The sequence below is a fragment of the Aquarana catesbeiana genome, linkage group LG06, assembly GCF_042186555.1.
Source record: "Aquarana catesbeiana isolate 2022-GZ linkage group LG06, ASM4218655v1, whole genome shotgun sequence".
In the NCBI taxonomy this organism is placed as follows: domain Eukaryota; kingdom Metazoa; phylum Chordata; class Amphibia; order Anura; family Ranidae; genus Aquarana; species Aquarana catesbeiana.
The window spans coordinates 235,635,690-235,779,868 of NC_133329.1; the positions used below are offsets into that span (position 1 = coordinate 235,635,690).

General features: G+C 43.5%; 1 protein-coding gene across 1 annotated transcript; it reads right to left on the reverse strand.

Moving 5' to 3' along the window:
- Positions 1-7,432: 7,432 nt before the first annotated feature.
- ZC3H15 (zinc finger CCCH-type containing 15) lies at positions 7,433-86,767 on the reverse strand. The gene is made up of 10 exons (XM_073633079.1): positions 86,583-86,767; positions 57,553-57,645; positions 57,293-57,392; positions 56,054-56,206; positions 55,882-55,973; positions 51,552-51,734; positions 30,297-30,443; positions 30,092-30,193; positions 14,186-14,312; positions 7,433-7,769 (listed from the first exon to the last, which is right to left on the reverse strand). The coding sequence occupies exons 1-10, from the start codon at positions 86,655-86,657 to the stop codon at positions 7,585-7,587; spliced, it is 1,257 nt and encodes a 418-aa protein (XP_073489180.1). The 5' UTR covers positions 86,658-86,767; the 3' UTR covers positions 7,433-7,584.
- Positions 86,768-144,179: the final 57,412 nt, after the last annotated feature.

The following is a 144,179-nucleotide window of genomic DNA, read 5'->3' on the forward strand; positions in this document are numbered from 1 at the left end:
TAGCTCCTTGTCTCTGCTATTGCCGAGTAGGCTTCCCCTGTGGGGTACTCACAAAACGGATGTGGAATGAGAGAGAGTGCGCGTGCAGGAAACCCAGCTATAACCGCTTGCCGACTGGATCACTTACACGTACAAGCAAGGTGGCTCTGATGTGCCAGATTAGGTACGCGATCCAGCACTTCCAGGTAGGAGCATGTGCCACCGGTGACTTGGCTGTGCTGTGATTATATATACAGTAGATGCCAGTCAATGCTTGATCGTCAGGAAGACACACAAGACAAAGCTCTGTCCTCTCAGCTGGGAAAGTAATGGATTTTCTTTCCATGCAATAGCAGGGAATAAAATCCATTACTTCCCTTAGTAAAAGCACCACTCACAGTACACCAAAACAATGGTTAAGTAAACATTTAACCCTTTGAGCACCCTAGAGCAGTGATGGCAAACCTTGGCACCCCAGATGTTTTGGAACCACATTTCCCATGATGCTCATGCACTCTGCAGTGTAGTTGAGCATTATGGGAAATGTAGTTCCAAAACATCTGGGGAGCCAAGGTTGGTCATCACTGCCCTAGAGATTTGTCCCTTTCCCAGCCAGTGGCACTAGTACAGTGAGTGCATATACATATAGAGTGTGAACATAAAAATTATATATATATATATATATATATATATATATATATATATATATATATATACACACATATATACACACACACACACACACACATATACACAAGCTTTTGCGCAAACCAGGAGGGTACTACTTAGCCACTCACCAAAAGGGTGTTGTCACCGTAACCTTAACGGCATACAAATTAACCCAGATGAGAGTCACTGGGGGAACGAAGAGGTTACTTTGGTGAGTATATATTGGCCAGAATTTATAAAGTAATTAGATTTGTTTAAATATTTTTTATTGGATATGTTTTATAGCAGAAAGTAGAAAATATATATAATTTTTTTTTTTTTTAAATGGTCAGTCTTTGTTTATAGCGCAAAAACTAAAAAAAAAAAAACCAGTCGTGATCAAATATCATAAGAAAGCTCTATTTGTGAGAAAAAAAGGACACACATTTCATTTATGTAGTGTTGCATGACCGCGCAATTGTCAGTTGTAGTAACGCACTGCCTGTTCGCAAATGAAAGGCCTGGTCATGAAAGGGGGGGGGGGTAAAACTTCCGGCGGTCAAGTGGATAACACAGGTGCTAGCAGCTAAACGATGTCCTATGTCTGTGTCTCTGAAAAAGCAGGTAGTACAGAGCACGCTTTGTGCGTTCTCTGTAAATCAAAGGCAGGTGGAAGGCATTTGCAACTACTTCAGCATCCAGCTGCAATGTTTCATGTGAAAAACCTTTCAAAATTTAAAAATGTAAAAGGTTACCTTCCACCAATGAATTAGAGAAATTCACAGCAGGATAACACATTAAAGTGATTGTTATTAAAAAACAAAAAAAAACAAAAACAAAAAAAAAAAAAAAACAACCTTTACAAACATTTTATACTTACCTGCTCTGTGCAAGGGTTTTGCAGAGCTACCCCAAGCCTCCTTTTCTGGGGTCCCTCGGCGGGGCTCCTGCTCTTCTAGAGTGCCTCCACGTATAGCCACTTTCCATGGGGGCACTGCTGCTATCAATCTGTCCAATGAGGACCTGAGACAGCAGCTGGGCTCGTCACACGATTTCACTCCCGATTTCAGAGACATCTGTGCAGGTTTCTGCACAGATGTCAATGTAAATCGCAAAAAGTAGTACAGAAACTACTTTGAAATCGATGCGGCGTTGCACAGATTAGGACGGGGCCATTGCCGACAATTGCTGCCGTTTTGACATGTCAAATTGCACCAATGTGAACCAGGACTAAAGGCTCGATTCACATCTATGCATGTTGCTTTTGAGCGTTTCTGCACTGCTTTACTACATACCTTTATGCAGCTTCTCCATTGTAGTCTATTGAACCAAAAAAAAAAAAAAGCACCGTTTTGCATTAAAAGAAAAAAGTCCTGCATTTCTTCAAAAAAGCATGAAAAAACGCATTGGTGAGAATGGAGAATTAGGAAAGAATCTAGGCCCTTCTTCAAACAATCTGAGCTGACCAGAACCAGCTCTTGAGGGAGACTATTCAACATTTTCACAGCTCTTACTTTACTGTGAAGAAGCCTTTCCGTATTTGGAGATAAAATCTCTTTTCCTCCAGACGTAAAGAGTCCCCCCTTATCCTCTGTGATGACCTTAAAGTGAATAACTCTAGACCAAGTTACTTGTGCTGTGTCATTTGGCCCCCTGTATGACCTGTAATACCTGGCTGATCCTGACAGTTTCTACACCCTCCCCTCTCTGTGCTCAATCCAATATATCAGGGCTGCTGAGCTCTGACACCAGTCAGCGTACGTGTCTCAGTCATCCACAGCCCTGCTCTGTGTCCCCCCCCCCCAACTGTCTGCTCCGTGTCCACGCTGCCCCCTCCTGTCCTGCTGCTCAAATTAGGGTTAACTTTACATTATCCTCTTTGTTGATTGATTAAATGTCCCTCTGTGACTGTGCATTATTAAAAATGCAGCTATATACCTTGTTTACTGAGTGCAGATCGGCAATCGCGTGACATGCCGCCTCTTCTCTCGCATGAAAGCTGCAGCGGGTGGGGCCGCCGCTCTCTTTCTGAAGGACGTCAATGGGGGATCCACAACCCTGCCTGCTGCATCTCTTGGGCCAAGAGAGGCGCCATGTCACATGATCGCCGTTGTGCGATCAGTAAACAAGGTATATAGCTCCATTCTTAACGCACAGTCATGGGGGACATTAGATTACTCAACAAAAAGGATAATGTAAAGTTAACCCTGTGGGTTAACACTTTAATACAAGAAAGGATTTGGCGTGTTTTGGAAACTGCAGCTTGGTATTTTTGCATGCTGCCATTAAGCTTATGATCTACCAGAACATCCAGATCCTTCTCCACCCACAATTCCTCCCATTGTACTCCCCCTAGTATGTATGATGCGTGCATATTTTTAGCCCCCAAGTGCATAACTTTACATTTATCAACATTAAACCTCATTTGTCACATAGTTGCCCAATTAAAAACAGTGCATTAAGGTTTGCTGGTGAGTTGGAGACATTCTGTAAGTGAAGAAACATCCCACATTTAATTCACAGTAACAGTTACAGGGAAACCCTGTCTTACCTTATCCACACTGAAGGTTCCCAGAGGGTACCAAACCTCACCCATGATAGTGGGCATACACCTGAAGGGGGCATCAGGGTCTGAATGCCATAGGAAGGGAACACAACCCTGGACCTGTATAGAACCCTGTGGCCACCCACTTTTTTTGCACCATATGCCAAAGTGAATGCCGAATACAGGATTCAGTGCACAAAGCAAACATTACAGGCCAGCCCCGCTAATGCGGGGTCCGGATACAGTTCCCAGAATGTACATCAAGGGCAATTGCTTCAGAGGCCGCTTGCAAATCTAGACAATAAGCAGTAAATATTGGAGTAGAAAACTTCTCCAGAGGGGAAGAGGCCCATAACCTTTGAACACTACCAAAACACTGGGGTCCTATGGAACGTTGGTGGGGTTAAATCAAGGTGCACTAGAGGGCATTCCCAGCAAAGCTTTTGCCAGTGTCCTAGGACGTGAAGGAGGTCGCATATAATCCGTGGTCTAACTGCAGAGCTTTTGTCCTTTGCTGTACAATTAAAGATATACAAGCAGGAGGCTGCTAAAATGAGACTTTTCATAAGATTGAGTACAGCAAATCAACATTGATACGCAATTACTGACATAATACAGGGTATGAAATTCATAATATATATATATATACCTGGACAAATCATTTACACAGAAAAAAGTATTACGTAAAAGTGGCTTAAGTAAATGATCAGACACTCAAAAAGCCAAAGCCGTAATGAAAACAAATACACTTCTAAGATAGACACAAACCCTGCCAGGAAAATGGACAAAGTATCATCCTTTAAAAGAATGCTCCTCCAGCTAATTGTGCTGAGGGGGTTGGATTACAGATGCACATCAGCGATTTGTGTAGCTTTTTTTTTTTTTTTGTTTTTAAAAAAAACAAAAACGACATTTTAGTCCAAAAATTACGTCCCATTATCCTCTGCACAGCCCCAGTTCTCTATTCTTGGCAGCATGCCAAAAAAACAGAGCCTCCAGAGGCCAATCTGCTGCCAGCCTAAAGATTTACTGCTGTTCCGGGGCTCTGGACTACAGCAAAATGGCAGCCTTCGGCAAGACACAGGAGCAATGCTGGAGAGTCTTGCTAAAGAACATCTTTTACCAGTTGTTATGGGTAAAGTTCCACTAAGTTGTAAAGCTCCGTTTGGCCTGGCTTACACGTAGCTTTCATGGATGTGGGAGGAGAGCAAGTTAGACGTTTACGGGGTTTATTTACTAAAGCTGGAGTGTGCAAAATCAGGCTCACTTCTGCATAGAAACCGGTCAGCTTCCAGGTTTTATTGCCAAAGCGTAATTGAACAAGCTGTTAGAAGTCGATTGGTTTCTATGCAGAAGTGAGCCTGATTTTGCACACTCCAGCTTTAGTAAATAAACCCCTACACATCTGCGGGTACTCTATGATAATGTGTTGATGGCTGGAAAGTGAAAAACATTAAAAGGCCAGACTAACAAATTCAGGAGAAGATTAAGAAGGAGAATTGTGGGCATTTGGGGAGAAAAAAAAACAAAAAAAAAAACAAACAAAACAAAAACACACCAACACACACACCAAACATCCATACTCTCACCTCTATGCTGCCACCTCTACGATGGATGTCATGTTTGACAGTGCCACCCATTCAGTTTTTTTCCGCATTTACAAAATAAAACTTTCTGGACTAATGTTGGATATGTGGGTGGCCAGTTAAAAAAAGACTTGTGTTTAGGTCCAGGAAAACAGGAGGACTTGTGTCAGACCTGGACAGACTCAAGTCTGTTTACATCTGGCCTCCTAAAAACGAACATGGAGCTCTCAGTCAACCACGCTATCAGATCTTTCCTGTTTGATCATTGCTGCAGGTTATAGCCTACAATGCCGATCACTGTTTTCTGACAGCAGGGGAGGTCTCCCCATTGTCAGAATACAATAGTTCAGTAGGGAAGAGATTCCCTTATCCACATCGAGTGTGTGGATGAGGGAAGAGAGTCAGTTTTTTTTGTTCAACCTACTGGTTAAAAAACAAAAAAACAAAAACCTGACTTATCTACCGGACTAACGCTAGTTAGGAGGAAAAATACTTTAGCTGACACAGTAGCATGCTTACTCTAGAAACAAAACAAATTTAGTGCAAGATTTACAGAGTCCAAATTTAATTTGCACTGCCACAAACATCATACAATCTCTTGATAAAAAAAAAAAATCATGTATGCAATTTTTCAAAAAATACTTGAACCAAGCATTTCTCTACTATTTAGGTAAAGAACAGTATGCTTCTATAATCGTGTTGCTTGAACATATTAGAACCCAGACATTGCATACAGGGACGGGCTTGTGGATTTGTAGCTCTGTAACAGACAAGCGCAAATTTATTTACAGGTATATGTTTGAAAGATCGTATAGGGAATTTATCAAATCTGGTGCAGACAAAATCTTGAGCAGCTGTGCATGGCGGCCCGTTCCTATCTTCAGCTTGTTCAGTTAAACTTTGAACATAAAAAACTGAAGCTGAATGGTTGCCATGCAAAGCTCCTCTAGTTTTGATAAACTGCCTTATTTTACTCATAATTAATACAAAAGCTACATTTTAGGACTGCACAGGAATTTTCCTGCATTGGTTGCCGGAACCTCTGAGTAGGTCCTCCTCTATCCTTGCATGTCAGCCTCAGACAATTTCCCTACATTTTCCTGGAGCAATGCCCAAATTTGTTTTTTGAGATCGGTGCTAAAAACTTCAATAATACAGAATGCCCCAAATGCCATGTAATCCTGCCCTGAAGGCCAAGTCCACCTGTTACAGAAAGAAAACCAATTCAGATTTGCTGGAGAACACATCAAAGGCCGATAGTTTAGAATGCGATGACGTACGACGGGACTGTAAAAGGAAGTTCAATAGCGAGTAGCCAATAGCTGCCCTTGCACTGTTTTTGGTCCGTCGGAATAGCATACAGACGAACTGTTTTCCCGACAGGAATTGATTCCATCGGAAAGATTTAAAACATGTTCTATTTCTAGGTCCATCAGAATTTTCGAAAGAAAAAGTCCGATGAAGCCCACACACGACCCTTTGTGAGTAGCCATTTGGCCGTTCCTTTTTTTATACATTTTATAAAGTTTTTTGGATACTGCACTTAGATTGGCACATTTTTATCTTACATTATCTGCCAGAGTTTTCGCTTCTACTCTATAGGGAGCTGCCGCTGGTGTTCAGTATCACTTTCATCTTGAACTTTCCATTATTTTGGGACTTCAGCCTTGCAGCGTATATACTAGACATTTATATCTCCTTTTGATATACACAAATATTACGGTTTTATACCGTTTTCCTGGACATTATTATTATTTCATACATATCTATATTTAGTTTGGTCTCTTCATGTTTGGCTGGTATTTGCGCCATTTCTCTCTTGTTGTAACTGTCTTACATATGTAACATGTATCAATGCAAAAGGTGGAGTTAGCCTTTAATGTTTATGGCTGTGCTGAGACAGGAGCAACACTCTCCACCGAATGTCCCATCAAACAAGACAAGACAACTGATGTGGCATGGATATGGAGGATCCCCTCTACTACTAGGTAGACATAATAATCTTTCAGGTTAAGGGTATCAATTGAGAAAATAACTAGAAATTACAATGGACAGTCTGGAATCAGGTCACACCATTTTTAAACAACTGAGAGCAAGGGATATCAGCAGATGTTACAGTGAACAGAGTGTCTTCTGACATTTTCATCATCAATGCAGAGCTCACGTAGGGCACAACTACTACTCGATTTAAGTTGCATGCCTTGTGTAATCTCCTGGTTCTGGTTGGTGAGAATGTTGGCGAGAGTACCAGACTGCCAGACCTGTAAAGCTGAATATTTATGTGTGCTTTTATTTCTATTTACCACTTAGCCATATAGTGCAAGAGCACAAGGTAGCAGACTCTCTCCATTCACCTAGACAATAACAAGTCAAGACATTTTTTTTGAAACCCTGTTCTGCCAGGTGAAGAGTTATCACCAGTTAGGACAGTTAGTGTATGGCCAAAACAAGTCTGTGTGCACATTTGTACTGCAACAGTAAAAATTAAGAGCATTTCCAGCCATTCAAAATTTCAACAGGCAATAGGTTCTTGCTGGATGCATTTACTAAATCATTACAAATCAACACAGAAATTTGCGTTATAGTAAAAGACATCACATACCACTACACCCAAAGAGATCTTTGTCATTCCTATAGAGAGTTTGATCAGTCTGCAAATCTCATGACAATACCATAAGATTTTTTATTAGTTTATTTTTCTTCTTGATGTGCACTTCAGAAGCAGTAAGGGAACAATTAAACGTTGTCGTTTAAAATAATAAAAAAATTTGAAGAGCTTGGCAGTCTGAATATCTCACTAGTGATGTAAAATGTGAACTGTGAGATTCATTCCTCAAGTGTGTTTAGCTGTTCCTCAAGTTCATCCAAATCTTCTCCAGTAAAAAGGTTTTCATCAACAGGCACATCATTGATCAAATTATCTTCTTGATCCTCGTCATCACTTTCTTCTTCAAAGTCGCTATGCTCACCATTTGTCATTTCTCCTCCTGATGCTTCACTTAACTTTATGTCTGAAGAGAAAATAGGTTGAGAGTAAACAGTTAGCAGACTTATTGAAACAGCAGCAGTGGTAAAATGTAATATGTCTTGCAATAAGCACTTCTACATGAATATGCAATTAGTAAACTGGTGAGTCTAATGATTATTTTTGGAAAAAGTGTAGAAGAGAGCAAAAAAGAAGGGTGTAGTCTACCTTTTGCAAAATTTTAATAAATGAACCTGCGTAATTACAAAAAAAGTTTGCATCGAAGCATGTAGAGCATTGGAACCGGATAAGTACATTGAAATCCATGAATCAGTCTGCCACATTGGCTTTCCATTCACAAATCCTATGAATGGATCTCTGTGGGGGGAGCCGCAACAAATTCAAAAGAAAAACAAACAAACAGATGCAGGGACAACAATCTCACAATTTAGGTAAGTGGGGAGCAATTTGAGAGAGGGGATTGGGGAATGTGAACATGTGTCAAGTCACACCCTACATATGGGTGTAACAAACATATATACAAAACATAGTAACAAAATTGAACAAAGCCTTTAAACCCAACAGTTTGCAGTGCCAGGATTACAAGGCTGGTAAACATGTGAGCCCGGAACCTTTCATTGAGTTATTGGTAAGTTGAGGGGGTTAATGTTAAAGTGATTGTAAAAAGTTTTTTTTTTTTTAAAAAACAAATATGTTATAATTGCCTCCTCTGTGCAGAAGATTTGCACAGAGCAGCTCCCATCCTCCTCTTCTGGGGTCCCCCACCGGTGTTCTATCTAGAAATGCCCCCCCGTCAAAAAATGCCTCCGATGGGTCTGCGCATATCAACAGATATGTTGATCAGCTGGCGTGACGTCAACACAGCGCATGCGCACATCGGAGGCATTATCTGACAGTATGCAAACAGCGGAGGGAAAATGTACTCGTCAGAATCTGCCTCGCTGTTGCGGAGCAGGTTTTGCCTGTATCAAACGCCGTGTTTTCTGTGTTGCACGGCGGGTTCAGTGTGATAAATGGCGTGTTTTTGCTGTGTCTAAGGGCAGGTTAAAACACACACAAACACACACACACACACACACACACACACACTAAACTCGGTCTTCCAGACACCTGCAACCCGCCACGCAATAGCGAGAAAGAATCTGACAATTACATTCTCCCTCGGCGCTTAGCAGATCATGGAATAGTGCCTTCTACGATCTGCGAATGCTTCTTCATGCCGTCACGACAGCTGATCGGGAAATCATGTGCATGCACAGCCCGGCGGAGGCATTTTTCGACGGAGGGCACTAATCGATACAAGACCTGCGCTCCTCCTTCATTGGGTGCCCCCCCAGAAAGTTGCTTTTCCTGGGGGCACCCGGGCGGGCACGCTCCCAAGTCCTGCTTCTGTGTCCATTAATGCGGGACTCGGCTCTGCCCCCCCGCTCCCATGTCACTGGATTTGATTGACAGCAGCGGGAGCCAATGGCTGCTATCAATCTGTCCGATGAGGACAGACAGCAGCTGGGAGCTGCTGGGCTCGTGCACATCGCTGGATCGGAAGGGCTCAGGTAAGAAAGAAGAGGGCTCTGGATGCAGCTGCAGCAAAGAGGGTTTTTTTTACCTTAATGCATAGAATGGGTGGGTGGGGGGGGGGTGGGGGAAACAAAGGCCGTGGCTGTGCTGCGATTAGAGACACCACAAGCCGATCAGCGGGTACTGGCCAGTGAGGAGAGACACAGAACAGAGCTCTGCCTATGTAACCAAGGCAAAGCTCTGTTCTGTCAGCAGGGATGTGTAGGATTTTCTTTCCCTGAAGCGCAGGGAATAAAATCCATTAGATCACTTAGTAAAAAAAGGCACACAAAGACATTGGTTAGGCACACATTTGACCCTTTGATCGCCCTAGATGCTTAACCACCACCCAGCCAGTGTCATTAGTACAGCGACTGTGCATATTTTTAGCACTGATCACTGTATTAGTGTCACCGGTTCCCACAAAGTGTCAGACTCTGTCACATTATCGCAGTCCTGCTACAAGTCGCTGATTGCTGCCATTACTAGTATAAAGAAGAAATAAATATTCCATTATATGTCCCAAAGCTTGTAGGCGCTATAACTTTTGCACAAACTAATCAGTAGACGCTTTATTGGGATTTTTACCAAAAATATGTCACATTGGCCTAAAATTTATGGAGAAATTAGATTTTTTTACATTTTTTATAGCAGCAAGTAAAAAAAATAGATTTTCAAAATTGTCAGTCTTTTTTTGTTTATAGTGCAAACATATACAAGGAACAGAAATATTTCATTTGGGTACAGTGTTGCATGGCTGTGCAATTGTCAGTTAAAGTAACCCAGGGTGTTCGCACTGCCATGGTCACGAAGGGGGGTAAATCTTCAAGAGGTTTTTATATATACATACACACATCATATACATACACACAAACACATAATGGTGTGGGATACTTCTTTTGGCACACTTTGAGCCCCTTAGTACCAAAATGAGCCTTGTTTAAAGGCCACGGCCTTTCCTGAGTATTGTTGGTGACCATGTCATCCCTGTATGACTACAGTGTACCCATCTTCTGATGGCTACTTCCAGCAGGATAATGCACCATGTCACAAAGCTCAAATCATCTCAAACTGTTTTTTAAACACTCCAATGGCCTCTACAGTCATCAGATCTCAATCCAAGATATCAATCCTTTGCGATGTGGTGGAACGGGAAATTTGCATCATGGATGTGCAGCCAACAAATCTACAGCAACTGCGTGATGTTATGTCAATATGGGCCAAACTCTGAGGAATGTTTCCAACACCTCACTGAACTTATGCTACGAAGAATTAAGGCAATTCTGAAGGCAAAAGGGGGTTCAACCTGGTACTAGCAAAGTGTACCTAATAAAGTGGCCAGTGAGTGCATGATAGATTTTACACACATGTTTATTTACTAAAGCCGGAGTGTGCAAAATTAGGCTCCAACCTCAGCATGTTCAATTAAGCTTTGGCAATAAAACCTGGAAGCCGATTGGTTTCTATGCAGAGCGGTTCCCACAAAGTGTCAGCCTGATTTTGCACTCGCCAGCTTTAGTAAATAAACCACACACACCCACCCACACACATTATACAAATTACTTTAGAACCCCCAAATATTATAGAAATCCTAGACTAGAGAATAAAGAAGCGATTGTTGCAATTTATGTTCGCACGGGAAAAAAAAAACAAAAAAACAAACACTTTAATAAAATTAACCGCTTGCCGACCAGCCGCCGCAGTTTTACTGCGGTAGAATAGCACGGCTGCGCGAATCGCCGTCATGTTACGTCGCTTCTTATTGTGGCCACTAGGGCGCGCACCACTGGAGGCGCACACACTGCTCGCCCCCGAGGCCGATGCGAGTGCCTGGCAATCGCGATGACCGCCGGGCTCCTGCGATCGTTTGTGACATGGCAAGAACCGGGATCTCTGTGTGTAAACACAGAGATCCTGGTTCTCCGAGGGGAGAAGAGACTGATCGTGTATTCATACAAAGTATGAACACCGATCTATCTCTTCCCCTAGCAAGTCCCATCCACCCCTTCAGTTAGAACACGTAGCAGGGAACACAGTTAAGCCCTTGATCACCCCCTAGTGTTAACCCCTTCACTGTCAGTGACATTTTTACAGTAATCAATCCATTTTTATAGCACCGATTGCTGTATAAATGCCAGTGGTCCCAAAAATGTCCGATGTGTCCGCCATAATATCGCAGTCACGATAAAAAAAAAAAAAAAAAAAAAAGAAAAAAAGAGAAGAAGAAAATATTATAAAAATGCTATAAATCCCCTATTTTGTAGACGCTATAACTTTTACGCAAACCAATCAAAATACGCTTATTGCGATTTTTTTTACCAAAAATATGTAGAAGAATACATATAGGCCTAAACTGAAAAAAAATTTGCTTTTTTCCTTTTTAAAAAAATGGGGATATTTATTATAGCAAAAATTACAAAACATTGTGTTTTTTCTAAATAGTCACCCTTTTTTAGTTTATAGCGCAAAAAATAAAAACCGCAGAGATGATCAAATACCACCAAAAGAAAGCTCTATTTCTGGGGAAAAAAAAAAAAAAAGGATGACATTTTTGTTTGGGTGCAACGTCGCACAACCACGCAACTGTCAGTTAAAGCGTCACAGTGCCGAATCGCAAAAAATGGCCCAGTCATTCAGCAGCCAAATCTTCCGGAGCTGAAGTGGTTAACCGGTTCAATACAGGGCATTTTCACCCCCTTCCTTCCCTGGCCAATTTTTAGTTTTCAGCGCTGTCGCACTTTAAACGACAATTGCGCGGTCGTGCAACGTTGTACCCCAAAAAAATTGATGTCCTTTTTTCCCCACAAATAGAGCTTTCTTTTGGTGGTATTTGATCGCCTCTGCGGTTTTTATTTTTTGCGCTATAAACAAAAGAAGAGCGACAATTTAAAAAAAAAAAACACAATATTGTTTACTTTTTGCTATAATAAATATCCCAATTTTTTTTTTAATAAACAAATTTTTTCCTCAGTTTCGGCCGATACGTATTCTACTACATATTTTTGGTAAAAAAAAAAAAAAAAAAAAAAAAAAATCGCAATAAGCGTATATTGATTGGTTTGCGCAAAAGTTATAGCGTCTACAAAATACGGGATAGATTTATGGCATTTTTTAAAAATATATATTTATTTATTTTTTTAGCGGCGATCGCGATTTTTATTTGTGACTGTGACATTATGGCGGACACATCGGACACTTTTGACACATTTTTGGGACCATTCACATTTATACAGCGATCAATGCTATAAAATTGCATTGATTACTGTGTAAATGTGACAGGCAGTGAAGGGGTTAACCACTAGGGGGCGGGGAGGGGTTAATATGTTTCCTAGGGAATGCTTCTAACTGTAGGGGGAGGGGATGTACAAGGGGAGGAGACCGATCAGTGTTCCTCTGTTCTGGGAACACAGATCGGTCTCCTCTCACCTGACAGGCTGTGGATCTGTGTGTTTACACACACAGATCCACGGTCCGGCTCGGTTAACGGGCAATCGCGTGTGCCCGGCGGACATCGCGGCCACCGGGCACACGCACCGGGTCCCGAGCAACGCGGCGGCGGGCGCGCGCCCCCTAGACGGCCGGGAATCCCAGGACTTCATATGACGTCCACCCAGGATGGGAGATCCCATACCAGGACGTCATATGACTATATGTGGGTAGGGAAGTGGTTAAATAATGTTTACCCCGATTTTTTTGTATAATGTGAAAGGTGATGTTACCCTGAGTAAATAGATACCCAACATGTCACACTCGTGGAATGGCGCCAAACAGTAATTTAAAAAAAAAAAAACATTTTTACAGGTTACCAGTTTAGGGGAGAAGATCTGGTGCTATTATTATTGCTCTCATTCGAATGTTTGCGGCAATAACTCACATGTGTGGTGCGAACGCAGTTTACATATGCGAATGCAACCTACGCATGCGTTCACTTCTGTGTGCGAGCACGAGGGGATGGGGTGCTTTAAAAAAAAAAAAAAAATTATAATATATATATATATATATATATATATATATATATATATATATATATATATATATATATATATATATATATATATATATATATATATATATATATTTTTTTTTTTTTTTACACTGTTCCTTTCATGGTTTTTTTTTTTTGGATATCACTTTTATTCCTATTACAAGAAATGTAAACATCCCTTGTAATAGAAATAAGACATGACATGTCCTCTTTATGCCCTGGAAAGCAGGAGATCAAAAAAAACAAAAAAAAAAAAAACAAAAAAAAAAAAAAAAAAACTCCTTTTCAGGAAAACACAAAAAAAAAAAAAACTGCCAGTGTTTACATCTGCCAGAGCCGGAAGGGACAACATGACATCGCTTCCAGCCTCCCAGGGTCATAGAGATGGCTAGGGACCATCCTGTCCACGGCAAGCTCTATGGTAGTCCAGCGCCGCTGGTGGATCGGTAACCTGGCTTCCCGATTGCACAGGAGAGCCTGGAAAGGCACCGGAGGCCAGGGATGTCCACTCCAGCTGCCTGTAAAAGCAAACCAGTGGCTGAATAGCCGCTAGAATGGCTTTTACTTTACAGGGAATCATCGGCTGAAAAGAAAGATATCTGAATAATGCCTGTAGCTGCAGGCATCATTCAGAAATTACCACTTCAACTGAAGGATGTCATTGGACCTCCTACGGACAGGAAGTGGTTAACATACAACATCCTACAAGTCCACAAGCTCTGGGATCAAGGGCACAGTTGGGAAAAAAAAGAGTAGATCTATAAATCTCTACATTAATCTTGGTGAGTGCATGTAAAAGGGAAAATGATAACTTATCATGGTTGGAGAAGGGACACTATGCAAACTCTGTAAATTAAGGACAGAACTGCTGAAACACAGAATGATTACCATTAACTTACCCTCTCTATCGGTTGACGTGATATATGTGCTGAAACGTTCACTGCTGGCTACGGTTATTCCAGTTTCGTCAACATCTTTTAGGACAAATCGACTGAGATCAATATCCTGAACATCTGAAGTGTCAGTCTTTAAAGAAACAAAAAAAAACACACTTGTGAAAAAGATCTTCCTGAAAATTTGGGTTTCACAGATAACATATTTATGAATAAAATGGTACCTTCAAAATGAGCAAACAATTACTGAAATGTTTCTGTAATTTTATAGAGTTCAGGCACTCTGGATAGACCTTATTTTAGGTGATAAAATTATTCCTCCAGAATAAAAAAATGGCAATAAAGGAGTCTACTGTGCACACAAATGCTACTGAGAGTGCTGCTTCATTCTTTTACATCAGCGGCTAAAAGAAAAACTGGTATATCTGGGCATGAAGTTGCATGCAAATCACACCATCTGACAGTAATGAACCAATCAGAACTCTGGAGCTCCAACTCCAGCAACTTGTTACTTATAAAGGAACCTTCTTTTACTCCGGTGGCAGAACAGGGCAGTGGGGGAACAAAAGGAAGGAAAGTTTATGAGGCTAGGGAGAGCCAACTTCAAGTGAACCAGGTACTATGACCCGTGTGGGTAAAGCAGATTCACCTTGAAGAGCGAAAAGGAAAATGCAAGGTATTTTGAACCATCCAGCAATTGTTTGTTAGTGCTGACATGTACATCCTCATTTCTTTTGGTTCTCCAGGTGAAAACCTTTAAACTCATCTTCCTATTAATTTGCTCACACAGCTATTATCTGAAGCAGCAAAACTCCTAGTGAAGCTCAGATTACCAATCAAGGTCAGCAATGGCAGCTCCCATATTTCTAACCTTACAGTTTCTTTTAAAGCTGTAGTTTTTGTTGCACTTGCACTACAGCTGCAATAGGGAAACTTATCTAAAGTGAATGAAGTATGTCCCATGTCCCGCAGGTCCTTAACCACTTCAATACTGAGCACTTTCACCCCCTTCCTTTCCAGACCAATTTTCAGCACTCTCGCACTTTCAATGACAATTGCGCGGTCATGCTACACTGTTTCTAAAATGAAATTGTTACCATTTTGTTCCCACAAATAGAGCTCTCTTTTGGTGGTATTTATTCACGACTCAGTTTTTTATTTTTTGCGATTTAAGTGAAAAAAAAAACGAAAAAAATTTTCTTCCATTTTAAAAGAATTCCAATAAAATCAAATTTTGTCATAAATGTAAGTCAAAATGTATTCTGCTACATGTCTTTTGTAAAAAAAAAAAATCCAGTTAAGTGTATAATAATTGGTTTGTGTGATCATGTACAGATGTACGCAGATGATCACGGACAGATGTGTGCAATGATCATTGGGACATGTGCTTTTACTGTTACATATATGTGGGGGACAGGTGTTTTTACTGTGTGGGGACAAGTGTTTTGGGGACGTGTTTTGGGGACATGTGTTTTTACATTGTGTGGGGACATTGGGCCGGTGATCAATGTGTAAAAAGCAGCTCATACTCACTGATCACCAGCTGGCTGCAGAGATCCGCTCTCCTCTCCTCACTGACAACTTCCGAGTGAGGAGAGGAGAGACGATCGCCTAGCAACCGGCTCTCTATATACATCACATGATGGCTGTGATTGGACAAAGCCGTCATGCGATTAGGAGGGCCAATCACAGAGCCCTCCTGCCGATCGGAGATGCGCCGTGTCCAGGTGACACGAGCGCACCGGGATGACGTCGCTGCACGGGCACGTGATCCCCCTCTTTCTGAGGGACGTTCCTGAACGTCCACTCAGAAGGAGGAAGCGCCCACCTGACCATATATGTACAGTGGCCGGGTGGGAAGTAGTTAAGAAATCTTCTCTCCACAGATTCCTAGTTCTCCTCACAGAGCCAAACATCCAGCACCTTAAGGGTTAAAAGCTTCGGGTCTAGCACTGTTATACATTGAAGATCCCCATGGACACCCACACCTTTCTGTCCTCTTCCCCGATGTATAAGAAGAATTTGGACTTACTTGTAAATTCTATATCTTGGAGCACAAAACAGGATGCTGGCAAAAACATGACAGGACACTGACTCTCTCTGGGTTACAGGCTTGCATCTTCAGGTAATAGGACACCTCCTCTAGAACTCTTCCCTACTATGCGAGTTTTGTGGCAAGCAATGCAGAGCAACCAAAGAATGAAAGAGAGTAGTCAGTGTCCTGTATTGTACTCCAAGATATGGAATACACGGGCAAGTCAAAATTCTGCTCATCTAAATCATACATTACAGAACACAGACCAGATTATTCATACACCATGGAAAGTCCCAAAGCAATGAATAAGAAGGGTAGGCAACAACGGGTCAAACAAAACTGTACCAACAGGCGCAATGACCACCAATAGTCAAAAGGCTCAACTTCAAAGGGCTGCTGCAAGAACCTTGCAGCCGAAACCTGCATCCACAGAGGATTGAACAATCACCGGACTGAACTTTGACCAGGTGGCAGCCTTACAAATCTAGGCTACAGAGGCTTGGTGCTAGAAAGCCCAGGAAACTCCCATTGAATGGGCATGTGAAAGTGCGGGAGGATCTTTGTCCTTGGGAATGTAAGCTCTAGGAGAACATATGTTTTATCCATCAAGCGATAGTAGATTTGGAAGCAGGGTGCCCCCTTGTAAGGTCCTGGAGATGGGATCTGGAATCCATCTTCCTGATCCAAGCTCTTTCTTTGAGGTAGAATCTAATGGCTTGGGCTATATCCAGGGCAACAAAGGCAGATTTCCTTTTGATACTTTGAAGCAGGAAATAAAAGGTGGTAGGAGCAATGAGAATTAGTCTGCTTCTACTTTGTGAGCAGACAAGGCTGAATTCTCACTGGGGGGAAAGGCATAGATTAGCCTGAAGTGAGACCAAGGAATTATTAGGGCATCAGAAGCCAGCGCTAGAGGATCTTTGGTCCTGGACACGAACAGGAAGTGGTTTAATCTGGAGGCTAGGATGGTTACATTCAGAAGCAGTGGTGGCTGAGGTGGTCTGCTTCCAGTTGTCCACTTCTGAGATTTGAACTGACGTGAGTTTCTGCCCATGAAATTATCTGGCTGAATGACCCTGGCCTCCCCTTGATGGTTGATATAGGCCACAGTTGTGACACTGTCTGACTGCATCCTGATTAGGCATCTTTGCAGAGGGGGAGTCCAGTGCTGCAAAGCCATACGTATTGCTCTGAGCTCCAGGATGTTGATGTGCAGCTTGGTTTCCACAGGTGACCATGTAGCCTGGACCATGAGGGACTGCAACACTCCTCCCCAGCATGAAAGGCTGGTGTCTTATCACTTTCAAGTAATAAGAATGGAAAGACTTCCCTTCTGTTAAAGCTGGGCTGGAGATTCAAGTTAAGGAATATCTTGCTTGGCTGGACAGGTGAATGAGTAGGTCGAGGGAAGGAGCCTGTTTGTTCCAGGTCGAGAAGATGTTGTGTTGGAGTGGTCTCAAATAAAATTGGGTGAATGATACAGCCTCGAAGGAGGCTTAAGTGTTTCAAAGGTTCTATATGCAGAATCCTTGAATGATGTAACATCCTCAATTGGTACAGAGGCATTTAAAGCGTTCGTTAACCCCCCAAAAAAGATCCTGTTCCATTAAAGCATGTTATACAGCACAGTGCTTGTGCTGTGTCTTTTGGACCCCCACATCACCTGAAATACCTGGCTGATCCTGCCTGGTTATACCCTCCCCTCTGCAAAATGACCACGATAATCATGGCTGCTGAGCCCTGACACAGTGGTCCAGTTCGCGTGATTGCATCATCCGCAGCCTGCTATCTGTCTCGTGCCCTTCTCCCACTTCCTCCCCTCTCTGCCTGTCTCTGCTCCCTCTGATATCCCTCTACTAGGCAACTTTGGATGGTCGCAAATCATGCCTTTAGTGATTTTAACATTAAAATCCTGATATTCTGTTGGAGGTTTTTTTTTCCCCCCGCCTACACTTATATGTAAAACTCTCCTTACCTGTTTTTATTGATGTAGCTATCCTGCTCCCATGTTCCTCCTGAGGAAGTAGACTTGTAGTCTAAGAAACGCATTGAGGATTTTAGATCTCCCCGTCTCAGTGATTTTTAGCATGAATGTTCAAGGATATTACAATTACTTGGCAGCTGCTATAAAGTAAAAATGGTTATATTATGGCACTTGTACCACTTTTTAATTTTTAAAATGGCATGATTTTCGATCCTAAAGGGTAAAACAAATCTTAATACCTAAGCCCAATTTTGCAACTTTGACATGTGCTCGGAAAACTGTAAATATCACAACGACTTTGTGCATCCAGATGGATTATACCTTGTTTTTTTCAGGACAATTTGGGCTTTCATTTGGTGGTAAATGTTAATGGATATCTTTTGATTTGTTTTTTTATTATTTTATCAAAAGGAAAACTGTCTCAAAATGAAATTTAAAAAAAAACTTTTTTTTTTTTTAACTGTATATTTCTTGCTACTACCATAACCTACCACCAAAGAACAACCAGGGGCCCGGTGAGATGGAGAATCAAGAACTACAATGTCAAAAGTTATTTTGCATGGCACAACGGAGTTTATCCACATAAGCAAGCATGTTGCGTGACGCTCCTGCTTCAGATGTAAAAGTGTGGGGAGAAAAAAAAATAAAAATATCTTCAGCAGCCTCTCTAATACAGTTTATACAGTGCATCCAGAAAGTATTCACAACGCTTCCATTTTTTTCCACATCTTGTTATGTTGCATAAAAAATTGATCAAATTCATTATTTTCCAAACATTTTAAATTCTACAAACAATACCCCCAAATGACGTGAAAGAAAAAAATCTACTTAAGAAAAAAAAAAAAAAAAATCACTAAGTATTCACAGCCTTTGTCATTACACTCAAAATTGAGCTCAGGTGCATCCTGTTTCCACTGATCATCCTTGAGATGTTTTTAAAACTTGGAGTCCACCTGTGATATATTCAGTTGATTGGACATGGGTTTGGAAAGGCACACATCTGTCTATATAAGTTCCCACAGTTAACAGTGCACAAAACAAGCCATGAAGTCCAAGCAATTGTCTGTAGACCTCCGAGACATTTGTATCAAGGCACAAACCTGGGGAATGGTATAGAAACATTTCTGCAGCATTGAAGGCCCCAATGGAAGAAGTTTGGAACCACCAGGACTCTTCCTAGAGCAGGCCATCCGGCCAAACTGAGTGTTTAGGGGAGAAGGGCTTTACTCAGGGAAGTGACCAAGAACTCGATGGTCACACTGAGAGCTCCAGAACAACCATCTCTGCAGCACTCCACTAATCAGGCCTGTATGGTAGAGTGGCCAGAGGAAAGTCACTCCTCAGTAAAAGGCACATGACAGCCCACCTTGGAGTTTGCCAAAAGGCACCTGAAGGACTCTGATCATGAGAAACAAAATTCTCTGGTCTGATTAAACAAAGATTGATCCCTTTGGCCTGAATGACAAGCGTCATGTCTGGAGGAAACCAGGCACTGCTCATCACCTGGCCAATACCATTCCTACAGTGAAGCATGGTGGTGGCAGCATCATGTTGTGAGGATGTTTTTCAGTGGCCGGAACTGAGACTAGTCAGGAACGAAAGATGAATGCAGCAATGTACAGAGACATCCTTGATGAAAACCTGCTCCAGAGCGCTATGGACCTCAGACTGCGGCAAAGGTTCATCTTCCAACAGGACAACAACTAGGCACACAGCCAAGATAACAAAGGAGTGGCTACGAGACAACTCTGTGAATGTCCTTGAGTGGCCCAGCCAGAGCCCAGATTTCACATATTTCTGAAAAGATCTGAAAATGGCTGTGCACCGACGCTCCCCATCTAACCTGATGAAGTTTGAGTGGTCCTGCAAAGAAGAATGGGGGAAAATGGCCAAAAATAGGTGTGCTAAGCTTGTAGCATCATACGGAAAAAGACTTGAGGCTGCAATTAGTGCCAAAGGTGCTTCAACAAAGTATTGAGCAAAGGCTGGGAATACTTATGTACATGTCATTTTTTTTTTCTTTTTTTTTCTTTTTAATACAATTTGCAGATTTCAAACAAACTCCTTTCACATTGTCATTATGGGGTATTGTTTATAGAATTTTAAAGAAAATAATGAATTTAATCCATTTTGGAATAGGGCTGTAACAATGTGGAAAAAGCGAAGCGCTGTGAATTCTGGATGCACTGCATATCCTCATTTCCTTCTGAGTCTGCATCTTCTAGGACGGGCATATCATTTACCGACTTAGACTGGGGAACTGGAACAGCCCTCCTAGAATGGTTTAGTAGTGGCGTCTTGTAGTCCTGGACAAGGCTACATGTACCAAGGCTGTTCGTTGTCCAACAAATTGTGACAAATGCAGAAAATTCTGCTTATGTCAGGAGACCACTTCTTGCATGCCTAAAATGCAGAAAAAAATAAATTAAAAAAAATTTGGTTCCTGGTCTGGTGCTAGGGAAGCATCACTAGGAGATTGAGAGTGAATGTTTGCCTGGGGTTTGCCATGGCTGCCATTCGCCTGGTTTCTGCCATAACATCGTGTGCAGATATTCCCCTATAGGGTACTCAGGTAGAAGGGTGAGGAATATAGGGTAATTGTGAGTATACAGCAACTCATCCTGCAACGAATCCTTGTGGCAAAAATGCGGGAGAAAGCACCCTTATAAGAGGCAGAAGTGGTGGTAAAGTTTGCGACCAGTGGTTTGATGCAACATCTGGTCATCTTCTTGGGATCAAGCTCCAAGTGGTGGAATATTACCCATCGAATTTACACTGTAAAAGAGAACACACATTCCAAAACAAAGCCCCAGTTTTTACAGTAACAGTAAAATGTCAGACACAGGGTGACCCGGTCTTTCCTGGACTGTATATAAACTCCAGGCTTCGCCCATCACATTGGGCATAACTGAGGGGGTCCTCAAGTTCCAATAGTAATGGACCTTGACCCTGGGACCTGTATAGCACCCTGTGGCTGACTACAAGTGCCATTGTGAGCAACCATGTAAGATCCAGTGGCCAAGGCAACATTACAGGCTGTCCCCAAGACATGGGGTCCAGGTGCAAAAGGTTTTTACAGGAGGTTGAGCCAATCCAGATTCAAAAAATAAATAAATAAATAAATAAATAAATAAATAAAAAAAAAAAAAAAAAAAAAAAAGGTAATAAACTAGTTAACCAAAGAATAATTTTTCGTTAACCACTTGCTGACCACCTAACGCAGACATACTGCGGCAGAATGGCATGGACAGGCAAAATCACGTACCTGGTACGTGATCTGCCTTCCGCGGGCTGGGGGCGCTCCGAGGCGGTCGGCTTCATTGGGAAAGCGATACAGGTGTTGTAATCTCTCCTCGACCCGGTTTTTTCGTTCCGGCGCCGAGGAGAGAAGACATCAAGTAAGTCTGCACAACACTACACTAACAGTAGAACACACTAGGCACACTTTTCACCCCCCACCCCCCGTCACAGTGACACCAATAGCAGTTTGTTTTTTTTTTGCATTGGTGTCAGTTTGTGACAGTTATAAGTGGTAGGGCAGTTAGGGTTAGCCCCCTTTAGGTCTAGGGTACCCGCCTAACCCCCCCTAATAAAGTTTTAACCCCTTGATCGCCCCAGTTGTCAGTGTCGTTAAGCGATCGTTTTTCTGATCGCTGTATTAGTGTCACAGGTGACGCTAGTTAGGGAGGTAAGTATATAGGTTCGCCGTCAGCGTTTTATAGCGACAGGGACCCCCCATATACTACCTAATAAAGGTTTTAACCCCCTGATTGCCCCCTAGTTAACCCTTTCACCAGTGATCACCGTATAAGTGTTACGGGTGACGCTGGTTAGTTTATTATAGTTTCAGGGCACCCAACGTTTATTACCTTATAAAGGTTTAACCCCCTAATCACCCGGCGGTGATATAAGTTAAGTTTTAGGGTCAGATAAGGTCTGCGTCGCCCCAGGGAGCGTCAGGTTAGCGCCAGTACCGCTAACACCCACGCACGTAGCATACACCTCCCTTAGTGTATAGTATCTGAACGGATCAATATCTAATCTGATCAGATCTATACTAGCGTCCCCAGCAGTTTAGTGTTCCCAAAAACGCAGTGTTAGCGGGATCAGCCCAGATACCCGCTAGCACCTGCCTTTTGCCCCTTGGCCCAGCCCAGCCCAGCCCACCCAAGTTCAGTATCGATTGATCACTGTCACTTACAAAACACTAAACACACATAACTGCAGCGTTCACAGAGTCAGGCCTGATCCCTGCGATCGCTAAGTTTTTGTTGGTAGCGATTTGATACAGTCGCTAACAGTCAGGAGCTTTTTTGCCTGCGAGTTTCACTAGTGTACCACTAAATTTAGAGCCCAAAATGGCAAATCGAAGGTACACTAGTGAAGAGGCCTACACGTTTCTGAGCATGACAGATAGTGAAGAGGAAGTCACTCATCTGTCAGATTCAGAATATGATCCTGTAGAGGACAGCAGCTCCATGACAGATAGCTCTGATGACGGAGTTGTGGTCCCTGCCAAGGTCAGGCGTACCAGACCCCAAACTTCTTCCTCTGTCCTTGATGTGCAAGAACCGCAGGTCCCTTGTATGGAGCAGAGAAGTACTAGCGCCGCTATTCCTTTTGGTGAACTGGCAAGCACTAGCGGCCTAGTACACCCTGGTCGTACATCCAGCACTGCAGTAACACTTGGTGACGTGGCGAGTCCCATAAGTGCAGTTCAAGCTGGCCAGGTGGCAAGCACAAGTAGTGTCCCACTGCCACCAAGAAGACGAACACAGGCCTGTCGTGCCCATAGTGCCCTTCCTGCTGCATTCGCCAATCCGAATTGGGAACCCACCACTTCTGCAGCACCCGTACTTTCCCCATTCACTGGCCAACACGGCATTCAGATGGAAACAGTTGATTTTACGTCACTGGATTTTTATTCGCTGTTTTTCACCGAAGATCTCTATAGATCTATTGTGGACCAAAGCAATTTGTACGCTGGTCAACACATCGCCACTATTCCCCAGTCCTCCCTTGCCAGAGATTGGAAACCAATTACGGTTTCCGAATTTAAGCTCTTTCTGGGCCTTTCCCTCAACGTGGGCATAAATAAAAAGTGAGTTGCGGTCATATTGGTCCACTGACCCAATTTACCATATGCCTGTGTTCTCTGCCTCCATGGCCAGGGCACAATACGAGCAGATTTTGCGGTTCATGCACTTCAACAACAATGAACTCTGTCGTCCTCGTGGAGACCCTGAATACGATCGGCTCTACAAAATTCGGCCCTCGTAAACCACTTCAACCAACGTTTTGCAGACTTGTTTACTCCCCATCAAGTTGTCTGCGTTGATGAGTCCCTGATTAAGTTTTCTGGCTGCTTGTCATTCAAACAGTACCTTCCCAGCAAGCGTGCCAGATACAGGGTCAAGATGTACAAGCTCTGTGACAGGGCCACAGGCTATACATGTAGTTTTATGGTTTACAAGGGCAAAGATAGTCACGTAGAGCCGACAAACTGCCCTGACTACATAGGAAGCGCTGGCAAGATTGTGTGGGACTTGGTGTCACCCTTATTCGGAAAGGGGTACCACTTGTACGTGGACAATTATTACAGGAGCGTGCCACTTTTTAGTCACCTTTTTGATCATCAGATTGGAGCATGTGGCACCGTGCGACCTAATCGCCGGGGCTTTCCCCAGCGGCTTGTAGATTCCCGTCTTAGGCTGGGGGAGAGAGCCTGCTTGCAGTGTAATAATCTGCTCGCTATGAAGTGGAGGGATAATAAGAATGTTTTCGTTCTTACCTCCCTTCATGCAGACACGACGGTCCAAATTACTACGGCGACTGATGTTGTGGAGAAGCCCCTCTGTGTCCACTAATATAACCAAAATATGGGAGGGGTGGACCTCAACGACCAGTTGTTGGCCCCGTACCTAGTTGCCCGTAAGGCCAGACGCTGGTACAAAAAGTGTCTGTATACTTATTTCAATTGGCTTTGCTGAATGCTCATGTGCTATACAGAGCTTCAGGACAGACTGGATCCTTCCTTAAATTCCAGGAAGAGATCGTCAGAGCCCTTCTGTTTCCAGACGGTGCTCCACCTCACCATCCCCAACCAATGCAGTAAGCCGGCTGCATGAGAGGCATTTTCTTTATGTCCTCCTGAGTACCCCTACCCAACGAGCCCCCCAAAAAAGATGTCGTGTCTGCAGCAAGCGCGGATCAAGACAATCCTGGTCTTTGCATTGGTGAATGTTTTGAACGCTACCATACACTAGTTGAGTATTAGCGTAGGGTACAGCATTGCACAGACTAGGACACACTTTCACAGGGTCTCCCAAGATGCCATCGCATTTTGAGAGACCCAAACCTGGCACCAGTTAAAGTTAAAGTTACAAAAAAAAAAAAAAATCCCAAAAATAGTTGTCATTTTATTGTTCTCTCTCTATTGTTCTGCTCTTTTTTACTGTATTCTATTCTGCAATGTTTTATTGTTATTATGTTTTTATCATGTTTGCTTTATAGGTATGCAATTTTTTTATACTTTACCGTTTACTGTGTTTTATTGTTAACCACTTTTTTGTTTTCAGGTACGCCATTCAGCTGCAGAGCGGATTTATTTATCTTGACAGCAACAGCGTTTGCTCCCACGATACATAAAGCCGTGACTCCAGCGCTGTCGGAGGCGATTTCACCACCAGTTACATACTTCAGCATATATGCTGAAGCGTGGGGGTAGCAGTGGGTGGAGGAGCGATTTGCTCCTACCTTTTGCGGGAGGATGCCCTCATGCTTCGGCATATATAAACGGTGCATGTATGCCCATCATTAGAAGTGGGTGGATGAAGGGAGATATTCTAATGGTGGGCATACCCACCGATCAATATCTTTTTCGTTCAGCCCACAGGCTGCATGAAAAAAAAAAAAGTTTACAATATACAGTGGGGATCGAAAGTTTGGGCACCCCAGGTAAAAATGTGTATTAATGTGCATAACGAAGCCAAGGAAAGATGGAAAAATCTCCAAATGGCATCAAATTACAGATTAGACATGTCATTATGTCAAAAAAAGTCAGATTTTATTTCCATCATTTACACTTTCAAAATTACAGAAAACAAAAAAATGGCGTCTGCAAAAGTTTGGGCACCCTGCAGAGTTAATATCTTGTACTGCCCCCTTTGGCAAGTATTACAGCTTTTAAACGCTTTTTGTAGCCAGCAAAGAGTCTTTCAATTCTTGTTTGAGGTATCTTTGCCCATTCTTCCTTACAAAAAAGTCTTCCAGTTCTTTAAGATTCCTGGGCTGTCTGTCACGCACTGCTCTTTTAAGGTCTATCCATAGATTTTCAATGATGTTGAGGTCAGGAGATTGTGAAGTTCATGGCAAAACCTTCAGTTTAAGCCTCTTGATGTAATCCCCCGTGGATTTTGAGGTGTGTTTAGGATCATTATCCATTTGTAGAAGCCATCCTCTCTTTAACTTCAGCTTTTTCACAGATGGCATCAAGTTACCATCCAAAACTTGCTGAAATTTTATTGAATCCATTTATCCTTTTACTCGTGAAATGTTCCCTGTGCCACTGGCTGAAATACAACTCCAAAGCATGATTGATCCACCCCCATGCTTAACAGCTGGACAGAGGTTCTTTTCATTAAATTCTGTGCCCTTTCTTCTCCAAACGTACCTTTGCTCATTCCGGCCAAAAAGTTCTATTTTAACCTCATCGGTCCACAGAACTTATTTCCAAAATGCCTCAGGCTTGTCTATATGTTCATTTGCAAAGTTCAAACACTGATTTTTGTGGTAAGGACGTAGAAGAGGTTTTCTTCTGATGACTCTTTCATGAAGACCATATTTGTACAAGTATCTATTTATAGTGGAATAGTGTACCACAACTCCAGTGTCTGACAGATCTTTCTGGAGGGATCGTGCAGTCAAACGTGGGTTTTGAATTGCTTTTCTCACAATCCTGCGAGCTGTTCTGTCTGATATTTTTCTTGGTCTTCCAGATCTTGCTTTAACTTCCACTGTTCCTGATGACTGCCTTTTCTTAATTACATTCCGAACAGAGGATATTGACATCTGAAAACGCTTTGCTATCTTCTTATAGCCTTCTCCAGCTTTGTGAGCGTCAACTATTTTCAGTTTTCTAGACAACTGCTTAGAAGAACCCATGGTGCTGATTGTTGGGGCAAGGTCAGATGAGTCTGGCCATTTAAAACCTTTGAGATTGACATCACCTGGTCTTCCCAGATGATGATTAAGAACAATCCATGATACTGGCAGGTCTCAGCTTTGCAAAGGGGGCAGTGCATGCTATAAATTCTGCAGGGTGCCCAAACTTTTGCAGACGCCATTTTTTTGTTTTCTGTAATTTTGAAAGTGTAAATAAAATCTAACTTTTTTCGACGTATTATAAGAATGTCTAATCTGTAATTTGATGCCATTTGGAGGTTTTTCCATCTTTCCTTGATTCGTTATGCACATTAATACACATTTTTACCTGGGGTGCCCAAACTTTCGATCCCCACGTACTGGTATGTTGCTGGACTTTGAGTAGTTATACCAGAATGATGCCTGCAGGTTTAGGTATCATCTTGGTATCATTCTTTTCAGCCAGCGGTCGGCTTTCATGTAAAAGCAATCCTAGTGGCCAATTAGCCTCTAGACTGCTTTTACAAGCAGTGGGAGGGAATGGCCTCCCCCCCACCGTCTTCCATGTTTTTCTCTGGCTCTCCTGTTCCAACAGGGAACCTGAGAATGCAGCCAGTGATTCAGCCAGCTGACCATAGAGCTGATCAGAGACCAGAATGGCTCCAAACATCTCTATGGCCAAAGAAACCGGAAGCTACGAGCATTTCATGACTTAGATTTCGCCGGATGTAAACAGCGCCATTGGGAAATTGGGAAAGCATTTTATCACACCGATCTTGGTGTGGTCAGATGCTTTGAGGGCAGAGGGGAGATCTAGGGTCTAATAGACCCCAATTTTTTCAAAAAAAAAGAGTACCTGTCACTATCTATTGCTATCATAGGGGATATTTACATTCCCTGAGATAACAATGAAAAAAAAAAAAAATTAAAAAAAAATTTAAAAAATGAAAGGAACAGTTTAAAATAAGATAAAAAAAAAAAAGCACCTGTCCCCCCTTGCTCTCACGCAAAGGCGAACGCAAGCGTCGGTCTGGCGTCAAATGTAAACAGCAATTGCACCATGCATGTGAGGTATCACCACGAAGGTCAGATAGAGGGCAGTAATTTTAGCAGTAGACCTGTAAATCTAAAGTGGTAACCTGTAAAGGCTTTTAAAAATGTATTTAGTTTGTCGCCACGGCACGTTTGTGTACAATTTTAAAGCATGTCATGTTTGGTATCCATGTAATCGGCCTAAGATCATCTTTTTTATTTCATCAAACATTTGGGCAATATAGTGTGTTTTAGTGCATTAAAATTTTAAAAATTGTGTTTTTTCCCCAAAAAATGCGTCTGAAAAATCGCTGCGCAAATACAGTGTGAAAAAAAAAAAAAAAAAAAAGAAACACCCACCATTTTAATCTGTAGGGCATTCGCTTTAAAAAAAATATATAATGTTTGGGAGTTCAAAGTAATTTTCTTGCAAAAAAAAAAAAATTTTTTCATGTAAACAAAAAGTGTCAGAAAGGGCTGTGTCTTCAAGTGGTTAGAAGAGTGGGTGATGTGTGACATAAGATTCTAAATGTTGTGCATAAAATGCCAGGACAGTTCAAACCCCCTCCCAAATGACCCCATTTTGGAAAGTAGACACCCCAAGCTATTTGCTGAGAGGCATGTCGAGTCCATGGAATATTTTATATTGTGACACAAGTTGCGGGAAAAAGACAATTTTTTTTTTCCCACAAAGTTGTCACTAAATGATATATTGCTCAAACATGCCATGGGAATATGTGAAATTACACCCCAAAATACATTCTGTTGCTTCTCCTGAGTATGGGGATACTACATGTGAGACTTTTTGGGAGCCTAGCAGCGTACGGGACCCCCAAAAACCAAGCACCGCCTTTAGGTTTTCTAAGGGCGTAAATTTTTTTATTTCACTCTTCATTGCCTATCACAGTTTCGGAGGCCATGGAATGCCCAGGTGGCACAAAACCCCACTCAAATTACCCTATTTTGGAAAGTAGATACCCCAAGCTATTTGCCGAGAGGTATAGTGAGTATTTTGCAGACCTCACTTTTTGTCACAAGGTTTTGAAAATTGGAAAAAAAAAAAATGTTGTCTTTCTTCATTTTCAAAAACAAATGAGAGCTGCACATTACTCAACATGACTCTCAGCAAATAGCTTGGGGTGTCCACTTTCTAAAATGGGGTCATTTGGGGGGGGGGGCTTGTGCTATCTTGGCATTTTATGGCCTTCGAAACTGTGATAGGTAGTGAGGAGTGAATCAAAATTTTTACGCTCTTAGAAATCCTGGAGGCGGTGATTGGTTTTCGGGGCGCCGTATGAAGCTAGGCTCCCAAGTCCCACACATGTGGTATCCCTGTACTCAGGAGAAGCAGCAGAATGTATTTGGGGTGCAATTCCACATATGCCCATGGCATGTTTTAGCAATATATCATTTAGTGACAACTTTTTGTAAATTTTTTTTTTTTGTCAATCACTTGGGACAAAAAAAAAAAAAAAAATTAATATTCAATGGGCTCAACATGCCTCTCAGCAATTGCCTTGGGGTGTCTACTTTCCAAAATGGTGTCATGGGGGGGGGGGTGGTACTGCCATTTTAGCACCTCAAGAAATCACATAGGCAGTCATAAACTAAAAGCTGTGTAAATTCCAGAAAATGTACCCTAGTTTGTAGACGCTATAACTTTTGCGCAAACCAATAAATATACGCTTAGACATTTTTTTTACCAAAGACATGTGGCCGAATACATTTTGGCCTAAATGTATGACTAAAATTAAGTTTATTGGATTTTTTTATAACAAAAAGTAGAAAATTTTCTTTCAAAATTTCGGTCTTTTTCCATTTATAGCGCAAAAAATAAAAAAACCGCAGAGGTGATCAAATAGCATCAAAAGAAAGCTCTATTTATGGGAAGAAAAGGACGCAAATTTCGTTTGGGTACAGCATTGCATGACCGCGCAATTAGCAGTTAAAGCGACGCAGTGCCAAATTGTAAAAAGTGCTCTGGTCAGGAAGGGGGTAAATCCTTCCGGGGCTGAAGTGGTTAAGGGAGAAGGAGGTCCATCCTTAAGACACTAGCAAAAAACTGAGGATGGAAGGAGTGTGGTAGGGTATAGGGAAGGCGCCAAGGGTAGCACGTTCTTGAAAGCTTTGTGAGTGTGCAGGTGCCCAATCACTTGATGGTACAAGCCTATAACCCAGGGTCTATAAATACTTGCCCAGTGTCCTGTACGATAAAGTCTATGCATTGTTTTCACAGAATGCAACACTTTCTCCGAATGGAGGAGAGGATTCTATAATAATCCTCCTCACCCTCATTCATAGAATGTGCAACATTCTTTGAAAACAATGCATGTTTCTTTTTAATGGAGGATGGAAAAGGGTGGGTACTCATGAGGACTCCTATGTACTGCAGTATTAGGCCAGAAGCTAATAAACCCTGCAGCATCGGACATTCAGCACTAAGAGAACTGAATGTAGAGAAGATTTCTACAGGAGCCACCAGACTGCAGGTTATGGCACATACTCCATTAGAGGAGTCGTGACTGCAGCTGTAGCACATATTAAAAAAAAAAAAAACAACACAAAAAAAAAAAAACAACACAAAAACAAAAACACACCCACCCAAATAACTACCACCAATCCCAATTAGAAGTTTTAAATCACTTCCTTTTACTCATGTGACTGTAAATAGTAATTCATCACATAATCTCATTGGATATTGTCAAAACAGAATAAATACCTCATCTTCATCCTGTTCTATTGTATACCGAGTGTCATCTGCTTCTTCATCATCATCGTCTACAAGCTCAGGTCGGAATTCAAATACTTCACGTCCACTGATCTGAAAAAAAATAAAAAATAAAATAAAATAAAATATGTATGTTATATAAATCCTTTTAAAAACACAAAACTAACAATTTAAATTATTTGAGTGGAGAGTATACCCCTAAGGATTTTCCAGCTTTAAAGTCTGCTTTTCTTCTTTCCATCTCTTCTTCAGCTTTAACTATTCGATCATTCCTTTTTCGTTTTTTCCACGCAAGAAAAGATTCTAAGGTGATCCTGGTAACATTTGGCCCAAGAGCTGCTCGCTAAACAGACAACAGAAAAGTAGTATAAAAGTCACTGTTGCAATGCTGATTAAAAAAAAAAACAAAACAAAAAAAAAAAAAGGATAAAAAAAAAAACAAAAAAAAAAAAAAAAAACTGTAAAATCATATTCATGTGAAAGTTTTGCAGTGCAAGTGGTCACTGCAGTGAGGGGTACAGAGGACACTACAGCAGGGGGTGGAGGGGACAGAGGACACTGCACTGGGAAGGGGGGGCGCAGAGGACAATACAGTGGGGGGGAGGGTGTGAAGGGGATGGGGAGGGGTGAAAGGAACAAAGGATATTGCATTGGTGGGGGTGCAAAGGACACGGAACATTGCTACATTGCTTTGAGGGGGCATAGTTACCCAAACCCCCCCCCATCTTTGATTTCTTCTGTTGTCCAGGTAGATCTCAACCTCCGAAAAGGTTGCCTACCACTGTTATAGACTGCAAAAAAATTAAAACAAAAAAAAAAAAAAACAAACACACACACACACACACACACACACACACACACACACACACACACACACACACACACACACACACACACACACACACACCCCTCCTTTTACTTTTTTAGTCTGGTAGCTGTGGTTATTAGATTCCCCTTTAGGTTAGCAGACTGGTTGTGGCTTTGTCTGCAAAAAAATTTTATCTACCCAAAATGGCTCCCCTTTGCTTTGTGGGTACTTGCTGTACGTCCTGCCTGTGGTGAGCTCAGGTGCACTCAGAGGCTGCAGGAGGTAGTCTGCTCCTTTTTCCCTGCCTTGGGTGTACCAAGATGGCATTCGATGACACTTCTGGTAGCGTGTAAAGATGGTGCCAAAACCGGAAGGGAGGCGGCGTGCTTCCAAAACGCCAGGTTACTTGTTGCAGACAGGCTTAAGCGGCAATGAGACTGGGTTTGTCGTTCAAATCAGCGGCGGCTAAACTGTTGGCGGCTGTGGTCTCCTCTCAGTACGTTACTGTTCACTTGGCAAAGGCTGCTGATTTATCAGCCCTGCAGACATGGGTTTGCTGCCACCTATGGATTGTGAGGATATCTCTGCAGATGGGAGGACCCGCTCAGACTGATCCAGCGGCTGCATCCACTTCCAACACTACCCTCAATGTATGTGCCTTGTGAGCATAAGGGCTGTATAGGTGGGAAGGAACTTGCCATATGTGCATTTACTTTGTTTTTTATTTCAGGTTGACAAACAAGTTAAAGAAAGTGTGGAAATTGTAGGACTAGGCTGCCTGATAGTTCTAAGAAACTGCTCTGTGATAATTGTACTCAGTTGTCACAGGTTCTAAGTCAGTAGCCTCTATGAAGGAGTTAATGCCTTCCATGAAAGAAGTGGTTTCCTTCTGTCAGTCATTTAGCACTTGACTGGCTGGATTTGGTCCCGGCACTTCCAAATCTATTGCAGTAGTTCGGGAACCTTTGCCGTCAGTTTCAGCTAAGTCCCCCCCCCTTTTAGGGTTAGAAACTGTTAGCTCACAGGCTGTCTCTGACCTGGGGCCGAAGCTGTGCTGCAGAAAGCCTGGGATGCATCAGCTTTCTTCTTGGGTCCAGCCCTGGCTTCTAGGTGTGTGGCTAGGGACCTGAATGTTTGGGTTCAGACGCTGGTTTGCTTTCCTCTGACACTCCAGTAAAGGAGGTTAGAGATTCCCTCCCCTTGGTCGCTAAATCTGTTGCATTTCTGGCTGATGTTGCAGCTGAAACAGTTAAATCAGTGGCCAGAACCTCAGCATCTATTAATTCTGCTAGGCAAGCTATCTGGCTGAACTCCTGGGAGGGGGACTTTACTTCTAAGAACAAGTTGTGCGGCATTCCCTTTGGAGGGCAAATTTATTTGGTTCTAACGTGGAGGAAGTCTTAGCCTGGTCTTCAGAAAGGAGTAAGTGCTTTCCTTCTAACAGAGGTAGACCTTGTGGTAGAATACCCTTTTTGTGGTATTGGCCAAACAGTGGGCAGAAGTCACAGAAAATCCCTTTATCCTCCAGATTATAGGAGAGGGCTACAAAATTAGAGTTCAGGGACCCAGGGACCAGGAGAGAAAAACGGGCCACACTAGGCCAGATTTCTTCTGTCCCGGAGGATCAAAAATTTCAGGGTTTCTACTTTTATCAGGATGCTTATCTTCACATGCCAATTTCCCAGAGTCATCAAAAATTCCTGAGATTTGCGATTCTCACGGAGAACAGACCATGCCATGGGCGGTTCAGGGATCTACCATTTGGTCTCAGCAGCCTGAGAATTTTTACAGAAATTATTGCCGAAGTCATGGCCTATTTTAAGTAACACAAAATTTCAATAGTTCCTTATCTAGACGATTTCTTAATCTTTGCTGGAGCTGAGGATTTGAGCAGGCAAGCTGTTGGTCTTTTCTGACAATGCCACAGTTATAGCATACAACAAGCAGGGAGGCACCAGCTCGAACAGTCTGTTCCTAACCCAGCAGATCCTAAATTGGTCAGAAAACCATATTGCCTCAATCAGGGCTGTCCACATCACATTTTCTAGCAGACTGTCCAAGTCAGATGAGAGTCAACTGCAGGAACTGGGAGCTGAACAGGGAAGTGTTCCAATAGATCACACTAAGATGGCGAATACCCTTAGTGGACCTCTGTGTCCAGTTAAAACCAGAAGCTCCCTGTCTTCTTCTCACTTGAAAGCTGGAGGCTTTAGGGACAGATGCGCAGACTTTCCCATGGAAGTTCAGTCTTTCATATGCCTCCCCGCTGTTGCCTCTAGTAATCCGAAAGATTGTCCAGGAACAAGCAGAGGTACTCCTGATAGCTCCTTAGTGGCCCAGAAGGAGGTGGTTCTCAACCCAGAGGACCTTTTCAGCAGCTCCCCCCTGGCCCCTGCTGCATCGAAGGGACCTCCTCCAATAAGGGTCAATGTTCTATCCAAACCCTCGGATTTATCATTTGACGGTTTGGACACTGAGCATCACATCCTACAGTTGAAAGGGTGTTCGGAAAGAGTTTTTTTTTTTTTAAAGAAGTTTTATTTACCAGGCAACAGAGGAAATACACAGCATCACAAACCACCACACAAATGCATATACATCAGTACAGTACACAAGGGTGAGAATACACACATCTCAAATAAAAAAAAAAAAAAAAAAAAAAAAAAAAAAAAGGGAAAGCCCAATGTATTTGGAAAGAGTTGATAGTACTATTCTAGACAGCAGTGAGTTGGACACGAGAAAAAAAATTTAGGGTAAGGTTTGAAGAACGTTTGTTTCCTGGCAGAAAAAAAAAAAGCTGTGTTTGACGCCATTCCTTGTATTTTTTACTTTTGCTGCAAGTAGTAGAAAAGGGCCCATTAGTACCCTTAAAGTTCAGGTTGCTGCCCTGTCACTTTTCTTGGGATGTCAGACTTGCCGAGGATCCACTACTAAAAAGATTTTACTTATCGAGAACCAGACATACTCCCAGGTTAGTTAGGCAGATACCCCCTTGGGACCTGCCTTTAGTGTTGAATGCTCTTACCAGAGCTCCTTTTGAACCTTTGAGTGAGGTCTCTAAAGTTGGTAACTATGAAGAATGCTTTTCTTTTAGCCATCACCTCGGGTAGTAGGATTTTTGACTTCCCTCTCTTGTAAGGACCCTTTTTTTGAGAAAATTGGATGATAGGGTGGTTATTAAACCAGACCCTATGCACTTAAAGTTTCAATTTTCACGTCACAGGACGTGGTTCTTCCTAGTTTTGTACCTCCCCCAGGAATTCGGAGAAGGAAAGATTAATTTTCTAGATGTTAGAAGATGTCTACTTCACTATATAGAGATTACTAGTGAGTTTAGAACATCCACTCAGCTTCTACTCTTTTAGTGGCCCCAGGAACGGGTCTAGCGCCTCCAAGAGCTCCATCACCAGGATGATTAGGGAAACCATTTGCACAGCTTACAGTTCCTCAGGTCAAGCCCCGCCTAACAAAGTTAGGGCTCATTCTACAAGATCCTTGGCCACATCCTGGGCAGAAAGAGCATTAGCATCGTGGGAAGAAATATCTAAAGCTGCTGTTTGACCGTCCTCTTATAAGTTTATCAGGCATTATAGTTTAAATGCTCTCCAGCCGGGACCTCTCCTTTGGAAGGAAAGTGCTGCAGGCTGTCATCCATCCCTAAGGTATATGATCTTGCTCATCCTCTCCAAGTAGCTGTCCTGGAAGATGAAGGGGGAAAACCCCCGTTAGACTTACTGGTAACGTTATTTCCATAAACCTTCCAGGACAGCGCCCAGATTCCCACCCTAGGCGCTTTGCCGGCAGTATAGCCGCGCTGTCCCATCGATTTCAATGGGCAGGAGGGGTGTATACACCGCTCCGAAGATGTTGCTAGCAGGATTTTTTTCCCATCCTGCTAGCGCACCGCTCCAGTGTGAAAGTCCTCGGGGCTTTCACACTGGAGAGACAGCAGCGGCCGTTTCAGGTCAGTTTGCAGGGGCTGTTAGCGCCAATAGTGCCTGCAAACCGCCCCAGTGTGAAAGGGGCCTAAGAGAGAGATATATCTATACATTTGTAATTATGATGAAGAAATAAAACATTTTATAAACTACAGGTGGAGATGTTAAGTCAGTTAGGCCTCAAGACAGAGGTGAAGCCCAGGGCGGTCACATGAGATTTTTTTTTTTTTTAAAGTAAAAACAGTGTTCTCATCACTCAGAGATTTGTAAATAGGTTGTCTGATCAAAAAGTATATTTTATGATCCCTAAGCAGGATTCATTTGAAGCAACAATAAAGCTGTGAAAACCCAGCAAACACCATTGTTTTCCCAGGTGATACAAGCAATTATCAAACAAAGTCTTTAACGAAAAATTATTGTGAGGACCCCAGGAGTGTGTATACAGCTGAACTCTATCGAAAAACAAATTGAGCCTGCCCAAAGTTCATTTCAAACATTTCTGAGAGACATCAGAATTCTGTCTACTCAGTGATATTTTAAAATACATATGATTATAAGTCATTCAAATTATATATTATATTCCAGGTCATAAATACAATTATGACTTTAGTGTCTACTGACCCAATGATAATCATCTATCATAAGGTAAAAATATAATATTTTGATGTAGAACAAATTAGAAGTAATAATTGTTTTAAAGATACCAATCATTGTTATGAAAGACATAAATCGTAACTATATCTGCATAAAAATAGACATCTAGCATGTGTTTTTCATAGATAAATAAGTATTCATAGGATATACAAGAATTAAAGATTTATCCATATAGAGAATCATTTTATGTGATATTGATGAATCAAATTTATACTTTGTGTATTGTATTGGTTACCAGAGTCCCTGAAATAAATAGAGCTATCTATATATACACATACAGTGGGGATCGAAAGTATTCAGACTCCCTTAAATTTTTCACTCTGTTATATTGCAGCCATTTGCTAAAATCATTTAAGTTCATTTTTTTTCCTCATTAATGTACACACAGCACCCCATATTGACAGAAAAACACAGAATTGTTGACATTTTTGCAGATTTATTAAAAAAGAAAAACTGAAATATCACATGGTCCTAAGTATTCAGACCCTTTGCTGCGAAACTCATATAGTTAACTCAGGTGCTGTCCATTTCTTCTGATCATCCTTGAGATGGCTCTACACCTTCATTTGAGTCCAGCTGTGTTTGATTATACTGATTGGACTTGGTTAGGAAAGCCACACACCTGTCTATATAAGACCTTACAGCTCACAGTGCATGTCACAGCAAATGAGAATCATGAGGTCAAAAGGAACTGCCTGAAGAGCTCAAGAATTGTGGCAAGGCACAGATCTGGCTAAGGTTACAAAAAAAATTCTGCTGCACCTAAGGTTCCTAAGAGCACAGTGGCCTCCATAATCCTTAAATGGAAGACGTTTGGGACGACCAGAACCCTCCCTAGGGCTGGCCGTCTGGCCAAACTGAGCTATCGGGGGAGAATAGCCTTGGTGAGAGAGGTAAAGAAGAACCCAAAGATCACTGTGGCTGAGCTCCAGAGATGCAGTCAGGAGATGGGAGAAAGTTGTAGAAAGTCAACCATCACCGCAGCCCTCCATCAGTCAGGAATTTATGGCAGAGTAGCCCGACGGAAGCCTCTAATCAGTGCAATACACATGAAAGCTCGCATGGAGTTTGCTAAAAAACACCTGAAGGACTCCAAGATGGTGAGAAATAAGATTCTCTGGTCTGATGAGACCAAGATAGAACTTTTTGGCCTTAATTCTAAGCAGTATGTGTGGAGAAAACCAGGAACTGCTCATCACCTGTCCAATACAGTCCCAACAGTGAAGCATGGTGGCGGCAGCATCATGCTGTGGGGGTGTTTTTCAGCTGCAGGGACAGGACGGCTGGTGGCAATTGAGGGAAAGATGAATGCGGCCAAGTACAGGGATATCCTGGACGAAATATCATAAGAAAAAAAAAAGCTGCGCTGTGTAATATTAGTGATCAAAAATTGAAATGACTATAAAAAGATTATATCTCATCTAAGCGAATAGATAAAAAACTCCATACAACACACTGTCACATGAAAATTTGAATGCAATCACCAGTGAAATGTGCAAAGAATAATGAAATAAAATATAAAACAAGATAAATCATCAACAGAGTCAAGTCCACTCCGATAGGCTATTGGAAAGCATCCAACCCGTAGTAGAGTGATCTTCCAAATGATGATTTTGTAATCTTCAAGATAGTGATGACGTGCAACTGCAACACCATGGGAAATGTAATGGGGTGCAACAAAGAGGTACCTCCACCCACAAAAATGCTGCCGCTTACCAGCTTGTTAGATCTCTTATTTAAGGAGATCATGTGTGCCTGTGGCTCTTAACCCCAGCCTTGGGTCTTTCAAACATAGATGGCTCCTCAGACTCTCCGCACGGGGTTTCCTAGTTATGCTGAAGATATATAGCGTAGGAATAAAAACACGAGGCGGCCAGCTCTCGAATGCTGCTCGCAGCTTCCGGGACTAGCGCGGTATGTGGTGAAGTCAGCACGCCGCTCCTCCCTACGCCGTTTCGTCACAGATGACGTCTTCCAGGGGCACGAAAACCTTCTCCAGAGTGCTCAGGACCTCAGGCTGGGCCAAACGTTTACCATCCAACCTGACAGAACTGGAGAGGATCTGCAAGGATGAATGGCAGAGGATCCCCAAATCCAGGTGTGAAAAACTTGTTGCATCTTTCCCAAAAAGACTCATGGCTGTATTAGATTGTGAAGGAATGTGATGTAGATAATAATAATAGTAATCTGAAAATGTCTATTTTCTTATGTGCATACATATTTTTCTCCTTACTCATTATATAAGTATACAGGTTTGCTCTGTTCCTATATTTTCTCAAGATGGCGGGTACCCCCTGCATCCCACACATCAGAAGAACGCGGAACTGAAGATAAAACCAAAGACAGCCAGACCTCGTTATGAAGATTCTCCATTTTCTTTTTCTATCTTAACCAATGAGATGTACCTATTAGACTAACATAGCAATGACGTATTTGTGTGTATAAAACATTAGCACCGCCTTGAATAAATTAGAAGTGTAAGAAGTAACGGAGCTGAGCGTGTCTCAGAGTGTTTACTTTTATATGCATGCATATCAACACTTTCAAATTAGAGACAGCAGCAGATAACCTTGGGCTCGATTGGAGCTCTTAATCATTTCCATAACAGATGGTGCCGAAACCCGGGACCTCAGGCTACAGTCGAAGTTATACCGCGACAAGCATTCGGGCGTTAATCGATTGATGAGAGTGGGGTTTGCGCAGCCCTAACAGTACCGGTGAGTTTGATTTATATTCTTACCACTGTACGACTTTCTTATCTTTCGGTTGACGGCTGGATTCTGTCGGGATGCTGAGACTGTCTTAGAGGCAGGTAAATCCTCGCCTGAGGTTGTTTTAACGAACCTGCCAATGGGTTTCTGCTGACTGTATTTTTTTGTTCACTGTCTGCCATTCTTTGGGCTACGAAACTCAGCAGTCTAAAAGTGCTACATGTGTGAATGTGTGGTCTCATCTCCAGATGAGCTTTCGGCCTCTGGTATGAGATGGTTTCCCTTGTAGCAAGCGTTTATAGACGGGTTACTCTGGGTTCGACGAACCTTTGAGGGTTATCTCAGCTGCTGGCTTTGCAGTCTGAAAGTGTTACAGAAGTCTCACCCCAAGAAGAGTTGTCGGCCTCTTGGTGTAGAGCTGTAGAAAAAACGTCTATAAACGGGTTTATTTTTGCAGGGTGGTCTGCCCTTGTGGTTATCTTAGCCTGCTGAGGCTTTACGGTTCAGAGAGTGGCAGGTGTAATGTCCTGTCCTGAGTGTATTTGTGGTTTACTGTTTGCTATACATGAGAGGGGTTGGGGACTGGTGAAAGTCAGAGAAGGAGGCTACCCGAAGGATCTGTTGGGTCACAAGCCGTTGCTCCCTACTACCCCTGACGTGCTTGTACTGAGATTAAACGTACATTACCCGGTGACAGGGGGGGTTTGGGCAGACCCTCGAAGTGATAGAACAGAGAGCCAGAGAGGAGGGTTATCAAACCATCAGTTGTCCTCATTCCCCCTTCACACCGTCAGCCGAGACTGCGGCAGACGAACAAAACAGAGTTAGAGACCTTGGTTACGTCTTAGGAGGCCCTGAGAGAGGAGGGGGAGATGGGTCAGAACAACTCTAAACCGGAGAAAGGAATCCTAGCTTGTGATATTGTGAAGAGGAGGGAGGGCAGTGAAGCAGTTAAACGGTTTTCCAAATTAATGAAAGTTTGTGGTTTCACAGATTACGTTGCTAGGCTACAAGCAGAGGAATGGCGTGTGCTGATAAGAGAACAAAGGGGGGTTTTGTGTGATAACGGCTTGTTGGCTGTGGCAGAAGCTTGGTATAGGACTGCAAAGGCATTGCACAACGAGGGTTGGATTGAAGAGGAAATCAAGAAAGATGCCAATTGTATTATGTATGTTTATCACAGAATTGATAATGTGCCTAAACCACCCCCCTATCAAAAAACCTGGACTGAGAGAAGGGAGGGACAACCCTGCCCTCCACCTGACATCCACTCCCTTCTCTCCCTCCCAGCCCAAGCACAGCCCACTGTGACAACTCCTGCCGGCGGCCATCTTGGTGCACCCATGCCTTCACTCACTGCCCAGCCCAGTGCACTTCCTGTCGGCGGCCATCTTGGTGCACCCATGCCTTCACTCACTGCCCAGCCCAGTGCACTTCCTGCCGGAGGCCATCTTGGTACACCCAGTGAGCTCAAACACCGCCTGTACCCAGTCCTCCCTGTTTTAAACAGGGATGGTTCCTTCCACACACCTGTCTTCCCCAATACGGAAGCACCACATTCACAAGCCGGATATATTAATGATGAAGAAGCATCTGAGTGGGAAGACCAACAACAGGCAGCAAGACCACCTGCTGATTTAACCCCCAATCCAGTTCCAGACTCACAGTTTAAAGAGGATCTTAAACACATGCTGGCAACCATAAGGAACAGTGTCCCTTCCCAGCCCCCGCAACAACAACAGTCTCGGTTACCAGAAGGGGCACCAGTGATGTATGTCGCTTTTACTCCATCACAAGCAGCGGCCTTAGTGACAAGTCTGCCTGACCCAGAGAAGCAGCCAATGCCCTTCTACCGCAGGATAGTGCAGATACAAGAAACTTACTCAGCTGCCTGGAGAGACTTGATCAGCCTATGCCAAATCAAAGCAGGACATGTCTTTTGGCCGGTCATGCAGATGGCCTTCAATGATGCCTGCCTGACAAGCGCCACTTCATACACCTCAGGTGCGGAGTTCTGTGCACAACTCCGTGATTGGGCAAAGCAGAAATTGGCAGACCAGACTACCACAATCCAAGATATTGCCCAAGACAAAGGGGAGTCTGTGGAGAAGTATCATGCTAGACTCATACAGGCCTTTGATGATCTGGGCTTCTCCCATTATGAAAAGGCACACACACACATGTTATCAACTGCTTTTGTTTCAGGACTCAAGGAGGATGTTAGAAAATGCCTGATGGTGGCCCGCCCTGAATACCGTTCAATGAAAATGTCTGATTTATTGTTGGTGGCCAGAGGTATAGAAAATCAAAAAAGGTAAAAAACCAACGCCCCTCATGGTAACCCATGACGAAGATCCCACCTACACTCGTCCACCACCACTGCCCAATACCAGGGAAAGGATCACCTGTTACAACTGTGGGAAACGGGGTCACCTAAGGAAAGAATGCAGAGCCCCAAAATATCCCAAACGAGGCAGGGAACCCTATGCAGGGCAACGGGGACATGAACCACCACCACCACCACGCCCCAGCTCTCACTAGGAAATGGGCAAACCCGTGTCACCCCTTATGGCAGTGTCCTCAAGTGGAACTGGGGGACCCCTAGCAAAGGTCACGTTACCCATACAAGGCAAACCTACCACCTTTCTCATTGACACGGGTACAGCCAGAAGCGTGTTGAGGGCTGTGGACCTGCCTGATAATTCTTTCCTTTCTACTATTGATGTTTCCTGTGTAGGAGTGGATGGGGTACCCCGCTCCAGTCCACTTACTGAGCCACTACAGGTGGGAACATTTCCTGATTTACTTGCCAGATTTGTAGTCTCCTCTACATGTCCCTTAAATCTGCTAGGAGCTGACGTGCTGTCCAGACTACAGGCTTCAATCATATTCACCCCTGAAGGGGGGGGGTGAAGTTACATACCCCCTTATCTTTGGACGACTCATCTGCCTTGTGTTCTCTGCCTCTCATGATGACACTTCATGAAACAATAACTCCAAGTTCAATACCACAGGAAGTACTTGACAGAATCCCTGCGTGCCTATGGTCCACAGGGCCGGAGGACATTGGTCATTTAAAAGTGCCACCAGTCTCAGTCAAGCTCAAAGAGGGCGTATTATTGCCCCGGAAACCACAATACCCACTTAAGTTGGCTCAATCAGAAGCTATCTCAAAACATGTAGCTGCCTTGGTGCAGAATGGAGCCTTGATTCCCTGTACCTCACCGTGTAATACACCTCTTTTTCCTGTAAAGAAGAAAACGCCTAAGGGAGAACCGGACAGATACAGGATGGTGCAGGATCTGCGAGCAATTAACGAAGTCACAGTGTTGGACACCCCAACTGTGCCAAATCCACACACATTATTATCCGGTGTACCTCCAACGGCCGAGTACTTCACTGTAGTGGACCTGGCAAATGCATTCTACAGTGTACCCCTGCATCCTTCTTGCAGGTATCTCTTTGCTTTCTCACACGAAAGACAACAGTACACCTGGGCAGTTATGCCACAAGGGGCGCAAAATTCTCCGAGTCAGTTTGCCAAAGCCATAGCCTCCATACTTGATACATGGCAAAAAGAACACTCTGCTGTGACTCTCCTCATATATGTGGATGATCTTCTCCTTTGCGCAGATGATCAAAGCGCTGCAGAAGAAAATTCAGAAAGTCTACTATGCTACCTTGCGGAACAAGGTTGTAAAGCCTCCAAAGACAAAATGCAGCGGTGTTCCAAAGCAGTCATCTTTTTGGGCCACTGCATTTCCAAGGGTGCGAGACATCTCACATCGGACCGAGTAGCTGCAATCCAGGATATTCCCCAACCCAAAGCAGCTAAACAACTGCATGCTTTTCTTGGACTCATATCTTACTGTAGGGCGTGGATCCCGGATGCATCAATCCTTATGCAACCACTCTATGATGCCCTCAAGTCTGTGCCATTTACCCTGTCAAGTGAGGCTCTGGACAATTTTATTCTTCTGAAGCAGGCAATATCCATCGCTCCTGCTTTGGGCCTTCCAGATTATGGGAAACTCTTCAAACTGTTTGTGTCGGAAAAGAAAAGGCCACGCCACAGGGGTCCTAGCCCAAGAACACGGAGGACGGACCAGACCCATTGGATATTATTCTTGCCACTTGGATCCTGTGGCAAGGGGTGGCCCTGTCTGTTTAAGAGCTGTCTTTGCTGCTCAAGCTCTGCTGGACAAGACTTCAGATCTCGTTTTAGCACATCCCCTGCTTCTTCTGGCACCGCATGATATTGCTGCCATCCTGAATCAGGTGCAACCCAGACACTTGTCCACGGCCAGACATCTACGGTTGCACATCTCCCTCCTCCTTCCTGACAATGTGACCCTCCAAAGGTGTCTCACTCTCAACCCGGCCACCCTTTTGCCATTTTTTGAGGGGGGAGAAAAAGAAGAAGCAGAAGGCGAAAGAAGAGACCCCTGTACTATTCCACATGACTGCCTTGAAATGATGCGCATGGATACCACACATTTTCCGACAGTGAGTGAAATTCCTCTGGAAACCCCTGACTACACACTTTTTGTGGACGGCTCCAGATATGCAGATGAAGGAGGCAAGTATCACACAGGTTATGCTGTAACCTCTGAATCTGAAATTCTACAAGCAGAAGCGTTACCGCCAACTGTATCTGCTCAGGAAGCAGAGCTCCAAGCTCTCACTGCAGCATGTAAGATAGCAGAAGGTAAAAGAGCCAACATCTACACAGACTCAAGGTATGCCCTAGGAGTAGCTCATGACTTCGGTATTATCTGGAGGGCCAGAGGATTTCTGACAGCAGCCGGAACACCGGTGAAACATGGCCCAGCCATCAAGGATTTAATGGATGCATTACTCCTGCCTGACCAAGTGGCTGTCTTGAAGGTTAAAGCACACGGCAAACTGAATTCGCAAGAGGCCAGAGGGAACCACTTGGCAGATATAACTGCTAAACAGGCAGCAAGAAACCATCGAAAAATGGCTGAAGTGGCCAAAATGGAGAGTGAATCCTCAGCGCAAATGCTTTTGGCGGTGCATGTGCCATCTGACCAGCATTACTTAGCCTCTATGCAAGGGGCTGCTCACACAGAAAAAAAGTTAGAATGGATCGATAAAGGAGCGGACCACGATGGAGATCTGTACTTGATGAGAGGGAAAACTTGTTTACCAAGATATATGTATCCAGCAGTTGTCCAATGGGCGCATGGACCTGCACATCTCTCTAAAAACTTAATGGAATCATTGATCAGCAAATACTACTGGGCCCCAGGGATAACCACCTTAACCAGAAATTACTGCGCCTCATGTGCAGTATGTGCAAAATGTAATCCGGGGAGAACAGAAAAGACGCCACAGAAGCATTTGGCGAAACCCCTCTATCCATTCCAGAGGATACAGATTGACCATATACAGATGCCAAGAAGTGGCCAATATGAATACGCCCTAATAGTGGTGGACATGTTCTCCTGCTGGCCAGAAGCCTATGCCGTTACAAACATGACAGCCAAGACCACGGCTAAGAAACTACTAAGTGAGATAGTATGCAGATTTGGGGTTCCAGAGGTGATAGAGAGCGATCAGGGCCCAGCCTTCACAGCAACCCTTAACAAAAGAGATTTGGGCAGCATTGGGGGTTCAGTTGGCACTACACACCCCATATCACCCTCAAAGTAGTGGGAAGGTAGAAAGGATGAATGGGACACTAAAAACCAGGATGTTAAAGATGGCCCAAGAGACTAACATGAGTTGGCCAGACAGTTTGCCCATTGCCCTATTCAGTGTCAGACACACCCCCCGGGGGAAACATGCCCTATCCCCTTATGAAATTTTGTTTGGTTCAGCCCCCAGACTTGGTTGTTATTTTCCACAACAGTTACAGTTGCAGTCTGATGTGTTAACTAGCTATGTCACACGTTTGTCTAGGGAATTAACCAATATCCATTTTCGAGTGTTTTCCTCCATTCCAGATCCAGATATAGACTTGGGAACCCACAGTCTTCAACCAGGAGACTGGGTGTTAGTGAAGAAATTCACGAGGAAAAATTCCCTTGATCCAAGATATGATGGACCATTCCAGGTGCTGCTGACCACAGCTACATCAGTCAAGCTAGAAGGGAAAAGCACCTGGATACACGCCTCCCACTGCAAGAAAGCCCCATCTTCTGAAGACAAGACTCTACTTGTGCCATAATGATTGTGGCGTATATCCTTTGTCTAATAAGTTTGGTAGAAGCTCAGCAGATAGTTATCACCAAAACAGGTACTCAACAGGCAGCCATCACCAAGATAGATGGTATCACTACATTTTGGTACAACTCATCCAACACACAAGTGGTTGCGTTTACCTTTGATTTTTGTAGCATAATACCCAGATATTGCAAAAGGTATGAACCAGGTTGGGCAAAGCGGGCCTGCATGGCGATTTGCCCAGATCAGATATACATATGTGTAACGGATGATTTTTGGGGACAAAATTGTGACTATTGGGGATCAGTGGGATGGAGTACTGGAGCAGGCTGGGGATATCAACCACAGAGTGCCTTAAAAAGGAAAGATCACATTGGCAAGCCCCTCATTAAGCGCATGTCCATCTGGAAGTCAGGGTGTAGTGATGACGGAGAAAGACTGGTCTTGAACATTGAGAATCCCACTTCTGGTGATGCAGGACTTTACTGGTTAGGCAGGTACCCATCGCATGGTGTTCCGATAGCAAAATTTTACCTAAAAGACATGTATAACGTATCAAAGGCAATAACGAATCCCCTTAAACCTTCTATCACTGCTATAAAGGACATGGTAGCAATGGTAAACCCAACCTTTGAAGAGACGATGGCAGCTGAAACCGGGTTCTCTGACACTAATCTGTGGCTTGAGTGGATGAGATTCAGTGCAAACCAACATAACAGAAGTAACTGCTATGTTTGTGGTAGTGCCAGGCCACACTTAGGGACAGTCCCTCTCCAGATACCACAAGACAGTGAGGAATGTTTCCTCAGTCTGTTCACTAATACATCCACCAATCACACTGTGTGTGAAATGTGGAAAAAGGAGTATCCTATAGTTATCAAAAATCCAAAGCCTGGAGAGGGCATCACCATATATCCCGGGAATTATACCTGTTACTCTAATTACCAGGGTAAGGGAAGGTTCCTGGGTAATTTCACCAAAGGGTACTGCTCCACCTACAGTGAGGTCCCGGGGAAGTTAACACAGAACCAAATCCAGTCACTTGGTGATGTGTATTGGATTTGCGGGGACCTAAAAATCAGGACCAGATTAGAAGGAATCTGGACTGGTGAATGTGCCCTTGCAAAGGTCATTATGCCCCTCCATATCTTAACTGAAGATACCCCTGATACATACACTGACCCAGCACACAGTCAGAGGAGGAAGCGAGCAGCTCTCTCCGGAAGCTTTGACCCTCATGTATACATAGATGCCATAGGGGTCCCAAGGGGGGTACCTGATGAATTTAAAGCCAGGGACCAGGTAAAAGCTGGTTTTGAGTCTCTGATCCCTATAATAACTGTCAATAAGAATGTAGATTGGATTAATTACATATACTATAACCAACAGAGATTCGTAAATTACACTAAAGACGCCCTCCAGGGAATTGCTGACCAGTTAGCCCCCACTTCCTACATGACAATCCAGAACCGGATGGCCTTAGACATGGTGTTAGCCGAGAAGGGGGGTGTCTGTAAAATGATAGAAAAAACAGGAACTTGCTGCACATACATTCCTGATAATACTGGCCCAAATGGTAAGGTTACTTTAGCTATAAAGAAATTAGAAGATCTGTCACTAGAGTTGAAGAAGAACTCAGGTATCACAGACCCATGGGATCAATACTTTAGCTGGATGAGTGGGTGGCAGAAGGTGCTCGTCCAGATAGGGGTAACGGTATTAATAATCCTGGTTCTTTTAGCCCTGATTGTATGCTGTATTCTACCTTTTGTAAAAAAGTTAATGAACAAGGCTGTAGACAATAGCACACCTACATTTCTCCACCAAGAAGAAGAGGACCCCCTTATGATGGAAGATGACAAACCCTTCACTTCTCTACAGTCACTCCCTGTCCATAACCTCACAATCCTATAGGGTTACAGGGATAGATAGCGCCTGACTGCACCTCTCCAGCTGTATCGAGGAGGGAAGTGAACAGTTGCTGCCCAATTCTATATACAGCCAAAAAGAGTTGCTGAGGAGAAGGGCCAGGCTAAAAGGACCTTTAGTATTAGGGACAGAAAAGAGAAAATAGTCATTTTAGGGGGGATTGTGAAGGAATGTGATGTAGATAATAATAATAGTAATCTGAAAATGTCTATTTTCTTATGTGCATACATATTTTTCTCCTTACTCATTATATAAGTATACAGGTTTGCTCTGTTCCTATATTTTCTCAAGATGGCGGGTACCCCCTGCATCCCACACATCAGAAGAACGCGGAACTGAAGATAAAACCAAAGACAGCCAGACCTCGTTATGAAGATTCTCCATTTTCTTTTTCTATCTTAACCAATGAGATGTACCTATTAGACTAACATAGCAATGACGTATTTGTGTGTATAAAACATTAGCACCGCCTTGAATAAATTAGAAGTGTAAGAAGTAACGGAGCTGAGCGTGTCTCAGAGTGTTTACTTTTATATGCATGTATATCAACACTTTCAAATTAGAGACAGCAGCAGATAACCTTGGGCTCGATTGGAGCTCTTAATCATTTCCATAACAAGATCAACAGGGTGCTTCTACTAAATACTGAGCAAAGGGTCTGAATACTTAGGACCATGTGATATTTCAGTTTTTCTTTTTTAATAAATCTGCAAAAATGTCAACAATTCTGTGTTTTTCTGCCAATATGGGGTGCTGTGTGTACATTAATAAGGAAAAAAAATGAACTTAAATGATTTTAGCAAATGGCTGCAATATAAGAGTGAAAAATTTAAGGGGGTCTGAATACTTTCCGTTATGTGTATACATATTTATTACACACACACACACACACACACACACACACCCCCCAATACCAATATACAAACAGACACACATTATGAAAATAGAACATATTATTTACACGTTTTTCTGCCCTCAGACATGCCTAGTGGTGGAAGGTGATAAGTTAATCATTAGATTTTTTTTCAACCAATGGAAAAGAAGTCATACCTTTTGGGCTTAGATTATTATAAATTTTTATGATCCTATTGTCCAACATAGTATTTAGGATGAGGATAGATGCTATGAGGGACACTCAGACACACACGCTCCATTCATCAACTCATACCTCTACATTCATGAAGATTCCTGGACACCTTATGCTTTGAAACTCTGAGGTCGCAAGTAATTCCTCTTTAAGAGTAGCCATTTTGAAAGCCACGGCAGCCAGTCTAAAAACTCTGGTAACCAGCAATTCAGACCAGTAGCTATTTTGGAACGGGTAATTATGTTGTGTTGAATTTTACTTTATATACATTGAGTTACCTTAAATATTTACTTATTGATTATTATACAGTTGGAGAACTATTTCCCTCGAATCAGCAACCGCCTTGTAGATTTTTCTCTAAAGATTCAATTTGCAATATTTTTCATTTGCATAACAAACGTCTCATTTTATTTCACGTTTTAACCACTTACTTACCTGCAGTATAGTAATGGTTGAAATTGTGGAGAGAAAAAAAAAAAGACGTTCTGTCTTATTGTCATTTTTACAAGGTTATTGATTCTACAGGGAAGTTTACCATTGCCATGTCATTTCAAAAAGGTACTAAACTCCCATTTAGCGGGTGTTTCAATAGATATTCAAGCTTTTATGTAGCCCAAATTTTTTTAATTTTATGTAACATTTGTTTTGTCAACCAATCTATATATAACTATTATGTATGGTTATATGTCTGGGAAGTTTATCATTTCAAAAGGTACAACACTCCCATTAGCGAGTGTTTCAGTTGAAATTCTTAATTTTATGTAACACAAAATCTGTATTTTAATGTCATGTAACGTTTTGTTTTGTATGAATACATAACAATATATTGTTTAAAAATGACTCAATCATAAATACCGTGCAGGAAAATTATCATAAGCATGAAAATAGATAGAATATATATATATATATATATATATATATATATATATATATATATATATATATATCTATATCTATATCTATCGAGAGAGATATCTATCTATCTATCGAGAGAGAGATATCTATCTATCTATCTATCTATCGAGAGAGAGAGAGATCGAGAGAGAGAGATCGAGAGAGAGAGATCGAGAGAGAGAGATCGAGAGAGAAAGATCGAGAGAGAGAGATCGAGAGAGAGAGATCGAGAGAGAGAGAGAGAGAGAGAGAGATCGAGAGAGAGAGATCTTTTTATCGAGAGAGAGAGATCGAGAGAGAGATCTTTTTATCGAGAGAGAGAGATCGAGAGAGAGAGAGAGATCGAGAGAGAGAGATCTTTTTATCGAGAGAGAAAGATCGAGAGAGAGAGAGAGAGAGAGAGAGATCGAGAGAGATCGAGAGAGATCGAGAGAGATCGAGAGAGATCGAGAGAGATCGAGAGAGATCGAGAGAGAGAGAGATCGAGAGAGAGAGATCGAGAGAGAGAGATCGAGAGAGAGAGATCGAGAGAGAGAGATCGAGAGAGAGAGAGAGAGAGAGATCTCGAGAGAGAGAGGGAGATATCGAGAGAGAGAGATCGAGAGAGAGAGAGAGAGAGATCTCGAGAGAGAGAGGGAGATATCGAGAGAGAGATCTCGAGAGAGAGAGAGAGATCTCGAGAGAGAGATATCGAGAGAGAGAGAGAGATCGAGAGAGAGGGAGAGAGATCGAGAGAGAGAGAGAGAGATCGAGAGAGAGAGAGAGAGAGATCTCGAGAGAGAGAGGGAGATATCGAGAGAGAGATCTCGAGAGAGAGAGAGATCTCGAGAGAGAGAGATCTCGAGAGAGGGAGAGAGATCGAGAGAGAGAGAGATCGAGAGAGATCGAGAGAGAGATCGAGAGAGAGATCGAGAGAGAGATCGAGAGAGAGATCGAGAGAGAGATCGAGAGAGAGATCGAGAGAGAGAGATCGAGAGAGAGAGATCGAGAGAGAGAGATCGAGAGAGAGAGAGAGATCGAGAGAGAGAGAGGGAGAGAGGGAGAGAGAGAGAGATCGAGAGAGATCGAGAGAGATCGAGAGAGAGAGATCGAGAGAGAGAGATCGAGAGAGAGAGATCGAGAGAGAGAGATCGAGAGAGATCGAGAGAGATCGAGAGAGATCGAGAGAGAGAGATCGAGAGAGAGAGATCGAGAGAGAGAGATCGAGAGAGATCGAGAGAGATCGAGAGAGAGAGATCGAGAGAGAGAGAGATCGAGAGAGAGAGAGATCGAGAGAGAGAGATCGAGAGAGATCGAGAGATCGAGAGATCGAGAGAGATCGAGAGAGATCGAGAGAGAGAGAGAGAGAGATCGAGGGATCGAGAGAGAGATCGAGAGAGAGATCGAGAGATCGAGAGAGAGAGATCGAGAGAGAGAGATCGAGAGAGAGAGATCGAGAGAGAGAGATCGAGAGAGAGAGATCGAGAGAGAGAGAGATATATCGAGAGAGAGAGAGATATATCGAGAGAGAGATCGAGATCGAGAGAGAGAGAGATCGAGAGAGATCGATATCTTTCTATCGAGAGAGAGAGAGAGAGATCGATATCTTTCCATCGAGAGAGATCGATATCTTTCTATCGAGAGAGAGAGAGATCGATATCTTTCTATCGAGAGAGATCGATATCTTTCTATCGAGAGAGAGAGAGATCGATATCTTTCTATCGAGAGAGAGAGAGAGAGATATATCGAGAGAGAGAGAGAGAGATATATCGAGAGAGAGAGAGAGAGAGATATATCGAGAGAGAGAGAGAGAGATATATCGAGAGAGAGAGAGAGAGATATATCGAGAGAGAGAGAGAGAGATATATCGAGAGAGAGAGAGAGAGATATATCGAGAGAGAGAGAGAGAGATATATCGAGAGAGAGAGAGAGATATATCGAGAGAGATATATCGAGAGAGAGAGAGAGAGAGATATATCGAGAGAGAGAGATATAATCGAGAGAGAGAGATATAATCGAGAGATCGAGAGAGAGGGAGAGATCGAGAGAGATCGAGAGAGAGGGAGAGATCGAGAGAGATCGAGAGAGATCGAGAGAGATCGAGATCGAGAGAGATCGAGAGAGATCGAGATCGAGAGATCGAGAGAGATCGAGAGAGAGAGAGATCGAGAGAGATCGATATCTTTCTATCGAGAGAGAGAGAGATCGATATCTTTCTATCGAGAGAGATCGATATCTTTCTATCGAGAGAGAGAGATCGATATCTTTCTATCGAGAGAGAGAGAGAGAGAGATCGATATCTTTCTATCGAGAGAGAGAGAGAGAGAGAGAGATCGATATCTTTCTATCGAGAGAGAGAGAGAGAGAGAGAGAGAGAGAGAGAGAGAGAGAGAGAGAGAGAGAGAGAGAGAGAGAGAGAGAGATCGATATCTTTCTATCGAGAGAGAGAGAGATCGATATCTTTCTATCGAGAGAGAGAGAGAGAGAGAGAGATCGATATCTTTCTATCGAGAGAGAGAGATCGATATCTTTCTATCGAGAGAGAGAGAGAGAGATCGATATCTTTCTATCGAGAGAGAGATCGATATCTTTCTATCGAGAGAGAGATCGATATCTTTCTATCGAGAGAGAGATCGATATCTTTCTATCGAGAGAGAGATCGATATCTTTCTATCGAGAGAGAGATCGATATCTTTCTATCGAGAGAGAGAGAGAGATCGATATCTTTCTATCGAGAGAGAGAGAGAGATCGATATCTTTCTATCGAGAGAGAGATCGATATCTTTCTATCGAGAGAGAGATCGATATCTTTCTATCGAGAGAGAGATCGATATCTTTCTATCGAGAGAGAGATCGATATCTTTCTATCGAGAGATCGATATCTTTCTATCGAGAGATCGATATCTTTCTATCGAGAGATCGATATCTTTCTATCGAGAGAGAGATCGATATCGAGAGAGAGATCGATATCGAGAGAGAGAGAGAGAGAGAGAGATCGATATCGAGAGAGAGAGAGAGAGAGAGAGAGAGATCGATATCGAGAGAGAGAGAGAGAGAGAGAGAGAGAGAGAGAGAGAGAGAGAGAGAGAGAGAGAGAGAGAGAGAGAGAGAGAGAGAGAGAGAGAGAGAGAGAGAGAGAGAGAGAGAGAGAGATCCATATATTTATTGAGTTTAGCACACGTTTGATGAGTTTTTGCTTTGTATATTAAGAAAAAAAAAACAAAACAAAACAAAAAAAAAACAAAAAAACACCCTACTATACCTCTCTCTCGATCAAATCTTCTAATGAAATTTCTTCTGCTTTCTCTTCTTTCTTTTTGTCTTTCTTCAGCACAAATCCAGGAGGTAAGGCATGGCGATACATGCAGGTGTCCCCTCCACCAGGACATACCCAAAACCACCCATATTTGTTGTTTTCTATAGCGTCAAGGAAGAACTTGCACACCTGGAAATATAAAAAAATAAATAAAAATCATGCTTAAGATTAGGTATCTAGCTTCTAGCATTTTTGCAAATATAAAAGGTATAATTTTTCTACACATTTTATATGCTCCCCCACCCCCCAAAGTTTCAAGCGAATCAAAAATGACAAAATACCTAAAAAGCACAGGAGCAAAGTTTTCCAGAGTGGCCAATACGTGCAAGCAAGATAATCATATGCAATAAATTACATGTGAGCTAGAGGCCAACAATGGACATTGTAACAGAGAAAGAAGATTACTGATTTAAAGCGATACTAAAAAGACAGAATTTTTTTTTGCTAAAATAGAGGTTATACTTGCCTGATGTCCTCTTTGTTGGTCCCCACTGGCACTGTCCACCCTTTCTTGATCCTTAACAAGCCTTGGGAATTTGGGCTCCCGATGTGGGCTGTGTGCATCCATAGAAACAGACACACCCCCACTCCCTCCTCACAGAAGTCTGACCGACAGCAGCAAAAGCCCAAGACTCCCACTGCCGTCAGTGTCTCCTGTGAGACCAGGAAGAGAGCAGAGTAGTGCTGCAGCCAAAACAGCTCTGGATTAGAGACAGGACTCAGGTAAGTATTTAGGGATGGGGGTGGGGGCTGGAACAGATCACATCCCCTCCCCCCCCCCCCATAATGCAGAGAAGGCCTTACAGAAAAAACAAAAACAACTTTTAAAGTTTAGAGCCACTTTAAAAGGGATACTAATCTTTTGTTGTTTGTTTATGAATAACAAACAGGTTATACTTACCTGCTTGGTGAATTGGCTTTGCAAAGAGCAGCCTAGATCCTCCTCTTGTTGGGTCCCTCTTCGGCTCTCCTGGCCCCTTCCTCCCGCTGAGTGCCCCCACAGCAAGCATCTTGTTATGGGGCACCCGAGCCACAGCTCCGTGTGTCCATTCAGACAAGGAGCCACAGTTAGGCCCTGCCCCTCATCTCTCCTCATTGGCTCACTGACTGACAGCAGCGGAGCCAATGGAGCCCACTGCTGTGTCTCAGCCAATCAGGAGGGAGAGTCCCGGACAGTCGAGTCTCTCGTGCAACAATGCTGGATTAAGATGGGCTCAGGTATTAGGGGGGCTGCTGCACACAGAAGATTTTTAATCTTAATGCATTACGATAAAAAAACCTCCTGCCCTTAGAACCACTTTAATCTCTGAGCTCGATCAGGTGGATTGCACCACTTCGTCTGCTGCAGTTTAAGTCTGTAGTAGAAGAAGAAGAAGAAAAAAAAAAAAAAAGTTCCCTTTCCACATCAAATGTGCTGAATGGACAATGAAGGAACAGCATCAGACTGATGAGGTCATCCCTTAGTTAACTCTGCTACATCCTCCGATCATCATGTTCTTGTCTATTAGCATGCAGCATACATGACTGGCTTCTAGATCTGCTCCTCCCTCTACTGGAATAATGCTGTACAGGAGACTGCAAGTGGATATTTTTTCAACAATTCTGAGCGGGGGCAGCATAACCCAGCATCCCATAATTCCTTCTGACCCGGTGTCCCTTAATGAACTCCAAGATCTTGATTTTACAGTGGACTGAAAGTGTAGTCTACTCGCGGTTCAAAGAGCTGCGTGAAGGACCTTACTCCTGAAGCTTGCATCAGCAGAGGCCTGAGAATCCAACTAGTAAAATCTCGAGAATATGTGAACGGAAGAACAGGAGTCAGCCTTGCAAAATTGGAAAACAGATGCCTGCTGTTAAAAAGCCCAAGGAGCACTTGATCTAGAAGAATGTGCTTGATGGGCAGATGGAACCTTATCCATAAGCCAACAAAAAAGGAACTCTGCTTAGTTCCAGGAGGGAGGAGGTTTTCCAGAACGAGCCTTCACATTCTTTTTCTGGGAGGCAAAGGATACTGTGTGGAGAGGACTCTCAATTCTGCATGAGGCATATCATGAGTTCTAATGCCCCGTACACACGATCGGACTTTCCGCCAACAAAACCATAGGATTTTTGTTCGAAGGTTGTTGGCTCAACCTTCTCTTGCATACACAGTGTCACACAAATGTTGGCCAACAACTACATTTGTAGTGACATACTACGTGGTTTTTAAGCTCTTTTGGGCTCCTTCTGCTAATTTCATGTTAGTAGAAGTTTGATGAGTGTTGATTCGCGCTTTTATTTTTGCATTTTTCATTTAGCGCTATTATTCTAGATATCACTTGATAAAAAAAAAAAAAGCCTTTGAAACTTCGTTTGCAATAACTCCATCAGAATCACCAGCAAAGCAGTTTCATTATTATCCCATTAACCGTTTGCCGACCAGCCGCCGCAGTTGTACTGCGGCAACATGGCTTGGCTGCGCGAATCGCCGTTATGTTAAGTCGCTCCCTCTGGTGGCCACTACTACGGGCGCACGCGCCCGTAGCTCACCCCCCGAGCCGATGCGAGTGCCCGACGGTCTCCCGCTATCGCGCGTAACACGGCAAGAACCAGGATCTCTGTGTGAGAGAAAAAAAAAAAAAAAACGCAGATCACCGCCATTACTAGTAAAAAAAAAAAAAAATATAATAAAAATGCTATAAATCTATCCCCTATTTTGTAGACGATATAACTTTTGCGCAAGCCAATCAATATACGCTTATTGCGATTTTTATTAACAAAAATATGTAGAAGAATACATATTGGTGTAAACTGAGGAAAAAAAAAAAAAAAAAAAAAAAAAAAAAAAGGGAAGGGGATATGTATTATAACAAAAAGTACAAAATATTGTGTTTTTTTTCAAAATTGGTCGCTCTTTTTTTGTTTATAGCGCAAAAAAAAAAAAACAATAAAAAGCAAAGATGATCAAATACCACCAAAAGAAAGCACGTCAATTTTGTTTGGGTACAATGTCGCACGACCGCGCAATTGTCAGTTAAAGCGACGCAGTGCCGAATTGCAAAAAGTGCTCTGGTCAGGAAGGGGGGTAAAATCTTCCAGGGCTGAAGCGGTTAAAGAAGAAGAGAACTGTGCGCTGCATTTGGAGATTTCATAATTTGCCATGTCACGAATGTTAATTCTCCATTACGAACGCTAGTTTACAAGATCGACCGCTTCTGAGCATGCGTGAACTTTTGTGCGCGGACTTGTGTACACACGATCGGACTTTCCGACAACAAACTTTTATAGCTCAGGTAGCAATGCCTAAAATTTACACTGCAGATATACAGCTATAAGACTGTAGGCACAGGAATGTCTAAGTATACTTGCATATCAAGATGCACGCTCCTATTTTTTCATGAGAAAGTACAAATTTTTCTAGGGCACAGCAAATTAGGTCCTCTTTGAAAACTAGGGAACCTTCCGGACCAAACAAACAGCGTACTTTTTCATTTGCAATGCTTTTGCAATTATTTTCAAATATTTAAAAGTGAAAATGGTGAAATTATTTCTGTTCTGCATTTTTTAAATCCTACTTTCCCTGGACATTAGTGAAGTCAAACTCTGATTAACAACTGCTGGAGTAAACTTACTGCATAAAAAAAGCCACCAAAAGAACATACCACTCAGGGAGAAAAAAAAAAATATATACTTACCTCTACGGTGCAAGGATACTGCATTGAGCGATCCCTTACCACCTCTTCTGGAGTCCCCTAACAGCTCCTCCTCTTCTCCAAGTGACCCCACAGCATGTCTATGGGGGCACACGTGTGGCCATGCTCAAGCCAGGCTGTGGGCATTCATAGACCACACAGAGCGTGGCTTGGCCCGCCCCTACTACCTCCTCACAGGATCTGATTGACAGCTGTGATGAGATCTCCTGTGAGATGAGCGAGAAAGACCACCACTGCTTCAGCTGACCACATGAATCTAGAAAGGTGACGCAAGAACAGCCAGTGAAAGTATTTTTACCCTAATGCAGGGAATGTTATAAAAAGGTAAAAAACAAAAAAAAACAAAAAAAAAAAAACAAAAAACAAAAACAAACACCCTTTTGACTTTAGAACCACTTTAACTACTTATGTTATTTTGCAGTGTAGCAAACAAATTTCAGAATTACGAGTGTGCAGCCTGAATGCCAGGTAATAACTGCATAGTAAAAAATAAATAAATAAATAAATAAATAAATAAATAAAACAAACAAAACAAACAAAAAAAAAAAAAAAAAAAAAAAAAAAAAAAAAACGACAAGACATACTATTTGAGTTTTGGGTTTTTTCTTTTCAGCTTCCCCATGTTTCTGGTTAACCACCTCCTCCAACTTCTTCTCATCCCAATTATCCATTGTATCTGAAAATAAAAAGCCAATCTTAAGAAAACACACTTGTGGCACTCAGCTAGTATTTTTGATAAAGATTAACATAGCTTACCTTTTTCAAGCTCGTCATCTCTTCCATCAACATAAAGACTTCTCTTCTCACATTTTCTTTCTAAGGACAGGTCATGGGAGAATTTGCACTTGTCGCCTTTTGTACACTGTCCTTGCTTGAAGAATGCACAGACAACAGATTTTGGATCAACACCTGCATACGAAATGACAAAAAGCCACATATGGACACAAGTCAGATATATTATGCAAACCTGACAGCACAGAAGCAGCCACATACCATCCTACACAAGCAAAGGTGGTTATCATGCAACCACAGCATTTATCTGGAATATTCAACGCAAATCTCTGCCAGCTGCACAGATAAGGCCTGAAATAGATTTCCATATGATAAATGGCTTTGTGTTTGCCTTTAGAAGGCCAGTTTAAAAAACATGTTGTTATCTTACAAGAAAATTCTGAAAGAAAAAAGCTGATCCAAACATTGCTTCAGTATATATATTTCTACAGTGCCCTGGTTGGACCAAGAGCCTACAGTAATCTCTTGTATGCGCATGATTGCCAAGTCGCAGTCATTCATATGGATGTTTAATAACTCCTTATTGTATGTAACTCAAACTGTAAACACTGTCAAAATTCACTCTAACGAATATTTTGGTCTTAATGCAGTATCAGTTGGTTTGGCTGAAACATACAAAGCTGTAATGTGTGGTCACCTTATACAACGCTCCACAAGAAGCAATTAAGATGAAATTAGAGTCCGACTTGTCACAAGCAACACAAAACCTTTAACACTAAAATTCCAACTTTCTTTTCCCCAGAACTGAATGGAATGATCAATCCTAGCATAGATCATATACCGCTGTACCATGTTGCTTTGTTGTCCGCAGAGAAAGGGGGCTGTTCCGGGCCATGGCTCCGTGTCTGAATGGACACAGGGAGCTACGGCTCGGCTCAGGTGCCCCCATAGCAAGCTGCTGGGTGTGTGGGCACTTAACAGGAGGAAGAGGCTAGGAGCACCGAAGAGGGACCCGAGAAGGAGGATCTGTGTATGACTTTATTTTTTTTCGTTAAAAATAAACAGACACCACACACACACACACACACACACACACACACACGACTTTAGTATCACTTTAAGTGAACTGTTTTTTTTACAACATTTGCTGGAGAGCATTGCTAGCTTACCGACTGGTTTTGCCCGTTACCTCTATAAAAAAATAAAATAAAAACAAAACACTTTCATATGCAAATTTTAGTGAAAAATGTGCAGATTATCTACCTTTGCTGACCTTTTGTGCAGCTACTACCGGCTTAAAGAGATCATTCAGTTCTAGAAGTTCTTTCTTTTTGGTTTTCTTATCATTCTCAGTCTGTGTAACCTATTTTAAAAAAAGCCACGCATTGATTATTTTGCAAAGAATGTAACAAAAGCCAGACTGCATTACAACAATTGCAGAAAAATAAGCAAAAAGAAGCAATGTATCAAAAAACCCTTTAAAAAAAAAACAAAAAAACCCCAACAACCACACACACACTTACCACTCGAGGGGTCTGCTTCACTTGATGCGTAACATTCTTAATGAATTTTTGCTGCTTGGCACCTTTCTTGTTCTTTAGACCAAATGTTTTGTCCTTTAAATAAAGAAACCATCCATGTTAAAAAAAGATTTTATTGCTGGAAATAAGGCTTCATCTATACTAGCAGCTCATAAACTTGAGTTTAGGAGCTTTTGGCTTTTTTTTTTGCCAAAGCTCCTCAACTCCATAAAAGCCTGCGTGTCAACGTTCACATAGACTTTTAGCAGAATTTAGGAGCTGCTGCAGTTAGGGGAGGTTCAACCTCCCACAACCTTCCTCTCCTTAACGCAGAAGAATCGTGTTCAGGATAGGAACGTTTTGACCACCAGCCAGGGGAAAACGCAAAAACGCAGCAAAAACGCAATTTTGCATTTTCCCATGACCGCGGTAAATGACCATCAATTCTAAATGAAGCCTAAAAGGGTTTCTTTTCAAAAAGAAAACAATTCCTCAAGATATACAGAAGAGCAATAAATACAGGCCGATAAAGTATGCCTACAATGTGAACATGGGTCAGTCCACATACATGGTAAACAGTATATACCAATTACAAACATCGGAGAAATGTGCAAGCATCAGTAGTACCCGACGACGTTTTGCGAGACCGCGCTCGCTCTTCAGGAGTAAATGCTTTGTTATATCTGCTCCGCCTCCTCAGCTTCCATGCTGGATGTTTGTTGCTGCCGCTGGAATCAGCGATTGATGACCGGGCCCAACCCATTGGCGAGTATGGGGTCCCACAGTTTGACCCCGATGACTCACCTCCCTACCTATTTTTTGCTACATACATTCAATTTGATTTACTACTTGTATTACAAATATAGCAAAGCATTTACCCCTGAAGAGCGAGCGCGATCTCGTGAAACATCGTCGGGTACTACTGATGCTTGCTCATTTCTCCAATGTTTGTAATTGGTATATACTGCCACATATTACCATGTGTGTGGACTGACTCATGTTCACATTGTATGCATATTTTATCGGCCTGTATTTATTGCTGTTGTGTCTTACATGCGCAACAAACTGTAATAAATCTACTTTTTTACTATCATATGTTTTTTGGCTTACTATATTCACCTCATTTAAAGTCCCAGGGCCAACCTCATGTGTATATGTATTGTAGTAGGGATAGAGGTGATGTTGGGTGACATTAGACCTTACATTATGTTCCAAGATATACAGAAGGGGCACTACTACACGCAATATAAAAAAGAAAAAAAAATGAACAATGAAATAACAAATGGGCATCCACTGCATTATGAAGTGATACGGAGAGCCCAGCCATCACATCAATGTTTGTGTTGCTTGCTTCAAAAGGTGGCATTGGATGCGCTTTCTAAAGAACTCTGAATGCCAATCAAAGCCCCATGTCACTACATAAAATGGTTAGCTTACAGTCCTGTTCACACGTTAGGTTTGCTTCCCTTCAAAAATTATACCCCATGTCACTTTCCTGGTGCTTTAAAGCCTCCATAGAAGTCTATGACAAAGCTTGCTTACTGAAGATGCAGCTTTTGAGAGGCATTTATTCAGCTTTACCTTTCTTTGTTGGTATTGAGGTATGAGATCAACACACACACAGGGCATCTGCCGAGCTTCATTAAAACTTCAAAAAAGCACCACTGAAGCATTAAAAATGCATGTTAAAGCAGTAGGTACTTTAATGTATTGAAGCAAGTGTAAAGCTCAAATCCAGGTTAAAAGAAAAACAAAAAGACCCTTGCAATGAAGCTCCTTGCCCTTCCAAGGGTTAAATGCCAGTTCAAGTGCATCTGTGGCCAAAATGTAAAATCATATATTCATTTCCACATTATATTTCAGTTATTTTTAGTAGTAGTGCACCAAAATTTCAGCGGCCAAAAATTGTGTTTTCGGCCATAGACTAACAGACAGGCCTTTTTAAGCTGCAAAAAAAGCTCAAAAAAGCAGCTGTAAAAACGTCCGTGTGCATGAGGACTAATTGTGCATGCACAGTGGGCGCGCTGCCGGTTGACGTCACTTGCTGTGCGGCCAGGTTGCACGTTCCCCCGCGGTCAGGACTTGGGAGACAGGAGCATACAGGGCTGCATTGGGGAACAGGCACCGTTTCTCCTGGATGGCTACTACTATTCGCCAGTGAGCATTGCCGCGCTGGAGATCTTTCCAACTCTCTCACCTCTCTTAAGGCCTCATGCTTGCTGGATGTTTTTACAGCTGCTGTTTTTAGCTTCAGGAGTTTCTTCTACAGCCAGTAAACCCCCCCAGCATGTTATCCTATGTGTCCATGCACACATAGGCTGTTATCAGCATTTTTTGGCAGGGGAGTTTTCTGGCTGCAAAAACTAACTCACTACCTGACAGGACAGGGAGCGTGGCCACCAACCCCGCAAGGTGGGCCACGTCTGTGGCAGCAGAGCCAGATATAGGATCGCTCGAGAGACATGAGGCAGCGACAAATGCCACCTGAAAAAAACAAACAAAAAAACCTCCCACACACCTCACAGGGGATGCCGACCGAGGCCCCTACTAGGGCCCCCGCACTGGGGGCACCCACGGAGGGACCACCTACAAGTTCCCCTCAAAGAGGGGGGGGGGGGGGGGGGGGGGAGTCACCCTCAGAGTCACCCCTCTGGTAGGTGGCGGCCTACATTTTTGGCTGCCCGCCGCGAGTGCGCGGGGGGACTGGACCGAACAGAGCCACAGAGTGGAGGGCGGATGACCGCAACGGAAAGCGGCGGCCTCCACCCCCTGCCCTGGGGCAGCCCCACGTAGGCTGCAAAGCCACGGCATAAACTACTGGGGGATTGCCGCAAGGAGAGCGGATCCAAGGATGCCCAGTCACCCGCTCCCCAACCATACAGGTGAGCCCAAGGTGTACCCCCCCATGACATCCCTGGAGGGGTGGTGGACAGTGTCCCCGAAGCACCTAGGCCAGAAACCTGGGCAAACACCCGGAGGGGGGGGGGGTGAGGAGAACCCCAGAGCACCCCAGGGAGTACCCGCGGCCCACACCATGTCCAGGGAAGGAGAGGTGGGAGCCCCCTACTTACCGATCCCGCGAAGCATGTGGGTAGTGTTCCCAGACAGATCCTCCTCACCGCCGAAGTGGGGAGCTGTCGGCTATGAGGAAGGCTGCTACCTCACGAGATGTTTAACTCGCAGGGCCAGACCCCGTCCATTGGGGCTATGTCGCAGCCGACCTAGAGCGTAGCTGCGGCCTGCACGCGCTTGCTGGGAAGACCACTGGATCTAGATTATCCAGCTCATCGCCCAGTCCTGCAGTCGATTGTAGATCTAACAATGGAGCATTGTGTCTGTCAATGAGAAAATTGCATTTGTAAGACTGCTGCACAAATACAGTGTCAAACAACCGCCATGTTACTCTCTATGGTGTCTGAAAATAAATATATAATGTTTGGGGGTTCCAAGTAATTTTCTAGCAAAAAAAAAAAACCCAACAACACCTGGATTTTAACTTGTAAACACCAAGTGTAAAAAATAGGCCCAGTCCTTAAGTAGTTAAGGTATCCAATTCACTATAAATAGTAGGCCAACACACTAACGAGCTAAAACAAAAAACATGTCCCTCTACCAATAGTGCTAGCACAGATCCACTGACTACACCAAGTCAAGAATCACAGGCAAGTTGAAAAACTTGGGGATCCAGCAATAAAAAAAGATAAACAAAAAACATCCTCCATATTAATTGGGTAAAAACGTAGCTGGGTATTTCTGAAATACACCGACAGTCACAATAAAATAGGATTTTTATAACAAACTTACCTGTAAAATCCTTTTCTTGGAGTACATCATGGGACACAGAGCCTAAGGCCCCTTTCACACTGGGGCGGTGGGGGCGTCGGCGGTACAACAGCGCTATTTTTAGCGCTGCTGTACCGTCGTTCTTGCAGCGGTATTCGGCCGCTATCGGTTCGGTTTTAACCCCCGCTGGCGGCCGAAAAAGGGTTAAATCCGCTCGTACAGCGCGGCTATAGCCGCAGTATTACCGCGGTATAGCCGCGCTGTCCCATTGATTTCAATGGGCAGGAGCGGTTTAGGAGCGGTGAATACACCGCTCCTTCCCCGCTCCAAAGAAGCGGCTCGCAGGACTTTTTTTACCGTCCTGCGAGCGCACCGCTTCAGTGTGAAAGCCCTCGGGCTTTCACACTGAACAGCGGAGGCTGTTTTCAGGCGGTATTTTTAGCGCAATACCGCCTGAAAACCGCTCCAGTGTGAAAGGGGCCTAAGTAATAACTTAGTGGGTTATAGCCACCTTCAGGTGTTGACACTGGTATACCCAATACAGGAAGTTTACTCCCCTATATAACCCCTCCTTCTTCCAAGAGTACCTCAGTTTTTGTAGTCAAGCAATATACTTAAACCCCATAAAAAAAAAAAAAAAAAAGGAGGAGGAGGGGCGGGACCTCTGTGTCCCCATGATGTACTCCAAGAAAAGGATTTTACAGGTAAGCTGTTATAAAAATCCTATTTTCTTTATCGTACATCATGGGACACAAAGCCTAAGTAATAACTTAGTGGGACATACCATAGCAATGCTATTTGAGGGGAGGGAGACACAACCCATAGGGCACCCCCAGACCTGAGGGCTTATACTGCTGCCTGCAGCACACTGCGCCCGAAGGTGATATCATCATACCTCCTTACATCCACTTGATAAAATTTTGTGAATGTATGTACTGAAGACCAAGTTGCAGCCTTGCAGATCAGAGCCATGTAGGCCTGGTGACGCACTGCCCAAGAAGCACTAACCGACCTGGTAGAGTGCGCCTTAAAGTGGAGTTCCACCCACTTTTACAACTCTTCAGCATCCCTCACTAAACTGTGCACTGTAAACAAATTGGATATTTTTTTTTTTTCTCTCAGCACCTACTGTATATCTGCTGCATTCATTTTTCACTTCCTCCTCCCTGGCCGCTGCCCATCGCATCATTTCCTGTTTGCAATGCCTTCTGGGAAGGGGCGGATACTTCCTTTGAAACTGCCATTGCGAAGGTAACCTGACCTGAAACCTATTACACTGCTTGTGCTGCACTGAGCATGTGCGAGATCTGCAAGGATGAGATCCAAGAAGAAATACAGTCTGGCTTCAGATGCCCACACTTAAGATGGCCACGGCCTGCTGTAAGTTTATAAAATAACAAACTACTGCTATAAACTAACAAAACAGACCTTAGTTTACAGACTAACTTTATGAGAATACATTAAGCTTGTGTATTATAGGAGGTATTTTTATTTAAAAAGTATAATTTCGGCCGGAATACCACTTTAACTTGAAACCGGGGGAATTTTACCCTTTAAATCATAAGCTTGAATTATCACTTGTCGAATCCACTTAGCGACAGTGGATTTCGACGCTGCCTGTCCTTTCTTAGGACCCTCTAGCAGAATAAATAAGACATCAGTCTTAGGGATCGGAGCAGCTGCCTTTAAATAGATCTTCACTGCTCTCACCACATCAAGACAATGTAGTGACTTTTCTTCCCTGGAACATGACTTTGGAAAAAACTATGGCAGGACAAGATCTTGGTTTAGGTGAAAACCTGAAAACTACTTTTGGCAAAAAACCTGGACGATGGCGTACCACCACTCGGTCCTCATGAATAATCAAATACGGCCCTTTACAAGAAAGAGCAGCCAATTCCGAAATCCTCCTTGCTGAGGATATAGCAACCAAAAATACCAGCTTCCTTGTCAAAAGGACTAAGGGAATATGCTGCATCGGTTCAAATGGCTGTTTTTGTAACACAGACAAAACCAAGTTCAAGTCCCAAGGGCTTAAAGATGATTTAACTGGCGGATTAATCTGCATCACCGCTTGCATAAACCCCAGACTAAAGAATGCATAGCAAGCGGTCTTTGAAATAAAATTGATAAGGCTGAGACTTGGTTCTTAATAGTACTCAAGGCCAACTTTATCTCTATGCTCAATTGTAGAAGGGCAAGAATTCTGCCTATGATATCTCCGAGGGTGCCAACCCTTGGATTCACACCAGGAAACATAAGCTTTCCAGACTCTAATATATAGTTCTGGAAGCTGGCTTCCTTGCATTAATCAAAGTAGAGATAACTGACCCGGAAAGCCCACGTTTCTTCAGAATGTGGGATTCAATAGCCAGGCCGTTAAATTTAGCGTTCTTAAAGTAGGATGGAATATCGGTCCCTGTGAGAGCAGGTCTGGCCTTAGTGGGAGGGGCCAAGGACCCTCCACTTCCATCTTTACGATCTCTGCGTACCATGACCTTCTGGGCCATGCTGGTGCTACCAGAATTACCGGCTTTCTTTCCAGCTTGATCCTGCAAAGAAGTCCTGGCAGCAACTGAATCGGGGGAAATGCATAGATCAGTGAGAACTGATCCCACGGGGTCACCAATGCATCTGTTCCGCATGCGAGTGGATACCTTGTCCTGGACACAAAGTTCACGAACGTCATGTTGAATCTGGATGCTAGAAGAAGATCTACGTCCGGAGTCCCCCATCTTTGGCAAAGAGCCCGAAATATGTCAGGGTGAAGAGACTATTCCCCTGGGAATAACTGCTGGCGACGTAAGTAGTCCGCCTGCCAATTCTCTACCCCCGGAATGAAGACTGCCGATAGGCACGGAATATTCTTTTCTGCCCAAGTCAGAATATGGTTCACCTCTCTGTGCTGAGAGACTCTTGGTGCCCCCTTGGTGATTGATATAGGCCACAGCCATGGCATTGTCAGATTGGATCCTGACAGGACAATCCTTTAAACTGAAAGTCCAGGCCTTCAGAGCCAGACGCACTGCCCAAATCTCTAGGCTGTTGATGGGCAAGGCTCTTTAGGTTATTGACCACTGTCCTTGGACAGTCTTCTCTAGTACTGAAAGGCTGGCATCTGTTAATACTTTCCAGATAATTGGTCTGAAGGACTTTCCGTTCAGCAGATTCTGGCTTCGTAACCACCAACTGAAACTTTGGGACACTCTTGGGGACAACCGCATTGGCAAGTCCAAAGCTTGGACAGTCTTGTTCCAAGCAGATAGGATACTGTTTTGCAACAGTCTTGAATGGAACGGGGCATAGGGGACCACTTCCAATGAACCCACCATTTTTCCTAACAACGTCATGCAAAGGCAAATTGAGAGATCTCTTTTTGACCTGACCATCCGCACCAGCTCTTGTATGGAGCTGATCTTTGCCGGAGCTAAGAATACCTTCTTTTGGGCAGTCTCTATAATCAAGCCCAAGTACTCCAGCTTTCTTAGAGGTTTTAAGGACAACTTTTCTAGGTTGAGAATCCAACCCAGACTCTTCAGGTAACTGGTTGTGATGCATACACTTTGCTCAAAGCGAGTCACTGTCTGGTCTATTAACAATAGATTGTCTAGGTACGGCAGAACTGTTATGCTCACCCCATACCCGGGGGGGTTGTAGCTGTAGCTAGCCCGAAGGGTAAAGCTACAAACTGAAAGTGCTGCTGTTCTACTTCAAATCGCAGAAACCTTTGATGAGCGGGAAATATAGGGACATGCAGATATGCATCCCTGATGTCGACGGACGCTAGAAATTCTCCTCCTTGTAGGATAGACAGAACTGACCTGATCGACTCCATGCGAAAGGAGCAGATTTTCAGGAATTGATTTAGATTCCTTAGATCTAGAATGGGTCTGACACCGCCATTTGGTTTTAGTACCGTAAACAGGTTTGAATAAAACCCCAAACCTTGCTCTTCTGTGAGAATCTGTATGATCACCCCCTGAGCCAATAATCGGTCGAACGCTTGAAACAGGGATTGCCTTTTCCCTGGATCTTTGGGAATGTTTGATTTGAGAAAACAAGACTTTTAGTTTGTATCCTAGAGACACCGAGGAGATGAACCATCTGTTCTGAATTTCCCCTTGCCAGACTTCCGAGTAATGCAGAAGTCTTCCCCCCACTCTGGTGAGGGGAGACGCCTCTTCGTGATGAGGCTTTAATATTCTGCTTTGCAGATTTGCGGCCCCAGGTCTTCTTTTGAGCCTGGACCTGACCCTGAGACTTTCCTCTAGAGTCTGACGGCGGAGGCCGTCGCCACTGCCTAGACGCGGATGCCCCTGGCGCAGGAGAAAGAGACCGTTTAAATGAAGGACGTTTATATTTTCTTTTGACTGGCAAAAGAGTACTCTTCCCACTAGAAATCGTTTGGATATATTTATCCAAGTCATCCCCTAATAGTCACTCCCCAAGAAAGGGGAAACTAGTCAAAAGGTTTTTGCAATGTGCTTCAGCTGACCAACTCTTTAACCACAGGGTCCTACTCATGTGTATTAGCACAAGAGGAAGGCGAGACACCTGGTGAATAGAGTCTTTCATGGCTTCTATGGCAAAACATAGCGCCTTAGGTAGTTCGGCCAACTCACGGGCCTGTAGTCCAGGGACCTCTTTAAACTGGTCCTTTAGGGACTGACAGATGCCTATTGCAGCAACTGCAGGCTGAGAAACGGCACCTGCCAAGGAAAAAGAGGATTTTAACAGAAATTCCAACTTTTTATCTGTTGGATCTTTAAGCATTTGTGCATTGTCTACCGTCAAGTTAAATTATTTGATGTTGGAAATCGCAGCGTCAACTGCTGGTACTTTCCATCTTTTTGTGAATTTTTCCTCCATGGGATAGAGAACTGAGAATCTCTTTGGAGGGAGAAAATGCTTATCCAGGTGATCCCATTCAGCATAAATAAGCTTTTCTAGTAATGCATGGACCGGAAACGCATGAAAAGGTTGTAAGGGTTTTAAAGAACCCAAGGAAGAGACCGAACTTTCAACTGACTGTTAGGGGCAGCATGAAAGTAGAACAAACCATCTCCGTAAGATTTTGTACCATCAATCTCTCAGATTGCGAGGTTGTAAAAGGTTAATCTGTTTCTGAGGCAGTTGTACCACCTATAGGTTCCAATGACTCACCCTGGCTTGCTATGTCTGGTATCTCCGGAGAGGATGACAGTGTAGAGGCGTGACTGGAGTTCCCAGCGCCTGGGGGTGGAAGTCATAATGCCAAGCACAAAAGCAGAGGCACTTTAAGACAATACACTATTGCTGAGTAATAGTAGTAACTGCTACCATACAGATCAACTTTTAATGATGAACAACAATTGTATTTTCCTGTACTGGAAATGCCTAATACACTTCACACACCCAGCGCTCCTGTGTCCTGTGTGACAGCCTCTACTCTTCAGCTGCTCTGATGGAGACTGTTTGTCCTAAGAGCATCGGCTTCATGAAGAGGAATCAGGTGGGAGCCCGATTATTGCCCAGTGCCCGCTGAGTCACGCACACGGCGCCGCCTGCCTTTGCCACGCCCCTTCAAGTGACCCACCCTCCTTTAATGACCATAGTGCGCGCGCAGACGGCACGGCATTCTGAATGCAGACCGAAGGAGGAAGGCTGCAGTCACTATGAAGAGGCTTGTATTTGTTAAGGCAGGTAAAAACAGAAAAAGTTTTAAATCACATCAACTCTCTGGTTGCTGCTTAAACCCCTATTTTAATAAACCGGGGGGGGGGGGGGGGGGGGGATTTATATTTAGCAGTTGTGATATACTATAAATTTGTTTAGTGCAATCATTTTGTCAAAGGAATAATGATATTTAAACATGCGGAGTAGAACAGCTTTTACACAAAAAATGCTGTACCCCGGTCCCTTCGTTTACACAGAGCTGCTGGGATACACAAGCTATTTTTACTCCCTCTAGAGGAGATTAAAGGCATTACAATATTTTCATATGAAAAAAAGGAAGGCATAGGTGGACTTTGCAGTTCCTAAGCTTCTTCCCTTACCTTATCCTCGCTGCAAGATACTACTGAAACAGACAGATGCAAATTTCACCCAGCACGGGAGGCAGCGTTAGTACCCTTCAAAGACTGGGGTTCCACTCCTTTGGACCTGTATAGCACCCCTCAGGAAATCTTTAGGTGATGTAGCATGACCAAAAAGAGTCCTGGTTCCTAGGGTCCAGCCCTCAAAGAAAAGTGTTACAGGCAAAACCTCATTCTTCTAAGTGAGGCCCGGGTACCATCCTGTGGCCTCAGTGGCGTGGATGGATCCGGTTGTGGAGGTTTTTTTTAAAACCAGAATGAATCCCTCCTGGAGCTCCTCAGAGCACATCTTCACTCGTGACCAACACCTTAGACACTGGCGAAAAAACTGAGGTACTCCTGGAAGGAGGCGGGGTTATATAGGAGAGTCAACTTCCTGTATTTGGTATACCAGTATCAACACCTGAAGGTGGCTATAACTCACTAAGTTATTACTTAGGCTCTGTGTCCCATGATGTACAATAAAGAAATATCGTTCATCATAATATGTGAAAATGACTGCACACTCAGCCATATGAATGGCATATTATGTAGGAACAGCTAGGCGAGTTTTATAAGAGCGAGTTTACACCGGTGAGCTACAGTTTGGGTGCAACGCGATTTATACGCATTTTACACTTAGGTGCACTTCTCTTGACTTCTATTAGACGTTGTGTTTTCATGAAAGCACATCCAGCATGCGCCATCTTTAATAAGCTTTCAGAAAATGCAAAATCTAATAGATATCAATAGGAACTCTGTGTAAAATGTGGATACAATTGCGCTGCTGCCAAAACCACAGCGCACCGATGTGAACCCAGCCTAAAAGCTAGTCAGTCCACAAATATGACTGACATGAGTTTAGAACAAAGCCATACGAGCCTTACAAATTGGGGTATATGCATTACATCCTAAAGCACAAGCACCTTTCACCAACCCCCCTGCAGTTGTTGTGGAGCCCATCATGAACTAATCCCCTGTGCATCGTGAGCGGCTCAAAGATCCGAAAGGCTCCTAACAGCGGCCTCCTAGTTTGTTTATATGTAGCAGTTGATGGTGTCCTATGTGCCAAGCCTCTGCCAGAAGTAGAGGTAGAACCAGACTTCCAGGTAGTGCACATAAGCCGTCAGGGCAGTCTACACTGGTCAACTACACAGGGCTTAAAGGGCAACTCCATTTTCGTGAAAAAAAAAATAAATAAATAAAAAACGTCTTAGATACTGCACTTTATAGTCATTATTATACGGTGGTAGGCATTACCATTCACATTGTGCCCCACCATTCATAAATCACTTGCCGACCAGCCGCCGCAGTTTTACTGCGGCTGTATGGCATGGCTGGGCTAAACGATGTCGTTTCGCCCTGTGGCCACCAGGGGGCGCGCACCCGCTGCTCTCCATCAGAGCCGATGCGAGTGCCCGGCGGGCGCGATGACTGCCAGGCTCCCGCAATCGCTTGTGACACACCGAGAACCGGGATCTGTGTGTGTGTAAACACACAGATCCCGGTTCTCTGAGGGAAGAAGACACTGATCGTGTGTTCATACAAAGTATGAACAGCGATCAGTCATCTCCCTTCAGTTAGAACACAGAGCAGGAACACAGTTAACGCCTTCCCTGCCAGTGACATTTTTACAGTAAAAAGTGTACTAAAGCACTGATCGATGTATAAATGCCAATGGTCCCAAAAATGTGTCCGCCATAATGTCGCAGGCCCATATTATTAATATATATAAAATTCGCAGATCACTGCCATTACTAGTAAAAAAAAAAAAAAAATACAAAATAATAAAAATGCTATAAATCTATCCCCTATTTTTTAAACGCTATAACTTTTGCGCAAACCAAATCAATATACGCTTATTTCAATTTTTATTACCAAGAATATGTAGAAGAATATATATCGGCCTAAACTGAGAAAAAAAAAAAAAATTCTGTAAAAGCTAACGGGGATATTTATTATAGCAAAAAGCACTAAATACTGTGTTTTTTTCAAAATTGTCGCTTTTTTTTTTTTAATAGTGCAAAAAAATAAAAACCGCAGAGATGATCAAATACCACCAAAAGAAAGCTCTATTTGTAGGAAAAAAAGGACGTCAATTTTGTTTGGGTGCAGCGCCGCACGACAAGTCAGTTAAAGCGACCCAGAGCCGAATCGCAAAAAATGGCCTGGTCATTCAGCAGCCAAATCTTCTGGGGCTGAAACGATTAAACCAATATAACAAATAAATAATAAAGTTTAAATCAAAAAGGACACACTCAATGAGACAAAAGCAGTATGCACGGTTTGACAAATTTGCTTGGAATCTAGGAGCCAGCTGAAAAAGTTAGGAGCCAGTTTTTTTAAATCAGCTGCCCAGCGCCCAGAACGGCATGTCCGGGGCGTCGGGCAATAAGAACTGGGCACGCCTGATGCCAAGCGAAAAAAGACCTAAATGTATAAAAAAAAATAAAATAAAAAAAATAAAAATCACATCACTTTTTTTTTTGTTTGTACTAAAAGATTTTGCAAATAAGTTATTTTTCTCCTTCACTGATGTGCACCGATAGGCAGCACTGAGGTGCCACTCCACCCGTCAAACTGGGAAGAGGATGTTGGAGGTGGGCGGGCAGTGAGAGTGAGCCGCCCTCAGTACAGTACACCAGAGGGCGCTGGTTCGCAGAAAGCGTGTATCCAGCAGGCCGCAAAGCCACGGCCTCATTTTAGGCCATTCCAGCCGAAGTCCACACACCCACGGGGTAGCCACGTCCCAGCTGCTGTGGTGTAACCCAGGCGCCAGGACGCAATTTCCAGTCGCCATTACGACCTGGGTTTTGTCGAGCCCTGATGTACGGTATTATAAGGCACTATCCCTATAATCAGAAGCTTTGGAACTGAACAGCTGAGGCTCTCATATGCTGAAGCTGAGCTGTTTCTCTGTCCCTCTCTCCCTTGCCCATACACAGAACACTTTTTATTCTCTGAATATTTCACAGCATCCAAGGTGTTCTGTGAATGGACAAAGGGAAAGAGGGGATGGAGAAAACAACATCGCAGCTTCCATGTACAAGAGCTGCAGCTTTCATAGCTAAAAAGAAAAAAGGTAGCGGCACATCCAAAAATAAAAACCATTCCTTTATATGGTACAGTAAGAGCCCTTGCACACTGGGGCGGGGGGCGGCATCGGCGGTAAAACGGCGCTATTATTAGCGGCGTTTTACCGTCGGTATGCGGCCGCTAGCGGGGCGGTTTTACCCCCCGCTAGCGGCCGAGAAAGGGTTAAATACCACCGCAAAGCGCCTCTGCAGAGGCGCTTTGCCGGCGGTATAGCCGCGCCGTCCCATTGATTTCAATGGGCAGGAGCGGTAAAGGAGCGGTATACACACCGCTCCGAAGATGCTGCTGACAGGACTTTTTTTACCGTCCTGCCAGCGCATCGCTCCAGTGTGCAAGCCCTCGGGGCTTGCACACTGGATACACAGCAGCGGCACTTTCGGGGCGGTTTGCAGGCGCTATTATTAGCGCAATAGCGCCTGCAAACCGCCCCAGTGTGCAAGGGTTCTAAGACATACACATAGCTCACAGCTAATCATCAAAATCTGGAGCACCTCTGCATAGAAACCAATCAGCTTTTTATTTTATCAAAGCTTAGTTGACCAAGCTGAAGTTAAAAGCCAACTGGCTACCATGCACAGCTGCACCATAATATATCTACACACACTATCTCACAAAAGTGAGTACACCCCTCACATTTTTGTAAATATATTATACTTTTTCATGTGACGACACTGAAGAAATGACACTTTGCTACAATGTAAAGTAGTGAGTGTATAGCTTATAGTCAGAGTCTTCACTTGGAAATGCGATAACCCCAACTACCAAGACCTGAGGTGTGCCTTGGCCTAGCTGGTCAGTATGCCTAAAAGAGGGCAAAAAAGACACGAAAGTAGGTGTGATATGAAAGTTTTAATGAAGGGCCGGCAACCACCATCAGTCCAGTAAAATAGTGAATGCCCGGATGACTTCAGTATAGGGTTCACGTATGTAACTGCTATAACAGGAGGATCTCCAGCGCCCCATGTACTTGATGACATAAGAAGGGACCCCCTGTTAGGATCGGGGGGGGTAACTTTCATAGGTTCCAAACGAATGTCCAGTAATGGTTTTGCACTTAAGCCCAATTTGGCAAGTAAAACGTGGACATGAGAACGAACTGCTTGTAGCGAGAAGATGCGTGGGAAAAGGGAGCAAAGAGCTGTCCAGAGGAATAATTGCAGAGAAGGTCAAATAATTAAATCCAACACAGTTAGTGTAAAATTACCACAAACCCCTGGCTTGTCTATCTATTCTAATTATTGGGAAGTTGTAAGCATAGTGAAGAGGGAACTGCCTTGAGCACTAAACTGGGACCTGCACCAAGGAGTAGGAGACAGCAAGTCTGAAACACCATGAAAATCTGGCCGGTAACTGGTAGCCGTGCCAAATTAGAACATCCCTGACTTCTCTGAATACCCCTCAACATGGCTTTGTCAAAATGGACGGATTGTCACGAGTTTGTAGGGGCCCGAAATGCAGGTCACCTGAAAGATACTTGATGGTGTTGGCGGATAAGGCCAAATCGCTGAGGCAATATGCAGCGAAAGCCAGTCACGAACCTAAGAAACCTTCCAAGCGTTGATATAAACCCTCAGAGTATTCTGGTTAAAGAACCATTAGCCAGATAGATCACCTGTGACAGGATGTCCCTAATCTATGACCAACAGTGAGCAAGGAGGAACCGGCTTGTCCACCAGCTCTGCTTCTGCTTGCTGCAAGAAAAATTTGTGAGATTAAGTCGAGAAACTTCGGCTGCACCATTGTAATTCCTACTAATGAATTATGCCAGGACGTGAAACTTGAACATCAGGCCTAGCTATGTCCACCAAGCATGAAGAACGTGACGAGAAGGGACTCCAATCTACCTTAATAATTGGGTGTGGCCAAGCATCCGAAAATAAAAAAAAATAAAAAAAATACAGTTGCTGCCAGCATTGTGCAAATAACGAACAATGCCGAAGTATGCGCAAACTTGCGGACTGATAGGAAGTGGTTTGAACGCATTGGTAATATCAGCTTGGGTAGCCAAGACCCCCTGCCTAACTGTAGAATGTGCTGGACAGCCAGACCCACAGATGAATACTTCAACGAACATTCTACCGAGGGAATGAGGAATTGAGGCTAGGAATAGAAGATGAATGAGGCGCAGACAAAAATTGCAAAAACGACCGATATTGGTTGAAAAATAGCCACTGACCACCCCGATGGGCCTGACCCTCCAAATGCAGAAAGGTGGAGAAAGAATTGGACCAATCACAAACCCCGTGGAAACTTCTGGCTTTCAGCAACTCATTGACAATGGAAACATGACTGACAACTGAAGCCCAATTACTACATTCAAAAGACTGACGGGAGAGTGATGAGGCCCGTGTGAAAGCCTACTCAAAATCCAAGTTGCGCCGATGACTGACAATTGGCACACAGGGGATTCCTGGTTAGTGAAATGCCTGCGGAAAAGTTGCATGTCAAAATTGCTCCAAGATGTCACCACCTGGAATTATGCCCAAGTGGCCGCCACCTTTGCTGCAAAACCGGTGGCAACTGTGGAAAATGAACCCGCCATGCTTGTGCACCAAGTCCACCACCTTAAGTAAGTATAGATCTAACTCTACCCTCCTACCAAGACTGACAGAAATCTCTGAAAATACTGTATGCTAGAACGAATTTCGACACACCAAGTTTGCGGCTAAGCCTGGGATCCTTAGTTTCGAGCACCACCGAGACCTCCCCGTAAGCAAAAGCTTTGATCTCCGGAGATGCTATTGGAAGAGAGGCCAGGTTGACATCTTAGCCTACCAGAATGTCCTAGCTGATATAGGCAGAAATTAAATGGCCCGAGGAACACTAAAGTTAACACCGCTAAAGGTGAAGGAGCTGCCACAGTAAAGAAATTTCAACATTACCTTCAGGCGCACTTAGAAGAGCAGGGGCTGGGGGCGCAGCTGACACCTCAGCTTCTAGCCGTGCAGGCTTCAATCACCTCCATCCTGTCTAGCAATTGTAGCATGGGCGTTAAGAGCGTATTAAAGCAGAGTTCCACCCAAAAATGGAACTTCCACTTTACGGAATCCTCCTCCCCTCCGGTGTCACGTTTGGCACCTTTCAGTGGTGAGGGGAGAGCAGATACCTGTATAATCCAGGTATTTGCTCCCACTTCCGGGCATAGAAAGCCGCAGTATACGCAGATATCCATGCCATATCCGGCGCCTCCTTCAACCACCCCGCTGTCTTCTGGGAGACATAGTGTCTCCCAGAAGACAGCAGGGACCAATGGGATCACACAGCGTGACCAGGGCATGCGCAGTAGGGAACCAGGCTGTGAAGCCGCAAGGCTTCACTTCCTGATTCCCTTACCGAAGATGGTGGCGCCTCCACCAGAGAGCCAGATCGGCTTCGTGTGCCGACATCGCGGGCACCCTGAACAGGTAAGTGTCCATATTTTAAAAAAGTCAGCAGCTGCAGTATTTGTAGCTGCTGACTTTTAAAAAAAATAAAATAAAATAATTTGGCAGAACTCCGCTTTAAGTACTACATGAATCTGAGTTAAAGAATTATGCATAGAAACATGTTCTGTGTTGGTGGATGGAAGAGGTTGGGAACAACAACAACAACCTGAAGAGTATTGCCTCCCCAGCTGAGGCCGGGAAAGGGATACCCCAGCGATGAAACTCAGCTATGAGCTTAGGTATAGTCCAACTTCTTAATGACGGGGTACTACCATGCTCTGAAACCCCCCATGCGGGGTTGGAGAGATGAATGTGAATTTGTCGCTTTCCGAAACGGGCGACAGGCACTGATCTAAGGAAACACAAACTAGAGAAAATAAGAACAGACAACCAGCCCATGAAAACAACAACACTCCTTTGTACCTCTAACAAAGAATAAGGATGTAGGTGCAGAAATGACAAAACCAACAGCGCGTAAATATGAACCTAATCATAACACCACCCTAGTGTATGCAGTAAGTAAGCCCGAGTAACCTGCAGTGCAAAGACAGCTAATTAAAACAAACTCTCAGGGCTAAGGTACCCACAGACCGTGGCGGATAGTAGTAAAGGTGTAATGGTGAACGTGCATTGTTTGATGTATGGTATATGGGCAAGAAGATTGTGGGACAACAATCAATTAAAAACGAAAACCCCAGCCCGTATGGATCTGTAGACATGACAGATCCTAGATGTGAGCACTAGCCAACTATACCCGAGATAACCCCCTTTGCTGGCCCTGGATGTAATGCTGTGAATCCCCCAAAACAATAACATAAGCAAAAGCGATGAAACAATCTCAGAGCGAAGACAGTACGATGATACATGGAAATGTTTAAGACGACAGGAAAGGATACTGGTGTATGTGCTGAAATAATGATACCCCACGTAACCGACACAGAAATTAATGCCCCAATGAGAACAGATAATAACTGGGCCTACCAATATGCCCGCCTACAAAGGCAGCCGTAGGCTGCTGAGACACCTTCACCCCCCCCACCCCGAATTTAAGGGTAAAAGAATCAAGCTGTGGGCCCCCCATACCTCCACAACCATGGCCAACAGTACCGCAGAGCTGAGGGTCTGCAACCCCCCTCCTCCCAAAACAACTGTGGTCCTGCAGACCCGAGCAGGGGTCCTGACAACCATCAGGACTGCCGAATAACGACACCAGATGCAACCCTGCTACGACAGTAATGCTATGACAGGATCACATGAAATGAGCCTGACAGCAGAGCTGAACCAACAACCAGCTACCTCTTCTAAAAGGAAGGAAGCTGCAGGAAGCCTCTTCTAAAAGATGATGCACAAGAAGGCCTGCAAACAGTTTGCGGAAGACAAGCAGACTAAGGATATGGATTACTGAAACCACATCCTGTGGTCTGATGAGACCAAGATAAATTTATTTGGTTCAGATGGTGTCAAGCAGGTGAGGAGTACAAAGACAAGTGTGTCTTGCCTACACTCAAGCATGGTGGTGGGAGTGTGGTCTGGGGCTGCATGAGTGCTGCCAGTGCTTTAACGGATAGTGCCCGCTTTCGAGAAGTGCCTGAGCTGCACTGCGCATGCGCCATTCGGAACTGCACAACAGACGATTTCACGATCAGCTGCTGCGATGGCGAGACAGTGCCTGCGCAGACAATAGCTGTCGGGACAATGTTATTGTCAGATTGTGCCTCGCGCTTGCAAGGCGTGTTTATTTCGGTGAAGGGCAGGTTTGGGAGTCTTCATTGTGGTGAGGGGCGGATTTTTAAATGATTATGGGCAGTGCTGCAAAGGAAATGTTTGTATGCTATTCTTCCTGGATGCTTGCGGGGTGTGTTTAGTCTAGTGAAGGGCTAGTTTTGACGCCTGAACCCGCCCTTCACCCAAATGAACACGCCTCACAAGCGCGAGGCACAATCCGACAATAAGATTGTCCCGTCGGCTATTGTCTGCGCAGGAGCGGTCTCAACAGCTGATCGTGAAATCAGCTGTTGTAGAGTTCCGTACGGCTCTGGCACTTCTCGATAGTGGGCACTATCCGACAGAACACCGGCACTGGGGAGCTACAGTTCATTGAGGGGACCATGAATGCCAACATGTACTGTGACATACTGAAGCAGAGCATGATCCCCTCCCTTCAGAGACTGGGCTGCAGGGTAGTATTCCAACATAATGACCCCAAACACACCTCCAATACGATCACTGCCTTGCTAAAGAATCTGAGGGTAAAGGTGATGGCCTGGCCAAGCATGTCTCCAGACCTAGACCCCATCTGTGGGGCATCCTCAAACGGAAGGTGGAGGAGCGCAAGGTCTCCAACATCCACTAGCTCCGTGATATCATCATGGAGAAGTGAAAAAGGACTCCAGTGGCAACCTGTGAAGCTCTGGTGAACTCAAAGCCCAAGAGGGTTAAGGCAGTCCTGGAAAATAATGGTGGCCACACAAAATAGACACTTTGGGCCCAATTTGGACATTTTTACTTAGGGGTGTATTTACCTTTGTTGCCAGCGATTTAGACATTAATGGCGGTGTATTGTTATTTTGAGGGGACAGCAAATTTACACTGTTCTACAAGCTGTACACTCACTACTTTACATTGTAGCAAAAGGTCATTTCTTCAGTGTTGTCACATGAAAAGATATAATAAAATTAGGGCTGAAACAACTAATCGATTAATCGACAACTAATCGATTATGAAATTAATCGATTACTATTTTCATAATCGATTAATCGGCCAGTAACATAATGGGGTTAAAAATAATAAAATTAGCCCTTTATAGTACAAAAGAGCAAATAATTGCTACTGTAAATAATACTTTCACAGTTCTACAGTAAAAAAATGAAACCCTTACAGTAGCAATTATTTCCTTTTTGTACTATAAAGGGCTCATTTTAGTTTTTTTTTTTTTTTTAACCCCATTATGTTACTAAACGTCTTAGACCTGGTTCACATCTTTGTGTTTTTTGGTGCTTTTTGCAGAAACGCACTACAGTTCATTTAACTTGGTTTTCTATGGGACACGTTTACATCTATGCTTTTTTTCAGCTGCTGCGTATTTGGAAAGGGTCAAGGACTTTTTTTTTTTTTTAAACGCAAAACGGTGCTTTTTTGGTTCAATATACTTCAATGGAGAAGCTGCAGAAAAGCATGTAATGTGTTTTTGCAGCAATTTGTATTTTTTAATCTGCCCAGCAACAAATTGGACAAAAAACTGTATTTCTATTCTAATAGTGTATACAGTAAATCTCCTCTAATAGTGTATATACAGTATATCTCCTCTGTCTGTTATTCTCAGAGTGGATTCAATATTTTGCTCCCTAACCATATAGTTGGTTGTTTATATTTACCACTGCATAGAGATATTTAATAAATTGCTTTTTTTTAAAAAAACTTTACATATTAACTAAATTATACACCACACTTTTTTTTTTTTTTTTTTTAAGGTTATTAACCGATTAATCAAAACAATATTCGACCAACTAATCGATTATAAAAATAATCGTTAGTTGCAGCCCTAAATAAAATATTTACAAAAATGTGAGGGGTGTACTCACTTTTGTGAGATACAGTGTGTAGCTAGAGATATATATACACATACATACAGTGGGGACGGAAAGTATTCAGACCCCCTTAAAAATTTTTCACTTTGTTATATTGCAGCCATTTGCTAAAATCATTTAAGTTCATTTTTTTCCTCAATTTACACACAGCACCCCATATTGACAGAAAAACACAGAATTGTTGACATTTTTGCAGATTAAAAAAGAAAAACTGAAATATCACATGGTCCTAAGTATTCAGACCCTTTGCTGTGATACTCATATTTAACTCAGGTGCTGTCCATTTCTTCTGATCATCCTTGAGATGGTTCTACACCTTCATTTGAGTCCAGTTGTGTTTGATTATACTTGATTAGGAAAGCCACACACCTGTCTATATAAGACCTTACAGCTCACAGTGCATGTCACAGCAAATGAGAATCATGAGGTCAAAGAAACTGCCTGAAGAGCTGAGAGACAGAATTGTGGCAAGGCACAGATCTGGCCAAGGTTACAAAAATTTCTGCTGCACTTAAGGTTCCTAAGAGCACAGTGGCCTACATAATCCTTAAATGGAAGACGTTTGAGATGACCAGAACCCTTCCTAGAGCTGGCCGTCCGGCCAAACTGAGATATCGGGGGAGAAGAGCCTTGGTGAGAGAGGTAATGAAGAACCCAAAGATCACTGTGGCTGAGCTCCAGTCAGGAGATGGGAGAAAGTTGTAGAAAGTCAACCATCACTGCAGCGCTCCACCAGTCGGGGCTTTATGGCAGAGTGGCCCGACAGAAGCCTCTCCTCAGTGCAAGACGCATGAAAGCCCGCATGGAGTTTGCTAAAAAAAACACCTGAAGGACTCCAAGATGGTGAGAAATAAGATTCTCTGGTCTGATGAGACCAAGATAGAACTTTTTGGCCTTAATTCTAAGCGGTATGTGTGGAGAAAACCAGGCACTGCTCATCACCTGTCCAATACAGTCCCAAAAGTGAAGCATGGTGGTGGCAGCATCATACTGTGGGGGTGTTTTTCAGCTGCAGGGACAGGACGACTGGTTGCAATCGAGGGAAAGATGAATGCGGCCAAGTACAGGGATATCCTGGATGAAAACCTTCTCCAGAGTGCTCAGGACCTCAGACTGGGCCGAAGGTTTACCTTCCAACAAGACAATGACCCTAAGCACACAGCTAAAATAACAAAAGAGTGGCTTCACAACAACTCTGTGACTGTTCTTGAATGGCCCAGCCAGAGCCCTGACTTAAACCCAATTGAGCATCTCTGGAGAGACCTAAAAATGGCTGTCCACCAATGTTTACCATCCAACCTGACAGAACTGGAGAGGATCTGCAAGGAGGAATGGCAGAGGACCCCCAAATCCAGGTGTGAAAAATTTGTTGCATCTTTCCCAAAAAGACTCATGGCTGTAATAGATCAAAAGGGTGCTTCTACTAAATACTGTGCAAAGGGTCTGAATACTCAGGGCCATGTGATATTTCAGTTTTTCTTTTTTAATAAATCTGCAAAAATGTCAACAATTGTGTTTTTTTGTCAATATGGGGTGCTGTGTGTACATTGAGGAAAAAAAATGAACTTAAATGATTTTAGCAAATGGCTGCAATATAATAAAGTGAAACATTTTTAAGGGGGTCTGAATACTTTCCGTCCCCACTGTATGTATGTGTATATATCCCCACTGTATATATGGTGCAGCTGTGCATGGTAGCCAGTTGGCTTTTAACTTCAGCTTGGTCAACTAAGCTGACAAAATAAAAAGCTGATTGGTTTCTATGCAGAGCTGCTCCAGATTTTGCTGATTAGCTGTGAGCAATGTGTATGTCTTGCTGTACCATATAAAGGAATTGCTTTTTTTTTTGGATATGACGCCACATTTTTTCTTTTTAGCTATGAAAGCCGCAGCTCTCATACATGGAAGCTGTTGTTTCCCCAACCCCTCTTTCCCTTTGTCCATTCACAGAACACCTTGGATTCTGTGAAATATTCACAGAATAAAAAGCATTCCGTGAATGGGCAAGGGAGAGAGGGACAGAGAAACAGCTCAGCTTCAGCATATGAGGGGTATACTCACTTTTGTGACAATATATAAATATATACACACACACACACACACACACACACACACACACTTTTGTGCTTTGCATTCCATTTTATAAGGGTCCAAAACATATAACCAGCACTTTATTGGTGATAGCGCCGTCTCTCCATATTTGTCCGTTTTAGCACATAGGCTGGTGTCCTTTGTGAACAGGCAGTGAGGGGCTATGCCTGGTGTTATTACAAGGCAAAGCAAAGTTTAGCTTATTTTAAGTTTATTTAATGTCACAAATTACATTTTAATTCTATGTACTGCAGCAGAGCTGTGGTTCAGCAGTGACATGAGGTGGGGTCCAATGAGTAGTAATAAAATGCAGCAGATCTTCATTTTTACACAGTATACTGACTCGCCTCAAGTTAGTGATGTGGTGCAAACAGGGCACATGGAAAACATTTATTTTCTTTGTGCCCTATCTGTAAGCCTGTGCTGATCTGTGCAGATTAATGCTGCTCACCACACAATGTGAATGAGCTCCTAGGTCCAATTAATTTGGTGCAGATAAACTATGGCAGCAGCGCCAAGCAAGTGACCCCCTATGGTCAGCGTTTAGTGGGGCAGCCACTCAGCACAGGACCCAGAAGATCGTGGTTATCTTATCACTGTAGTAGCACCAACTACTACATTAATTGTCGGCTTCCCCAGCAAGGTATCAGGTATGTTATATACTGTACATACAAACTTACATTGCGCCAAGCTTGATGTAAATATGATAAAAAAAAAAAAAAGTACTGCGCTACAAATGCGTATATACTTAAGGTGTAAGCTGAGTAATAATTGTGCTGTAATGTTTTTAGAAAAAAGAAAAAACGTGCACTAATCGATACCTTGATCCAAAAACACCTGGGGGTCAAGTGATTCCATATAAGCAACGTGAAAATAAAGAGATAGATAGATCTATCTATCAATTTTATATTACACACACAATATACCAAAATGAAGTGTTATATCAGTGAATAATTAAATCAACGTTAATACATATTAACACAAAATAAAGTCCATCAATGATGAGTGTCATGATGTACCCCCTCAGGAATGGCCCATGATGACATGAGTATCAAATGAATCTCAAAAACATAGGTGGTAATGTTCCAATATTCCTAAAACACCCAGGATTGTGCTTCCACCACCCAAGGAAGGGGGTTGGTACTCTTACCATAAGATGTGGACACAGGCCAGCTGAGGTGGGTCAAACAGGCATGTATGGAAACCCAGATCTCAGGCCAAGATCTCCAATAGTTGAAAAGGTACTCACAGCAATGGAATGAACGGGCAAAACTGGAAGCAGGAAAGCGACCACAATCTCCTGATCTGTGTACTACCTGTGTAATATCTTTAGGGATTTCCTCCAACAGGGGTGAAGTCCCATAGGACGAAACGCGTCGTATTCCTGCCTGCTAAGCTCTGCACACTGCACCTGTTTTACGAATCTTTTGTGATCACTTTTTAAATGTACACATCTTGAACGACGCTTGTACTTTTTATATATCATTAAATCAATTGATGTACGCCATGTGGAAACCTTCCTTTTTTCTTTTATGATCACCTTTTACCCACTGTTGGAGGCAATCCTTAAAGATATTACACAGATCAGGAGATTGTGGTTGCCTTCTAGCTTCCGGTTTTGCCCTTTCATTCCATTGCTGAGAATACCTTTTCAACTATTGGAGACCGTGGCCTGAGATCTGGGTTTCCATACATGCCTGTTTGACCCACCTCCACTGGCGCGTGTGTTCATGTCTCATGGTAAGAGTGCCAACCCCTTCCTTGGGTGGTGGAAGCACAATCCTGGGCATTTTAGGAATATTGGAACATTACCACCAAGGTTTTTGAGATTCATTTGATACTCATGTCATCATGAGCCATTCCCGAGGAGTACTCATGACACTCATCATTGATGGACTTTATATTGTGTTAATATGTATTAAGGTTGATTTAATTATTCACTGATATAACACTTAATTTTGGTATATTGTTTATTCATATATTTTGTTTTTACTTTGCTTATATGGAGTCACTTGACTCTCAGGTGTTTTTGGAACAAGGTTACCATTAGTAGCACTGAATTTATCAATTAGTGCACGTTTTTCTTTTTTCTAAAAACATTACAGCACAATTGCTGTTGTGCACATTCACTTTTAACTCAGTTTACACACATTTGTAGCGCTGCACTTTTTTTTTATCACATTTCCATTTACAATTAGCCTTATTGTTGGTGCTGGCAGCTTATATATTATTTCCAATAGTAGCTCAGTAATTTTTCTTTATAACTTGATGTAAATATGCAAGAATGATCAATTCCAGGAGCTTTAAAGCCCAATTGTAGGATAACAGTAAAGTACCCTCCCACCCACTCGGTTTGCTGTGTTAAAAGTCAAAACACTTTCTAAATCCAAGCCTTCATTTATCTTAAGCTACAATCACACAATCATACAAGCTCTGGGTCCTGCTCCCTTCTGTCTACGTCTTGGATGGTTCTGTCTTCAGGGTGTCCAAGTCACTGACTGCATGATATGGACAATTCCCATTGGTAGTCTCTGGACCCAGATAAGGACCAACATTAGGCAGAGGGATATTAGGGGCCAGCAAAGGGTTTTTTTTTTTTTTTACCTTAAAAGGAGAAGTAAAGTCAAAGCTCGTTTGGCTGTACTTCTCCTGTGGACCACAGGAGTGCAGTTCATTCTGCACTCCTGTGACTCATTTATAGCAGACCAGTCTAGGCTCGGGAAAGATTGTGACCATATAGTCGGGATCCACCCACATACCTTGACCGGCACCTGCCTCTCAGAGGGCCACTGAGTGCCTGCGCCGGCCGCTCCCTCCACAGTCCAGTGCTCCAGTGAGTGCAGGGGGGCAGAGCAGAGAGCTGCGAACTAACAGTCACCAGCTCTCTGCTCAGGGAGCTCTGAGAATCGTGCGATCAGTGGTGTTTCATCGATAGGTACTCGATAGGTACTCAGGCGGGCGATCGATGCAGCATCCACCTAGGCAAGTATAAAAATTAAAAACACACATTCACATACTTCTCTTTTAATGCATTAAAGTATATGTAATATATACACATACATACATACATACATACATACATACACACACACACATATACATACACACACACACATACACTCTTTAAAAAAAATCTGGGATTTTCTTAAAAACAAAAACACCCTAGATTCACGATTCAAATTGAGTTTTTTTTTTTTTTGGGACACCGCGCCGGTCGTGAGGAGCTGCGGGCAGGAGTTTTTAGGTGGGGCCGCGGCTTCGGCCTAGTCCACAGCATCCGGCCTTGTGGACTAGGCCGAAGCCGCGTCCTCACCTAAAAACTCCTGCCCGCAGCTCCTCACGACCGGCGCAGTGAAAAAAAAAAAATCGATTTGCTTAAATTTTTAATCGATTTGACCTCCCAACTCGATTCAAGAGTTAAATAGATTTTTTTTTTCCCAGCCCACACAGTCTGGCTCAGGAGCACACCAGCACAATTGCCCTCATACCACACATCTTGCTATAGGGACACATGTGGGAAAAAGATGCAGACAGCTTAAAAAAAAAAAAGGGGAGGTAAGGGACCGCTTGGTGCAACACCGTTGCAATAAGCAGGCAAGTATAAACCTAGTTTTTATTTTAATTAAAATGAAAAAAAAAAAAAATAGATTTACAATCAAACGGAACTAAACCAAAGCCATTTGCAGGCTTGACAGTTCAGTTGAGATCACTAGCAACTTTGACAGTTGTTCACTGTATGCCTTGAAGTGGAACTAAATGTAAAAAAAAAAAAAACAATTGTGAAAAGACAGGCCTTTTATTGCAGGCAAGACATGAAATGATTCATTTTCAATAAAATACATGTACCTGCCTATTCACAATCCTATCAAGAATGTACATGGTGCGGTGCATGTGCATTTACATTTCCGGCACAGTGCCAGTTTACAATGATGAATGACTCCTGTGTGCAGTCATCCTGTACCAGCCAATCAAGATGAGCACCTAGAAGAAACCAGGAGAGGGACCTCTTGGGTGTCAGGCCATTGCATTGGAGATTATTTCCGCCTTTAGTTCCCCTTTCAAATGTAACTGATTTGGGAAACAATTAGATGAATGGGTTTAGTTCCGCTTCATAAGAACTGCGGGTTTTGAGAAGGAAAAAAAAAAAAAAAAAAAAAAAAAAAAAAAAAATTCTCACATCCGTGCATGCAGCATTGGTCCGATGCTGTATCTGTCCACTTCCACAACGAGTGCTGAGTGATCAAAGACCGCCATTCGCTCAGTTCTTGGTCCTCAGTGAGCTGGTGACTTTCACTCTGGCTCTCTGCTCTGACCCTCTAGCTCTCACTGGAGCACTGGGCTGTGGAGGGGGTGCTTCAGTATGCAGTGCCCCCAACCCCTCTAATACTTAAGCCTAGCACACACTGGCCATTCAGCCCATGTGTACTGCAGCGGGTCCAACAGGGGCATGACCGAAAAAAGGTCTGCCGCTGAGCACGCTGACCGCAGTGTTCTGGCGAGGGTGGGGGGCAGTCAACCTGTCAGAACACAATATAACAGCAGGGGAGAACGCTGTACTAACATCCCATAGTTAGTACAGTGGCTTCTCTTCTCTCCTGAGCCATCAGTTATTTTTCATTCAGTCCTGCTGGGGGGGGGGGGGGGGGAGCAGGCAAGAGTGCCAGCGGAGGACCCCAGAAGAGGAGGATTGGACCACTCTGTGTGATACCATTGCACAGAGCAGGCAAGTATGACGACAGAATTGTTATTTAACAAAAAATTATTATTAAGTTTCACTTTCACATTTGATATCTCTCCAGAGTCTGGACAGGAGTGACATCAGCTGAATTCAGGTCACAGGAGACTCCTGTGACCCAATGGAGAAGTAGGGCCAAAAGAGCTTTGGCCCTACTTCTCCTTTAACCTCTTCCCACCAGCCGTATGCATATATGCAGCCCTATGTACACACATTACTGTGCTGAGTGCCCACTCCCTGCGCACACCTGGCACAATAACTGATGGGTAAACTAAAGCTCCTGATGCATTCTTGCAATCCGGAGCTTTCCAATCATGTGACCGCAGTGACTGCCAATCACATGATTGTAATGTTTACCTCCCAGTATTTAGAACCTCTTAAAGGGCCAAGAGGCGGCAGCAGGAAGGGCTTTAAGAGGAACTGCAGTCTGCTCACATAATTTGTAATAAAAACATCTTTGCCATTCTGAAGCTTCCCTCCAACCACTTTGCATATTATTTTATATATACTGTGATTCTGTACTTATCAAATACCCTGTTTGCCCGAAAATAAGACCTAGCGTGACTGTCGGGGGAACGTTGCAATATAAGCCCTACCCTCCAAATAAGCCCTAGTTAAAGTTCTTGTAGGTCTTATTTTCAGGGTAGGGCTTATTTTCGGGGAAACAGGGTAGGGCTTATATTGCAGCCTTCACCGACAGTCACGCTAGGTCTTATTTTTGGGGAAACAGGGTATGCTGCAGAAATCTCCCTCCTCAAAGTCTGGCTGCAGACATTTTAACTGTGGGCAGCTGCAGCTGCTGCCTGTTCACTTCCTGGATTTACACAGAGGCACACCTCCAGCTCTGCAGCTTTCATTGGCCCTCTTATGATTCATCCCCCTCCCTTTCTGGCAAAGAGCTGTGCATGATGTCATAAGCCTAGGCTTATGACCAGACAAGAAACAGTAAGTGGGCTGTATAAGGTATTTACTGGCGGAAAAAAAAATGTTTTACTATCCAAAGTTAAAACAACAAGGCCAGAGGATTTAATAGATGGAAAGTTGAAAAAAAAAAAAAAACACACACACACAACTGAAGATCCGCTTTAACCGTTTCCCAAAGCAGTTAAAAGAGAAGTCCAGCCTGAGCTTTTCAGGCTGGGCTTCTCCTATGGGTCACAGGAGTGCAATTAGTTTTTCTCTCCTGTGACCCGTTTTTAGTGGAGAGCGGTCTGAAGTTTTGATCTCCACTGACATCACTGCAATCAGTCTGATGCTGCATCCACCTAGTTAAGTAGGATTAGGAAGAAGAAAAAAAAAAAAAAAGGGGGGGGGGAGAACACCCACACACAACCCATACTTCTCTTTTAAAGAGGAGTTCTGCCCCACCCAGCAAAAAAAAAAAAAAACATTAAAAAGTAAGCAGCTACACATACTATAGCTGCTGACTTTTAATATTAGGACACTTACCTGTCCAGGAATCCAGCAATGTCAGTACCCCAGACGATGTTCTGCCGCCACCATTCATGGTAAGGGCCTTCACAGCCAGTTCCCTACTGCGCATGTGCAAAGCACGCTGCAGTGTTTCTGAATGGCTGGGGTGTCGGACTTCGGAGTGATCGGGCTGCAATCTCCCGGAAGTGGGGATAAGTACCAGCTCCCCCCTGAAAGGTGCCAAATGTGTCAGATAAGCAGAGCTTCCACTTTTGGGTGGACCGCCCCTTTAATATTCAAGGCATGCTGTGATCAATAATTGTGAAGCCATGAAATAAGTGGTGTCATACCTGATCTCATGAGAAGCACCATAGAAAGCTAAGCGGGCAGCTTCCTTTGCTGTGAAGGATAGGACGGTTTAGTTCCACTTTAACCTGTACTAGTGGACTATTGGCCCAGCACATGGGAAATCATCAGTGAGGAACCTGGATAGGGAGCTCGGGAGAGTATAAGTGACCTCACCAAGTAAGAATAAACACAGGGAAAGATGGGTTAGAGAAATAAAGAGATGGGATAATTCCAAGTGACACATGGCAGGGGTGAGATGTGCAGCGCGTTGTCACTGTGATCACACACGTCCAGTGGCGGGTGACTAATGTCCCCATATGGATCTGATCACATCCATCCAATAATCCACACACAGCCCCCGGCCAGGCCGCCCTGTGTGCGCTGTGGTAGTAGTTTGACACGCGGACACAGAGTAGCCGGGAAGGATGAGAAGGAAGCAGCCGGCAGGCCAGGAGGATCACACCGCCTGACGTCCGGCCCCGAGCGGAGGATAGGAGCCCACCTCAATGATCTTCTCCTTCTTCTTCTGCTCCGTCTTCTTCGCAGGCTGCGGCGCCGGAGCCTTCTTCGGTGGCATTACGATAGAAGAAGCGCTGTTCCACCACCACCGCACACAAGGCCTCACTTTACGGCTACAGCAGCAGTGATGTCACCATTCATAGACCGCGCGAGAGTGCCGGTAAGCCGGACTACGTTTCCCAGAATGCCGCTCGGCATTAGTTGATGGAGGGAAAGAAAGTCTGACAGGATGGTAGAATGAGAGGGGCAGGCTTGGAGCTACCCTAGGCGGCATCACAACGTGAAAAATTCCTTTTCTTCACCACCGGCGGGACATTTTGCGGCTGTGCCATGACCTGCAGGGACAGTCGATGCTGGATTTTTTCGAAACACGAAACAAATGATGGCCCAATCCTACACACTATTATCCTTTTCCGATTGACAGAACATTCCGTTTTTTTGACTCGTCTATGGCCAGCTTAAAGCGGAGCGACACACAAAAGTGGAAGCTCCGCTTATCTGGCTCCTCCTCCTCCCCTGCCACATTTGGCACTTTTTTGGGGGGAGCGGGTGTCTGGTTTTAATTTCGTCTACTAAAATATTTTCATCGACTAAATTAATACTGTTTTAGTCAACTAAAATACGACTAAAACTAAAACAATTCAGATAACTAAAACATGACTTAGGCCCGGCTCACACTGATGCGAGTTCATGACGAATGCGATGCGTCAAAAACACTTTAAATTCGCATGTCATCCCTAAAGTCATTGTTTTCAATAACGGTCGTTCACATACATGCGTTGCGATTCCTCTACAAATGCGATGCGATTTAAAAAAGGGTCTTGTGCAAGTTTGTTGCATTGCGAATTTAGTCTCCATAGACATCAATATAAATCGTTCTTGAATCGCATTGATGGTTCACATATGTGCGAATTCCACCACACTACTCTCCACAAAAACCAGGAAGTACACAGGAAGTTAACACCTTTTTTTTTTTTTCACATTATGATTCCATTGGCTAAAATATCAATTGCAGCTATGTACAACTCCTGAAATTCGCAGTAAAATCGCACCTCACAAAGGACAAAAAACGGAACAAAATCACAGCGCGTCAGTGTGAACCGGGCCTAAAACTAAAAAAAGGGCATTTTAGTCAAAAGAATATGAGTTAAACTAAATTGAAATTTGATGTCAAAATGAACACTGCACTACCACATAAATTGAAATGTGATGTCAAAATGAACACTGCACTACCACATAAGAATACGTACGGGGTATCTACTAAGCTGCAAAAAGAAAAAAAAAAAAATAGGAAAAAGACTTTTATTTTTTTTTCTTCATATTTAATGTTGGTAATACATTCAGGTAATAAGTGCAATGGCATTACAGCCAATAGCAATTACAGTTTTTTGGGTTTTTATATTTTCAAGTTGTACTTGTCAAATAGCAATATTTTTGTTTGTTTATAAATCTTGATTTAATTTATAAAGCTGTAATATATTGCAATGGCTTAGGCCCCTTTGCACATGCGACTGTCAGTTTTTTCAGGTGGACCTGAATTGACACTCCATGTGTCTCTATGGAGCGACACATGTCAGCGGTGACATGTCCACTGACATGCTCTCCGATCTCCTAAATCCAGACAGATGGAAACCCTATTTTCTGGCGGATCTGATCAGATGAAAACAGACAGGCGGTCCTTTTTTCATCCGATCTCCTCATAGAGGAGAGGGGAGATCTGACATGTCCGTCTTTGCACGGTGAGCTGATCAATGCACCTGTCATCCGCCGGCTCAGCGGATCGATCCCTGCTGAGCAAGCGGAGTCTGTGAAAACAGATTTGCATGTGTGAAAGGGGCCTAAATCTGTGTAGTGTCAGTTCAAACTTTAAACGCTTGACATCCTTTCGGGGGTTATATCTGAATGATGCCTGAGGCTACAGACATCATTCAGATACCGGCATTTTCAGCCGGCGATTCCGTACACCATAAGAACGATCATAGCGGCCGTTCCGCCGCTTGATCGTTCTTACGGGCAGCGAGAGGGGACGTCCCCCCCTCCCGCCGCCCTCCGGTGCTTCTACCGACTCACCTCAGCGATCGGTGAGTCGGATAGCGGATCCGCCGGCGCTGGATGTTCACCATAGAGATTTCCGGCGGACCAGATGGTCGCCGGAGTCTCTATGATCGTTCGGAGGCCGGGCGCGATGTTATGACATCACGCCCGGCCTCTGCATTCAAAAAAATGGCGCCGCTTCGGCTGTAAAGCGGCGATCGTTTTATTTATTTTTTTTTATTTTAGGCTTCCCAGCCTAGAGGTGAGATGTGGGGTCTTATTGACCCCATATCTCACTGTAAAGAGGACTGATCGTGTCATATTCCTTGTAATAGGAATAAAAGTGAACAAAAAAAAAAAAATTTTTTTAAAGTGTCAAATAAAATTACCAATAAAAAAAAATAAAAAAATTTTAAAGCGCCCCTGTCCCCGTGAGCTCGCACGCAGAAGCGAACGCATAAGTAAGTCCCGCCCACATATGAAAACGGTGTTCAAACCACACATGTGAGGTATCGCCGCGAACGTTAGAGCGAGAGCAATCATTTTGGCCCTAGACCTCCTCTGTAACTCAAAACATGTAACCAGTAAAAAAATTTAAAGCGTCGCCTATGGGGATTTTTAAGTACCAAAGTTTGGCTCCATTCCACGAGCGTGTGCAATTTAGGTATCTATTTACTCAGCGTAACTTCATCTTTCACACAATGCAAAAAAATTTGGCTAACTTTGCTGTTTTGTTTTTTTTTTTAAAGCATGAAAAAGCATTAAAAAAAAAACGCGTTTGAAAAATTGCTGCGCAAATACCGTGCAAGATAAAAAGTTGCAATGGCCGCCATTGTATTCTCTAGGGTCTCTGCTAAAAATACATATATAATGTTTGGGGGTTCTATGTAATTTTATAGCAAAGAAATTATGATTTTTGACATGTAGGAGCGAAGTGTCAGAAATGGCCTGGATGCGAAGTGGTTAATACCAGAAATAACATGTTATTATTTTTTCTCCAGGGGTGTATAATGAGTTTGGCAATTCTGAAGAAATGCTTAAAGGGGTTGTAAACCCTCGCCATTTTCTCCTTAATGCGCCCCCGAGCCCCCCTTATACTTACTTGAGCCCCGAAAATTTGCGCAACGGGAACAAGCACACCAGCTCCGGCCGGTGTCTCGTGTCCTGATTGGATAGATTGATAGCAGCACCGCCATTGGCTCCCGCTGCTGTCAATCAAATCCAATGACGCAGGCGCCGGGGCCGAGTCCAGCATTCGTGTCTATGGACGCAAATGCTGGACTCGGTAGCGCGCCCGCAAGGTAACCTCAGGAGAGCGCTTCTCCTAGGGGGTTATCTGATGCAGGGAGGAGCCGTGAGAGCCGTCGAGGGACCCCAGAAGAGGTTGTTCGAGGCAAAACAAGCTGCACAGTAGAGATGACATGTTTGTTATTTAAAAAAAACAAAAAACGATCCTTTACAATCACCTAAATAATGCATTAAAATTTAACTAAACCCATTCGGTTTTAGTCAACTAAAATGTACTGGAGGTTTTAGTTGACTAAAATACAACTAAAACAAATCAGATGACTAAAATACGACTAAAGCTAAAATGTTATTTTAGTCAAAAGACTATAACTAAAACTAAATTGAAAATTGATGTCAAAATTAACACTGCTTTTGACAGGTACCCGCCCCCACTTCCAGTTCAGTTTATCGCGGCAAAGTAAGCTGGAATTTTTGCCTCTTCCCCCCCACCAGCCTGCCCATTGAGAAAGGGCAGCGCGATTCACGCATGCGCAGTAGGAAACCAGCTGTGAAGCCTCTCCCTTAGCCAAGATGGCGGCGACAGCACCTGAGAGCCGATTCAAGAATTGGCCTGGGTGATGACACCGCTGGATAGTAGTAAAAAGGCAGCAGCAGTATTTGTTGCTGTTGAACAGCAGGGGAGAGGAAGGAGCTCCAGCAACAGATGAGCCAAAGTAGGCCCCGGAAATGTTCAGCCGTTGTCAAGTGCACCCTCTTCTCCCCTCACTGACACAGGGGATCATGTGACCGGAGCGGGCTGAAAATAGATAAACATACACTTTTGTTTTTACACACAGGTTAGTCAGCATAGGTAGCAGGAGGGGGAGAGAACTTTTTAAATATAGTGTTAGGCAGCAATTCTACTTTAACCACCTCAATACTGGACACCTTCACTTCCTGCCAGTCCAGCCAATTTTCATATTTCAGCGCTGTCAAACTTTGACAATTACTCAGTCATGCAACACTGTACCCATTTTTTTTTTTTTTTAGTTTTCTTTTGGTGGTATTTAATACCACTGGATGTTTTATTTTTGCTATATAAATTACAAAATACCGAACGTTTGGAAAAAAAAAACATTTTTCTTAGTTTCTGTTATAAAATGTAGCAAATAATCTTTCTTTACACATTTAGGCCAAAATATATTCTGCTACATTTCTTTGGCAAAAATAACCCAAATCAGTGTAATTTATTTAGTCTGTGGGAAAGTAAGCTAAGATAAACTTATTTGGTTCAGATGGTGTCAGGTGTGTGTGGCGGCAAAAACAAGTGTGTCTTGCCTACAGTCAAGCATGATGGTGGGACTGTCATGGTCTGGGCCTGCATGAGTGCTGCCTGCACTGGGGAGCTACAGTTCATTTAGGGAACCATGAATGCCAACATGTACTGTGATATACTGAAGCAGAGCATGATCCCCGCCCTTCAGAGACTGGGCCGCAGGGCAGTATGCCAACATGATAACGACCCCAAACACACCTCTAAGACGACCACTGCCTTGCTAAAGAAGCTAAGGGTAAAGGTGATGCTCTGGCCAAGCATGTCTCCAGACCTAAACCCCATCTGTGGGGCATCCTCAAACGGAAGGTGGAGGAGCGCAAGGTATCTAATATCCACCAGCTCCATAATGTCATCATAGAGAAGTGGAAGAGGACTCCAGTGGTAAAGGTGATGGAATGGCCAAGCATGTCTCCAGACCAAAACCCTATTGAGTATCTTTGGGGCATCCTCAAACAGAAGATGGAGGAGCGCAAGCTCTCTACCATCCACCAGCTCCGTGATGTCATCATGGAGGAGTGGAAGAGGACTCCAGTGGCAACCTGTGAAGCTATGGTGAACTCCATGCTCAAGAGGGTTAAGGCAGTGCTGGAAAATAATGGTGGCCACACAAAATATTGACACTTTGGGCCTAATTTGGACATTTTCACTTGGTGTACTCACTTTTGTTGCCAGCAATTTAGACATTATTGGCTGTGTGTTGAGTTATTTTAATGGGACAGCAAATTTACACTGTTATACAAGCTGTACACTCACTACTTTACATTGTAGCAAAGTGTCTATTCTTCAGTGTTATATGAAAAGATATAATAAAATATTTACAAAAATGTGAGGGGTGTATTCGCTTTTGTGAGATACTGTATTAATGCATCTAATTTCCTGACTACCTATAACATTTTTGGAAGCACTGTAGCACCAGGACAGTAAAAACACCCCATATTTCAGAGTAAACACCCCAAGGTATTTTTTAAGAGGTATGATGAGTCTTTTGAAGACTTTATTTTATTGCCACATGTTTTTGGAAAATGAGGAAAGAAAATGAAAATTTTTTTTTACACAAAGTTGTCAATTTAATAAGATATTTTTTCAAACGTAGCATGGGCATTCATAGAATTACACCCAAAACACATTCTGCTACTCCTCTTGAGATGGCGATACCACATGTGTGAGACTTTTTCACTGTCTCGACTGATTATGTACTGGACATTGTATCCTGTGTATCTCACAAATCAGCCAATTGTGTCAAAACCAACTGGACTGTAATGATCACCACGAGAGCGAGCGGTCAGGGGATACAGCTTAACCATTTGCTGACCACCTCACGCAGATATACTGCGGCAGAATGGCACGGGCAGGCAAAGTAATGTACGGGTACGTTACTTGCCTCCCGCGGATGGGGGGCGCGACCGGACCACCCCCCCGGTGCCCGAGGTGGTCGGCTTCTGTCCCCGAGCGATCCGTGCTGAGGGGGAGGCCATCCATTCGTGGCCACCCCCTCGCGATCGCTCCCAGCCAATAACAAGCTTCCTCTGCTGCTATATAGTAAACAGCAGCAGAGGAAGTGATGTCATCTCTCCTCAGCTCGGTATTTTCCGTTCCGGCGCCGAGGAGAGAAGACATCGATGTGAGTGCACAACACACACACACAGTAGAACACGCCAGGCACACATTTCACCCCCTGACCCCTGATCACCCCCCGATCACCCCCTCCCCCCCCCTGTCACAGTGACACCAAGCAGTTTTTTTTTTTTTTCTGATTACTGCATTGGTGTCAGTTTGTGACAGTTAGTGTGGTAGGGCAGTTAGTGTTAGCCCCGTTAGGTCTAGGATACCCCCCTAACCCCCCCTAATAAAGTTTTAACCCCTTGATCACCCCCCGTCGCCAGTGTCACTAAGCGATCGTTTTTCTGATCACTGTATTAGTGTCACTGGTGACGCTAGTTAGGGAGGTAAATATATAGGTTTGCCGTCAGCGTTTTATAGCGTCAGGGACCCCCATATACTACCTAATAAAGGTTTTAACCCCTTGATTGCCCATAAGTTAACCCTTTCACCAGTGATCACTGTACAACTGTTACGGGTGACGCTGGTTAGTTAGTTTATTTTTTATAGTGTCAGGGCACCCGCCGTTTATTATTAGCGGGATCAGCCCAGATACCTGCTAGCACCTGCGTTTTGCCCCTCCGCCCGGGCCAGCCCAGCCCACCCAAGTGCAGTATCGATCGATCACTGTCACAAAACACTAAACACGAAACTGCAGCGTTCGCAGAGTCAGGCTTGATCCCTGCGATCGCTAACAGTTTTTTTGGTAGCGTTTTGGTGAACTGGCAAGCACCAGCGGCCTAGTACACCCCGGTCGTAGTCAAACCAGCACTGCAGTAACACTTGGTGACGTGGCGAGTCCCATAAGTGCAGTTCAAGCTGGTGAGGTGGCAAGCACAAGTAGTGTCCCGCTGCCACCAAGAAGAAGACAAACACAGGCCCGTCATGCCCATAATGCCCTTCCTGCTGCATTCGTCAATCCTAATTGGGAACCCACCACTTCTGCAGCACCCATACTTCCCCCATTCACATCCCCAACCAAATGCAGTCGGCTGCATGAGAGGCATTTTCTTTATGTCCTCCCGAGTACCCCTACCCAACGAACCCCCCCCAAAAAGATGTGTCTGCAGCAAGCGCGGATATAGGCGTGACTCCCGCTATTATTGTCCCTCCTGTCCTGACAATCCTGGTCTTTGCATTGGTGAATGTTTTGAACGCTACCATACACTAGTTGAGTATTAGCGTAGGGTACAGCATTGCACAGACTAGGCACACTTTCACAGGGTCTCCCAAGATGCCATCGCATTTTGAGAGACCCGAACCTGGAACCGGTTACAGTTATAAAAGTTACAGTTACAAAAAAAAGTGTAAAAAAAAAAAAAAATATATGAAATAAAAAAAAATAGTTATCGTTTTATTGTTCTCTCTCTCTCTCTCTATTCTCTCTCTATTGTTCTGCTCTTTTTTACTGTATTCTATTCTGCAATGTTTTATTGTTATTATGTTTTATCATGTTTTCTTATGTTATTTTTTATACTTTACTGTTTACTGTGTTTTATTGTTAACCATTTTTTTGTCTTCAGGTACGCCATTCAGCTGCAGTGCGGATTTATTTATCTTCACTGCAACAGCGTTTGCTCCCACGATATATAAAGCCGTGACTCCGGCGGAGGTGATATATGCCGAAGCATGGGGGCAGCAGGGGCGGAGGAGCGATTTGCTCCTAACTTTTGGGGCGGATGCCCCCATGCTTCGGCATATATAAATGGTGCATGTATGCCCATCATTAGAAGTGGGTGGATGAAGTGAGGTATTCTAATGGTGGGCATACCCACCAATCAATCTCTTTTTTTCGTTCAGCCCACAGGCTGCGTGAAAAAAAAGATTACAATATATGCCCAACAAGGACCAGCAACGTACTGGTATGTTGCTGGACTTTGAGTGGTTATACCAGAATGATGCCTGCAGGTTTAGGTATCATCTTGGTATCATTCTTTTCAGCCAGCGGTCGGCTTTCATGTAAAAGCAATCCTAGCGGCTAATTAGCCTCTAGACTGCTTTTACAAGCAGTGGGAGGGAATGCCCCCCCTCCCACCGTCTTCCATGTTTTTCTCTGGCTCTCCTGTCCCAACAGGGAACCTGAGAATGCATCCGGTGATTCAGCCAGCTGACCATAGAGCTGATCAGCGACCAGAGTGGCTCCAAACATCTCTATGGCCTAAGAAAGCGGAAGCTACGAGCATTTCATGACTTAGATTTCGCTGTGTGTAAACAGCGCCATTGGGAAAATGGTAAAAGCATTTTATCACACCGATCTTGGTGTGGTCAGATGCTTTGAGGGCAGAGGAGAGATCTAGGGTCTAATAGACCCCAATTTTTTCAAAAAAGAGTACCTGTCACTACCTATTGCTATCATAGAGGATATTTACATTCCCTGAGATAACAATAAAAATGATTTTTAAAAAAATGAAAGGAACAGTTTAAAAATAAGATAAAAAGCAAAAAAAATAATAAAGAAGAAAGAAAAAAAAAAGCACCCCTGTCCCCCCCTGCTCTCGCGCAAAGGCGAACGCAAGCGTCGGTCTGGCGTCAAATGTAAACAGCAATTGCACCATGCATGTGAGGTATCACCGCGAAGGTCAGATCGAGGGCAGTAAGTTTAGCAGTAGACCTCCTCTGTAAATCTAAAGTGGTAAACTGTAAAGGCTTTTAAAAATGTATTTAGTTTGTCGCCACTGCACGTTTGTGCGCAATTTTAAAGCATGTCATGTTTGGTATCCATGTACTCGGCCTAAGATGATCTTTTTTATTTCATCAAACATTTGGGCAATATAGTGTGTTTTAGTGCATTAAAATTTTAAAAAGTGTGTTTTTTCCCCAAAAAATGCGTTTGAAAAATCGATGCGCAAATACTGTGTGAAAAAAAAAAAGAAAAACCCACCATTTTAATCTGTAGGGCATTTGCTTTAAAAAAATATATAATGTTTGGGGGTTCAAAGTAATTTTCTTGCACAAAAAAATAATTTTTCATGTAAACAAAAATTGTCAGAAAGGGCTTTGTCTTCAAGTGGTTAGAAGAGTGGGTGATGTGTGACATAAGCTTCTAAATGTTGTGCATAAAATGACCCCATTTTGGAAAGTAGACACCCCAAGCTATTTGCTGAGAGGCATGTCGAGTGCATGGAATATTTTATATTGTGACACAAGTTGCGGGAAAAAGCAAAATTTTTTTTTTTTTTTTTTTTTTTTGCACAAAGTTGTCACTAAATGATATATTGCTCAAACATGCCATGAGAATATGTGAAATTACACCCCAAAATACATTCTGTTGCTTCTCCTGAGTATGGGGATACCACATGTGTGAGACTTTTTGGGAGCCTAGCCGCGTACGGGACCCCGAAATCCAAGCACTGCCTTCAGGCTTTCTAAGGGCGTAAATTTTTGATTTCACTCTTCACTGCCTATCACAGTTTCGGAGGCCATGGAATGCCCAGGTGGCACAACCCCCCCCCCCCCCCCCAAATGACCCTATTTTGGAAAGTAGACACCCCAAGCTATTTGCTGAGAGGTATAGTGAGTATTTTGCAGACCTCACTTTTTGTCACAAAGTTTTGAAAATTGAAAAAAGAAAAAAAAAATTTTTTTTCTTGTCTTTCTTCATTTTCAAAAACAAATGAGAGCTGGGGGGGGGGGGGGGGGGGTTGTGCTATCTTGACATTTAATGGCCTTCAAAACTGTGATGGGTAGTGAGGAGTTAAATCAAAAATTTACACCCTTAGAAATCCTGAAGGCGGTGATTGATTTTCAGGGCCCCGTACGCGGCTAGGCTCACAAAAAGTCCCACACATGTGGTATCCCCATACTCAGGAGAAGCAGCTAAATGTATTTTGGGGTGCAATTCCACATATGCCCATGGCCTGTGTGAGCAATATATCATTTAGTGACAACTTTGTGCAAAAAAAAAAAAAAATTGTCACTTTCCTGCAACTTTTGTCAAAATATAAAATATTCCATGGACTCAACATGCCTCTCAGCAAATAGCTTTTTTTTGTCATTATTCAATCACTTGGGACAAAAAAAATAATATTCAATGGGCTCAACATGTCTCTCAGCAATTTCCTTGGGGTGTCTACTTTCCAAAATGGGGTCATTTGGGGGGGTTTTGTACTGCCCTGCCATTTTAGCACCTCAAGAAATGACATAGGCAGTCATAAACTAAAAGCTGTGTAAATTCCAGAAAATGTACCCTAGTTTGTAGACGCTATAACTTTTGCGCAAACCAATAAATATATGCTTATTGACATTTTTTTTACCAAAGACATGTGGCCGAATACATTTTGGCCTAAATGTATGACTAAAATTGAGTTTATTGAATTTTTTTATAACAAAAAGTAGAAAATATCATTTTTTTCAAAATTTTCAGTCTTTTTCCGTTTATAGCGCAAAAAAATAAAAACTGCAGAGGTGATCAAATACCATCAAAAGAAAGCTCTATTTGTGGGAAGAAAAGGACGCAAATTTCGTTTGGGTACAGCATTGCATGACCGCGCAATTAGCAGTTAAAGCCACGCAGTGCCAAATTGTAAAAAGTGCTCTGATCAGGAAGGGGGTAATTCCTTCCGGGGCTGAAGTGGTTAATGTAGTGTCACCCAGGGCTTTTTTTCAGTGGGAACGCGGGGGAACGCAGTTCCGGCACCTGCAGCACTGAATGTATGTACTGGAAAGGGGTGCTGGAGGGTCTATTGATGCTTGCTGCTGGGGTATCTATTATCGCTGGTGGGGATCTGTTTTGGGGTGGGTGTCTACTGTTGCTGGGTAAGTCTACTGTTGCTGGTGGGGGGGTCTTATCTTGCCGGGGCATCAATTGTTGCTGGGTGGGATCTACTGTTGAGGGAGAGTCTATTGATGCTGGCTGCTGAGAAATCTGTTATTTCTGCTAGGGGTCTATTGTTGCTGGGGTGGTATTTTGTTGTGGGGGGGTCCATTGATGCTGGGGGAAAGTCTTTTGTTGTGTGGGGGGTCCATTGTTGCTGGGGGGAAGTTTTTTGTTGTGTGGGAGTCCATTGTTGCTGAGTGGAAAGTCTTTTGATGTGTGGGGGATCTATTGTTTCTGGGGGGATCTATTGTTGCTGCAGAAGGTCTATTGTTTCTGGGGTGGAGTCTATTGTTGCTGGGGTGGGGTCTATTGTTGCTCATTGCAAGGGATGTTTTAATATCTTTCTTGTTTTCATTACCAAATTTCATAGAAATCACTGAGTAGCACAAAATACTCGGTTCTGTATTCTCTGAAAGGTGCTGTACTGGGAGGTGGGTAGGGGGTGGAACCAAGTGATGGTGCTCAGAGATGGGTAGGGGGCATAGATGAAGTGTGACTCGGAAGGGTGGCGTTCCTGCACCTATTCCCTGAGAAAAAAAGCCCTGGTGTCACCTATAGCAGTCCCAGTTCCTATAAATCAAGCAAGCCTAGCCTACTAGTATATGGCTGCCCCCAGGAAAGCCATGTCCACTGAACTGGTGTCATGCAGAAATGTGGTCAGCAAATAGGCAAAGAATCGTTTCAGGCAGCAGGCAGTAATGTGGTCAATAAATAGGCCAGAGCTTAGTACAAGTTGCAGGCAGAGCAGTGGTCGCTTTTTCTCCCGGCCAATCAGGACTCGCGTCAGTCGGGTCTTAGGACTCCTGGCCAATCGGGTTTCAGGACCTGCTTTCTGACTGGCTGGGAGGATAAAAAGGGGGACATTGGCAAATATTAATTTGCTAATATCTCACAACTGGATGGGCTCCGGCGCAGTGCTCTGCACCCGAGCCCACCTTTTTTTAAGCCAATTAGAGCCTCAGGCTCTAATCATGTGCTTTGGAAAAAAAAGCCATTGAAATCCATGCGTCCAGCACCCTTCATGTTGATTAGGGGCCGGGCGCATGGATTAGGGGTGCGGCGCCCCTGCGCCCTGCATGAGCGGCCGCCACTGAGGCAGAGGCAACATTGCACTGGTGTGGTGATCAGTCACACTGTAACTGGTGTGGCAGTGATCAGAGACAGTGTAACTGGTGTGGTGGTGATCATGGACAATATGACTGGTGTGGCGGTGATTAGGGACTATATGACTGGTGTGGTGGTATTCCGGAACACAGTAACTGGTGTGCCAGTGATCAGGGACACAGTAACTTGTGTGGCGGTGATCAGGGACACAGTAACCGGTCTGTCACTGGTCAGTGACACAGTAACTGGTGTGGCGGTGATTGGGGACACAGTAGCTGTTGTGGAGATGATCAGGGACACTAACTGGTGTGGCAGTGATTAGGGACAATGTGACTTGTGTGGCAGCGATCAGAGACACTGTAACAGGTGTGGCGGTGATTAGGGACAATATGACTGATATGGCAGTAATCAGGGACAATATGACTGGTATGGCAGTGATAAGGGATACTGTGAGTGAATGGCGATAATTAGGGACACTGAGTGGGTAGCGGTGATTAGGGACACTGACTGGTGGGGCGGTGATTAGAGGCACTGTGAGTGGTTGGCAGTGATTAGGGACACTGTGAGTGAACCGCAGTGATTGGGGAAACTGACTGGTGCGGCAGTGATTAGGGATATTAACTGACAGCACTGGTCTGGTGATATTGTACTGCTGTGGGGATGACCAGAGATAATGGCTGGCAGCACTGACATACAGTGATATTAGAGCAGCCAGCCATTGTACATGATCACCATACCACAATTTTTTTTTACATACTGTCACCAAAACAGTGTAGTATTACCATAGTGACACTGTACTAATCGGTGGGGTGGTTTATCAGGGATTTTTTTCACAATCTGCTTATTAGACTGATGATCACTGCACATCACATGGTACCAGGGCTGCTTATGCCAGGGCCTTTCTGAGAGGCTAGATGCACAGATGGTTACAGATCACGCTGCTGTGCACCCCAGGGGGCGGGCACAGGGCACAATTCTGGGAGGACATACGGATAAATCCTCCTGGGACTAGAGAGCACACGCTCTGGTTAACGTAGTACTGATGGCAAAACCTTTTGTGACAGAACACTTGCCACCCCTCTTGGGTGCTTCCACCAAACAGTGCCTCCTGCTCTCCAAACCAATCCAGCAAACCGAGAGCCAATACCAGCCCTTTTACCCCAAGCATCATACACAGACAAGATGTTGAGGTACAACCAAAGGAATGACTGTTTATTGAACAGAAATACAGGTTTTTGTACACTTCAGAAGTTAGATAACGAGGTAGAGTTGACACAAGAATAATCCCATTACGTAGGAACCTCGAAGAGGATTAGCCAACATTAACAAACAGTGATCCAATTAAACAGTTACCAAATTAACAACAAATAACAACTAGTTACCTAGACAATGCTTTGGTTAATCTGGGATCCCACAAAAACTCAGACAGTCCGGCAATAGACTACAACCCTGAATACACAAAGTACATTACATATGCTGTCTTCAGGTGTTTGGCTTTAATTTGTGTAATCTGTCCACTAGACAAGTCATCAGAAGACAAACAATGTTCCAGCAGTCTAAAAAAGTGGAATTCATTTATCTTTAAAGATTTCTTGAAGGGTATTGTTGATAAATATTTCTGTCCCAAGTGAAGGTGCCTCTCCAACCCAGTCTGCAAGAAGGCCACCATTTTTCCTCTGACCATTAACCTGTACAATATTAAATTTGCACTTTTCCATCCACTCCAGAAGGGAAGCTTTATTGTCTATATTTAGAGAATTAATCCAAGCCTCGCTCTCAGCGTTCATCCCCATGTTGTTCATCATTAGACAAAATCCCCGGTCTAGCCTGCAATCCTCTCCAAAAGCCTCTGTCCCAGTTGGGTCAGTCACACCTTTTTTTCCCTCATTCAATCACTTTGGATAGATGGTTGGGACCTCTGTAAGGTTTTTTGCCATCTGTGTCCTGTTAGAGAAATTGCCCTTCACTTCCTGTTCTATAGTTAGAATGTTCTCTCACCCCCTCCCTTCTCAAGCTTTTAGTTTTGCAACTTTTTTTATTTGCTGGTTTCTAATAACATCTCACACCGCCCCATTTCTTTGTTTGTGTCCTGTGAATCTGTTCATGCAAAAGCATGTTTAACTATTTCCGGACTGCCCACCGCACTCGTGCCCGGCGACCCGGCGGTGATCGGATTCATTCCAGAACCAATCAACCTACAGGTCCAGGCCAATGATTTATGGACTGGACCTGCTGATCGGTTTTGACGAATCGCAGAACCTCCTGTGCCTGTGTAATGTAAACACAGGCACAGGAAATGTCTCCTCTCCTGGAGCCCTTTTTGGTTCCAGCGTGAGAGGAGAGAGCATCTACTGTTATTACAAAAGCACTACACTGACACCAGGACACATAGGCACATATTTAACCCCCTGATTGTCCCCCCTGTTAACCCTTTCACTCCCTGTCACAGGGTCACCAAGTACATTGAACAGATTTTTTACTGTTCACTGTATTGGCGTCTCTTGTGATGCAAAATAGCATCAGTGGCAGTTAGCATCAGTTAGCATTAGTCCCAGATAGCTTCTGGGTACCCGCCATATATATCCTAATAAAGATTTAACCCCCTGGTCACCCCCAGTTAATCCTTTCACATCCTGTCACAGTCTCAGTACAGTGTACAGATATTTTTTATGATCACTGTATCAGTGTCATGGGTGACACCAGTTAGTGTCACCATCAGTTATTGCCAGTGTCAGTTTCCGTCAATCCCAGACAGCGTCAGATTTTAACCCCCTTGATTGCCACACAGCACACAAAACTGCAGCATTGGCAGAGTGAGGCCTGATCTCTGCTAGCGTTAGCAGTTATAATTTTTTGTAGCGGTTCAAATAGGTGCTTTATTTTACCCAGAGTCACACTAGGTACCTGTAAATTTAGTGGCCAAAATGTCAGATCAAAGGTACACTAGTGAAGAGGCCTACAGGATACTGAGCATGACAGATGAGAGCGAAGGGGAAGCCTCACTATCAGATTCAGGCTCAGTATATGAACCTGTAAAGAGCAGCGGCGCCCTGACAGATAGCTCTGATACCGGAGTAGAGGTCCCTGCTAAGGTCAGGAGTACCCGACCCCTTTCCTCTGTTGCTGAGGTGCAACAATCGCATGGTTCTCTTATGCAGTACTAGTGCCACTCTACCTTCTGGTGAACTGATGAGCACTAGCAGCCTAGCATGTCCTGGTCGTAGACAAACTAGCACTGCAGTAACACTTGGTGACGTGTCTAATAAGTGCAGTTCAAGCTGGTGCAATGGCTAGCACAAGTCATGTCCTGCAGCCACCAAGAATTCAAACACAGGCCCATAGAGCCCATAGTGCCCTTCCTGATGCGCTTGCAAATCCTGATTGGCAGCCCACCACTTCTGCAGTGCCTGTACTTCCCCCATTCACTGGCCAACCCGGAATTCCGGTGGGAAACAGCAAATTTAACTCCCCTTGGTTTTTTTTTTTAACTGTTTTTCACGAAAGATCTGTACAGATCTATTGTGGACCAGAGCAATTTATATGCTGATCAATTTATCGCCACAAACCCAAATTTGACCCTTGCCAGACAATTTGCATGGAAACCTATTGCTGTTTCCAAATTTCAAACCTTTCTGGGCCTATCCCTCATCATGGACATTACTAAAAAGAGTGAGTTGCAGTCATATTGGTCCACAGATACAATTCAATGCCCGTGTTCTCTGCTGCCATGGACAGGACTAGATTGTTGTTATTATAATTATACCTGATTTAAATAGCGCCAACAGTTTACACAGCACTTTACAACATTAGATACGAGCAAATCTTGGGATTTTATGCACTTCAACGACAATTAACTCTGTCATCCTCAGGGTGACCCTGGATATGATTGGCTCCACAAAATTCGGCTCCTCATAAACCACCTCAACCAAAAGTTTGCAGACTTGTATATCCCTGAACAAGATGTCTGCAAAGATAAGTCCCTGATTAAGTTTGCTGGCCGCCTTGTTTTCAAACAGTTTCTCCCCAGCAAGTGTGCCAGATATGGGGTCAAAATGTATAAGATCTGTGACAGGGCAACAGGCTAAACATTTAGTTTCCTGGTTTACAAGGTAAAAGATAGCAGTGTGGAGCCCCCGACTGCCCAGACTACATAGGGAGCAACAGCAAGATTGTTTGCGACTTGGTGCTACCCTTATTCTGAAAGGGGTACCATAATATACGTGGACAATTTTTACACAAGCGTGACACTTTTTAGACACCTTATTCAATTAGGAATTAGCGCATGTGGCACCTTGCAATCTAATTGCCGGGGCTTCACCCGAATGTTATAATTGCCCAACTTGCATGGGGGAGAGAGCCTGCTTGAGGTGCAATGAATTGCTTGCAGTGAGGAGGAAGGACAAACTGAACATTTTCGTTCTGTCTTCCATTCACGCAGATACGACTGTCCAAACTGTAACGGCAACTGGTGTTGTTGAGAAGCCCCTCTATGTCCACGAATACAACCTTAAAATGGGAGGGGTGGACTTCAATGACCAGATGATGGGGCCGTAGTTAATTGCCCGTAAGGCCAGATACTGGTATAAAAAAGTTTCTGTATACCTATTCCAATTGGCTCTGTTCAATGCTTATGTACTATATAAAGCGTCAGGAAGTGGATCCTTTCTAAAATTCTAGAAAGAGGTCATCACAACCTTTTTTGTATCCAGAAGGTGCTGTGGCCCAATTTCCCAATCCAGATGCAGTGAGCCGACTATGAGAGGCATTTTCCGGATGTCCTCCCTGGTACCCCTACCAAAAAGAAGATGTGTCTGTGGAAAACACGGACATAGGCTTGACACCTGCTATTTTTGTCCCTCCTGTCCTGGCCAACCTGGTCTCTGCATCAGGGACTATTTCCGTCGCTACCACACACTAGTGGAGTATTAGTATAGGGTACAGCACAGCACAGTCTAGGGCACACTTTCACACAGGCTCTTGAGAGATCCTAGCCTGGAATGTTCAAAGTTTTCTTAGTTACAAAAAAAGTGTAAAAAATAAATAAAAATAAACAATAGGCAAAAATAGTTCTCATTTTATTCTGTTCTTACTGTTTTACTGTACTTTAGACTATACTGTAATGTTTTATTGTTACTGTGTTTTTTTATTGTTAATCATTGTTTGCTTTGCAGATATGCCATTCTACTGTTTTACTGTACTGTATACTATTATATTTTAATGTTTTATTAATACTGTTTGATTGTTTGCTTTGCAAGTACACCATTCAGCTGCAGCACTGATTTGTTTATTTTGACAGTGATAAGGTCAGGGATTTAATTTAGAGTTCTCACTTAATATGATGCCTACATGTAAATCTGTTTTGAATGTAACTTTTTGGCTGTTGAACTCAATTGAAGCTGCTTTTGTTTTCTTGTAACTGTATTGCCATGGTGTTGAAGCTTGTGTTCGTAGCCCAGGTGACTCCTGTTGTTGTTTACCCTTGCCCTTTGTGGGGGGGCTGTGCTGATGCTATTGTTTGTATAATTGCCTATAAAAGGCCTTTGAAAGAAGTAAAGAGCAGCAGTCCATTATGCTCAAGAACTGATACACGGATTTCTGACTCTGTGTCTTAATTCCTATAGAAGCAATAATTTGACAAAGCAATATAAACTTAAAGCAACTTATTTAAAAGTTGAACCTAACATTTTGGTGCCCGAACAGGGACTCACCGATGATACTACAAGAGGTGGCTGAGCTACGCTGACGGAACGAAAGGACAGGCATTCCGGGAACCACAGTTCAAAAAACCTGCGCAGGTAAGAAAAAGCTTTATTTTTCTTATATTCTGTGCTCCCCTGATTTGTGCCTATCCGTTCTGTCAGTTACGGTTCTCCTGGTTTTAAAACACCAGCCTCTGTAGTGGTGAGTCTAGAATTACTGCATATTTTAGTTTATATTGCTGGAATTATTCGTTTGTTCGTTATCTGTGTTTGTCTTGTCTGTCTTGTTAAGAAAGTGAATGAGCCTTGTCAAGGATGGTATGAGTTAGAAGGGGATTGCCGAACTAAGCAACGGAATGCGCCTTACCTCACACGATTGGGAACCTGAGGGCTTGTGAGCTTGGGGGTCTGACGCTTATGCTTAACCTCACATCTAACACATAAACCATAGACGGGTTGAGAGTATAAGCCCTGTCTGCTCCATAAAGCAGGGATAAGAGTGTATGAGAGGGATTCCCAGATACGGGGAGGGAATAAGATCTCCAAAAGTCCGGAGATCTAGTCGGATACCTGGCCACTTAAAGGAATGCTTGTATATGTTGTAGCCGCATTTTTGTATATGTTGTAGCCGCATTCTGGTTTGTTATTGGGCTAGCATATAAAGTAATTATTTGTTATTGGGCTAGCATATAAGGTAATTCGGTTTCAGAAATCTCATTCCGGAGAGGTTTTTAGAATTCTAGCACCCTAGGAGGAAGGCAACGAGGAACTAGTGTAACTTAGCTGGTTTGTTATTGGGCTAGCATATAAAGTAATTATTCATTCTTGTATATGTTGTAGCCGCATTATATTGTACACTAAGTGTCCCACACGCTACCTAGGCAGGACTGTTAGAATGGGCCAGGGGAACACAAAACCCCGTCAGGGAATTGTGGCGCACTATACGGTGACACAGATAATTAAGAACATTTATGGGAAAACCGAAGCACAGGACTTAAAGGATGTCCTTCGTAAATTTAAGGTGAAAGGAGCAGCGGGCTTAGACCCGGATGTATGGAGTGAAATAAAAAGGGACAGACAAGGAGAGGTGTTAGAGAAGCAATGGATGCGTCAGGTTCAATGCTTAATTAAGGTTTCAAATAGAGCAAAAGAAGAGGGGTGGAAGTATAATCCAGACTGTGATGGTTGGGATATGAAAGACAGAAGAACAAAAAATGTTGAAATTTTAAATAATCTTAGTTCAACCATCCCACCCCCATATACTGACATAGAACGTAAACCACACAAGATATATCCTGTACTTAAGGGTAGAGAATGTTTTTTTTTTCAGGTTTGTGGAGTATAAGAATTTCATTCATAAACTGTAGCCCCCGTACGCATTGATACATGCATTATAGTAAAGCCAGCTGTTTTCTGTAGATTTGTGACACAATTAATGAATACACATGAAGCAACCTGGCAGGATGGGGAGGATTTATGCAGACATAAAATGACTCTGACCCTGCTTAACCAGTTTATGACTGACCTGCAGACCGAGCTGAGGGGGATGGCAATACTGGAGACAGGACACGTCAGACACATAGACTCAAGGGCTCCTTTTATTGCTAGATTAGAAGCTTTCTGTCAGGCAAAACAACAAGAGGGGGGGTCAATATCACCCATGAAACAAATGCCAGGACAGACTGTATCAGAATTTTACTTATCTATAGAAAGTATGATGGCAGATGAGGGAATGGATTTAGAGCTGCCAGTCACGATCCGAGCCTTCAATAGACAGTTTATGGAAGGATTAATTCCACAGATAAGTGAAAGACTGAAAGCTTGCACACCACCCTTAATTTGTTGCGATTTTTGGCAGAAAAAGGTTGCAAGGTTAATAAGAAAAAGTTGCAAGTGTGTCAGGAAAAAGTTATCTTTTTGGGACATTGTATATCACAGGGTACGAGACATCTCACTGAGGAGAGGGTTCAAGTGATAAAGGGAATGTTACCCCCACGGAATTTTAAACAATTGCGTATGTTTTTAGGTATCGTGTCATATTGTAGACAGTGGATACCACATGCTAGCGCTTTGATGCAGCCATTATACGATTGTTTGAAAATTGTACCGTATATGCTTACAGAAGTAGCTTATGAGTCGTTTATCACTTTGAAAAAGTTGTTGATTTCTGCCCCGGCTATTGGTATACCAGATTACACCAAGATATTTAATCTGTACATTGCTGAGATCACTGGACACGCCACAGGTGTTCTGACACAGGCACATGTAAAACAAAGACCAGTCGCTTACTTTTCAGCAGCATTAGATCCAGTATCTAGAGGTTCACCGTCCTGTGTACGGGCGGTAGCTGCAGTGTCAATTATCATAGATAAGTCATCAGAGATTGTTCTAGACAATCCAGTTGTAGTGCATACCACACATGACATACATGCAATCTTGTCTCAGGTACAGCCCAAACACATTTCCATGGCTAGGCAATTAAGATTACAGTGTACTTTACTCTTACCTCCAAATGTTACTTTTCAACGCTGTACAACCTTAAATTTGGCTACCTTTTTGCCTCTTCAGTCACCAGATTTGGCAAGGGGGAATGATAGTGCTAATAGTACTAGTGAGAAAGGAAATGAGGTACCTGACACTCTTTTGTTTAAGGAAGTAAATGAACACGATTGTTTTCAGCTCATGGAACAGGAGACAATGGGATTTCCACATGTTACAGATACACCAATTTTAAACGCTGAGCACACTTTGTACATAGATGGCAGTAGGTTTGCTGATGACAAGGGTAAATATCACACAGGGTATGCTGTAGTGACTGATACGCAGGTAATTGAAGCACAGGCCTTACCAGCCCACATGTCAGCACAGGAAGCAGAATTAAAAGCTTTAGAACAAGCCCTAGAATACTTAAAAGAACGAGAAGGGAATATTTACACTGACTCCGCTTACGCTTATGGTGTAGCACACGATTATGGCCACATATGGAGGGCTAGAGGTTATCTGACAACAGCAGGTACACCTGTAAAACATGGAGAAGGGATTAAGAGAGTCCTGAACAATCTTCAAAAGGTTAAACGAGTGGCCATCATGAAGATAGCGGCACACACGAGCGCAAAAACAATTGAGGCAAAAGGAAATGCATTTGCAGATTTGACTGCAAAACAGGCAGCTCTAGGGGGAGGAAGCCCTGAGACCTTAGCAGCGGTAGAGGTGAGTATCCCAGAACCAACATGGCAGCAGCTGAGTAAATTAAAGGAGCAAGCAGGGGAGAGCGAGAAAGACAAGTGGGTCAGAATGGGAGCAGCACCAGACCTTGACAATGTATGGAGGGAAGGGGGCAAAATATGCCTGCCTGCCTCTCTGTACCCAGCAATGGCAGCGGCAGTTCACCTACCCACACACGTCAGTTCCAATTCCATGTATAGGATTGTGAACCAAGGATGGCTCACCCCTGGATTCAGTAGTACTGCGAGAAACTACTGTGCAGCCTGCCAAATCTGTCTCCTGAATAACCCAGGACAGAGAGTAAAAACCCCACGAAAACACCAGGTCCGGGCCCAATACCCCTTCCAGAGACTGCAAATTGACTACATACAAATGCCCAAGAGCGGCCCCTTTGAATTTGTCCTCGTGTGTATCGATTTATTTTCAGGTTGACCCGAAAGTTATCCAGTAAAATCGGCTACAGCTAAAGCCACAGCTAAGAAACTGATCACTGAGTTAATACCTAGGTTTGGTCTTCCTGAAACCATAGAATCAGATAGGGGGACACACTTTACAGGAGAGATCATGCAGAATGTAATGACCATGTTAGGGGTTCAACAAAGTTTTCACACCCCTTACCACCCACAGAGTTCAGGATCAGTGGAGAGAGTAAATGGGACAATAAAGTTAAAAATACAAAAGGCAATGCAAGGGTTAAACAAGCCATGGCCTGAATGTCTGCTTTTGGTTTTATTCTCTATAAGGTACACTCCAACAGGAAAAACAGGATTGTCCCCATATGAGATACTTTTTGGTAATGCGCCTAGATTAGGTCTATACTTTCCACAGAGTATGCAATTGCAATGTGATAGTTTGACTGCATATGTAATACAATTACAACAACGTCTAACTAAGATCCACAAAAGTGTGTATTCTTCTCTTCCAGACCCTAATTCAATAGCAGGTACACATACTCTGCTACCAGGGGATTATGTATATGTAAAGAAACACACCAGAAAGACATTGGAGCCAAGGTTTGAAGGTCCTTATCAAGTGCTTCTGACCACAGCCACTTCAGTAAAGCTGGAAGGAAAACCTACCTGGATACACGCATCACACTGCAAGAAACAACCCGAGAAAACAACATGATGAAATATCTACTTACATATTTTCTGTTGAAAATTGTTGTTTTACAAATATATGCATGGACTCCTGGTATTAATGTACTTGAGGTAGAAGAAACAATGACTTTTGAATGGAGTATAGATGATCCTAAAGTAGCAAATGATTCAGGATATGAGATGAATAAGTATTATGATGTAGGTAATTACACTGTTAAAGGACACAGGCGACCATTTCATATAGATGTAGGTATTGCATGGATACAGGCAGACCCACTCTCAGAAGTAACTATAACCTTCCAGTGGAATGACAATATGCGCTTTCCTTTCAATAACAGTAAAAATCATAGGTGCCATAAAATATCCCTTTCACAGACGTGGAAACAAGCACGGGAACGGGTGGTAGGACAAATGTACCAAATATTAGTCCATAAAGCAGGGGGAGAAAATATATCAGAAGGGATGTTCAATCTGACAGATATTACCGTTAATCAATCAAGTACTTTCCTCTGTGCATCTTGGTGGAGGGAAGAGAGAAATGATGGGTGGTATTGGAATGCAGAGGCCTATGGGTTTCACATACAAATGGAGGAAGAAGTAACGCCAACAATTGAATCTTCCATATTAACACCCGTACCAAACACTTGCATAAATGTATCGACATCACAACAGAAAACAAAAATAAAATTCAATATCACCTTTCCCTCTATACCGGAGTGTAGGTATAAGCGAGAATGGTATGATACTCTATTGGGATTAACAGGTACAGGAATGGGAGTTTTAAACTCGGTCGAGATAGAAGAAATGAACAACAGATGGAAGCATGCAGGGGGACACATAGCTGACAGTTTGACTATTACAAGCAAATGGTTACCCACCGCTTTTGAAACCCAACTGCAAGAAATACCCCTATTACACTTTTTGGGAGGGTTAATAAATCACACGATAGGAGCAGAGCTCCAGCTGTGGAATCAAAATCAACAGTTTGTAAATTTCACACAGTGCTCTTTTAACCTCTTATCCTATCATATACAAATAAATAGGGCCAGGACTGAACTACAGTTGGGAAATTATCATACCTGGATGAAATATTTTAAGGGTTTAACTGACGATGGTGTATGGTTCCAAGTAAAAGGGGATAAGATAGAATGTGAGGAGAAATGGTGTGTAGGAAGGTTTGAAGCATACCGGGTAGCAGATGTAATGGAAATGTGTAAAATAGTGGTCATGCCACTAGTAATTAATGACGAGTTTTGGTATCCAGAAATATATGGGAAATATGTAGATAAAGGAAACAGAACCCATGATTTAACTCTATGTGAAGGAACTAATAAGGGAATGGTATGTGGCAGAAGTTCCCCAGTATATGAACCTTGCTTGTTAAAATACCAAACTAGCATATGCAAAATGCAAAGAACACCGATAAATGTGAACAATAGATTCATAGAAATAGGACCCCAGCATATTTGTATCATTACTAATGACAACTGCACCATGTTAGCGTTAAATAGATCGGCGCTGTTTGCGGGATGTATAAAAAAGATTAAAATATTACAATGGGGTAACGATACCTACCTTTTTGAACCAGACGCCGATAAGGTATTCTCTTCAGTTTATGAGGTACATAATCTCACTGACACTACACCCTTTATAATTTCTTTAGACCCACTAAAACAGGTTTTGGAACAATCAGAGTTGTTAAGACAACACATAGAAACACTAGAACATACCCTACAGAATAACCTTGTATCCGCAATTATTGACAAAGGTAGACTAGTTCATCTTTCCTCACAGATACAACAGGATACTGCACCACATTGGTGGGATATATTTAGTGGAATGTCCTCTACAGCAACCAATACCTTTCACTGGTTGTTAAGTCCAATGGTAATTATTATTCTAATATTAATATCACTTACAATCATGAATATATGTGTATACAGGAAAATAAATAGGAAAATTAAGAGAATAGACAGGGCATACCGATAAATGTGTATTGACATCACCCTACTCCTATAAAACTCCTCTTCTTGAATTTTAAGATGTTGGTAATACCTAGGGGGATGGGTTCTACCCCTCTGACAACTCGCGGTCAGGGAAAGGACTCTGGGGAAAAACTGACTAGAACTTATTCATGAGGACCCAGGGGGAAGGAGAGGATGATGTCAAAGGGGGAAATTGATAAGGTCAGGGATTTAATTTAGAGTTCTCACTTAATATGATGCCTACATGTAAATCTGTTTTGAATGTAACTTTTTGGCTGTTGAACTCAATTGAAGCTGCTTTTGTTTTCTTGTAACTGTATTGCCATGGTGTTGAAGCTTGTGTTCGTAGCCCAGGTGACTCCTGTTGTTGTTTACCCTTGCCCTTTGTGGGGGGGCTGTGCTGATGCTATTGTTTGTATAATTGCCTATAAAAGGCCTTTGAAAGAAGTAAAGAGCAGCAGTCCATTATGCTCAAGAACTGATACACGGATTTCTGACTCTGTGTCTTAATTCCTATAGAAGCAATAATTTGACAAAGCAATATAAACTTAAAGCAACTTATTTAAAAGTTGAACCTAACAACAGCAACATTGTTTACTCTCACAATACGTAAATCAGTGACTGCAGCCATGTAGGAGGTGATTTCACCACCACAGTTAAAAAAAAAAGAGCATATATGGTGAAGCATAGGGGCTGGGGTGGACCGAAGGAGGATTGCTCCTATGCTTCCCCATATATTTTTTTACTTTTTTTGGGCATAGATTGCAATAAAATGTTTTATTGATACTGTGTTTGATTGTTAACCGTTGTTTGCTTTGCAGGCAGGCCATTCAGCGGCAGCACTGATTTGTTTTTTTTTACAGCAACAGGGTTTGCTTTCACAATACGTAAATCAGTGACTCCAGCGCTTTAGGAGCTGATTTCACCACCGCAGTTAAAAAAAAAAAAGCATATATGCCAAAGCATAGGGGCGGATTGCCCCTATGCTTCGCATATTTTTTTTTTTCACTTTTCTTGGCAGAGATTTCTTCATTCACCTCGATCGATGTGAATGGAGGAATCTGTTTGCCCATCAATAGAAGTGGGTAGATGCAGGGTGGTATTTTAATGGTGGGCATACCACACACTTTTTTGATTTCACATTGATCGATGTGAATGGAGGAATCTGATAGGTACTCTTTTTTCGTTCAGCTTACAGACTGAATGAAAAAAAAGAACATTATAATATAATAATATGTCCAACAAGGACCAGCAACGTACTGGTACATTGCTGGACTTTGAGTGGTTATACCAGAATGATGCCTGCAGGTTAAGGCATCATCTTGGTATTTCTTTTTTCAACCGGCGGTCAATTTTCATGTAAAAGCAATCCTAGCAGCTAACTAGCCACCAGACTGCTTTTACAAGGCCCCCCCCTGCCGCCTTACATGGTTTTCTCTGGCTCTCTTGTCCCACTGGGGAACCTGAGAATGCAGCCGGTGGTTCCGCCAGCTGACCATAGAGCTGATCGGAGACCAGAATGGCTCCAATCATTTCTATGGTCTAAGAAACTGGAAGCTATGAGCATTTCATCACTTCGGTTTCGCTGGATATAAACAGCACCATTTTTAAATTGGGAAAGCATCTTATCAAACTGATCTTGGGGTGGTCAGATGCTTTAAGGACAGAGGAGAGATCTAGAGTCTAATAGACAACAAATTTTTCTAAAAAGAGTACCTGTCACTACCTTTTGCTATTATAGGGGATATTTTCCTGTGATTTTCCTATTCCCTGTGATAACAATAAAAGTGATAAAAAAATGAAAGGGACAGTGTAAAAATAAATTAAAAACGCAAAATAAGTAATACATTTTTTTAAAATTAAAGCACCCCTGTCCCTCCTTGCTCGCACACAAAGGCAAACACAAGCATCGGTCTCGTGTCGTATGTGAAGAGTAATTGCACCATGCATGTGAGGTATCACAGCGAACATCAGATTGAGGACTGTAATTCTAGCAGTAGACCTCCTCCGTAAATCTAAAGTGGTAACCTGGCTTTTAAAGGTATTTCAAAATTTAAGTCGTTTGTCGCCGCTGTACGGGTGTGCACAATTTTAAACATGTCATGTTTGGAATCTATGTACTCGGCATAAGATCATCTTTTATATTTTATATACCAAACATTTAGTCAATATAGTGTGTTTTTGTGCATTAAAATTCCCCAAAAATTTTTTGGCTTCCTTTTACCAAAAAATGACCAGAAGGATTAAAAATGACTGGATTTCAACCTTAAAAATCCAAGAAATTGCTTGGGAAACTGCCATTTCCTGAAACCCGAAGTGACCTCATCAAAACCAGAAGTGGCCCTTAAATACCGTTCTCTTTGACATTTTGGCCTTTAACCACTTCAGCCCCTGAAGATTTGGCTGCTCAATGACCAGGCCATTTTTTGCAATTCGGCACTGCGCTGCTTTAACTGACAACTGCGCGGTCGTGCGATGCTGTACCCAAACAAAATTGAAGTCCTTTTTTTCCCACAAATAGAGCTTTCTTTTGGTGGTATTTGATCATCTCTGCGTTTTTTTTTTTTTTTTTTTTGCACTATAAACAAAAAAAGAGCAACAATTTTTTAAAAAAACACAATATTTTGTACTTTTTGCTATATTAAATATCCCCAATTAAAAAAAAAAAAGCGAATTTTTTTCCTCAGTTTAGGCCGATATGTATTCTTCTAAATATTTTTGGTAATAAAAATCGCAATAAGCCTATATTAATTTGGTTTGCGTCTACAAAATAAGGGATAGATTTATGGCATTTTTATTATTACTTTTTTTTTTTTTTTACTAGTAATGGCGGCAATCTGCAATTTTTATAGGGACTGCGACATTATGGCGGACACATCGGACACTTTTGACACATTTTTGAAACCATTGACAATTATACAGCGATCAGTGCTATAAAAATACACTGATTACTGTGTAAATGTCACTGGCAGGGAAGGGGTTAACACTAGGCGGCGATCAAGGGGTTAACTGTGTTCCCCTGACTGTGGGTTCTAACTGTGGGGGGAGGGGACTGACTATAGGAGATGACAGATCGTGGTTCCTAGCGATTAGGAACTCGCGATCTGCCTCTCCTCTCCACACAGAACAGGGATTGGTGTGTTTACACACACACGTCCCTGTTCTGCCTCTCATGCCCGTGATTGTGAGTGACCGCTGACCACGAGCATCGCACCCCCGCAATGCCGCCTCCGGCGGCGTGCGCGCCTGCTATCCCGCTTATAGGAGCCGACGTATAGCTACGACGGTTCGCGGAATCGTGCCGACCTGCCACAGTATAATGACGGCGGCTGGTCGGCAAGTGGTTAAAACCTTTTTGCAACCATTTTAGGGACTTTTAATCCTGTCTTGACACGTTTCCTGCCTAACTGAGCCATTGGCCAAAGGTGTGAAAATTTCAGGTACCACGCCCGCAAAATGGGGCAAAAAAAAGTTCTGCCCATTTTACCTGTTTGGCTTCGTTTTACCAAGAAATGCCAAGAAGGATGAAAAATTACTGGATTTCAACCTTAAAAAGCCAAGAAATTGTTTGGGAAACTGCCATTGCCTGAAACCGGAAATGACCACATCAAAACCGGAAGTGGTCCATAAACACCTTTCCCTGTGACAATTTTGCCTTTAAAACTTTTTTGCATCCATTTTAGGGACTTTTGATGCCATTTAGACACATTTCCTGCTGTCATGGACCGGTGTGACCAGAAATTTGTGGACTGCAACAGAGTGAACCAAACACGTGTAAAGTATAAAAAATATTATTTTTTAAAAGGATAAATAAACAAAGGTAAATGCACCGCCAATATGACAAATAGTGAACTAACTAGCAACCAACCACGGTGACAACTGAATACCAAACTAAATCTATATACAGATGTGGAATATAATCACAACCGTAACAAGCCAGAGTCATACATGGGAGGTCAATCAGAGCTGGGAGCAAGACAGGACAGGGAGGGGCTAACAAGGGACAGAGAGAGCAGGCAGAAGGGATCAGGCTGCAGGACAGGTGTCCAGGGATGGATGCAGGGTTCGGAAACACAGGATACAGGTTTCAGGATAGATAACGCAGGTCAGGGCACAAGGAAACAATACCAAGGCAATGAGTGCAAGTGATCATCAGGTTTAACTATGCTTTCTGCAATCGACATCAGTTGATGCCTGATTGTAGGAGATGATGTCAGCTCCTGACTGCCAAGTTCCATCTGCTGGTGGACACCAGAACTGCAGCCCATAGGTCTGGGAGCTACAGTGCCACCAGCAGGTGAAACCTTTCCTGACAGTACCCCCCTCAAAGGAGCAACCTCTGTATGCTCCAACCAGTCGTAGGCTGAGAAAGCCCAAGGAGCACCGGGTCCGAAATCACAAGCCTTTCCGCTGGAATCGAAACAGAAACTAGGTGTACCACCGACTGGGTCTGGTAACTGGCTAGGTACCCCATCGCTGGGGCTAGGTAACTGGCTAGGTATCCTGCTGGCCAGATTCTGAGGAGCATAGAGACCTTGAACCTTCAAAATGTTAGGCATCCCAACGCTGGGGTATCATGGGTCATTTGCACGCTTAGCCCTGCAGTCAATTGACAATACCGCAATTCTGACACCGGAATGTCTGGTAACAATTATGTAGCTTGCCTGATCTCCAGGACTCGTTCCACACTTTGGCCATCCAGGTTCCCTCAGGGCACTGGTTTCCCGGACACGGGTCCCCTAGTGCACTTGGAGTTGTGGAAATCGCATCCGGGTTGTGGCAAGGGACAAATGGTGCTCTGCAACTCCCCAGGAGCTCATCACTACCAAGGTCGTAAAGGCGAACATAGCTACCAATTGTGTGAGGTATGTCCGGGCCACCAGGCATTGGTGTCATCGGAGCAACGTATTGTGCGAGGGACCCAACCGAGATAACTGAAAAAAAATCTTAAGCAACACAGATAACCCATGCCAGGTACACAAAGACTCAGGAGTATCAGACCCAATGGCAGATGGAATTCTTCTCTCTGCAGGACAAGCCAGCTGGGCAGTAGGCATAAAGTCAATAAGCACTAATTGAGCCGTAGGCACAAAGTCAGTAGAACCCAGCTGGGTGGTGGTAAGTAGAGGGACATTAACAACAAGCTGATCTTTGGTCAAAGGATCATCAGCGGTGGGCTGGAAAGCAGGGATTGGATCAACAGGCGTTGGATCATCAGGCTGGGCAGGAGGCAGAGGCACATCAGGAACAAGATCATCAGGACCATCGGGCCATCAAGCTGGACATCGAGCCAGTGTTGATCAAATACACCGAAAGAAAGCTCTATTTGTGGGAACAAAATCATAAAAACTTTGTTTGGGTACAGTGTTGCATGACCGTGCAATTGTCATTTAAAAAGCGACAGTGCTGACAGCTTAAAATTGGCTTGGGAAGGAAGGGGGGAAAGTGGCCTGTATTGAAGTGGTTTAAAAGCCAAGAAATTGCTTGGGAAAACTGCCATTTCCTGAAACCAGAGTGACCTCCTCATAACCGAAAGTGGCCCTTAAACACTTTACTCTTTGACATTTTGGCATTTAAAACCCTTTTTCATCCCGTTTTGGCAAATCTCCTGCCTAACTGAGCCATTGGCCAAAGGTGTGAAAATTTCAGGTGCCACGTCCGCATAATGGGCCAAAAAAAATATGTCTGCCCATTTGACCTGTTTTGGCTTCATTTTACCAAGAATTGACCAGAAGGGTGAAAAATGACTGGACTTCAACCCTAAAAAGCCAAGAAATTGCTTGGGAAACTGCTATTTCCTGAAACCGGAAGTGACCTCATCAGAACTGGAAGTGGCCCTTAACCGGTTCCCGACCGATTCACACAGATAAACTGTAGCAGAATGGCTCTCCTGGGCGAAAACCCGTATGGGTGTATCCTTCCCGATGCGCGTTGTTGTGGAAATGTTATTATGTGGACTCATGTGGACATTTTATTCTAGGATGTGCATTTTATAAATTGTCATCTGTCTCCCTGTGTCTGATTTAACCGAGGAGTGCTCTAGCAAAGTGCACTTGCATTGAATCGGGACCAGCGGTAAATCTGTCTGTATGAAAACCTTCTCATGGGCTTGGAGACGTGTTCTCGGTGTGTGTGTGTGGGGGCATTTGCCGGTTTGTAAGTATCAAGCACAGTGCGCTGGGCTTCTTGCCTTCAAATGTCTATGCACATTAGAGTAGTGAAGTCCGCATAACGAGAGAAACATATTATATCTCTGTTGTAGCTACGCTATCCCTTTTTGGATACATATCTGCTTTTATAAGGGGATATTGATATCTGCCCTGTTGGTATACTCGTACCATATATTGACAACAGCAGTAACAATGTCCCCGCAGATCGTCTCTCTCAAGCCTGTAAGAACAAGTAGAATGCTCTTACTAGATAATGAGTACTACATATTAAAGCTCCAAAATAGGAGTATATCTAGAGGAGATAACACAATAGTATATACAGTACACCTAACCCATTTGTGTTGCTCAAAAAACATTAAGAATATGACAGATATAACAGATATGAGCACAAACGCGGACGTTGCCGCTGTGCTAAATAGATAGAACAATATAACGTGGACATTGCCGCTGTGCTAAATAGATAGAACAATATAGCCGCTCAAGAGAGAATGCTCCTATAGAAACACATCATTTATCATTGTGTATTAGGTAAGTGGTCTCATCAAGTTTAAGTCGATGCGTCTTTGGTCATTTAGGTATCAACAGGCATCAACAGGTGGTCTGATATCTATTATTTTCTATAGCGGGTCTTGTACTAGTATTCTGGTGTGGGGATCTAGTAGATTGGGATTGGGGTTAAGACAGAGATCGGGGAGGGGGGTTATCAGAGGGGGCAGGTAAAGGATATTGGATTGATTCTGGAATGATGCTGGAGAGAGTGTTGGCGGGGGGGGGGGTTGGGGGGTCCGGGGTATTATCCAGTTTGCCCCATCAGGTCAGCGTCTGCTTGTATTCGTCTTTAGTGGTAAAGTGTAGTGGTAAAGTGTATCCAGCAGTACCAACGTTTGCAAAATTTGGAGGTGGTGTCTTTTGCTTGATGGATTAGTTCTTCCATTCCTGTGTTTTTATGTATGCGTCTAAACCAGTCTTCTACAGAAGGCGGTTCTGGGGAACGCCACTTAGCTGGGATACACATCTTAGCTGCATTTACCATATGCATGGCGAGTAAGCGAGGGTAGGCTGCGTTTGGGGTCAAAAAGTGGTGTAGTAAGAATTGCGCTGGTGAGTATTCGAGTGTGTAAGTGGTTATCTGGGCAATCAGATAACCACTGATTGCCAGAATGTTTGTAATTTGGGACATGTCCACCAGATATGTAAAAGGGATCCCAGCTCCTCCTCACATCTCCAGCATTTTGAGGAAAGTGAAGGATAGATTTTGTGTAGTCTAAGGGGAGTTCTATACCATCTTGAGAATATTTTGAATGTATTCTCTTGTGTGTGCACATTCACTGTTCCTTTGTGTATGCATGTATATATTTTTTCCCAGTCTTGGTCTGATAGATCGATTGAGAGTTCTAGTTCCCATTTATGGCTGGCCCAGTTAGATTTGGGGTTTTGGTTTGTGAAAAGTAAAGCGTATGTTGAGAATGTTAAGTGACTTTGGGGTTCTGTTTGTAAGCAGAGCTATTCGAAGGGGGTGGGTTGTCTCGACCAGTCAGGTTTTGGTTTAGGTTTGTCAAGAAAGTGCCTGATTTGTGCATAGGTCCAAAAAGGAAATGTGCCATTTACCATCAGTGTGGCTAGTTTGGATTGAGTGATGAGGTGGCCTTTTTCGAAGAACTGTTCTACTCGAACTGTATGGTGTGGCCAGGCACAAGGAGAACATGCAAACTCTGTGCAGCTAGTAATTAAAGGACAGAAAAGAAAAAAACTGAACTTTTGCATTTCGACTGAGAGCTGATCCATCTGCAGCAGCGGGAAATAATGACTTCACAAAGGGATACACAACAAGGAGAGAAGTATTTTGGCTCAGCTTGAAACATCTTACAACACTGTACATTTGGCTTAGAAAGAACAAAGTGAAATAGAAGCTGTGTCCACAGGAAAAGAAAGGTGTCAGACTGGACACATATACAAAGCTCATAGATCATTCTGCATGACTGGATCCTATTTGTGGCCATTGTAACTCTTCCAGATGGTAATATCAACACCCCAAAAAGGAAGGCCCTGTAAAAAGCTCAAGCATTTCCAGTATTTCCACCTCTGTAGTCCTAAAACAGAAGGTGACACGCTACCTGAGGGTCTCGTATACATCTGAGCGGTCTGCCGGTCCTGGTTTGGTGTTCTCTGAGTTGCATACCTCGGATCTTCCAGGACAAGGCTGGGTGTTTAGCCACAAGCTTCTCTTTGCTTGCCTTCCGGTAAGCGTGCATTTCTCATGGTGATCTACACTCACTGGTGATGGAAGACTGCACTATTTTGTTATAATATCCAATATTTAATTGATCGCCCTGGACTTTTATGAGGAATTTTTCAGTTAAGTTATACTTTCACTTTTTGGCACTTTGTTGTCACAATATTTTTTTTTTTTTACACTTTTACATTTTTGATTGGGTTGTCACTTGCAAATTTAATTTTTGCTCACTCAATATAACTATATTTGTGCTCACATTTAATTTTTTTACACTGGTTTATCACCAAGTATTTTTACTGTTCTAGCGCAGCTATTGATTTCTATCTGATGTTATATGTGTGTATTTCATATGTTAGTTGCTGCTTTATTTTAGCTTTTTTATTTTGTTCAGAGCGCGGTATTTCTCCTCTTTTTTCCATGGTGTGGCTATAGGTCTACTAGAAAGGATGTGGAGGTTCCTGGTGAAAAGTCTAGATTTTGGCTTAACGGAGTCATGGGGCCTAGGAGTGAAGATATTTTGTATTTCCGGCAAGGTTTACGAAAAGAGATTAACGTTGGGTGAATAAGTGGGTGAGTTTTGCAATTTGGAGGGGTGTGTTTTGGGGCTATTCATGGGGTTTGAGAAAGAGTGATGGGGTCATGTAGTTTTCTAGTTGAACCCAAGGTTTTTCCTTGGAGTGAATGTTCCAATCAATAATTATCGATTGATGGCAGGCTTGGTGGTATTTTCGTAGGTCTGGGAGACCTATACCTCCTTTGACTTTAGGGATGGTGAGTCTGGAGTAGCTCAATCTCAGGCGTGATGAGTTCCATATAAAATCCGTACATGCTTTTTGATATGCTGAGAAGAACAAGGGCGAGATTTTAATTGAGATAGTTTGTAGGAGGTACAGGATTCAGAGTAGGACATTCATTTTAATGATAGCGGCTCTGCCAAAAAAGAAGAAAAGCCCTGTTAACCACGACTTTAGGTCTTTTGTAATGTTGTGTAATAGCGGTGTGTAGTTAGCAGAATAAAGGTTTGTAGTAGAAGTTGGTAGCTGGATTCCTAAATATGTTATAGCATGCTTTTCCCATTTAAATGGGAAGTTTGCTTGGCATTGTTGGTGGATGTCTGGTGGTAGGGTAACGTTGAGGGCATTAGATTTTGTGAAGTTGATTTGTAAGTTGGTTAGAGCTTTGAAGGTGTTAAAGTCTTTAAGCAAGTTTGAGATCGTCGTGAGTGGTTCAGTAAGGAAAAGCAGGATGTCGTCCGCAAAGGCGGCTAGTTTGTATGTGTGTTGGCCTCGTTCGATCCCTTTGATATCAGGATTTGCTTTAATGCATCTCAGTAGTGGTTCTAGGGTAAGGACAAAAAACAGTGGGGACAAGGGGCATCCCTGTCGAGTTCCATTCGGTATTGAGAAGGCATCCGATAGGTGGCTGTTCACGTGGACTCTGGCTGTGGGATTGAAGTAGAGTGTGAGTATGAAATTTAGTAGGCGCTGAGGAAGGCCAATGGATTTTAGTGTTTCCGTCATGTAGTCCCAGGCCACTCTATCGAATGCCTTCTCCGAATTGAGGGAGAGAAGGAACGGTGACTGGATGTGAGCCAGTGGTGAACGTTGATGGCCTTGAGTGTGTTGTCCCTTGCTTCTCTGCCCAGAATAAAACCTACATGGTCAAGACTTACTAGTTGGGGGAGTAAGGGGAGAAGTTGGTTGGCTAGTATTTTGGCAAACCACTTAAGGTCCACGTTCAATAGTGAGATTGGTCTATAGTTGGTGACCAGGGAAGGGTCTTTCCCTGGTTTCAGGATTACTGCTATGTTTGAAGCAGCATCTTTTCTGATTCTGTTTGGTGCCATTGAAGTACTTCAATCTCCATATACCAAAGAGCTTGATACAAACATGCTTTTAAGCACGAAGGAATTGTTTTGTGCTTTGTGTGCATTTTGACGCCAGAAGTGCACATTTTGGCGCGGTGTGGATTTGTGTACAAAGCCCAAGAAAATTTCAATGACAATTGGCAAGCCAGGTAGGAGCCAAGGGTAGTTCCAGCACAGCGATCCGAGAGGAGAGATTGGGTCCCTGGTTTTGGGACAGGAAAAGGCAAAGTTTGGTAAGAGAGTGTATTTCAGTTTTTTAAATTTTTGTTGTCCTAGAACCAGCATCTGGTCTCTCTGCTCGCTGTTGCAGGCAACTCTGCTTAGCAAAAGAACTCCTTTTTGCGTTTTCACTCTTTGTGTACAAGGACGGGGATTAATATTTGTACTGGGAGGGATAGGTGTATTGGCTGGGGATAGAATCTATATTACTGTCCTCTGTAGACCCCTGGTCAATACAGCCTAGACCAGTGATATGCAATTAGCGGACCTCCAGCTGTTGCAGAACTACAAGTCCCATGAGGCATAGCAAGATTCTGACAGGAACAAGCATGACACCCAGAGGCAGAGACATGATGGGACTTGTAGTTTTGCAACAGCTGGAGGCCCGCTAATTGCTTATCCCTGGCCTAGACGGTCTTTGTATGGGGTTTATGTTAAATGTAAAACCATTCCTGTAGTACAACGGTATGCATTGAGTATGCTAGTTGATGTTTTAAATGTGAGGCAGAGATTGAATGACATAACATTGTGTAGCTGAGTTATTTCATAGTCACCGTGAGAAATAACTTTGTACAGTGTATAGCTATTATAGTGCATCCAACGTTTAGTGTGAGTTAAGTACTATGGTCTGTTCTGTGTTAAAAATGTGATTTTTGTTTGTAGAGGCGCAATTTTGGTCTTGTTAGTGCTTATATGGGAGAAACCGCATTTGAAGGATTTTTATACTGTTATAGGGCGTACACACGGTCGGACTTTGTTCGGACATTCCGACAACAAATTCCTAGGATTTTTTCCGACGGATGTTGGCTCAAACTTTTTTTGTCTACACACGGTCGCACAAAGTTGTCGGAATTTCCGATCGCCAACCACGCGGTCACGTACACCACGTACGAGGAGACTAGAAAAGGCCGGTTCAGAACCAAGCGCGGCACCCTTTGGGCTCCTTTTGCTAATCTCGTGTTAGTAAAAGTTTGGTGAGAGACGATTCGCGCTTTTTCAGACTCGTGGCTTTCAGATCGTTTTCTGCCGTTCAGTTTGTGCTTGTGGGTTTGTATCTGCTCTTCAGTGCGTGCAGTCAGTTCGTATCGGAGTTTTCTGTGCGATCTTGCCCGCTTGTTGCTGTTTTTCAGGTCGCTCTTCACAGGCCTTGCTGTTCTTCACTGCGTTCTGTTACTTCGTTCTGAACAGCCGACCCTTTTCTAGCCATGTTTCGTATGCGTACTCCTCGTAGAGTTCGTGCTATGCGGGGGCTTGGTGTTGGGGTCCTGACCTTGACACAAGTCCAGTCCATGAACAGGGTGGGGAGGAGTTCATGGACCAAGAATTGGTTGCTTCAGCGTGACCAGTTCTCTCATATGCCTTTGCTCCGTGAGATCCATGAGAATAATCCTGATGATTTCAGGAACTTTCTCAGGATGACGGACCCCGTGTTTCACCGTCTGTTGGCTTCGCTGACCCCCTATATCAGCAGGCAGTATACCTGCATGAGGCAAGCCATCACTCCGGAGCAGAGGTTGGTCGCTACCCTGCGGTATTTGGCCACAGGGAGAAGCCTGCAGGATCTCGACAGGCATCTCCCCCCAGGCTCTGGGGATCATTATCCCAGAGACCTGTTCTGCCATCATACAGGTCCTGCAGAAGGAGTATATGAAGGTAAGATTTTTATCCTTTTATATCACATTTTATTGTATTGAATGTTTGCTAATATCTTGTATTTCTTTCATCATTCCCTAATTACCATGATTGTAGTATGCTGTGAATGTCCCCTTTGTCCTCATGCATGCTGGATTTTTATGTAATTATTATTTTATGTATATTTCATACATATTTGCCCTTCACTTACCTCCCCAGCATGGTGTCTCCTGGCCTATATTCACCTCATGTAGTCACTTAACAATGTATTTTATCAGCTCTATAGTAGTGCTTTACCCCAAACACCCCCTAAAATGTTTGGAAATGTTATTTTTGATTTAAATTCAGGCAGAGTGGCAGAGGCTTTTTTTTGTGGTGTCCCCAAATAATTTTTAGTAACCCTCACTCCCCCAACTGCTAAGTCAGCTGATCCCAATTCTCTATCTATCCTCAATCATCTATCTGCTGACTTTGCCAAACCCATACACACTATACCCACCTCTTTTGTGGTCAGGTGTATGGAGGAATTCCCCAAAGCATGTAGTGCAAGGGCCTGCCTGTATACTTTCAAATGGTACCGTTTCAAGTTTTTGCATCCTATTATTATCTTGATAGGTAATAGCAGAATGTCCAAATGTCCTCAAATGTGTACAATGTGTATTTATATCTTTGTATTATGACACTTCTTACCTGTCCAGTGGGCTGCCAATAGTGTAACTAAGGAGGGGCTGTTCCAAGTAATACCCATTATTTAGGCATTCAACTCTCAATGAAGTGAAGAGGGTTACCTGTCCAAGATTTCCACACACCCCCTATAATGTTAGAAATGGCCCATGAGAGGGGGGGAGGGGGAATATGATAGGTGTACCTTATATTTTGGCCTTGTTAAATTTCCCTTACTAAATGCTATCTGGAGGTTGCCCCATAATGTTTGTGTCTAATCTGCTTGCCATGTTTCTGTGAAAAAATAGTAATGTTTATTGTTTTTTCCTCAACAGTTTCCTTCCACGCCACAGGAATGGCAGACTGTGGCCTCCCACTTTGCCCAGCGGTGAGACTTTCCTAACTGCGGAGGGGCAATTGATGGGAAACACGTCCACATCGTCCCACCACCCAACTCGGGGTCGTACTATTATAATTACAAGGGGTTCAATAGTATAGTGATGTTGGCGGTGGTGTCGGCTAATTACGACTTCTTGTATGTGGATGTGGGGAAGAATGGCCGGATGTCCGATGGTGGAGTCATCGCCCAGACGGAGTTCTACAGGCGTCTCCAGAATGGCAGCTTGGACTTGCCAGCTCCAGAGGACAATGTTGAAGGACTCCCATTTGTGCTCGTTGCTGATGAAGCGTTTGCGCTGGGGGACCACCTGATGCGGCCATTCCCAATGAGGACCCTCACCCCGGAACAGAGGGTTTTTAATTACCGGCTGGCCAGAGCCCGAAGAGTGGTGGAGAACACATTTGGAATCCTGGCCAGCCGGTTCCGCCTATTTATGACACCCATCCATATGGCGGAGTATAAAATGAACCATATTATACTTGCGTGCTGTGTTCTCCATAACTTTTTAAGGAAACATTCGGCCAACTATGCTGGCTCAGTTGGGCCTGAGGCTGGAATCATACATCAAACCACACTGACGGCGCTTGAAAGTGGCCGTCCTGGCTTGCCCTCCCTGAGTGCCCGTGATGTACGGTTACGCTACCTGGAGTTATTTGCGGGTAGGGGGGCTATCAATATGCCAGCAAATATGTGAAGCCTTTTTATAATAAAAAACAAAAAGAAAGTCTTTGTGGACATTTACTGCTTGTGTTTGTTTTAGCTGACCCTGACAGAAATGTTTTGAGTGCAGAAAATGGCGTGATTGTATAACCTTATACAAAGCACTGTTGGCTGTTATTTACTAAATGCAAAAACACATTTCACTACAAGTGCACTTGCAACTGCACTTAAACTGCACTTGTAGTGCAAAGTGGATTTGCCCTTAGGAAATAACCCCCATTTTCTCAGAAAACAACAATTACATCACCCCAAAAGTGTTGTAGCGTTGAGACAATAATCCACACATTCTTGATTAACAATCTTTTTAATACCTGCACAATCACATGTGCATTTACCAAAGGTTTTTCAAACAAACCAACATGTTTGTTGTATAACAATTTTTGTGGTGGCATTATCCAAAATCAAAATGTCCATTTTATAGAAAACAGGCCTGTGTAAAACCAACAAGAAAGACACAAATCTTGAACTTACAAACGTCACATTTGGTCGAATTTGAAGGCAATATCAGACATGAGTATTTAGGAACTGTGTTTGATATTGCGTTCAGATGGGGGGAAATCACCCCAGGAAAAGCCAAATTTGGAAGATGCACACAAATTTCCCAATGTCAACATGTGCGACCTGCCATCACGGGGGATCAAGGGACGTGTTTTGGGGGAGAAACCCCTTCCTCACCGCTACTTTATTATTGAGGAAGGGGTTGCACCCCCAAAACGCCTCCATTGATCTCCCGTGATGGCAGATAGCACATGTTGGCACACTGTGTGCATCCTTCAAATTTGGCTTTGGGAAAAATCACAAAAACATTTAGGACATTGTAGCACACAAAAGAAGAAAGTGATTTGGAGGGGTTTTAAACTCGCCCCAAAACATCAATGATGTTTTTATATTTTGGAATAACATCATTGATGTTTTGCTTGATGATTTCCAATTGTAAATTACACCCCATGATCTCCCCGATCAGGATCTGGGCACTTTCGGATGTGAAAGGATCTGGATCAACAACATCACGATCACCTAAAAAGAGAGGAACCCCAAAATAAATTTGGTTTTAAAAAAATGCCGCCATCCATCTCTTATCTGAGCCTGTGGTTGCAGACACTCACCTGTTGTGGTGACTAGTTCCACCACGTCTTCCTCCTCCTGCTCAGCTTGTGTTGGGGGGATTTCCCCTTCTTCCAGAGGGGGGGGGGCTCTGGTCTCCTCAGATGAGGGGTGTCCTCCGAGTCTTTTCTCCCCTATGTAAAACAAAAAAGGTATACTTAGCACACAGATATTTAATGTCAGAACTATAAAGATGAAACATTGCTTGGAAGTGGGGTACAATTGTCAATTTTAGCAGAGTTCCAAGATGTCGCTTTTTTAGTGTCCTTTGTCAAGCTGCAATACTTTACCTGTTTAGTACAAGCTTCACAGATGGAGACCCCCCTATAGTATACACTGGAGCACCTGTGTGGCCCCCCTAATAAAAATGGTGTTCTTTTGTCCCACACTATAGTGCTCCAGTGTCCAGATGTGTAAACAGCTGCTCAGTGTCCTCTCCTTACACAGAATCTAGTTTGCATTTCATTCTAGTAACAAAGCCATCTACACAACCCAATTCTTTGAAGACAAGTATAGGGCGTCAAAATGGTGGCCAAATGCATATGGGCTAAACAATAGTATTTTATAGTTGGAACGAAAAATGTTTGATCCGAACGAATAATGTGCCCATGAACATGAAAGTTGCCATTTTAAACTGTACAACAGTTCCTAAAAGCACATGGAGCAGCACGAATGTAATAAAGACAAAAAGAATAGGAACACAGCACAACTACTTACTTTTTTGCAGCACTCTCCGGATCTTTCTGTACTGCTCATGTTCTCTTAATTTCAGGTCCGACCACCAGTTCCTGAGCTGATCTTTCGATCGTCGTACCCCGAAATTCCGGTGCAGACTCCTGACCACTTTCGCCATGATCTTGGCCTTTCAGATATTGGGGTTGGGGTAAGGCCCATACTTTCCATCATAGTCGGACTTCTTCAGGATGTCCACCATTTCCAACATCTCCCCAAAGCACATATTTGAGTCCTTAAATCTCCTTCTGGATCGGGACGTTTCAGGCTCCGGCCTTTCCTCCTCCTCCTCCTCCTCATTGCTACAATTAGCACGCACCTGCTGTCTATCCGCCATGTGCTCTTCCCCCACTGCGCCGAACGAAAAGGGGCGGGGAATAGACTAGAAAGAACGTCAGGGGCGGGCGGAGTTATACGCATGCGCAGTGTGTATAAAGCGTAACACACGTGCGTATTACGTACGATCTGTGTGTGGAGGAAGGAGCATCAGAGACGCCGATCGTGATAACGAAGGTAAGATCTAAACTTGCGCCTATACTGCTTCGAAATGGAAGCCTATATTGTAACAAGATTAGGGGAGTTTTGCCTGACATTAGGGTTTGTCTTGTGTTATGTTTTGCAGAGAAAATGGATGGGTTCAACGACCACAATTTCCTGCCCCTGTTCATTGACAAATACAGGGAGCTGCCCTGTCTGTGGCAGGTCAGACACCCCCACTATAATCACAAACAGAAGAGGCAGGCAGCGCTGGAGAAACTGCTGGAGTTGGTGAAGCCGGTGGTCCCCACAGCAACCATCCCTTATTTAAAAGCCAAAATTGGTGGCCTGAGGAGCACATATCTTAGGGAGCGCAAGAAGGTCACAGATTCCCAGAGGTCCGGAGCTGCAGCAGATGACATTTATGTCCCCAGACTGTGGTACTATGAGAGACTGCGATTTCTCAGACCACACTGAAGTCAGGGAATCCCTCTCTACTCTTCCTTCCACTCTTCCTTCCACCCTAGCTGAGGCTTCTGATGTCCAACCTGGGCCTTCCAGCCAGGAAGAAGTGGAGGAGCCCAGCTGGAGTCAGGTATAGCATTCTTCTACAGATTTCTGGTCAATCAATAAATGATGTTTATTAGATGTTATTATTGATCACTAATTGCTGATTGAAAAAAGTGTTTTACATATCAATAGACAGTAGTGGGCACCCAAAATTGGGACAAGAATGAAAAATGCTGGGCTCAGAAGGATAGTCTGTTATATTTGTTAACATTCAATTTGCAGCAGTCAGGAGGTGAAAATTGTGTGTGATTGATGAAGAAAAAAATAAAACTATGTCCCTTTTTCATACACAGGAAGACCTCAGCCAGGAGGAGGTTGTGGAATGTGGCAGTCAGGAGGAGGCGGGGATTAGTGGCAGCCAGGAGGAGGCGGGGATTAGTGGCAGCCAGGAGGAGGCGGGGATTAGTGGCAGCCAGGAGGAGGCGGGGCTAAGTGGCAGCCAAGAGAAGCCTGGGACCAGTCGCAGCCTGACTGAGTCTCAGGTCCCTCCCCTCCGCCTGCCATATAAACGAGCCAGAAAGGCCACTCCGAGTCCCGTGCAGGATTCAGCGTTCAGGCTGATCCAGGAGGCTTCGGCGTCCCTCAGAGCCTTACTAACTCCTGAAGAGGCCTTTGCCTGCATGGCTGCCACCAAATTGCAGGGCATGCAGGAGGGTCAACGCAGGCTCTGTGAGGACCTGCTTTATAAAGTCCTACGTAAGGGGGTGAGTGGGGAACTAACACCCAAGACCGACGTGGTTGAGTTGGACCATCCTCCTCCTCCTCCTCCTCCTGCTGCCACAACTCCACCACCACAGCCACCGCGTGGAAGGAGGCGTGGAAAGAAGACCAAAGAGTGATGGCCCTGGGTTCAGTCTGGTCTGACAGAAGATGCAGTCTCTCGTATGACCACAGCCTGGGGACACAGATGTCATCTGCTGCTTTCCGGATCTCTGGGACTTCTGGACCAGACTGCCCTCCCTTAGATAAGGACTCCTCAGGCCACCAATTTTGCTTAAAAATAGTTGATGTCTGCCCTGGGGGTACAAGGCTTCACCCACTTCTGCAGTTTCTCCAGCGTTGCCTCCCTCTTTGTTTAGTTGTGAGCCGTTAATAAATTTTTTAGGTAAATTATACTCTCCTGTGTGTGTTTTCATCCAAAAAGGACAGTTTGTTGGTGACGATTCAGGTACATTTCTAAAGTACAATGTGAAATTAACAAGAGACAACAACACCAAACAATCTCCTACAGATTAAATAGAACAACATATCAATGGTGTTGTGGGAACTTGTCACAAAAACACATACACAAACATTTTCGGGAGTTCAAATCAAAATGGCAAACAAAATAAAAATAAAATACAAACACAAAAAAAGAATCTACATTAAAGCCAAAAAATATATAAAAAATATACAAAAATATGTTGTCAGATGTGAGAAATCAAAATATATTGAGGGAATCACGATAAATAGTAACGAAATAAGTTTGTGAGAAGTGTGTGTGAATATGAGCAGCAAAACTACTTAATTCTTGTCACATTATAAAGAAAAAGAGAGTGCGCTGTATTAAACCATTTTTAACATTGCAGCGTGACGAGAGTACTGTATCCATTGCGAATGCTAAGTTTACCAGAACGAGCTGTTCCGTCTTGGAATTTCTTCTGAGCATGTGTGGCACTTTGTGCGCCGGAACAGGCCACACACGGTCGGAATTGACGCGATCGGATTTTGTTGTCGGAAAATTTTATCTCCTGCTCTCCAACTTTGTGTGTCGGAAAATCCGATGGAAAATGTCCGATGGAGCCCACACACGGTCGGAATTTCCGACAACACGCTCCGATCGGACATTTTCCATCGGAAAATCCGACCGTGTGTACGGGGCATTAGCATGTAAATCATCCCAGAGTGGAAATTGCTCCAATATCAGGGGTGAGACACTGGGAACTGAGAAACTGTTTTGTTTAATGTTAAACTCACTGGTCTAAATTGTTTTTCCACTGTTGGATTTTGAAGACACCATTTTGTTATTTCACATGGTGCAGGCACCATTTTGTTTTCCTTTGTGTGTGAAGCCATTCGGTTTTAGCCACCATCTTGTTTCTAGGCACCATTTTGTTTTCCTCTTAAGTCAATTCAATCTTTTCAGGTTTAGCTATTTTTGTACTTTTTTATATACTTTTCAGTAAAACTATTGCATTTTTTTGTATTGAATTCCAGTTTTAAGTGAAATCTCCACTTTACACTGAATTTCAATAGATAGTAAGATTAACTTTAACTGTGAGTTTTTGTACTTTTAGCTGTGTTTTTTTTCTTTTTAATTATTTGGGCATTTTCTTTGAGTTTCTCAGAGGGCAATCCATGCCCCCCCCCCCCCCATTGTTTTGGGTTTTATCGCTTTAGCTGCGTTTTGTATTGTATAGCTTGCGGTAGAAAAGAAAGGCTTTGGTTTTAAAACTCGCTTTATATTCACTTTATTGTTTAGAGTTGCTTTTGCGCAGCGAGTAGTACATTTTTTTGTTCACGCTCAGACTGTTTGTTTATTAGGAGTTTTATCGTGTGACTACTGAGACATCGTACAACTGTTGAAATAGACAGCAGAAGGCTATCCCCATTTATTTGTGATTATTTAGAAAAGCCACATTGTTCCGTAGAGAAAGCGGGCGTACGCGTGTTGTGCTGTTTAGTCTGGCGACACAGTGTACGGTCATACAGCAGATACGCATGTTTATGCATACACTGTGAGGGGTAGAGACATAATTCGGGGGGTGATCTGTGGTTGTTGACTAATCGTTTGGCATAGTTAATAGTTGGTTGTTATTAAGGGTATTACAGTGTAAAAGCAGGGCTACCACTAGTCAAACTAGGTGCACTGCTTCCTATGAGAGCAAGTTAAACTTATTTGGTTCAGATTGTGTCAAGCGTGTGTGGAGGCAACCAGGTGAGGAGTACAAAGATAAGTGTGTCTTGCCTAACGTCAAGCATGGTGGTGGAAGTGTCATGGTCTGTGGCTGCATGAGTGCTGCTGGCACTGGGGAGCTACAGTTCATTCAGGGAACCATGAATGTCTACATGTACTGTGACATACTGAAGCAGAGCATGATCCCCTCCCTTCGGAGACTTGGCCACAGGGCAGTATTCCAACATGATAATGACCCCAAACACACTTCCAAGATGACCACTGCCTTGATAAAGAAGCCGAGGGTAAAGGTGATGGATTGGTCAAGCATGTCTCCAGACCTAAACCCTATTGAGCATCTATGGGGCATCCTTAAATGGAAGGTGGAGGAGTACAAGGTCTCTAACATCCACCAGCTCCGTGATGTTGTCATGGAGGAGTGGAAGAGGACTCCAGTGGCAATCTTTGAAGCTTCGGTGAACTCCATGCTCAAGAGAGTTAAGGCAGTGCTGGAAAATAATGGTGACCACACAAAATATTGACACTTTGGGCCCAATTTGGACATTAATGGTTGTGGGTTGAGTTATTTTGAGGGGACAGCAAATTTACACTGCTATGCAAGCTGTACGCTCACTACTTTACATTGTAGCAAAGTGTCATTTCGTCAGTGTTGTCACATGAAAAGATATAATAAAATATTTACAAAAATGTGAGGGGTGTACTCACTTTTGTGAGATACTGTATAACACAGGGGATTTACAGCTTGTAGTGGCATGAAAACCATGGTAACTGAGTGCAAGTCTTAGAAATGTTAATTTGAAATTGCATGCAGTTACTATTGGGGAGACTTTGATTGAGAGATCTAAACGTGAAATTTTCTCATATTGAATCCCTTACCAGCTGCTCCTGTTGTAACTGTAGTCAGGGCCGCCATCAGGGAGGTACAGGCATTACTCAAGTAAGGGGCCAAGCATTCCAAGGGGCCCGGCTGGCCAGGGCCCGCTCCACCAGTAGCAGCACATGAAATTAATCACCTTTCACCCCCCCCCCCACAGCCGGACACAGTCTGGAGTCAGACTCGAGTTACAGAGCTGCAGAGATACCCACCCCATGGGAGACAGAGGACCAATCATCAGCCAGCATTGTCCAGGGTGGGGGCGGAGATACAGAGTCTGCAGTCCAGAGCCTGCAAAGACATGCAGAAGGAGCCGGCTCGTACATCTTCAGCGGTAAGCCCCGAGTGTTGTGAAACTGAGTCGCTGTCTCTCTTTCACACAGTTTACATGCAGACACCAGCTTACACACAGTGCCGATCCTCGGCTCTGGCTCCAAATGCCTAAGTCAGTGAGGTGAACATCCATGGCATCATGCAGTGTGGAGTCCACAATATTAAGATTCCCTAGTCCCCATTTGGGGGTGAAGATCCTCTGAGGCCAGGTATACGATCAGGATAACCAATAATAAGTCTGCCTGTGATCACAGGCCCGTGCCCATCCCATCACACCTTCCTATCACAAGGCCAGCCATGGAAACAAAGTTTGGAATTAAAGGGAACCCATTTACTGGTGCAATCTTTATAAGATTTCTTTGTGTACACCCAGCACAATGGCTAATGCTGCAGTTGCTGCACACTGTCATGGGTATAATACATTATGAAGACTGTACCAGTAAATGGGTTCCCTTTAAAGTAGAACTCTGGGGGTAAAAAAATGTGTGTCCCATGCTATGCCCGCACTGCATGGGTTGACTGCTTGTTTTGTCCAGGGGTGAACAGAGAGCCTATACTCACCCAATCCTTTGATCCTCCTGAAAACAGTGCACCCCCACGTCCAATGGTGGACTGTTCCTGCCATCCTCATATCCAGAGCTGGTCTACAGGCATGACAGCATCAGGAACAGTCCAACGCACAAGACCAGTAGACTGTAGGGGGGCAGGAGTGCTTCTAGGACATAGTTAAGGACAATGATAAGAGACACCTAGTTGTTACTCTTCTCCTTCACCACCACAGGAGTGAGCTCTCAGACACTGAGCTCAGAGCTACTGTATCAGGAAAAGGAATATGCATGTGAGAGGGTTTGAATCAGAGAAAGAGCGCCCTCCTGTAAAGGTGAAGGTGAGCAGTAACAACTAGGCGTCTCTTTGCAACATCCTGAGAGTGTTCCAGTCAGGCTTCATAAGGTACAAGTATGTACAAGAAACAAACACAAAAGGGTGCACCAGCCTAGTGCATTATCCCACAGTATTAATTTACTAAGAAGTTGTCATAGAACATGCTCACAAAAGTGTAAATAATGAACGCTCATCGAGTTAATCCATCCATAGCTCAACAGTCCTAGACACAGTGCTAGAGTTCGAGGGAACCCTACCGGGGCCCAAACTGACTGTCACGTTTCAAAGGTAGCACCTTCTTCTTCAGAGCCAAACCATATATGAGGTATGTAAATGGCCTACACTTATAGCGAGGGTATTATTCATCTTTAGTCAGAGCTACACAGTTTGTTTTTATTTACAGACATCCCTCATCTGCATAGGCAGTTTTATGGTAACGGTGAACTATGCCTTAAACTCTGGGTAATGTTGGTGGTCAGGCTGGGGGGCCCCAGGCCTAAAGCTGTGTAAGGAGCCCCAAAATTTCTGATGGCTGCCCTGACTGTAGTGGTTGTAGTCCGTCAATCCACTGTAAAAAAAAAAGGCACCGGGCGGTACTCTCCTAAATAGGTGCAAGGGTTCCCCTGGACGCAGGGGTAAGACTATAAGCTGATTTGAATCACCATGGGCAATGAGCAGTCCATGCAAGGGAAGGAATGCGAGGTTTCCCACAGTCAGATTGCTGCACAGTACATGAAGTCTAGTTTTGGGGCAAAGACCATGAAACGCCTTAAGGAATGGCTATCACCTGGCCCGAGGGGATAGCTTTGATTTGTGATCCAATTCTGGAAGCGGAAGAGGCTCTTTTTGGGCTAACTCTGCCGAGGCAGGCTCAGTCCACCAACACTTGATCTGTTGTAGCTTCCTCTGATGCTTCTGCCATCACCAATGTAAGAAATCCCACTCTGCTCCCTCCAGCTACCATCCCACCTAGCCGTGTCACCTTTGACGCCAAAACTCAAGCTAACCCTCTCTATCAGTCTCTCTCTGCCACATCTGGGCCGTTTTCTCTGCCGATTGCGGTTAATTACGAATCATTTTCAACTGGTAACCTGCAGATGCTATGTGAGTCTAAGGGAATTGAGACCAGACTAAGGAACTGTGGGAATTGCATAGCTGCGCTGAGAGATTCAGCCATGCCTGCCATCTACCCTTCATTAGTTGGCTTCCAGACAGGGAGCGCTGTGGGTGAGGTAGCACACATTAGCCCACCAATGAAGCCACAGCCTCCAAGGTATACACCTGGCCCCACTTATGTCACTGAACCTGGTACTTACCCAGTCTGGGTGCAACAATATGAGGGTGTTCCCAATACCAATGCTGAAAGGACTTTAGGGGCCGAACTGCCTGACTATAGAATGAATCCATGAGGGTTCGCTAGAATGTTTTGTCAAAATCAATTTAGTTACGGCATGAGCGGAAAGGATTGTGCTCAGGTTCTGAGGGCGAAAGTAGGAGAAAAACTGGCAGGGGTTATAATCTCCCATTGCGACACTGTCACCCACAAACAGGTGACTTCTGGAGGTAAGGATTTCTGTGTGGCCCTGCTAGCCAAACTTCCAGAGCTGTATGGTGCATCCTCTACCGTGGATGTGATGAAACTGGCGTCACCTGAAACAAGCTGCATTGGATGCAGATATAGAGATTGGTCCTGATGTGCCAACCGACAGAGGTAAGTTAACCGCCATTCACCTTTTACTAAGAGCCAAATTCTTAGAAGGCATCCATATGAAAATTTGAGACCGCTTATTATTAGCCAGACCCAAATTTAATGAAATGACAATACCTGCCATTCTATCCACTCTCTCCGATATATATATATATATATATATATATATATATATATATATATATATATATATATATATATATATACTTATGCAGAACAAATGGGCCAGGATCGTTGGAAAAAGACACAACGCTGGAAAGCCTGAACTTGTTACATCTGCGGGAAGGACATCTAAGGCGTGACAGTCCTAACAGACCCAAGGGTAAGTGGAAGTTCATTCCAGAAGATCCAACAACTTCAGTTGTAGTTATGGCCAGCCACAGCTATGATTCTTCATAGGACGTTGGCAAAGCGGTGTCAGGACATATCAACCTGTTTATCGAGGAATTAAAATATCCCTACCTTGCCTCATTGACACTGGTGCAGCCCAAACTGTTCTGAGATCCAAAGATCTCAGAGGCAAGGTTCCCCTCTCTGGGGAGACTATACCCACTGTGGGTCTCACAGGTCTACAGACCACCAAACCACTTCATTGTAGGTTGGGGCAACACGCAGAGGCCATTAAGTCTGTACTGGTATCGGATGATGTTCCCATCAATCTATTGGAAGCTGATATTTTGTCGGAAATACAAGCGGTCATTGAGTACACTCCAACAGGTGTTGTGGTTAGCAGTGCATTGTCGGATGAGCGCCTATGTGCAATGGTGGCTCTACCGTACATGATAGAACCTGGTTGTTTTCTGGGGTTGGATGTGCTAACAGAAGTGGATCCCAAACTTTGGGAGATTGACAAGTATGATGTGGGTCTTCTGCCGGTCCCGCCAACCACAGTAAACATCAGACCAGGGAGAGTTTTGCCCCAATTACCACAATACCCTTTGAGTGTGGCTCAGATGGATAGTCTTAAAATCCAAATAGACCGGTACCTGCTGATAAAAGTTATCACGCCAACCAAATCCCCCTGTAACACTCCTTTGTTCCCAGTGGCTAAGAAGTCTGTCAGAGGTCAGGAAGCAATGTTCCATTTAGTACATGACTTAAGGGCTATCAATAAAATCATTACTAGCTATGCCCCTTTGGTACCCAACCCACACACCTTGTTGACCTCTATACCACCTAACGCAATTTTCTTCAGTGTCATTGATCTGACTAATGCATTTTTTTCAGTACCACTGGACCCCCAGTGCCAGTACCTTTCTCCGTTTTAATTCCAGGGTCGACAACTGACTTGGACATGTCTCGTTCAGGGGTCTGTGACTAGTCCCTCGGAGTACAGTTGCAAACTTAAAATAGTGTTGGATCAGTGGACCCCAACGAATCCAGAGGTGGTGCTGTTACAGTATGTTAATGACTTGTTGCTTTGTTGCCCTGCAAGGGATGTTTGTTATCAGCATACTGTCTCATTGCTTAACCATCTGGCATCCACGGGGAATAAGGATAGCAAGGAGAAATTACAGTTTTGCAGGGAGAAGGTCACCTTTTTAGGACATTGTATATCTCAGGGTACTCAACGCCTGACAACCCAGAGAATTCAGACACTGAAACACTTCCCGCAGCCCCAAAACGCACGACAAATGAGAGCCATTCTCGGTCTTATCTACTGTATAGACTGGGTCCCTAACATCTCATCCACATTAGGACCCCTTTACGAAATCCCATCCCAAACATCCTTTCAACTGACTGATGATAACTGGTCAATCCTACAGGACTTGATACAAGAACTCTCCAAAGCACCTGCTTTAGGTCTACCCAACTATGACCTCCCCTTCTACCTTTTCTGCTATGAAAACAATGGCCACGCCACTGGAGTACTGACCCAACTACATAGGTCCAGGTACCGACCCATCATGTATCAATCTGCCCTAGATCCAGTCATTCAAGGCTCACCAGGTTGTGTACGAGCCGTAGCCGCCTGCCCTGTATTGTTACAGAAGGTAGGTGACATAGTCTTGGACTCCTCACTGACTCCTCATTCAGTGCAGGAGATCCTAAATCAAGTTCAGACAAAACACCTCTCTGCTGCCAGATTGACCAAGTATGAAGTGGCTCTCCTAACCCCTACTAACCTGACTTTTTTTTGACAATTTTGAACCCAGCATCTCTTCTTCCTGTTAAGGAGGAAGAGAAGGGGGAGATAATGGTGTGAAAAGCGACAACACTCAAACTTTCCAGACTAACAATATTAACCTCTCTACCTCTAACCAACTTTTTAATTTAGAAGGACAACATGTTGATGATCACCACGACTGTGTTTCTTCGATGGAACTTCAGTCAGCAATCGGTGAAGGAGGCCCCCATCCCAGATGCTAAGAACCTTTTTGTCGATGGTTCCAGGTATTACACCCCAGATGTAAAGCCACACACAGGTTATGCAGTGACTACAGTCGGTGAAATTGTGGAAAAGGGTTCATTCCAACATGTCTGCACAGGAAGCCGAGCTGTGGGCACTGGCAAGAGCTTGTGAGACCCAAGAGGGTCAAAGGATCAATATCTACACAGATTCCAGGTACGCTTTTGGGATCGCTCATGATTTCGGTCCTATCTGGAAATCAAGAGGATTCCTGACTAGTTCGGGGAAGCCCATGAAACATGCGCAGTCAATCAACAAGTTATTCAACCTGCCGCGTGAGATAGCAATTGTAAAAGTTAAGGCCCACACGACTGATAGGACTTTGGAGGCCAATGGGAATGCCTTGGCAAATAGAGCTACTAAGGAAGGTGCTCTGAACCCTCCTGGGGAAACCCTGATGCTTGCCATCCCCTCTGATGTGTCTCTGGAAGAATTTAAGAGACTACAGTCACAAGCGGAATTACAGGAAAAGAGGAGATGGACAGCCCAGAGGCCCAGATGACACCTGGGGTCTTGGTAATAAATAGTGTCTGCCAAGATCGCTTTTTCCAGTGATGGCCCATTCGGCTCATTATCCAGGGCATCAGTCAAAGATGGGTATGTGTGCGCAGGTGGATGAGCATTGGATCGCCCCTGGATTTACTACCGCAGGTGCTAATTTTGCAGCAGCCTGCCTGGTTTGTGGATTGCACAACCCAGGTAGGATGGTACTAGTACCCAAACGACATTCCCCCCGACCAGAATATCCATTTCAGTGCATCCAGATAGACTACATTACGTTGCCTAGAAGTGAGCCATACGAACACGTCTTGGTCTGTGTAGATATGCTTTCAGGTTGGCCGGAGACATGGCCCGTTCAGAAAGCCAACGCCACCACCACAGCCAAGAAGATCCTGTCCGAAATGGTGTGTCGCTGGGGCCTACCTGCAACTATTGACTCGGATCGAGGCTCCCACTTCACTGGTCAGATATTTGCAGAAATGTGTAAAGCCCTCAATATCAATCAGGGATTACACACCCCTTATCATCCCCAAAGTAGTGGTAAGGTTGAAAGGTTAAATGGAGTCCTTAAAAACAAAATCTCGAAAATAATAGCCGATACTGGGACACCTTGTCCCGAATGTCTACCCATAGCTGTTCACTCCATCAGAAATGTGCCTAGGCGACCTCACGGGTTTTCTCCATATGAGGTCTTGTTTGAAAGTCAACCAAAAACAGGTTTGTACTTTCCTCAGCAGCTGTTGTCTTTACATTTCCAGCTGACGGGGTATATGCAGTCACTGCAACGTGAGCTCCAAAAAATCCACAACAGAGTTCACGAGTCCCTTCCAGACCCTCATTCGATAACCGGTTTACACTCTATCCAACCAGTTGACTGGTTAAAGAAACACCAGAGGACAGGACTAGAGTCGAGATACCTCGGGCCATTCCAGGTTCAGCTGACCACGCCGACCTCTCTAAAGCTTGAAGAACAGGACAACTGGATCCACGCCAGCCACTGCAACATGCTGCTCAACTACATCAAAGAATTAGGAGTATGTTTTTTATTTATATCTTTAGTTTAGTGTAATTTAGCAAGGGTGACGATGAAAAGCATCCCAACCCATTTATTTTAAAATGCACCTCCAACTGGCTAAAACGGCAAACATGACCAACTGCTGGGTATGCTCCAAACCCCCACCGAGCCTTGACGCTCTGGCAATGGCAGCAGTACATGCTATATATGATGTCCATATTGGTATGAGGAAATTCGAAAAACTAGTAAAGACTCCAAACAGACACTTGTCAATAGAACTAACAATACATTTCTAGAGGGTAAAAATAGTTATAGTTTTAACATTAGCTCTGGCTTTTGCCCTTCCCTCCCAAAACCAGTATGGGTTTCAGGACAATGGGTAGCCCACAAGTGTGTTTCAACTTTAGTTTCGGTAGAGGGGATACCTTTGTAGGGTCCACCACCTGTAAGGAAGGTATAAACGTTAATTTAACCAATAAAACACCTGGCCTTTTTAATAACACCAATAGACCAGATTACATCTGTTGGAAGGAAGGGTGTGACGTTCAGACTGAGGGAGCAATCCCCCAGTCTATTCTGTTACTACTCAATGTACGTGACCGTCAGAGTGATTCCCCCTGTGCGACTCTGACCGTCCCCTACTACTTCTTATGCGATACTTCAGCTTATAAAGTGATTCCCCCTAATGCAAGAGGTTCACGTGTCCTGGTAAAACTTGTCTCAGCATCTTACATCGAAGATGATCGTGAGGATCTGATGGCGCAAGAGAAGGTAAGAACATCAGGAAGAGCTAGAAGGGAATTGTTCACCAACTCCGACCAGGCCTGGGCATGGTTTCTTGCTTGAACAGGGTGGGGGATTGAACTTATGAAACAATTGAACAACTTCTCATCTATTGTGGATGGGATGTTCAATGAAACCGTTGAAGCTGTAAGGGAAATCTCACAGGAACAACGATAGATCAAGACCCTTCTATTACAGAAGACTGCCCTTGAATTATCTGTTGGCATCCAAGGGGGGTTTCTGTGAATTCATAGGAAAAGATTGTTGTACCTGGATCGGGGATACTAGTGACAAAGTTCAGGCCCATATAGTAAGGTTAGATCCCTGCAAGGCAAAGCCAGGGCTTTAGCTAGTGAAGGTTGGAATCGGATCATGGTTGAAGGAAGCAGGGGTATATATACTCATGTTGTTCTTGTTTCTATTCCTTCTACAGTGGGGACGTAAAGTATTCAGACCCCCTTAAATTTTTCACTCTTTGTTATATTGCAGCCATTTGTTAAAATCATTTAAGTTATTTTTTTTCCTCATGAATGTAAACACAGCACCCCATATTGACAGAAAAACACAGAATTGTTGACATTTTTGCAGATTTATTAAAAAAGAAAAACTGAAATATCACATGGTCCTAAGTATTCAGACCCTTTGCCCAGTATTTAGTAGAAGCACCCTTTTGATCTAACGCAGCCATGAGTCTTTTTGGGAAAGATGCAACAAGTTTTTCACACCTGGATTTGGGGATCCTCTGCCATTCCTCCTTGCAGATCATCTCCAGTTCTGTCAGGTTGGATGGTAAACGTTGGTGGACAGCCATTTTTAGGTCTTTCCAGAGATGCTCAATTGGGTTTAAGTCAGGGCTCTGGCTGGGCCATTCAAGAACAGTCACGGAGTAGTTTGTGAAACCACTCCCTCGTTATTTTAACTGTGTGCTTAGGGTCATTGTCTTGTTGGAAGGTAAACCTTCGGCCCAGTCTGAGGTCCTGAGCAATCTGGAGAAGGTTTTCGTCCAGGATATCCCTGTACTTGGCCGCATTCATCTTTCCCTCGATTGCATCCAGTCATCCTGTCCCTGCAGCTGAAAATACCCCCACAGCATGATGCTGCCACCACCATGCTTCACTGTTGGGACTGTATTGGACAGGTGATGAGCAGTGCCTTGTTTTCTCCACACATACCGCTTAGAATTAAGGCCAAAAAGTTATATCTTGGTCTCATCAGACCAGAGAATCTTATTTCTCACCATCTTGGCGCCCTTCAGGTGTTTTTTTTAGCAAACTCCATGCGGGCTTTCATGTGTCTTGCACTGAGGAGAGGCTTCCGTCGGGCCACTCTGCCATAAAGCCCCGACTGGTGGAGGGCTGCAGTGATGGTTGACTTTCTACAACTTTCTCCGATCTCCTGACTGAATCTCAGGTGGTCAGCCACAGTGATCTTTGGGTTCTTCTTTACCTCTCTCACCAAGGCTCTTCTCCCCCGATAGCTCAGTTTGGCCGGACGAACAGCTCTAGGAAGGGTTCTGGTTGTCCCAAACGTCTTCCATTTAAAGATTATGGAGGCCACTGTGCTCTTAGGAACCTTAAGTGCAGCAGAAATTGTTTTGTAACCTTGGCCAGATCTGTGCCTTGCCACAATTCTGTCTCTGAGCTCTTCAGGCAGTTCCTTTGACCTCATGATTCTCATTTGCTCTGACATGCACTGTGAGCTGTAAGGTCTTATATAGACAGGTGTGTGGCTTTCCTAATCAAGTCCAATCAGTATAATCAAACACAGCTAGACTCAAATGAAGGTGTAGAACCATCTTAAGGATGATCAGAAGAAAAATACAGCACCTGAGTTAAATATATGAGTGTCACAGCAAAGGGTCTGAATACTTAGGACCATGTGATATTTCAGTTTTTCTTTTATAATAAATCTGCAAAAATGTCAAAAATTTGGGTTTTTCTGTCAATATGGGGTGTTGTGTGTACATTAATGAGGAAAAAAATGAACTTAAATGATTTTAGCAAATGGCTGCAATATAACAAAGAGTGAAAAATGTAAGGGGGTCTGAATACTTTCCGTCCCCACTCTATATGTCGTGATGAGGTGCTCCTGTTGCCTGATTGGATGATGAACAGAGCCCGAGCAGATGACCACATCTTCCTCGCTGAGATGAGATGCCCCGAAGCCCAGCCCATGTACCAGACGCAGAGGATCCCAAACCGACCGGCGATTACTACAGCTCACCATGTCATGTCCTCCCTATAAGTCATCCCTCCTGGAGTCTACAAGTTAAGATGGACCGTCAAGACATACTCATTTCCAGGTGAAGAAGAAGATCAAGATTCATTGAGGGACACCGAGGAGCATATGACAAAGAGGAGGGACTGTTGTGGAAATTTCATTATATGAACTCATGTGGACATTTTATTCTAGGATGTGCATTTTATAGATTGTCATCTGTCTCCCTGTGTCTGATTTAACCGAGGAGCGCTCTAGCAGAGCGTACTTGGGTTGAATCTGGACCAGCGTTAAAACTGTCAGTATGCAAACCTTCTCATGGGCTTGGAGACGTGTTCTCGGTGTGCATGGGCATATGCCAGTTTGTAAGTATCAAACGCAATGCGCTGGGCTTCTTGCCTTCAAATGTCTATGCAAATTAGAGAAGCTAAGTTTGCATAATGAGAGAAACATATTATATCTCTGTTGTGGCTACGCTATCCCTTTTTGGATACATATCTGCTTTTATAAGAGGACATTGATATCTGCCTTGTTGGTATACTCGTACCGTATATTGACAACAGCAGTAGCAATGTCCCCGCAAATGATCCCAAGCCTGTAAGAACAAGTAGAATGATCTTACTAGATACTGGTTACTCTGAGCAGTATTGAATAGGCTCCATGCTGACCTGGATGGTGGATGTGCATATATGTGGCTGGGCGGGGGGCAGTGTACATGCATCAAGTGGGTGAGACCTGTGCCCTCCCCCCCCCACTCCTGTGGATGCCCTCCCCTTTACTGTCATCATTTCCTGTGATGTCATTTTGCATGGAGAAAGCGATTGGCTGTCGGGGCCATGACTTCCTGTTTGTCACACAATCTTTTCGTTTGTCCCTTCTCTCCTGAGTGTTTATCAGAACAAATCTGCGGTGTGGTGTGGCACAGACAAACTGCCAACCAGATGAACTTCTTTCATCTGTGTTCCAGAAACCTTTCCAATCTCGCTCCACCAGGATTCTGGAAGTGAAAAACAAGAGCAGAATCAAATTCTTATCCACAATATCTACTTGTGTGCTATGTTTATTTATAGTTCCCTTCTTGGAACCCAGGAACTTAGTATTCCTGGCTTCTGCAACTCTGACCAAATTATCAAAACAACCATGACTTCTCTAGGATGAACCCACTCTAAAATGGATCCCCATGGTAAGAGCAAAAATTTTTTAAAAATGAACATGAATGTTGTTTTTCAAAAATGTTCATTTTAAATGCTAAAAAAACAATGCATTTTTTATCTGTACCTTAAGACCTATGCACTAACTCCCCTTTCAGGTGGACAAAGCCTAAACCTTTTGGAACTTTTTCCACCTGAATGAAAATAAAAACAAAGGAAAAAAAAACAAACTCCAGATGGCTTCCTTCCAACTCTTGTCTTAAACAAAATGTATTCAGCTGCTAACTGATGACATAGCCACTGACCATCTATTCAGCTGCTAATTGAGGGCATAGCCAATTACCCCCCTTTCAGGTGGACTAAACCTAACAATTTTTCCACCTGAACAAAACAAAAATAAAATAAATGAATAAACAAATAACAAACATAAAAATTAAAAAATGAAAAAACAAACAAAAAAATAAAAAAAACAAAAAAATAAAAAATATATATATTTAAAAAAAACACAATAAAAAAACTTTTTTTTTTTTTACAAAAAAATTTAAAAAAAGAGAAGAAAAAAACATAATAATCTTAACAGAAAAAAAAATAACAATCCAGAGGCTTATCCTTGAAAATACTAAAAATATATTAAGGTCCTCTATAATATTCCAAACATGAAGGGCAAATCTCTGGAACTCATATCTAAACCTTATTCATAGCAAAGAAACATTAACCAGAAAATTCTTACCATCCATGCAGCTCACTAAGGGCTGCTAACCTTGTTTCCCCCAGTGCTATATTTGAATGACCATGCGGCTACCTCCATTTTGACTTTATGCAACTGTTCTACATATGAATGATTTTCAGTTTGTAGTCTCTGCATTTGGGTCTTAAAAAGGAAACGGGTTTGATTACTATGGTCTGTATGCCTTGGATTGCTACCCATCTCGCAGAATAAACTTCATAATGCCTTGGTGTAGTTTTAGGGTAATGCAACCTCCTTTGCATATCATTATTCGCCACCAAACAATACCTAGCGATGTTATCCCCATTTTTACAAACAAAGCACTTGAGCGCTGGTCTCCCTTCATCTCTGCTTCTCTGAGCATATGGCGTTGGAGACTCACATTGCTGCATATCATTACTATGATCAGAATCAACAGACTTTACACTTTAGTTGTCTGAGGAGTTACTAGCAATGGGCTCGTCAGAAGTCTCCACTGCCTCAACTCCTGAATCAATTTCAAGCGCAGTTACTGCACTCTTATTTAAATATTCCTCATTCAGATCTCCAACATTGATTCCCCTCCTAAATTTTGTATTTTCCAGGGCGTCTGAACCCCCTCTCTTCCTCCCATTATGCGCTGCATTTCCCTCATTCTATCTGCCAAGTTTCCCCAATTTGAGTTTAACTCTGGAGATAGACCTCTGTGACTCCTGACTGGTGGTTGCAGTTTTTCACACAGTTGCAATGGAAGCCATGTGCGGAGGAGTACGCATCCATCCCTATTGTTTAAAATGTACTGGGCCACCACGGCTTCCAGCCTGTTTGAGAGACTAATGGGTGAAGCGCTAGTGTCAAATTTCCCCAAAATCTGGTACAGATTTGTGCGATCTTGTATGGAGAGTGTTGTGGATTGGGTGCTACCCTCCCTTTTTATAATTTCTATTCCTTGCCCAGTCCTTTCTGACGCAGGAGTAAAGAGAGAAGAACTCTGATTTGGGGATTCTTCAGGATTGTGAGCCAAATATACTGGCTGCTGTTCCATCAGCATCCTGTCTCCATGCTCCTGTGTCACAAAGGAATGTGTATCCTTGTTAGCACAACAATGGCTATGCACTTTATGCATTTCATGTGCTTTTAAAGATAGAATGGCATGATCTTTTTGGGCTAGCTATCCTTTACATTCTTGTAA

Bases quoted from the DNA above. Each gene is read 5' to 3' on its own strand.
- ZC3H15 (XM_073633079.1), bottom strand. From the start codon at position 86,657: ATGCCACCGAAGAAGGCTCCGGCGCCGCAGCCTGCGAAGAAGACGGAG. The intron at 56,207-57,292 runs GTAGATAATCTG...TTTCGTATGCAG, and splicing joins TGCACAAAAGGTCAGCAAAG to GTGTTGATCCAAAATCTGTT. The intron at 30,444-51,551 runs GTATAGTAGGGT...TTGTCTGTTTAG, and splicing joins AAGATTTGATCGAGAGAGAG to CGAGCAGCTCTTGGGCCAAA.